General features: G+C 41.7%; 6 protein-coding genes, 2 long non-coding RNA genes and 1 pseudogene across 8 annotated transcripts; 5 read left to right on the forward strand and 4 right to left on the reverse strand.

The window, feature by feature from the left end:
• Nucleotides 1-6,518: 6,518 nt before the first annotated feature.
• LOC132088223 (H/ACA ribonucleoprotein complex non-core subunit NAF1-like) lies at nucleotides 6,519-31,564 on the forward strand. The gene is made up of 6 exons (XM_059496558.1): nucleotides 6,519-6,708; nucleotides 6,769-6,881; nucleotides 6,963-7,303; nucleotides 30,807-30,904; nucleotides 30,970-31,212; nucleotides 31,451-31,564. The coding sequence occupies exons 1-6, from the start codon at nucleotides 6,580-6,582 to the stop codon at nucleotides 31,562-31,564; spliced, it is 1,038 nt and encodes a 345-aa protein (XP_059352541.1). The 5' UTR covers nucleotides 6,519-6,579.
• Nucleotides 8,538-12,628, reverse strand: LOC130704105 (uncharacterized). The gene is made up of 9 exons (XM_057525587.1): nucleotides 12,402-12,628; nucleotides 11,527-11,636; nucleotides 11,335-11,454; nucleotides 10,966-11,103; nucleotides 10,521-10,891; nucleotides 9,841-10,465; nucleotides 9,578-9,768; nucleotides 8,937-9,514; nucleotides 8,538-8,871 (listed from the first exon to the last, which is right to left on the reverse strand). Exons 1-9 carry the CDS (start codon nucleotides 12,626-12,628, stop codon nucleotides 8,538-8,540), a joined length of 2,694 nt encoding a protein of 897 aa, XP_057381570.1.
• A 2,646-nt stretch (nucleotides 31,565-34,210) lies between the features above and the next one.
• Nucleotides 34,211-59,905, forward strand: LOC130704106 (uncharacterized; annotated as a pseudogene).
• A 9,367-nt stretch (nucleotides 59,906-69,272) lies between these two features.
• On the forward strand, nucleotides 69,273-70,095 carry LOC130704226 (myotrophin-like). Its single transcript, XM_057525696.1, has 4 exons — nucleotides 69,273-69,428; nucleotides 69,503-69,613; nucleotides 69,671-69,754; nucleotides 69,877-70,095. Exons 1-4 carry the CDS (start codon nucleotides 69,360-69,362, stop codon nucleotides 69,961-69,963), a joined length of 351 nt encoding a protein of 116 aa, XP_057381679.1. The 5' UTR covers nucleotides 69,273-69,359; the 3' UTR covers nucleotides 69,964-70,095.
• Nucleotides 70,096-72,343: 2,248 nt separating this feature from the next.
• LOC130704224 (histone-lysine N-methyltransferase SETDB1-like) lies at nucleotides 72,344-76,820 on the reverse strand. The gene is made up of 12 exons (XM_057525694.2): nucleotides 76,218-76,820; nucleotides 75,819-76,159; nucleotides 75,487-75,765; nucleotides 74,913-75,365; nucleotides 74,630-74,855; nucleotides 74,136-74,381; nucleotides 73,868-74,073; nucleotides 73,722-73,803; nucleotides 73,581-73,666; nucleotides 73,044-73,296; nucleotides 72,731-72,966; nucleotides 72,344-72,661 (listed from the first exon to the last, which is right to left on the reverse strand). The coding sequence occupies exons 1-12, from the start codon at nucleotides 76,765-76,767 to the stop codon at nucleotides 72,455-72,457; spliced, it is 3,165 nt and encodes a 1,054-aa protein (XP_057381677.1). The 5' UTR covers nucleotides 76,768-76,820; the 3' UTR covers nucleotides 72,344-72,454.
• Nucleotides 76,821-91,557: 14,737 nt separating this feature from the next.
• LOC132088214 (uncharacterized) lies at nucleotides 91,558-92,149 on the reverse strand. The gene is made up of 2 exons (XR_009421572.1): nucleotides 91,970-92,149; nucleotides 91,558-91,900 (listed from the first exon to the last, which is right to left on the reverse strand). It is a non-coding gene; the product is annotated as an uncharacterized LOC132088214 (long non-coding RNA).
• A 1,911-nt stretch (nucleotides 92,150-94,060) lies between these two features.
• On the forward strand, nucleotides 94,061-96,026 carry LOC130704227 (uncharacterized). The gene is made up of 5 exons (XR_009004884.2): nucleotides 94,061-94,485; nucleotides 94,544-94,842; nucleotides 94,912-95,115; nucleotides 95,174-95,636; nucleotides 95,706-96,026. It is a non-coding gene; the product is annotated as an uncharacterized LOC130704227 (long non-coding RNA).
• A 10,283-nt stretch (nucleotides 96,027-106,309) lies between these two features.
• Nucleotides 106,310-111,549, forward strand: LOC130704107 (uncharacterized). Its single transcript, XM_057525589.1, has 3 exons — nucleotides 106,310-106,534; nucleotides 106,595-111,455; nucleotides 111,521-111,549. Exons 1-3 carry the CDS (start codon nucleotides 106,310-106,312, stop codon nucleotides 111,547-111,549), a joined length of 5,115 nt encoding a protein of 1,704 aa, XP_057381572.1.
• A 10,352-nt stretch (nucleotides 111,550-121,901) lies between these two features.
• Nucleotides 121,902-125,205, reverse strand: LOC130704225 (proton-coupled zinc antiporter SLC30A9, mitochondrial-like). Its single transcript, XM_057525695.2, has 16 exons — nucleotides 125,055-125,205; nucleotides 124,814-124,990; nucleotides 124,614-124,756; nucleotides 124,524-124,552; nucleotides 124,364-124,446; nucleotides 124,189-124,303; nucleotides 123,975-124,113; nucleotides 123,570-123,687; nucleotides 123,472-123,509; nucleotides 123,301-123,412; nucleotides 123,188-123,243; nucleotides 122,951-123,119; nucleotides 122,790-122,857; nucleotides 122,252-122,429; nucleotides 122,144-122,190; nucleotides 121,902-122,076 (listed from the first exon to the last, which is right to left on the reverse strand). Exons 1-16 carry the CDS (start codon nucleotides 125,113-125,115, stop codon nucleotides 122,032-122,034), a joined length of 1,578 nt encoding a protein of 525 aa, XP_057381678.1. The 5' UTR covers nucleotides 125,116-125,205; the 3' UTR covers nucleotides 121,902-122,031.
• Nucleotides 125,206-143,679: the final 18,474 nt, after the last annotated feature.

The following is a 143,679-nucleotide window of genomic DNA, read 5'->3' on the forward strand; positions in this document are numbered from 1 at the left end:
CGGTACAGAATTTTCAAAAATTACGGTCGTATGTGTTTTTCTTAATTGTTAATTTCAGCCCGTTACTGGATTGGCGGTGGAACAGACTGAAGCGAAATATGATATTCAGTCCCATTTCTACAAGAGCAATAGGACTAGGAGAAATATGACTGACTTTTCAAATAATTTAATACAGTCCTATTTCTCCATCGCATAAGTACTATTTCTCCTTAGAGATACTCCTATTCCTGTTACTTTGTTCCAATAGGAAAGATGAGCCTGCATTCCGGTAGGCAATATATTGCGTAAGAGCGACGCCTTATCTCCTTTTTTCTTTCGAAAAATCAATGGTGTTACCTCATTAGGGATCCGATTGAGGGGACCCGGTATTGGCGCTGGACGTACCGTGCCACTGCGAATTCCATCCTTTTAATTTATATTGCTGGGGAACATAAATAATGTTGTTCTAATGGAGTTCATTTAACAAAATACTATTTGAGCAAAATTAAAAATTATTTGTTACTCATATTGCACTTTATGTGGTCATAACAAATTTTTCCAATTGCACTATTGTTTTACTATTTCATACAAATATCGTTACATAATATACAGCTGCTAAATATTCTGATTTTGCTGATATAGCACTTTTTTATGTTGAATCTTGCGATGAATTTGTTCAGCGAGGGATAGTATCTCTTTCGCATGAAATGCGAGTCCAAAGCTCTCTGGGAATTGGCGTCCTTGTCCGGCTAAACAACATAGTGCAATAATCCCAGCTACGTCTGACGCAACTGGGTGATTACGGCACACACAAACAATACTGACAACGGTCAGGTTAATTTCTTTATCTATTATTCTGGTCATTTGGGTGGTACACAGTTATATTTGTTAGGATCCGTCAGCCAGTCGCGTCGGCTGCCCGGATGTGAAAAGAACAATGGTAGACAGACAGGAAGAGCAATAGTGTGACGGTACTTACAGTGGAGCCATGGTTTCCGCAGAGTTGAAGATACGGCGGCGTCGGTAGGGGGATGGTGGTGGATTCGAGCAAAACAGGAAGCGGCGTCTCGGTCAGTGATGTTCGCTGGGCGACCAAGATAACATGTCAGTTGTAGGGCGTTGAACTAAGCTTATATCGAAGTGAGTTCAGGTTGTACACAAAGACTTAAGCCCGACACTGGATGTTACACGGATGATATACTACGACACAATCAGCCGGACAACAGGTTTCAAAAAGACTAACTCGTGGCACAGCTCAGGCGTGGGTTTTATACTACGCTTTGGCATGGGGACGCTGAAGTTAGCCTGGGGACGCTAAGTTTAGCGTGGGGTCATTAAACAGAAACAAGAAGTTACGTGAGACGCGAGGGCAACTGATTTATGTCCTGTCGTTGACACCCCCGTTGTGCGGAAAAAGGTAATAGAAAAAAGAACGAAACCAGAGAAAAAGAGAGTCAGTGGGGGGCGAAGGGGGAACACACATGAACAATACATCACATACTCTAACTAACTTATTTAACTTTAAAGTTTATCAGGAGTCCTTACATGACTCCCCTCCTCGGAAGATTGCGTCCCGCAATCGATTCCGCTTGGTAGTTGCCTGTTCCCTAGGGTTGGTTCCATTGTTCGTCGCCGCTTATTGGCGTTGACGCTCGTGGTCCCAGTCCATCCATGTCATACCACGGGTTGCTTCCTGAATTGTTCCAGCTAGCAGCTGCCTAGTCGTCCTCGCCCTTTCTTTGAGAGGGGACCCGGTATTGGCGCTGGACGTACCGGGCCACTGCGAAGTCCTCTTCGTCGGAGTCCAGCGAATAATGGCTGCTGACGACGCTAACATCATGTTTTCCGCCACGCCCCCTAGCGACACTGTCATTTAACGCCGTGGCGTCCAGGTCTCTTTCTTCTACATCGCTGGTTAGCGTCAGGTTATACGGCGATCTCTGACGGTTGACGGCTGCGCCTTCGGCCAGTTGTAAAATTACGGTTGATGTCCCTGAGGAGAAAGAGTTTTCCTCCCGAGATACGTCTTCCAGGGATAGCGAAGCCTCGTCTGTGTCGTCCGTGGTGTCGGTATCGTACATGACCTCGTCGTCAGAGGGGTAGTCTGCGCAGTAGGGGATTTCTTCTTCGTCTTCGTAGGGAGTCGTGGCGTGAGGTATGTCGTCGTCGTTGGGTGGGTAATCAGCATCGTAGAGGATGTCTTCGTCGTCCCCATCGGCAACCCATCAGGCGGCATGACCATTCCTGCTGTTGTTTCGGGGGTCCGAGGTTACGATCGACGGGGTTGGGGTCCTAGGTGGAGTCAGGTAAGGTTAAGGTGTGTTGGTGGTGTGTTGGTTGGAAACATGGCATCGGGGAGGCATATATTTTGCAGTTCTATAGGATAATTACGATCAACTAGTACTATTGCCTTAAGGGCCTACGGTGCTAACATTACATGGCTAGTTCAGGGGTGGAACAGGAGGGCGGCTGCTTCTCTTCGTTGTGCAAGGTAAGCGGGCGTTGGTCCAAGGTATTGTTGGTTCAAGGTGGGTCTTAGTGCGCCATTCGGTCCCGCCAATGATGTGGGAGGCAGATTGACGATGGTCACCGGGGCGATCGGTGGTGGCCCTGCAGTTGCTGGGGGTCCCATCTCGACGTCTTGACGAATTGATTGTGGTGGTGTTAACCAGCTGCAAGGGTTGAAGTACCGGCAGCATGGAATATAGAGTCCTAGAAGCGAACCCAATCCGCAGAACCGGAAGGCCAAGGCGATTGTCACTCCGACTCCTGACAGGATTCCGAAACTCTGGAGCAAGGATCCGAGCCTTGCCATGAAGGAGATGTCCCTTGCTTGGCCTGGATGGACGAGGATGTGTGTCGTTCGCCTGTCATCTCGGTAACGTAACCCATTTGGATGTACGTTAAGATGTCGGCCATGATTTTGGAGGCACCCAGGGGGTGTGAAGTTATAGCGGGGTGTAGTTGCATTAACATGCCTAGAGAGTTTTCGATCTCCAGCGGTATCGCGTCAATTAGTCGACGTCCGTGTGTAGCCAAACTGGGGTTTACGGGCGCCCAAGTGTGGTTCCGGAAGGTGTGTGCTTTTGCCGTTAAAGTTGACAAAGTTCGCGTGCCAGTAGCACTCAGAGAACTTCGTGAGTTCCCATCCGTCCACGCTGATTGTACTGTTTCCGGCCTTGCGTTTGGCACCGCAAGGTGTGAAGACGGTTTCGAAGGTGACGTTTTGGGGTGCACATTGCAACACGGATACGGAGGCGCCTACTATTATCAGCTTGGCACATAGGGGGAGATCCAGGTGGGTAGCTGCTAGCAGGCTTGGGTTCGCTCGCCAAAAAAGTGAGCGCGCTCGCGCTCCGTGCTCGTCGACGCATTACTGAGCGCACTCGCGCTCGCGCTCGTGATTTTTTGAAAAGAGCACTTGCGCTCGCGCTCGCAGTCCATCAAACTCAAAAATAATTAAAGACAACCTTATTAGGAAATTCGTTTATATTTTCAGTTCCACCCGTTCATTTTAAGGAACAAAAGATTTTCAAAATTTTTATCGCTTAAGCAACTCCTTGTTGGCCTAAATATTGACCCCCCTACACTGAAAAGACGTTCCACTGCTGCGGATTATATCTTAAAAACATATTTTTTAAGATAGGAAATTTAGACAGGCTGTCAACGGATGAAGATAGATCCGCTAAAAATTCATCGATCTCTTCGTCGTCTCGTTGCTCTTTGGGCCGCAGGCATTTGAAAAAACCCTTCCTTCGTTTTTTTTTTTGGCTCTCCATGTCAGTGTCGTCACTGCAAAATTCGGTTCCAGTGGTGTTGAGGCTGTAAAGGTGGAAAAAGCTGTGGTTATATTGGGCATCCGCTTGCAGAGATTATAGGTATCTTATAAATAGAATAAGTTTAATAAGAAATCATTTCTTACCTTTGCTGATAGCATGAAATAGATGGTTGAGAGAGAGGAGTCTGGCTTCGATTTGTTCGCGTTCAATTTCAAACTCTTCTCTTAGTAAGCATTGAAAACCATTCGCATCCTCACTAGAGATCCATTTCAATTTAAAAATTGGGTGGACCATGGCAGCAATTTGCAATTCGCGATCATCAAAATTGGGTTTGAAACGCCAATTCAGTCCGGAAAGCAGAGCAGCAACCAACGGTTTACCATGTTTAATTGAAGAATCTTTTTCTAGTTGGCTTAGTTTCAGTTTTAAAATGTGAAGAGTTGGAAGCAAGAATCCAGCAGATACATTTTTATCCCCTTGAAGGATATCCAGTGCTTCCGTGATAGAAGTATAGATTTTCACATATTCACGGATTAGCTCTTCTTCTGCAGGTCGCAGAGTAGGAACATTGAACTCGGTGAAAATCTTTTGCAAGGCATCTGGTTTCTTCAACACAAAAGTCCTTACTCTGTTCATAGCATCATAAAAAGAATTCCACCTATGAAATATCCAATAGATAAGTGAGAATAATAATTAGAAGAAACAGTATTAATAATAAAATCATACCTTGTTTCATTTGGAAGAACAAATAGTCCTCCCAAAATTTCATGGATCAAATCCGACGCTTTCGTACATCTGAGCTGCTTATTCCAGACACTTTTCAGCTTACTCTCCACACTTCCATACAGTTTTGGGAAAGCTCTGTCCTTGATCTTTTGTGGATCTTGAGTGGCTACGAGGTTGAGCGTATGACAAGCGCATCTGCGGTGTTTCGGCAGGCTCTAAGTTTCCATCTAAAAAATATCGTTATCCATTTTTTCATTAAAGGTAAGAAGATCCGTAATTTCAACGAAGTCTAAATCTTCCTTAGCAATATCTTCGCCGCTGTTAAATTTTTCAGAGAGTTCGCTTTGGAACTGCTCGTTTTCTGGATCACTGTCCTCTGAAACTGATTCATCGGCACTGTCTGACTCTTCCGTTTCTTCCAAATCTTGCAGCGGAGTTACGTTATCCTTTGTTGTTGAACTGCTGGCATGGAAAGCAGATGGTACTGAGTCGTAAGCACAAGGGGTGTTTCCAAACAGCCGGAAAGCTTTCACAAAGTTGCTGCCGCTGTCCGTTACAGTCGTAGTTAGTTTCTTCGTGATTCCAAATTCGTTGTGAATGTCCTCTAGCAACTTGGCTAATACATCGTACGAATGTTTGCCTTTGATACGACGAATTGCCAGGCACCCATTCTGCCGCTCTAAATCAGCTGTAAGCCAGTGGGCTGTTACAGCTAAAAAGGACTTACCTCTGGTGCTCCAGCAGTCGGCAGTCGTACTGACAAATGAGGCGTCGGCTAACTTTTTCTTCATTTTAAGTTTGCGATCGATGAACCGCAAATGCAATTTTTTACCGAAGAACTTCCTCGTACGGATTTTGATTTTGGGCGAGAAAAATTGCAGCAACTTCCGGAAACCTTTTTTCTCGACCGTGTATAATGGAAGTACATCTTCAACCAAGTATTCCTAAAGCAGTGCCGTATTAGTTAGAGTTGTCATAAGTTTTTTCGTCAAGTGACATACCAATATAGCTTCATCCGTAGATTCTTGAGTAACCATTTTACGGCCTGCTTCACCAAAAACGAGTTTGGTTTGCTTCAAACAGGGCTGTAAAGCTTTTGGGTCCGTTGCTCTGACTGAAGTTTTGCTGTCATTAAGCAAGGAAACTTCGAGATCAAACTCTGCCAATCGTAGAGGGTGTTTGCTCTTTAAATAAAAACAAAATAAGAAAACAGCTTACGGAAAGAAAACATGTTAAATACAAATCTCTTTTTCCCACCTTAACGTGCCGGCGAATGTTGTAGCGCGAGCGAGAACCTGCACTTATTATAGTTGGAGTTGCCTTTCCACCACAATTATCTATAAGGCACTTATAGTCTAACATCAGTGCTGCACCTTTTCTTCCTCGACCAGTATACTGGAACATTTACTCTGGGAATTTGAGATCGGTGGTGTAAGAATCTTCACCAGCCATAATGTTCTTTGGAGATCTAAATAATGTTAGGAAGAATGAGTCTTTCAATAAAAATTCATTTCAATACAATACTTACCTTCTGGGAGAAGAATTTGAAATAATTTGAAGATCACTGTCATCAGCTGCTGTGGAGGTGCTGGGACGCACAGAATCGTTTTCAGACGAATCCTTGCTCTTTGTTAGGGGATTTCGATTTACTAAAAATTTCACGTTGATTACTGATAAATACTTCTATAGGAACAATAATTATAAAATTTGCTTACGTATTTCTTCGCGGAGGCATTGTTTTACTCTTAGGAACACATCAACTGTATTAACACTTGTCAGGGGATGAGTCTGTTCTGCTATTGCCATAACAACCGAAAATTCGTTTAAACCACTAATAGTTCATCTGGTGACTGACAGATGGCGCAAACGAGCGCAAAAAAGAGTGCAGATTTTCGTGCCTGCGCTCGCGCTCGAAATCGCGAAAAAAAAATTGGAGCGCACTCTTATTTCGAGCGCGCTCGACCCAACCCTGGCCATGAGTTAGCAGACTTGCAAAGCAGACGAAATATGTAAGTAATCAAAATTTTTCAGTACACGTGGTTTTGGTTACTTTTGGCGTTTATTGTCGCATTAGTTTTGTGTTTAGTTTGCTGACATGGAATCGAAAAGTTTTGGACTGTCGCTTTTGCAGTGCTATTCGGACGATGATGAGAAGTCTACTTCAGGAAATGATGATGAAATTAAGTCTAACGAGAACAATTTCTTACAACAGAACCCCACCATTGTATATATTTTCACATACTTGATGTTTTCTTTTTGCCATGTTAATTATTCTGTATTTTAGACAGATGCACAAGGTTCCAGTATCATAAAATATGATGATGAAGGTGTAAAATCTATGGTGGTAGATTTTTCATCTGTCTCAGACAGTCAAAGTCCAGCTCTGCCTGATACAACGTAATCTAATTTATTTTCCTTTTTTTATTGTAAGTATCACTTTACAAAAATAGGGATTCATGTCTTATGTTCTAATTACAGGCAAAGGTCAGCTCTGCAGTTTCCCCTTGTTTACAGAGACAGTTGTAGAAATAATGATTCAGAAAGTGATTCTAGTAGTGATGAAAGCTGCATTACTGCTCCAATCGAAGTAGATTTGGATGCAAGTATAGAAGAGGATGAAAACATTGCTGTAGCAAATAACAAAGGATATGGTGCTAATAACTGCAAATCCATAATTCTTGAAGACTTAGGCATCATTGACTTGGCACCCCTTGAGGACTTGAAGATTTCTGTGCCAGAAGAAGAATGCATACCAATTGGCGTAGTGCATAACATAATTGATCCACTGGTAATTGTTTCGGCAAAAAAAGGGTGTCCAGCTATATGTAAAGTATGCTCTCCTCGAGAGAGACTAGCTTTACGAATTAATAATGAGTCAAACTCGGAGGCGATTTTTACCCACACAACGATTATATTTTCCAAGTAAGGTAAACGATACAAAAGTCAGTTTGGAATAGGGACAAAAAGGAGTTGGGCTAAGGAAAGGGAAGCCAAGTGTAATACGACACCGCAATGTAAACTTACCGCGGTGGCTCGAGCGGGGCACGGGCGAAGATATAAGAGAGGGCGGCTGCAACAGGACTTAGTCGGCACGTGCTTAAAATAATATGGGTGAATTGAACACTTAGTCAGGCACGCGACACAGCTCAATTCCCTGGTACAGAGTTACCGATAGGAATGTACTAGCTGAACTTGAACTCAACCTGTAAGAGCCAAAGGCACACCGACAACTGAACTCTTTCAGATTGTAGTTCACCACGAAACCTCGCATATTGCACAACAATTAACAACTGCGCAATTACATGTCGCAATTAATGAAATTTGATACATCATTCTGATGGTGCAATACAGGTCATCGCAAAAACAGCCAATCACAATTGTTACTAAGCGGCTCGGCCGATGTAATATGATACGCTACTGCGCAATTTATATTGCGCCGCTACAATTGCGCAATTATACTATTGCGTGATACATGAGTCATCAATAAAGTTAAAACGGAAAGGTATTTTGAATAAAAATATTTATTTGCTTCGTTACATCACTCCCGGCGGCGTGAGATTACGTCCCGTAATCAGACGTGATGCATGGGAATGGATTCAGAGGATGTTGAACGTTTACGGGGGCGACGGCACATAATACAGAAGATCTTGAAGAGACCGCAACTGTAGCAGATGCGTAAGAAGAGTAATACGAGGATGCACAAGATGCCGATGAAGAAGTAATTCTTGATTGTTTCCCACCAAGATGTGTAAGTTCCGACACTGGAGGCCGTTATGAAAATGTTTGTAGCGCTGGGTTTGCCGTGAGACGTGAATTCGGATGATGGATGTTCGTTGATTACAGCAGCTATGTCCAGTGTTGGAAGCGGTACTTTTAAATAGTACCGTTACCGCGGTAGCTCTACTTCAATTTTTCTTCAAAAGTAAAGCTGTAGCGGTACTACCGCGGTAAAATTTTTCCAAGTACCGCGCGGTAACGGTTACGGTAAAAAACGAAATTTGCAAAAATACCATCAAAATTCATGAAAATCACTGCTGTATTGATGTGATCGTATTACAATGAATTATTGGCCCTTAAAAACAACATTTTTTCAAAGTTTTCGTCTGAAAGACGATTTCTTGTTGGCCGAAATATAGTTCCAGCTACGCTGAAAAGTCGCTCGACGGAAGCAGAAGAGGGTAGGGCAGTATTATATTTCAAATACATCTCTTTAATGGACGGATATTTCCTAAGGCTGGAAATTGTTGTCGAAGGATCCCCCATGAAGGCTACGGCCTCGTTGTAGGAATTTTTGACGTTTGTGGTGGTCAAAGAGCGGAAAAAATCTTTTTTTCTTTTCGGACTAAATAAGTCGTTTTCTTCACTTTGATCTGACAGCAAAGGCGACCTTTAAATGAAAATTTAAATTAGATAGACAAAAATATTGTTGAATTTTATAAAGAATATATTTACCTGTTTGCGCTGATTGTACTGGCGCTGACAGCAAAAGTTTCATGATGAGCAAGCAATTTGTCCATAAAGTACGATTTGTTTTCCTCAATGACCCATGACATTTTAAATTTAGGGTGTAAAATAGCAGCTAGGATGTGGTCATCGTCCTGGAAGCAGGTATTAAATCTTTTGGTTACAGCTGCTATTATTTCCGTAATATAGGATTTGCAGTGAACAATGCCAGGCGTTCGCTTTAATTCCAACAATTTGTTTTTCAAAATCGTCAAAGTTGGTAGCAAATATCCCATTGAAACGTTGCGATCAGCCTGAAGGACGTCTAATGCGTCTGCCAGTGGTCGCATGATTTTGACAAATTCCTTAATATATTCTTCTTCGGCTGGACGGAAATAGGGAATATTGAAGTGTTCAAATACTTCTTTTAATTCTTGCTTCTTGTTGTGGATGAAGTATCTTATGCGTTCAACGGCGTCGAAAAATGAGTTCCAACGGGTCTCATTATGGACTACAAACAACAATTTGAGTTTTGCCTGGATGACATCCGATGCTTTTGTACTTCGATTTTGCTTTTTCCACAGCATCTTCATTTTTAGTTCTGCAGATTCTTTCAGTTTTTTTAAAGCAGGCTCCATGTTTTCAAAGACATCTTTGCTCGCGATGAGATTCAAAGAATGGGATGCGCATCTGCGATGAGTCGGAAGAGAATAGATATCTTGGGCATTGTCTTTGATATCCAAAGTTTCCGTTAACGGCAAAAAACAAAATTGTGCGTCGTCTTCATGGACTTCATCAACGTTTTCGAAATCTGCTGAAGCATCAGAAGGCAAATGTTCTGCTGTAGAATATCAGGATAACAAAAAATTATTACTATGCATCAATGAGCTTAACACTATGTATCAAAACTTACCAATATCCTCGTTTTCGACATCACTTTCTGAGAAATCTGATTCCATTTCCTCAAGAATTTTCACGAGAGAGGCGTTTTCATAGGGCTGTCTAAAGCTGCAGCCAGCTTTTGGCGAAGACTTAGCTGGTCCTTGATCAGAATCAGAAGCTACATCCACCGAAGCTACTGTATTTATTGAAGGCACTTTAACGGAAAACAACCGAAAGGCTTTGACGAAATTGCTTCCGTTGTCAGTGACAGTAGCGACGACTTTTGACGTTATGTCATATTCTTCATGAATGGACTCTATCAGTCGGGCGAGAAGGTCATAATCACACTTACCTTGAACTCTTCGAATTGCAAGGCAATAGGATTCTCGCTTAAAGTCTTCAGAAATCCAATGTATGGTCATCCCCAAAAAGCTCTTTCGTCGGGACGACCAACAGTCAGCAGTAGTACAGAGCCATTTTGCTTGATTAAGTTTTTCCTTTAGCTTCATCTTCTTCTTTTCGAAGGAAATACTTATCACTTTCCTATAGTATCCTCTACTTTTGACTTGAAGACGAGGGCATAGTCTGCGCAAGAAAAGCCTAAATTCCGGTCGTTCAGTGTGATACACCGGTAAAACAGCGTCACAGAGATATTCCTACCAAGCAGATGTAATGAAGTTTAATTAAAGAATAAAAATAATGAAAGCTTACCACGATATAGTTGTCAAACATTTCTTGCGTTAAAATGCGTGGGTAGCCACTAAACGATAGCTTTGTTTGGGTTTGTTCTGATGTTGCTGCAGTTGCCTGCGGTTGCTGTAGTGAACAAAATCGTTTCCCTTTGACACTGGCACTGTCAATTTCTTTGCAAAGGATGTTGAAGTTTTCAAGATCTTCTTTATTGTGCTTGATTGAAATGTGTTTTCTTATGTTGCCTCTTGAATTGTTCACTGCTGATAGTGCCTTTGGCTTTATTTTGCATTGTCCAATAAGGCATTCATAGTATGAAGTCCCCTTTCTCTTGCCTGGTCCAACATATTTTATTAGCGTTTCAGGGTAAAGCATGACGCGTATGTCGCCATCTAAAGTGAAATTAAATTTATATTGTAAACTAATTTTATTGGTTTTAAGTTTTTTCTATGTTTGAATTTCTCACCTTTTTTCCCTTTTCGTGTAGCACTAGTTTTCGCGTCACTAATGTTGGTGGATATGTCGAGAGATGGTTCAATGACAATATCCATACTTAAATCTTCTTCGGATATGTCATTATCATCGGTGGGAAATTCAAAATTACCTGTTTAGAATAGAAAGTTTCATTAAAGATAAGATAAGCTAGCCATCATACTTTCAAACACTATAATAACTTGAAGTACACCCATATAATAGCAAGATTTTTTTACAATACGCTATTGATGGGCTGCAATACTTCAAAACATTGAACGCTGTTGCAGTAGCAGCTATAACACACTCCTAGCATTAGCCTAAAGAACCTAGCAAAATTAAGAATTCAACTTTTGAAGGGTACCTGAGGTAGAATTTGTCCAACATTTAGAGGTATTTGATTCATCGGGGTCCCTCAAACCCTGCGAGCAGCTTTGGACAAAGCTTACTTCTTCACTCTCCAATTCCTCCGTGGATGAAGACCCTGTGTGGAGAAAAGCATCGTGTACTATGTAAGGAAGAAGATACAGTAGGTTATTAGCTGGTAATACTTTACCTTTATCGGGAGAAGCGTTAATACTAATATTATTTATGACTTTACCTCGCCCATTGGGAGCCAAACGAGGCTTCGTAAGCACTTTATTACCCGACTGGGACTTAGATTTCCTGAAAATCACATAATAGAAGATCATACCACTTACTTGATCAGGGAAAACAAATTATCTTTCAGATTGACGTTTTGGGCTTGGTGCCATAATGTATTCTTGCGATTATTGACTCTTTCACAAAAGAAACTGACTTCTGAGTTCTTACTGAATCTGAAACAACACGCTTTGAAATATTTACCTAAAATGCAGTCTGCTACATAAAGGAATAGCTTAATAAACGCATCGCTAGATGGCGTAAAAATACCGTTACCGTTTTCTTGAATTTTGCACTGGCGGTAACGGTAGCGGTAATGTTGACAAACAAATACCGCGGTAGCGGTAGCGGTAATACCGCATTACCGCGGTACTACCGCGGTATTTTTTTTAACGCGGTAGTCCAACCCTGGCTATGTCGGCCATGATGTTCATGTGGTTGAGCATATTGTCAGTATATGCCGGGTTACTTTGGTGCCCATAGTCGAAAAATTCGACGTTCTCGTAGCGAAAAGAGTGTGCCAGCGTTTGCTCAGGCAACACAATTGTGGCTTGAAGTTGCTCCCAGGTATTATTGCGGAAAGCATAGGGTTTGTCATTGAAGTTGACAAATCCATTTGTCCAGTAACAAGGGGAATATTTTACAAGTTCCCAGCCATCGAGGTTAATCGTATAATTTTGGAATTTTGGTTGCGGCCCGCATGAAGTCAATACAGTCTCAAATGTAACATTTAAGGCCTGACATTGAATCAATACGACCGTCTTTCCTAATGCTTGTAATTTCGTGCACCGTGGTAAACTTAATTGTGAGGCCGCCAGCCATCCATTATATTGGGCGGTTGTAACGGCCCTTTCATGTTTGGCTTTACGAGCTTCACATTGAAGTAGTTGAACCTGTCGTGCCAATTCATTCTCGTGGTCGGTGAGTTGATCACGGATGTATTGGATATTGGCCGGAATATTTAAGTTTTGGGCGCCGAGTGGCGCTCGGGTCTCCACTGGGGTTGCTTTTTCCATTATGGCTGCCGTCGTGACGAAGAGTTTTGATTGGTCGACGATTTCATATGAAGAAGTTCTATTGGAGCAATTTTGTTGTACTGAAACGCAGCGCAGTACTGGTGTCAGGTGGAAGTCCAATTGGTTTTTGTCATCTTGGAGTCTAAGGAGTGGTTTTTCTCCTGGCAATCGGGTCAGCATACCGATGCCGTCTTCGACGAGTCTGGTAGTTACTTTGGTCTTCTGTGTGTAGGTTTTGTCCTAAATCAGTGTTAAGTGATTGTGTGACAAATTGCCGGACGTAGCAGGAGCAATTCCGATGGGTGTTGAGAAGTCTGCATCCTCCTTTTGCTGGAAAAGTTCGACTTTCTCGAGAACGCAGTTTATGATTGACGAATCAATTGTTTGTAACCAGTATCCAGAGATATCTGGTTCATTGTCGAACACAAATTTTCCGTCGACATAAGTCATCCGGTTATCATTGCACCTCTTGTTGTCAATCATTTCGTTGCAGTCAGCGGGGGTAGTATCAATTGGGATTTTATCCGGCACAACCAATAGTTGCCCGAAGAAGGTCATTGTGATGTGTCGGATATTTTTCCAACGGGCACAGATGTAACACGGGAATTTAGTCGCGGCGCGTTCTTCACTATACACGGCGTATTTCACCTTGGTGGCTTTAATATCGGTGGATGTCGGTTGACAATTCTCATCGGAGAATTGAAGAATTCCCACCTTCACTGGTTCCGCGCAATTGCATACGGTAGTCTCGAAGGCCTGGGAATGTAATCCGTGAAGGCATAACAGCAACAGGAATGAAATCGGGGACATTGCTATATCCGGCCGGTACACAGAAGCAGTACATACGAACAAAAGAAAACATGTGACTCAACAAGAAAAATGTCATTGTGTGGGCTTCTTAACTGAGTAACATTAAAAATACAAGGAAAATAGTGGGGAACGTGAAAGTGAAGGATAGCCTACGGCTATTGGGAGGTCAACGGCTTTTCCCGTCGGCTTTGCTAGTAGGCTACGGCAAAGAGAAAGGGGGAAAAGGGCACTGGAATATAGTTGTGTTTTGAGGGGGAAGAACAACTTGTTTTTTATATTATTTAGTATCGTTGGGAAGAGGAAAAGATAACCATAATTATCGGAAAGAAGGAATTATAAAAATACAGGGTAGTTCAGTGGAGAATAGAAGAAAAGAAACGTTTAAAAGTTTGCGACGGGAAGATATTTTGCCGTGGGGGTCCAAGGTCCGAGAGTAGTATTACTTCCAGGCAAAGAGGGGCGGCGCTATTACTGTATTGTTATTGTGGGCTATGGACAAGCTGCAGTGTATGAATGAAAGGGAATGTGCATAGTACGGTGGGGCCTATTGGGCTGAAATATAAAGTTGGCTACGCTTGGAAGATATGTGTGGAGCGGATAATGAAAGGAGACGCGGAAGAGATAGGAATGGTCTCTTATTTACGGGGCTCGACGAAAGTGGAAACAAGATATTTTACGAAGGACAGATTTCCTACTCAAATGCATATCACAATCCATGCGGACTATTGTATTCTAAGACGTCTAAGACGAAAAAATGGGTATGGGGATAAGAATGGGGGACATGTTTATAATGCAAATGCATGTAATATAAGAATGGAGCTGACAACATCATTAAGAACTGTGGACGTAACGTTCATAATTATTTATTTTATGATTGTATGTGTCACTATATGTATGTTAATTTTTTTTTTTTTTTTTTTTTTTTTGTTGTTGTTTGTTATTCTCTTTTTCTTTTTTATTCTTCCTAGTTATATAAATACCGTTAAGTGTATCACCATTATTAATTGTTTGTTATTTGTTTTTTTTTTGTTTTTTTTTTGAGTTTACGTACGACAAATGGTCAATTAACTACCGTGTTTATTTATTCGACAAAGCGTAGAAAGAAAAAGACATACGATATTGCTGAAGGGAAACGTGGGGTAAACATGAAGGGTGGAAAAGAAGCTTGAGGGTAACATAAGGGATAACCACATTACAAGAGACTGAAAATAAATAACATGTAGAAATTTTTTTTTTTTTTTTCTCTTCCTTCGACCCCTTTAAAGGCATCTCAGCCTCTTAGCACGAGGGTCATCCTCGTCGTCATCCTCGCCGGATCTCTTATGGGCCGCGTCCAAGTGGCACGATGTCCACCCGTAGAGCGGTGGGTGGCGCCCTTCAGGGTCCAGATCCAGGATCGCCTTCAGGGTGTTCACAGCGTCATGCCATTCCTCCATGTAGATCCGGTTTAGGAGAATTCCGGTCAGCTTATAGGTTCTGTCCTGCAGCTGTCTTTTATCGCGAGCCATTCCCTGGAACCAATCTTCTTCATCTTGCTTCTCGTGGACTTCCACTCGGCTGAGGTCCACGGGCTCCTGCATCTCGCATGGAGCCGGCGACTCCCTGGGAACGGTCTCCGCGTCGTCGGATGCCGAGGGTGAGACCAAGTTTACGACGACGACCTCCGGAAAGGGCAGCGGAATCGCTACAATTGGGGTCCAGGTGCCGTCGATCTCGGCCTCGATGATGGCGGACTGTGGCTTGTTGTCTTCCATGGTACGGTGATTCAGAGCAACTACAGGTGGCGGAACGGATAGTTCGTAATTGCTTACTGAGAGTATGAGAAGTTGTGATCTGTTTCACTTGGCGCACGGTTTATATAGTAGTCCGCTCGGTGCAGTTTTGACAATCGAGACTATGCTATATGATGTCACTACATGTCGTCCCTGTAACGAATCGGCTTCCTCCTATTTCGCTGAGGGCGTCGGGTGACACTTTCTTGATGCGACAACGCTGATGTCCCATCATCCAAGGGTTCAGATTGCCGAAGGTCGAAATCACTGGCGGCGTATGTAGGATTGTTTTCGGAGAATGCCACTGGATGCTGTGAGTCAATCGTCACATCGCAATTGTCATTCGAGGACACTCGCCCTTCGATCGGCAGATGAGGCTGTCTGATCATATTGTCCCCTCGCACTAATTGATGGCTCACCGAATCGGTGTCTAATGTCAGCTCTGGCACGGCCTCGTTCACAACACTGGGTAGGCTTTCGGCCTCGTCCTTGAGCTCGTGTGCACACGCGTCTGCCGTTTGGGTTGCAACCGACTTGCGGAATCGGTTCTCAAATTCCGAGGGTGTCTCGAATGACGGGCAATGTTCATCTTTCCATAGCATTGTCTCGTACAAAGGTTTTAATCTATTTACATGCGTACGCTGGCATACGTACGAGTTATCAGCTATATCGACCGTATTATTCGAATAAACTTTTACCACTCTATACGGTCCTTTATATTTTGACGTAAATTTCTTGCTATCTCCGTCTCGAACTACGCGAATATCCAATAACACCCGATCGCCTATCGCGTATCGGTTTTCTTTTGCGCGCTTATTGTATTGTTCCCCCTGGCGTTTTCTCGCTTTCTCGCTTTCTTCTCGACCGCAAACGTTCCGTTAAATTTCCAACATAATCAGAAGGGGATTTAAGTGGTTTGGGAGATGCATCCAGAAATTCGTTAATAGAGATATTTGGGTCTCTACCGTGGAGTAAATAATATGGGGTGTCAAGTGTCGAAGAATGGACTGAGCTACGATACGCAAATAAAACATCATCTAGCATTTCTTCCCAATTAGCATGTTCGCCGTCCTTCAATTCTTTCCGTAACATAGACGTCAAAGTTCGATTGAACCTCTCGGTCTCCCCATTACTAGCAGGGTTATAAGCAGTGGTTAATCGCTGATCAATCTTCAACTTTTTACAAAAATAGCGAAACAATTTGGACGTGAAATTCGTTCCACGATCAGAAATAATTGCCTTAGGCATTCCATGTCTAACTATAACGGTTTTGTACACGCATTCTGCTGTCGTCTGAGCAGTTTGATCTTTTAAAGCAACAGCCTCAACCCAACGGCTAAAATAATCTGTGATAACTAAAATGCAACTATTACCATTGGGCGAAACTGGCGTAATAGGACCCAAAAAGTCCATTCCAATCACATCAAAAGGGGCCTTTGCAATTTCGTGCGGATGCAAAAGTGCTCGATACGGTGAAGAAGTGTTAGCTATGCATACCTCACAGGCCCGGCAGTATTCTTTAATATCGCCCCTCATGTTGGGCCAATAATAATTATTTTTGACTTTCATGTAAGTCTTATAAAATGCTAAGTGTCCACCCATCGGCGCGTCATGTAATTCTTTAAGCACTAGATGGCGGAGGGATAATGGCAAAACTAATTGATGATGAGTGTCGTTCCTTTTATTACTCTGAGATGGCAGTTCCCGCCTATAAAGTACTCCTTCAATTACCTCAAAATACTCAATGTCTTTTACCCATTCGGGTCTGGATAATTTATGAATTTCATCCAGTTCACCTTCCTCTAGATATTTCCTGACGGCTATACAAAGATCATCTCCCTGTTGTTTTTCATAGATCAATTTACTATCCTTCCCGGTCTGAATGCTAGCTATTTTTAATCTTGATAGACAGTCTGCGTTCTGGTGAACACGTCCTGGTCTATATTTTAACTCGTAATTTGTTGCAGCAAGTAAAATGGCCCATCTACCCAATCTTCCATTATTATCTTTCTGATTTTTAAGCCACTGCAAAGGTCGATGGTCGCTAATGATCTCAAAGGGTTTATCCAAGAGATAATGACGGAAATGTTTAATGGCATCCACGACTGCAAGAGCTTCTTTTTCGGTTGTACTATACTTCATTTCCGCCTTAGTTAACTGCCTACTGGAGTACGCTATCGGATGTTCTTGACCGTTTTGAAATTGAGATAAGACGGCACCAATACCATAGTCGCACGCGTCGGTGAACAGTATAAATTTTTCATTAAAATTTGGATATGCTAGGACCGGTGGTGTGACTAGAGATGTACGTAATTTTTCAAACGCGACTTGTTCTTCTTCCCCCCATGCAAAAGGTTTTTTACTAAGATCTTTGTGTGTTAATCTGGTTAAAGGTTTTGCGATTGAGCCAAAATTTGGAATAAATCGTCTATAATAGCCGGCTAACCCGAGAAATGACCTCACTTCATCCACAGAAGTGGGCGTTTTGTAATTAACTATTTTGTCAATTTTACCCGGATCAGGTTTAATTCCCTCAGTCGAAATAACGTGGCCCAAATAATTTACAGAACGTTTAACGAATTGACATTTCTTAAGTTTTAATTTTAAATTGGCAGTCTTCAACAAGGTAAAAACTTCCCGAATATCTCTCAAATGATTATCAAAAGTATCCGAAAATATTATGACGTCATCCAAATAAACTAACGCTTTATGTCCCAAAACGTCTTTCAGCACATAATTCATTAATCTTTGAAATGTGGCAGGTGCATTACACAAGCCAAACGCCATCCTTTTAAACTCGTAAAGATTGTTTTCTACTACAAAAGCCGTTTTTTCAATATCTGGCTCATCCACTTGAATTTGCCAGTAACCGGAGGCCAAATCGAGGGTCGTAAAAAATTTCTTCCCATATAATTTATCTAACGTTTCATCAATCCTTGGCATAGGGAATGAATCTTTTTTTGTAATGCTATTTAATTTCCGATAATCAACGCAAAACCTCACGTCTCCGCCTTTCTTCTCAACCAAAACCACAGGTGACGCCCATGGAGAATGGGAATATTGTATTACGTTTGCGTCCATCATTTCTTGCACTTTATCCTCCAGTATCTTTCGTTGGTGGTTCGTAACTCGATAGGGTCGTTGTCGGATAGGGCCTCTGCCTTGGGTGTCAATCGTATGCTTAATGAGATTAGTGCTCCCTAATTCTGAGTCTTTTGTTGCGAACAAGTCGTGAAAGTCATTTAATAAATTTGAGAGCGGAACTTGAAATTCAGCGTCGACTTCCGAAATTAAATCTAGCTCATGTTTCTGTGCAGGTTTTTCTTCCGATTGACATAAAGCAATCTTACCAATTACGTTATGAATTATTTCAATTTGGCCTAAGGTTGTATTCCTAGGAAGTATGACTTGACTCAACGAATGATTTTCGACCATAATTTGATATTTCCCATCTCCCGATACAGTTCCAATAAATTCTTCGATAAAAATACCGGCCGGCAAATCCGCTGCTGGGCTAAAAATAAATGTGCTATTAGGGGAGACATACGGAAATGAACCTGTCATACGCGCTGCGATTACGAGCGACGTCTGACGAGACAGCGTCGTCTTTTTGACCGTCGTAATCGCCATGTCTGGTACCCTAGAAATGGCTGAACCCTGCTCATTCCTGGCTAAATAAATACGTTTGGCTTCTCCGTCGAGCCGAAACCCGTGTTTCTGGATTGCATCCCATCCAAGGATACAGTCTTCAGAGACACCATTTGTAACAATAAATTCTTGCCGTAAAACGGACTCTCCGTAACGTACGGGCAATGTAACTTTACCCAGTGTATGCAACTTTTTATCTCCCACATCGTATAAATCGAAATCAAGCTGACTGCAGGTTACTTGATTTCTCGCGGGAAGCTTCTGAAATATCTTCTCGTGAATTATGCTTCGAGACGCGCCTGTGTCAAATAATGCCTGTAAAGGGATCTGAAAAATTTTCAACGGAATTCGAGGGGTCGATTCATTTATTATCGTTGTTAATTTCGCGACTTGTCGGGATTTTAACTGAGGCTCCCTATCAACTGACCCGAAGTTACAGTTGATACTTATTGGTTTCCCTGATGCTGAGGGGGACCCGGAATATTAGGCCTACTGGCCTTATACTTGGGACAATTGTTCGATTTATGGCCAATCTCACGGCAAGAATAGCAAATTGGAGGCTGTGCTTGTTCCAACATATACCGTTGAAATTTACGGCATTCCGATTGTGTGTGACCCCGAAACCCACAATAGTTGCAAGTTATTACATTCTCAAAAGGCCCATTGTTCGGATTATGACCAGATCTTGGCGAAGATGGCATATAATTTGTAGGCCTATTTTGGTTCTTATCTCCTTGATACGGGTGGGTGTTACTCTTGGGGAAAGGTGGAGGGTTTGTCTTCCAGTTCCTTTCCCTATTGCCGTTGCCTGTTTGAAATGATACCCTTTTTTTATATGGGGCACCCGCCGAAGAAGAAACACTATCCTTCTTATTAATTTGGAGTTGTTTGACCGCCTGACTGAGCTCGCGCAGCGCATCTTTAATTTCATCCTTCTCCGATTTCGGAGTGTCTACAATCTTGTTCCCTTGACGTATATTTGCGACGGCCTGATTGACTATTGCTCTCTGATCGATTAACATCTGCTTAATCTCATGCAATTCTGTATTTTCTGCACCTTTCGACTCGTCGATCGCCCTAACAAACTCATGTTTTTCACGGTCAGATTCGAGTGCTTCCAAGCGAACAGCATAAACGCGTGTCGCTGCAACCAGTGCGTTAAAGTCGCCAAATTCTTTGTACTTAACTTTCGCCTGTAACTTGGAATCCAAACCTTCGATAAATTTCTGCATGAGAATAATTGAAAAGGAACGCTCGATATGGCCTACAGGATACGCTTTTTTAAAGATTTCCTGAAGACGATGAGCATAATCAATTATTTTTTCTCCCGGTTTCCGTTTAGCCTTGTTAAATTTCTTAATATACAAGTCAACGTTTTCGTCCCCGTGAAAGTGATCAAGTAAAGCTTCTTTAATAGACGTATAGTCATGAGGATGATCTTTGACAATATTTTGCACTACGGAAAAAGCCTTATCCGTCATTTTTGCTCGCAACATCTGAGTAACCTTCTCCTCTGACCATCCTGACCCCTCAACTACGCTTTCAAAGGATTCGATCCAGGAATCAAAACGAGAAATTGGACTCCCTGAAAAAGAAGGAAGCATTTGTAAGCGCGCGAAGGTATGTTGGGTAGTCTGAAGATCGTTCAAGTCGTTGACCGTGGCTGCCCGTGATGGGGATGAAGAACTAGCCATGTTTGGATTAAATGAAGGGAAATTTATTGTTCTTCGTTGTGGATTCGGAGGGAGTTCTGGAATGCCACTCGAAATTGCCTGATGCCCTCTGGTATCTCTTCCGGTCGTCTGGAGGGTTGGATGTGAGGAACGATTCGATTGATTGATCGTCTGCAACGTTGGCGTCTGCTGTGTGTCCGCCGTTCTTGCGAGGTTGTTTCCGACAGCGGCGATGTGTGTTGGGCCGGTGTGGCTTGTAGTTGGGTAATGTTCGTTTGTATGCACAACAGCGCTTGTTTCAATCGTATTTCCGTTTGTGTGATTAGTGGTTTGATGTTGTTGGCCTCCTGTGCGTTGACTGGGTTGTTGGCTTCCGGAAAATTGTTCAGTTTGTCCAAGAGAAGTTGAATTTCTGGTTGCAGCACCTCCAAATTGTTGATTAAGTTTAGTTTTTCCAGGTACGACGCTAGGTTGTTCACTTCCTTCAAGAATGCTCGTTGTGATGCCAGTAAGATTTCTTCCAGATGGATTGATATGTCGCTCACTACGGTGATTATCTCCACGTATCTGCCGTCCTCGTCGGTGGTTTCGATATCTTTTCTCGGAACGAACCCGAAAATTCTTCCCGCTCTCGTTGGTGTGATCTTTTGCAGATCGATGAGATTGTAGATTTGACCGTGTAGACAAGTCAAAACCTGTCTCGCGTGCCGGGTGAAAATCCCCTTGAGCTCCGTCACAACCTCCCCTGTCTGCTTCTTCGTCTTCTTCGGTATCGGTCCACTGACTTCCACTTCCAGAATGGATGTCAGGTACTTCAGGAGAATCCTCGGTTGTTTCCAATTCGTCTGCGTTGGCTGTTCCACGTGGTAATTCCTCTGGACGTCGAGCATCAACTGGACAAGGTGATCCCAGATTTTCGGGTCGCTTGACTGAAAATCCTTCTCTCTCTCTCCTTGAGGCTTTGGAGGGTTAGTAATAGGAACGGCAGCTGGCTTTTCGGTGACTGAAAGATGTTGTTTTCGTTCTTTTTGACTTCTTGCATAAGATGCTTGAGACTCACGTTGAGCTGTTCTTCCATTGGCTGTATTGTCACACTGGACTTTACTTAATGAATTGTATTGAATTAAAAGGGGAAAATACAATGCATAACAGAAAGGAGGAATAACTACACTTTACTTGACTGAAATACAGGAACGTGAAGAGAACTTACTTGAGAACTTGAGTAGGACTTAAGATCTATCAGGAACTAACAAGAACTAACTTAGGGTAAAAAATGTATGGGCTTTTATACCCTCGTGAAGGATATACGCCCTATCTCTAGGGTTGAACGAATTCTAGGGAATGCCACATTTTACTAATTATTGGCGTGTCGTAGCGCCTCTTTTCAAGGGAAACTGTGCTGCAAACAATTAAATGTTGGCTGACGCCCCTTTCCAGAAATGGCAATCACAATGCTATCTTTCCCTCGCGACAGGTCCCCCTTCTTCAAGACAGGCGACCCGACTGTACTAACAATCATTAAAAAGGTAAACACGGGCATGAACAAAATATTAGGAAAAGATACCCGTAATTTTCAAAATAACCCCAAGGCTAATAGAGAGTGAGTAACTATAGTAATAAAAAAGCATACGATAGAGCGAGGTCGCTTTAGTACGGTGAAGGGACAACTACAGTAAAGGTCAATCGTACAAAAGCGCGCGGTCGCATTATAGAGGTGAAGGGACAACTATAGTAGAAGACAGGCATACGGTAAAGCGTGGTCGCTTTGGAGAGGTAGAAGAACGACTACAATAGAAGTCAAGCATACAATGAAATGTGCTTTTATCGAAAAGGAATTTTCTAGCACTACAAACGTAATAAAGACGACTATAATTAGCATTTCACACCTAAAGGTGTGAAAAAAGGTAAACTACGACGTTATGATGCATAAGAAATTCAACTGCTGCCTTCCGTCTTTAGTTCGTTTCTTGCTTTTGACAAAAAAATGTTTACTCTTCAGTTTGTTCTTGAAAATCTGCGTTTTGTGGAATGTGCGCTTGTGAGTTTCGCGAGTGCGTTTTCCAGTTTTAGGAGCCCTTTCGTTCGCCTAAATCCGCACGACCGTGCGGAGTTTGTGGTGGTTTTAACGAAAATGATCAATGACAACGTTGATTTGGGCTCTCCCTTGGTCGTTGATGCTCCATGGATCAACGATTATTACTACAGGTAAGTACTTCTTCTTTGATTGGTTTTTTAGTTCCACACTGACGTTTCTCTCCTCTTTTTTAGCACGTATCCTGGGTATGCCAAATACCGGGATTACTTTTGCCATCTTCATGCGCGTCTCCTTTGGTGGTTTGAGTCCAATCAGGACATCTACCATCCCACGACCCGCCGCTCTGACTTTTACAGAGAGGTGACGCAAGCTGAGATGCAGGCCAGAGTAGATGCTCGGCTTGTTTGGCTTGAGGTTTTGAACGCTCAAGCAGAGGATCATGAAGCTGAAACCAACAATTTTTTGGATTATTCCGTTAACCGAGGAGCATGATTGTACATTTTTTGTTTTTTTTTTTTTGTTCTTTGACAATAAAATTTTTTCACTTTTAACACAGCAGTTATTTTTCTTGTTTATCACGAATGATTTCCTTTTGAGAGATTTTCAGTCTCCATTTCATCCCTCCCGGGGTCTCCGGGTGGAGCGTCTTCACACTGTTCGTGAGCGATAAGACGCTTGTGTAACATGTAGAATTTAAGCACTAAGAACACTATTCCACATGTTAGGAAAATATTGAAAGCCACTAACTCGTAAGGGTAACGAGTAAGGTAAAATTCTTTTTGTTTTTCTTTTTCCAAAATTAAATTTTGAATTTGCTCTCCCGTCATTTCAGACGACAACGTTGCTTGAGCGTTGCGATGGAGCAGCTGACTGATTATGTCTACCGACGTATTGTTTTCTCGTGGAAGCTTGACGAAATTGTGCTTTTTTCCTTCGGTTTCTTGGACATCTTGTGCAAAGATTTTCACTGTTGGAAGCACAATTGCTTGTAGTTTTGGCGCTGTTACACTTCCTTCCATGCTGGCTGGGAATACCCATTCTTCTGTTCGAGCGGTGCATCCCAAAGGTACTTCAAACATTCCTACAGCTGGTAACGTTGTTGTTCTCAAAGGTGGCTGCTCCCCTCCCGCTGGACACGAAAACACAATCTCGTGCGGCTTTGTTGCGGAATAGACCCATTGATTGGATCCCATGTAAACCACTTCAGGTCCACGCCAGTCTGTGAATTTCTTTTTACACTGTGTGTTGATTCGGGCCGAATCGTTTAAGAAGACAGCCATTGCACACGACTTTCGGGTTGTTCTCTTGCTAATTCCGGTATGAAATTTACACAACGGTCTTCCTATTTTGCTGCAATCTTTAACATCTTCTTTGGATAGTTCCAGATACGTTTCGAGGTCGGCGGACACAGCAAGGTACTCTGGTAGATTTCCGAGCGAGACGCCATGTGTTCCGTTGTCTGTAGCTGCCGGAAGGTTGATTATTTCGAAAAGCTTGAACTGCTGGCTGTGATCGAAGATGGGAACATTTATGAAGAGGCGAAACGAGTTTTCCATGGCCGCCACCGTGACGGTTGATTCTCTGTAGGCGACCCAAAGCTCCTCGCTGGAGATAGACCATCCTCTTGGTAATTTCTCGTTTATTATTTTAATGACTTTGTTGAATCTTGCTGGCGAAACAATTTGTGGTGCCAAATGTCCGTTGGCCAACAGACTGAAGCCGACGTCGAGACTATCGGCCAAATGTTGTAGCCACTGCAAGATCTGATTCATCGCTTCAAATGTTTCGTCCAGTTGGATGTAATATTCGAAGTGATTTAGTTCTAACTCTTCCATCTTCACCACTCTGTCCATGAGGTTTGTTGTCACATTGCTTAGCATGGAATACTGGCCTCGCAGTTCTCTGATGAGTTTTGCGTTTGTTCTGGATTCCCAAAGCGATTCATTTACAATTGTTGCTTGCTTATCGATGATGTGAATTACTTCTCTCTGATCTCGAGCAACAAGTTGTACTTGATTATTTAATTCTTCTAAATCTTTCTGTGTTGAAACTCCAAACAGCCATTTCAGGATTGACCCTCCACCGTCGACAAGGCTTCGAGGACTTCTTTGGTTAGTATTCAATGCTTTTCTGATGTTTGTCAATCGGTCTGCTACATTTTCCATTCCTCTTAGGATTGTTTCTGTTCTGCTAGCGATTCTTCTGGCTGCTATTTGTTGTGGCCGTGACCCTGTATTCTTCCACTTCTGTGCTACTTCCTGCTGCTGGGTTATCTTCTGCTTCAAGTATGCTGTTGCTGTATCAGCTACTCCCAAGTCAAGGTCTGTTACGATGGTCCATGATGATTCACTGAACGCCACATCAGTTTGTTGTTTGAAAATTGCATTTTCTCTCAGGATCAGCGAGTTAGTTGACAGCGGCCCAATCAGGAAAATGAGGAACGGCACCAATAGAGTTAAATATCTGGCCGGAGGTCTTCTGCTACGAGTGGGTCTTCTCGTTGAAGCTGGCGTGATTGGTTCTGGAGCGGGCGTGACCACGTCGTTTTCCTCGGTGCTTGATGACGGATTACTCTGCTCAATTGGTGCTTCTTCTGAGTCGGCCTGAGCTTGTGGATCAGTTGAAGCAGGTGTTTCTTGTGTTTCTGCTTCTAGATGATTCTCATCTTCTTTTTCTGCCGCTTCTTCGGTGATGCTAGGACCTGACACAGCTTCATGGAATGATTTCATCCGAACCACGTGAACGATATCCGTTTTACCTCGGCCGGTTGCCGATATCACTTCATAGTTCACTGGAGTGGTTTGTCTTAACACTTTGAATGGTCCAAGCCAACGATGAAGAAGTTTTTCTGATTTTCCCACTTTACGCACAGGCTTGTAAATCAACACTAAATCTCCTTCTTTGAATGTCAGTTCTCTATGACGTGCATCGTAAGTTTCTTTTTGCTTTTGCCGCACACTCTCCATTCTAATTTTCACTTTCTCTCTAGCTGCTGCTAAGTCGGCAATTAAACGATCTGCATATCCCACTGCCGCTTCTTCTTCTTCCAACAACGGGTTTGGGTCTGCTTCCAACTCCAAGTCAATAGGAAGTCTTGGTTCACGTCCGTAGAGGAGGAAGAATGGTGAGTACCCCGTAGACTCTTGTCTAGCCGTGTTGTATGCGAAGCACACGTACTGCAAGGTTTCATCCCAATCCCGTTGATCACTGCTGACGTACATTGACAGCATTGCAGCCAATGTATGGTTCATTCTTTCCACTGCTCCATTTGCCTGGGGGTGGTAACTGGAAGTCGTCTTGTGGTTGGTGAGTAGTTTCTTGACGACAGCTTGAGTTAGGTCGGCGATGAAGCACTTTCCCCGATCCGTGATGATTTGTTCTGGAGCCCCATGGCGTAGAAAGATTTGTTGAACGAAGAACTCTGCCACGTCATCTGCCTTTCCAGTGGGCATAGCTTTCAACTCTACCCATTTGGTCAGGTAATCTACTGCCACTATAATCATTCTGTTTCCTTTTGTGGAGAGCGGGAATGGCCCTAGAAGGTCCATTCCTACTTTTTGAAACGGTCTTTCCACTTTAATGCATTGTAGAAGTCCTGGAGGTTTGTCTGGGACTCCTTTTCTGCTCTGACAGTGTACGCAGCTCTGCACATGACGTACTATGTCTAGTGTCATCTTCGGCCAGTAGTAACGATCACTAATTTTTTGCAGAGTGCGACTGATTCCAAGGTGACCGGAAACGATGTCGTCATGGTAGGCGTATAGGATTCTTTCACGATACTCTACAGGTACGCACAATCTTCTATAACTTTTTCCATTCTTTATAGTTTCTTTGTAGAGTTTGCCATCGTTGATCACGAAATTTTTCACTCTTGCTTTTCCACTTTGGATTTTTTGTATTAGCTGATTCCAATTACTGCAGGCTTTTTGTTTGTCTGCCAGGGACTCGTTTTCTTCTTCAGCGAGTGTTAGGTCATCAGTTAGTGCCCCTATGACGACACAGCGGTCGTCTTCTTGCTCCTCTGTCTTTGGTAATGGATTTCTTGAAAGACAATCTGCGTTGTCGTGCGTTTTTCCACTGCGGTATACGATCGTGATATCGTATTCTTGTAGCGACAAGCTCCAACGTGCTAAACGACCTGCTAGGTCTTTTTTGCTCATCAACCAACACAGTGCTTGATGATCTGTGACGACTTTCACTTTGCAGCCCCACACAAAACATCTAAACTTGGAGAGACACCACACTAATGCAAGACACTCTTTTTCAGTTATCGAATAGTTCACTTCCGATTTAGTCAGTAAACGGCTTGCGTATGCGATAGGACGTTCTGCCTCATCAATACGCTGGGCTAGCACACCTCCAATCCCGTATCCGCAGGCGTCAGGAAAAATTTCCATTGGCAAGTCGTAGTTGGGATGGGCTAACACTGGAGCTGAAGTAAGCGCTTTTTTCAGGGCAACGAAACTGTTTACCTGATCTTCTCCCCACGCAAACGAAATTTCTTTCTTCGTGAGTGACGTGAGTGGGCGAGCGATTGAAGCAAAACCTTGAATATGACGTCGATAGTACGAACATAGGCCCAAAAAACTTTGCACTCGTTTAACTTTGTTTGCTGTAGAATAGCCTTCACTAGGTGATGGGAAGTTCGAGACTGCCTCGAGCTTTTCAGGATCTGGTGCTACACCATCTTTTGAAATCACATGTCCCAACACTTTTAGAGTGTGCTCCAAGAATGAGCATTTTGACCACTTTAGTTTCAAACCAGCTTTCACAAGGCAACTCAGCACTAAGCGAAGACGTTCCAAGTGTTGTTGGAAAGTTGCTGAGTAAATTATGACGTCATCTAGGTAGATCAGGCATGTTGTCCAGCGAAGTCCAGCCAAAATAATGTCCATGGCTCTCTGAAAAGTGCCAGGGGCATTAGTTAGACCAAACGGAAGAGTGCGAAACTGGTACAATCCATCTGCAGTGATGAAAGCTGTCTTCGGTCTGTCACTGCTAACCACTGGAACCTGGTGGTATCCTGCTTGCAAATCCATGCTTGAAAAGAACGTCGCCCCTTCTAGGCGACTCAGTGTATCCGCTATGCGCGGTAAAGGATAGGAATCTTTAACTGTTACCGCATTGAGCTTGCGATAGTCCACACAAAAACGCCAAGTTCCGTCTTTCTTCTTCACCAGAACCACTGGAGAAGACCAAGGGCTGTCAGACGGTTCAATTACTCCTCGACGTAGCATTCCTTCCACTTGATTTTGGATCACTGCTCTTTCTTTCCAAGCACTCTTGTAAGGGAGTTGATGTATTGGGGCAGTAGTTCCCGTGTTAATGTCGTGTTTGACTACTGCACAATATCCCAAATCATCTTCATTTAGTGCAAAACAATGAATAAATTGCTTGAGGACTTTTAATGTTTCCTCTTTTTCTTCTTTTGTTAGATCCTTTGCAATTCTTTCTTCTAGGTGCTCTAACAATTGGCTCTCATCTTGATTCAAATCTTGTTCCTCGACTGAGGTGTCGATTGCTAGGACTTCTTGGCTCGCTTCTGTCTCTTTTGCCTCAGGGTGTTCTTCTAACGTTCCTAAGGTCACTCCTTTTTCTAGCCAAACCGTTCTCGGAGACAAGTTAGCAACAGGAATTTTTTCTAAATCTTTTTGGACTAGTGCATGACCGGTCGATAGGCTATTGGTCGCTAACAATGACTCCGAGGGTGTCACAATGCAGGAACCTTCCATCTTACTGGAAGCTGTTGTTGAAATCTGCTTAATTGAGTATGCTGGTATCTCTTGACGATCTCTTGTAACCAGCTTGTTGTCCTTGACCTCTTCTGTTTGAATAGCCGAAATTTCCGGAAGTGGTGACTTCCCTGTCGTAAACGACAGTTCCTGAGATTCATAGTCAATGTGAATGGCTTGAAACTGTTGTAGGAAATCATTTCCCAATAGTAGTTCAAAACCTGACATTGGCATGACTATCGCGTTTCCTTTGATAGTCTTGCCTTTGTGGGTTACTACAATATCAGCTGTACTCTGTGGGGACAGAGTATGGCCGTTTACAAGACGTATTTTCGGTCCACTCCGGGGTTTTTCCACGAACCCCGTTTTTTTCAACAATTCAGGAGAAATCACTGTGACTGCGGCTCCTGTATCAATTAAAGCTGTTGCAGTTTCTTTACCGCACTTCACTTTTTCTTTAATCAATCTCGCAGGGCTCAAATTCAAAATGTAGTCTTCTGAACCACCTTTGTTTTCTTTTGGCATCACCAGTTCTTGAACCACCGAGTTTACGGATGGGTTTTCTTTTGAGCTTGTTCCTGCCCCAGCGTCCTTTGCCGGGCCTTTGTAATTTTCTGATTCAGGATTTCTGAAACAGCTTCGGGCAATGTGCCCTGCTTTCTTGCAGTAAAAACACTGTGGTTTACCGCTTGTTGTGCGTCCCTTGGGTCTCAACGGCCCTTTAGGTTTCGCTTGCTCTTGACTGCTTTGCTTAAACAATTTTTCACAAGTTTCTTGAATGACTTCACGCATCGTCTTTAAAAGATCAGCTTGTTGCTCCGGGTAGACCACTGAAAGGTTCGGAACTTGTTCAGATGACTTTTGTGATTCTGCCATGGGGTCCTTCCATCCTCTGGCTTCTGACATCATCGATGTCTCCGTATAGACTTTTGCCAGTTCTAGGAATTCTTCACACGTTTGTGGCTTCTGAGGATAGATTTTTCTAAAAAGTGCTGGTCGAAGACCTCTAAAAAGATGCTCTAGCCGGTGGACTTCCGACATGTTCGGGTCGACCAGTCTGCAAAGATTAAGAATTTCGTAGTAGTACCTGGTGGTTGGTTCATCCACTCCCTGGGTTCTACTTCTTAGTCTAGTTTCTTGAAAAAGACCATAGGAATTAGGCTGAAATTCTTTCAAAAATACCGAACGTAGACCAGGCACTGCAGGTCTTGCTTGATTTTCTCCGGCAGCCGGCTGTGCTGCCACATCTTGCCAGTCGTTTGGCACTCTTGCACACAAGAACCAATTTCTTGCGGCATCATCCAAATACATGCAAAAGTTATTTCTTTTGTCCGCATCGCCCCAACCGTTGTGGGTAGAGATAGTCTCGTAGCGCTCTAACCATTGACGAGCGTCTTCCGTTGGGCTACCTCGAAAAATAGGTGGACTTATAAACTTTCTCACAGCCGCCATGACTGTTTCTTGCAATTGTCTTGGAGGTCCAACAATGTGTTGTCCTATCGGAGGAACAACCGGGTGGGTGGGTTCTATTAAATCTTGTTCGGAGTCAGAACTTGATTCTGACTGTCTTGCAGGATTTTCAAACCCTCTCTGGCGAATCGTCTCTGAACCTGAGGTCGCCAAATCTTCTCTTGACGTAGAAATTTCAGAATCTTGTGCCTCGTTAGTCGCTGTGGTCTCGTTACCAGACAGCGCGGTGGGCAAGTCACGAAGCGGGTGCAATCGTCTACTTGGATCCCGGGGGCAACTAGGTAAACGTGAGCTGTTCCTCTTCTGCATCGACTATCTTTTAAAGCAGCACTAATTCGTTAACAACGGGTAACGAGCTGCATCTCCACCAATTGTCACACTGGACTTTATTTAATGAATTGTATTGAATTAAAAGGGGAAAATACAATGCATAACAGAAAGGAGTGGCGTGTCGTAGCGCCTCTTTTCAAGGGAAACTGTGCTGCAAACAATTAAATGTTGGCTGACGCCCCTTTCCAGAAATGGCAATCACAATGCTATCTTTCCCTCGCGACAATATAAGAGAGGGCGGCTGTAACAGGACTTAGTCGGCACGTGCTTAAAATAATATGGGTGAATTGAACACTTAGTCAGGCACGCGACACAGCTCAATTCCCTGGTACAGAGTTACCGATAGGAATGTACTAGCTGAACTTGAACTCAACCTGTAAGAGCCAAAGGCACACCGACAACTGAACTCTTTCAGATTGTAGTTCACCACGAAACCTCGCATATTGCACAACAATTAACAACTGCGCAATTACATGTCGCAATTAATGAAATTTGATACATCATTCTGATGGTGCAATACAGGTCATCGCATAAACAGCCAATCACAATTGTTACTAAGCGGCTCGGCCGATGTAATATGATACGCTACTGCGCAATTTATATTGCGCCGCTACAATTGCGCAATTATACTATTGCGTGATACATGAGTCATCAATAAAGTTAAAACGGAAAGGTATTTTGAATAAAAATATTTATTTGCTTCGTTACATATAGATTTAGATTCAGCTTTATTCCTTGATCATGGAAAAACATTCCTTGGACAAGTATTTGATGTGTTTGGGCAGGTCAGCGAACCAATGTACATGGTAAAAAGAAGTTTCTATTATTCTTTCAAATTTTTAGTTGCTCAACTTCCAAATATTCTGTGCAGTTACGTTTTAATTCTTTGCAACATATAGTGGAACAAGGTATTGAAGTAGGGATGGAAGTATACTTTGCCCCGCGGACCCGTCACACGGCTTTTGTTTTCGTTGACGCTCTCTTCAAGCAAAAGGGGAGCGATGCTTCATGGGAAAATGATCAGGAACCGCCAGAGGGGTGCGTGGATTATTCCGACGATGAACAAGAACGTCGCGCAAAAGCGGCGCATCGTCTTAAAAAGAACCCTTCCCTGGTATGGCACCTGAAACCGTAACTATTTATTTCAGCTTACGTGATGTTTTGGATTGATAAAACATTGGTGCTACACCGCTTCTTTTTCTTTTTTTTTTATCTGCGACAAGTTAAATCCAGCTTTCAAGCCGGATGACAAATAAGGAACATTGATTTTGTATTATTTATGGTATCAGAAATTTCTTACATAAAGGGAAAAACAGTAATAATTTTGGCGTGCTAGTATGGTACAAATACAGCACAATACGGCTCCCGGTGGTTGCCAGGTTTTCGATAGTCATGACGAAAAACTTTATATGGCATACTCAAAATTGAACCCTGATTCAGATTACGGATTTTGGGTTTGGCTATAGGTTTTCTTGTTAAACTTGTTTCTATCGGAAAGAACTAGTGCGACACACTTTGCAAGTTTGTTAAACTGTCGCGTCAGTATTAGCTTCTGGTAGTAAGGGGTCTCGGATAACCGAACCTAGCCTGTAACAATGGTGGTTTCTTAGCTATCTGGACAACTTCTCTATCGGGAAATTACGTGGAATATGGTTAAACAGACTTTTTACGGCAATTTTGTTAAGAATTACCATTAAGATTAGCTTACCAGCAGCCCTTTGCTGGTAGGTGTGCCGCAAACAATAATGTTGGACTGCAGTAAGGAATTCTTGAACGATGAAGAAATATGTGAGTATCATCAAACGCAAATTTAAAAAGTTAGGTTAATTAATGTAAAAATTTAAAATTGGTCGAAGCATTTCCAATTGTTTCTTAGCAATATTTGTGATGAAAAGCCACAGGGTGGAGGTGAATGGTGATGCCGTAATAGTCTGCTTCGGGATTCTGATGGATTGTCTGGACAGTAGCAAAACCCCATGACGTGCAGGCGTGCTCACTAGTTTTCTTCAATGGCTATACAACAGGGATTTTATGACTCAAACCCAACACATTTTTTTAGACAAAACTGGTTGAGATAGTTTACTTTTACTCGGGTTTAGATCACCTTCTTTGCTACAAAAGAGAATGGGGTTTGTCTATTATATGCTTCATCGAAACTGAATTACTGTTGGTGCTGACCTTTTTGGCATTGATGTAGTAGTTGTGATGGTTCTAGTTTTCTAGACAAAAATAGTTCTGCCTGGCGGATTTGAAATGTATAAGACAGCGAGAAAACGGAATGACTTGGTGCCACTGCGGAAAACATGGCCGGGCTTGTAAATAAGTAGGATATGACTACGTTCAGTTGTTTAATTGTGCAGAATGCTTTTATTACCTAGCAACGAACTAACTTCAATAAAGCAAACAATAGATTTCCGAAACTTTCATCTACCTTCCGTATTTTGAACGCTTGAACGAGTAAGGATGTCAGACAGTCAGGGCGATACTTTGCGAAATTGAAAGTAGCTGACGTAGTTATGGTTCACGGTAAATACGCGAACAGCTGCTATTAATTTTAGGTCATACGATTTTAAAATAGCATAGTGCTTAGCAAAGGTGACATTTTACAGTTCAACGTGAACAGTATCAACTTTGGCTGTTCATTCTTAAAATAAATCTAAGAGCTGAAATCTCTCGCGTCTTGACGGCATACCAGTGTTTGGAATACAAGGGCGGGTATCCAAAAAATGTTAACAAAAAAGAGTATCTGGCGTTCACTTGTTTCACACCAAATAAAGGGTGGAAACGGTTTCCATATGTTGTTCAAAAAGTCTCCATTTTGAAAAAAAAACCGCGATCTAACCTCGAGTCATCGACACCCAAGGACATTCTTTGTCTTTTTTTTATATAATACAGGAAAGTGTTCACGGTCGTTCTTGAGAAACTCTTATTCATGGCGGAAAACGTGGTGCTGACAACTTTGCAAAGGAGGGTTAACTAAACCTTCGTCGTCCAAGAAACGATCATAAAAGAGAAAACCAACGCACAGCTACCGAACAAAAGACGACGTTTCTGATATAGAAAGTGAATCAGTAGAAGCTGCCAAGGCCACTCGCCTTGTCGATTCTGCTTAACCGCTGAAAGCTATTTTCGCCACGATACGTTTAGGCAAAAATTGCAAGTTTTGATCCATGTATGAGCAAGCTCTAACTCTGGTTTACTTTTCTTTCAGCTTTTATCGTCACCATCATTTTACAACCAAAATATTTTATCAAAACAAGTTATTAGCAAACTACTTTTGCCTCCACTAGGTGGACAACTATCGGATCAATTTGTTCAGGTGGGATTTCCCACAAACCACATACCCGTTTGGTGCAACATGGTCTCCGCGAGTTGACTCGACCGTTCGGGTTCCCAGCGGCACCCCCATTCTTGCGTTTTGATTGGCTCTCCAGCTTTGATGCCAGTGGCAACCACCACTGAAAGAAAGCAAGCTGTTGATGTGTCGTCTGCTTATGCCGTCTGCGTGTCGTCTGCATCGATTTTAATTTTCAAAATAATTCAATTTTCAAATCGCAAGATTACTAATCAAAAATCATAAAACGTTCCTGATATTAACACTGACATCTTTAACTACAACCCCTTGGATTCGACGGTAAGCGACTTTTTTGTTTCCGGTGAACCATGATAATGTAAGTAGTTGTAATAATAATGTAAAGACTGTAAATATTTGAATATGAAAATAAACCGAATGAAAAAATTTTCTTTTTCTTTTTGTATTATAATAACGATAAGCCTATAATAAGATAAATATAGAATCGTAAAACTGTTTTTGAATTTTATTGAAGTTGATAATAATAGAAAATTTAAAAATTGCGCCTAAAAATAATGGCACCCGTTTTCTCAATTGTGATTGGTTGTTTGTAATTTAGTATTTCCTTAACTAATTTGATAAATTTTTGTTGTTTAATACCCACGAAAACATTCCTCGAGAAACAAGGAATCTAGATATTACCTTTATAACATATAATAAGCCTAAAGAATGCCTAAACGAAGGGCCCAAAGTTTTCGGTTTTTTATAGTTTCCCCTCCTCCCATACACCGTCCAAAAATAAAATATTTATTAATGGACGCATCACGAGAGCCGAATAGTCACTGGCATTAGCGGTCAAAGATCACGTCATAGCAGCGGCTACACTTCTGCTTCCAATTCACCGTCAGCAATAAAAAAAGTAACTGAGCCGTCAGCTCCATCGATTGCTACGGCGAATAGTCATCTGGTGGTACCGGAAGATTCTAACGATGACTGGAGATTCTCGAGCCTTTACGAAGTCACCCTGCGTTGGATGTTTGAACCAGATTTATCCGAATTTGACGATACAGTAAATCAGTCATTTGGAAACAATATAGTTAGTAACTCCGTCCTCAACGATTCCGGAACTTCATCTCTTGGAGAAATCTGTTTGACTGAAGATCCTTCGATAATCGTTACCGAATCATTATCTGACACCATTCGAATTTACTTGCAATCGTTTTGCCGACATAAGAAAAAGCTGCCCTCATTTATTGATTTCCGTCCAATTCCTCGTCCGGCCTATGACGTCACTGCTAGTGCGTCCAACATGAACCCCGAAAGGCAGATGTACGTTCTTGCATTTCAAGACGGAAGCCCTGGCCCCCAGACTTCATTTCCGAGGTAAGAATTCGAATCGAATATCATGCAAAACGCAACCAGTCATCCGGCTTGATAAAGCTGGATTTAACTAGTCTCAGATAAAAAAAAGTGAAGCGGTGTAGCACCCATGTTTTATCAATCCAAAACATCACGTAAGCTGAAATAAATAGCTAGTTACGGTTTCAGGTGCCATAGGATCTGGTACAATCTGGATTTTGAAGAACTTGACGATGAAATGTTGAATGTATTGACTATCTTAGAACGTCACCCGATGAATTAGCATTTGCCTTGGATCGACGTTTTTTCCACTTTTCCCTATTGAATTCGTAATAGGTTTTGCTTTGGCCGACGTCCAAATTCGTAGTAGGGTTCCTTTTTCTTCCGCCTCGATTTTTACATCTCTTCCATCTACTAAATCGGTTGGAATAGAACTCTTCAGTATCCTGGTTTAACCAAATTCTTTCTTTTTTAAGTTAACGAAAATGTATGGTTCTATATCGTTTTCCATGAGGCTCTGTGTCCATGTTTCTGAAGGACATCAACTATGTTTAGAATTTCAATTTGCGTTGTGTTATTTAGAGACATCGCGTGCATCGAGTTGGTGCAACAACTCGTGGAAGTCCATCCGCTTCTTTCAGACTAGGAAGCAAGAAAACTTGCTATCTATGAGAAAATCTGGCAGCCAGGAAAAACCAGCAGAGGTCTTGTTTAACGTTGGTTAGCCATTCGTTGCATTATCTTCTCTTCTCTAATAAGCTGCCTTAGTCTCTGCCTTCGTTCACTAACGGTGGCTTTATTGTGCTCGTGTGTGTACATAGCTCGTCTGCGTCGCCTGAACGATTTCGATTGCTCGCTGCTACTTGCCCAACAGTGGCTATTTGATGATACCAATCCCGATGCGCCCAAGTGTGCCAAAACTCTAATTCTTCAAGAAAGTCAAAATGGAGACATTCCGGTAACGTAAGGTAAAAGAGCGAATTGGGACAGCGTTTGGGCTAACAGCCTTTCTTATGGGGAATGTGTGTAAAGCCGATCTGCCAATTTCGGACAAAAACCCTAATTCATTGGACATTTCTGCTAATTCTGTACAATCTTGTTTTTCAAAACTAATTGATACATTCGATTCAGTTTTTAATTCTGAATCGAATAGCTTAAGACACTGAAGGGGGTGCAACAGAAAAATATTGCGAAATTTGTGTTTTCAACAACCAAAACAATGAGCTGTCAAAACGAGACTTCATTTTTTCAGGCCTGTTAACTTACCATCGAAACTCCCCCCAAAAACATAAAATATAGATTTTAAAAATTGTATTAAAAACTTCGCTCTTTAAGTAGCCAATAGGTTATAGGTTCCACGGTAAAAATGAAAAAATAAATGTGATTGAAATTTTCGAAAAAAAAGCATAAGCACTTCCCGTAAACACGCCGTAATGTCCGAAATTTTAAACCGAAAAAATTGTTTTTAACTTGCCCTATTCTACCCAATATCGCCGTAACAATGTTCGTCGACCGTTTCGTAACAATGTGATAATATTTGTTACTAACGTAGACATATAATATTCATTTGATTGTTGACTGATTTTAGTCTATTTTCCCATAAGCTCCCATGGCACTAATTTGGGACATCGGACTATAAAATAAATAACGTTGGTAGGTTGTGTTGTTGCTAACAATCAACAGTGGCGTAGTCGTACGGTATTTTGGACTACCAACTTGAAGGTTGGTGGTTCAATACCAATTGGGACTCCTGTGCAAAGATTTATTTATTTTTTGTAATTTTTAATCTTTTTTTGTGAGATTTTATACAATCGCCAAAGACACTTTAAACAAACGCAACATCAACAAATCTTGGTATTAATAGATTCGTTTAAATGTTCAGTGAACATTTAACATTATTTAGCGTAAATGTGTAACGTACAATGTAAGGTGAACATTGTTCACCACAGGGCTGTTAAATATTTTATGAAAATCATATGAAAATATTTATCTAATGGGTGATTGTAATTCTTAGATTTTTTACATAAGCTCCCGTGACGCTAATTTGGGACAGCAGACTACATACAGAAAGACATGTTGTGCTTTTAAATAATTTTTAGTGAACCATGGCATAGTCGTCAGACGTTCGATTGCTATACTAAAGGTTAGTGGTTCTATACTGTCAAAACATTAATTTTTAGTTTCATTTACCCCATTTCCTCATTGTTCTCTTTTTTGTGAGATATTTTAAAAATCACTAAAGATACCTGACACTACTACCATATCAATAATGTTAGGATCAATAGATACGTTAAAGTTTTCTCTACATGGCTGTTGAATATCCAAGAAAATCATGTGAAAATCATGAATGAATGTGAAAATGCGGTAGCCGGTGAAATAGGACTGAAACGAAATAAGACTGGAGAAATAGGACTGGAGAAATAGGATTGGAAATTTTCAGTCCTATTTCTACCAGAGAAATAGGACTGGGAGAAATAGGACTGACTTTTTAAAACTTTTAGGACAGTCCTATTTCTCCATGCCAGCAGTCCTATTTCTCCTTAGAAATAGTCCTATTTATTTTATTTTGTTCCAGTAGGAACGATATGCCTCCAATCCGATAGGCAACATTATGCGTAAGAGCGTCGGCTTATATCCATTTCCCTTTGTAAAAAGCCGATGGTGTTAACTCATAACTTAAATGGTTCACCAAACATTTACCTTTTATCCTATTTTAATTTAAATTGCAGGGGACCATTAAATATGTTATATCTAATATAGTTCATTTAATAAAATACTACAACGGCCACACCAGAAATATTTATTAAATTTTTCTTACTTTTTAGTGCATAAATAACTTTTCCAGTTGCACTCATGTTGTACTTGCTCATACAACTATCAGCAACGATTAACAAGCAAGTCTTACCATATCGGTAGCGCTCTAACATGTGACACGGGTAGGCTTGTGTTCGATTCTCCGTGGCTACATTTCTTCTGCGGTTTTTAATAACATTTGCGGTTAAGTTTACTATGAATAGTAGAAGAATGTTAATGAATCTTCGCCTGTATGAAAGCTAGTTCCTCACCAGGAGCAAGAAGAACTGTTGAGATACAAGAGAATGGATGAGAGAGGAGATGGTAGATAACGGTAGATGGGCGAAAAATAAATTGTTTGTAATTTAACATTTTAACAATTCCTCAACTTCTTTACCAAGAAGAGGATTCTACCACCGAAGTGGATGGCCGAGCATGACATAGCATTACTCATCAAGTGACGTATGCCAAAGGATTAAGTTAATATTTATATTGACTTTGAAATAAAATTGATGAAGAAGATTTATGGGTGCTAAAGCCGAGGAAGTTGAAGATTGTTTCCGGCGGCGAATAGAAAGAAGAGATTTGCAGAAGTAAAAGATCATCGGCTTTAGCAGATTAAAACTTATGGGTGCTTAAAACGAAGAGGTCGAAGATTTTTGCCGGCGGCGAATCGAAAGCAAAGATTTAGGAAGGTCAGAGATCTTCGGATTCAGCAGCTTAAGACTTATGGTTGCACCACATTTAATGACTACTCCATACGACCTTGTATCCCGGAAGCTGATGACGCTTGCCTGCGGCGAATTGAAAGAAAAGCTTTACGTAAATCCAGGTAATCTTCACTCACCGCAACAGCAAGAAGTGCTTCCTTCCTATTTGCCGAGAGGTGTAATTTCGTTTGGCTCCTCCCCTTTTTGGCAGACTATATATATGGATACAATAATACCAACAACTTTAATAGTTCGTCTTAGACTTCGATCTAGCACTTACCATTACCATGTCTTCAGCTCGCTTTCAATGTTCGGGATGCAAATCCAGTGTAATCGGCCGGAAGCAATTCTGCGTTTGCCTAGGCTGCCATGTTCCTGTCCATCGTCTTTGTCGGTTCCTCATACGATGATTGCTAACAAAAACATTTAGTTAATAAAATACCAAGACATGTTGCGATAAAGAAGAAATATATACCTCCATTGTCGATTCCATGTGTTCTAGTGGTGTTGCCTCTCTTCTTCCATCGCTTGCATATGAACGGATGTTGGGATTGCAGCTTCTGGCGATCTGGTCTGGTAGCTGAGGTTGCCCTGCGTCTTCGTCGTGGTGGTGGAACTGGAGGAGTGGTGACCTAAGAAGAGGAGACAACATGAAAAGAAAAGGAGACACAACAAGACTCATCAATGGTGACATTGTCAACGGAGAAAGTGGGGAGGGTGGAGAAGACGGAGTTGCTGGACGACGCGGAGAATTAGTCTGAGGAGATGTGCGAGGAGTTGATCGCTGTCGTGGTGATGAGAGACGACGTGGAGAAGCTAGAACTAGAGGCTTTTTCTTGCCTACGTCGGAAGGGTCGAAAATGCTCCTTGGCTTCAGCAATCTCTTAGGACGACCACCTTCAGAACCAGCAACAGCAACAACAGCTACATCGCCTTTTGATCCCCCAGCTACTGCACCATCAACATCCGCTACATCTTCCGTGGAACCTAGGACTGCACTACCACTAGAACACATGGTGCACCGATAAAAGTTGCTGAACTCCTTCCATGAAGGCGAAACACCCTTATGGAAGGTAACACCACAACAAAGACGATGGACAGGAACATGGCAGCCTAGGCAAACGCAGAATTGCTTCCGGCCGATTACACTGGATTTGCATCCCGAACATTGAAAGCGAGCTGAAGACATGGTAATGGTAAGTGCTAGATCGAAGTCTAAGACGAACTATTAAAGTTGTTGGTATTATTGTATCCATATATATAGTCTGCCAAAAAGGGGAGGAGCCAAACGAAATTACACCTCTCGGCAAATAGGAAGGAAGCACTTCATGCTGTTGCGGTGAGTGAAGATTACCTGGATTTACGTAAAGCTTTTCTTTCAATTCGCCGCAGGTAAGCGTCATCAGCTTCCGGGATACAAGGTCGTATGGAGTAGTCATTAAATGTGGTGCAACCATAAGTCTTAAGCTGCTGAATCCGAAGATCTCTGACCTTCCTAAATCTTTGCTTTCGATTCGCCGCCGGCAAAAATCTTCGACCTCTTCGTCTTAAGCACCCATAAGTTTTAATCTGCTAAAGCCGATGATCTTTTACTTCTGCAAATCTCTTCTTTCTATTCGCCGCCGGCAACAATCTTCAACTTCCTCGGCTTTAGCACCCATAAATCTTCTTCATCAATTTTATTTCAAAGTCAATATCAATATTAACTTAATCCTTTGGCATACGTCACTTGATGAGTAATGCTATGTCATGCTCGGCCATCCACTTCGGTGGTAGAATCCTCTTCTTGGTAAAGAAGTTGAGGAATTGTTAAAATGTTAAATTACAAACAATTTATTTTTCGCCCATCTACCGTTATCTACCATCTCCTCTCTCATCCATTCTCTTGTATCTCAACAGTTCTTCTTGCTCCTGGTGAGGAACTAGCTTTCATACAGGCGAAGATTCATTAACATTCTTCTACTATTCATAGTAAACTTAACCGCAAATGTTATTAAAAACCTAAGAAGAAATGTAGCCACGGAGAATCGAACACAAGCCTACCCGTGTCACAGGTTAGAGCGCTACCGATATGGTAATACTTGCTTGTTAATCGTTGCTGATAGTTGTATGAGCAAGTACAACATGAGTGCAACTGGAAAAGTTATTTATGCACTAAAAAGTAAGAAAAATTTAATAAATATTTCTGGTGTGGCCGTTGTAGTATTTTATTAAATGAACTATATTAGATATAACATATTTAATGGTCCCCTGCAATTTAAATTAAAATAGGATAAAAGGTAAATGTTTGGTGAACCATTTAAGTTATCAGTTAACACCATCGGCGTTTTACAAAGGGAAATGGATATAAGCCGACGCTCTTACGCATAATGTTGCCTATCGGATTGGAGGCATATCGTTCCTACTGGAACAAAATAAAATAAATAGGACTATTTCTAAGGAGAAATAGGATTGCTGGCATGGAGAAATAGGACTGTCCTAAAAGTTTTAAAAAGCCAGTCCTATTTCTCCAGTCCTATTTCACCGCCAATCGAAAATGCATCTAATCGGTAATTGCAATATTTAAGTTTTTCACATAAGGCCCCATGACGCTAATTTGGGACAGCAGACTACATACAAATGATATGTTATGCTTTTCAAAAATGTTTTGTTAACCATGGCATAGTTCTAAGACGTTCGCTTGCAACCATGAAGGTCTATGGTTCTATACTGTTGGAATGACGTGAGAACGGTGGGTACGGAATACGTCTGTATTTTGATCTCGGTCGAAACGCATTATGGGAGACTGAACCACACTGGTCAAGAGTTGGAACGCTACTGACCCTCTTGGGGGGGTGCTGCCAACTCTTGCCTGGGGAGGGGAATTGCCATAAGCACATTTGAGGTCATTCCACGTCCCTTTCTTTTGAAATTTCGAAGTGAACAATGAAATGAGAGCTTAGGGATTTACAACAATCAGTATTATTTAGACCATGAATGTGCCGGATATAAGGTCGATGGCTTCTTGCGTCGGCTAGAACGTCTTGGCGGGACTGCTTCTTCCACCTGGTTCCAAGAGATCCTCGTATTTGGGACCGGGGCCATCATTGGGTCATTTGTTCTCATGGATTATGGTGGTCCTATTGCCGGTGGGGTCGCTGTCGATGATGTTTTTGCTGACGGCATCACTGGAATCTGACGACGAAGGAAGCGTCGGTTTCGCCGGAATACGCACCCTGCTGGAGTTTTGATTAGGTAATCGCGGTTTGGGCCTGTCTCGACGATTACTCCTGGTGTAGCCCAGTGTTTGGTTAGGGGATGCTGGATCAGGACCCGATTCCCGACTTGTAACGGTGGTAGAGGGTGCGCTCGGTGGTTGAAATGTTCTGTTCTCAGGTCACCTGTCCGACGTGCCTTCTTTTCCAGCACTTCTGCTTCTTTTTGCCATTCGGGGGCGAACGACCGGCGGTGGGCCGGAAGGCAATCGCGGATGGGACGCTGAAACACCATTTGGGCTGGTGACTGTGCGCCACAGCGTGGAGCATTGCGGAACAGGAGAATGGAGTTTCCAAATTTATTCGCGTCGAACGCACCGGCTGTCCAATACCCGGCGATGAGCTTTTTCATCGCCCTAATGCCAGCTTCTGCGAGCCCGTTGGACTGAGGATAGTGGCGTGACGAGGTACCTGATGATACTCCCCACTCCTCCAGGAACTTCTTGAACTCAGCTGCGGCGAATTGGAGACCGTTGTTCGACCAAAACTTTAGCGGCACGCCGACATTGATAAAAAATTCACGCACTGCATGGATCACGCTCTTGGCCGATGTCTTGCAATCAGGAAATGTCACGACCTGGGGCCAGCCGCTGTACTGGTCTATTAGGACTAAAAAATGTCAGCCGTTGAAACTTCCTAAGTCGCCGTGGATTTGCTCAAACGGTCGGGAAGCTGGCTCGTGTTGACGCAGTGGTTCCGGAGAATGCGACGGTTGGTGCTTTGTACATTCTTCGCAAGAACGTGCCATGTTGATGATTTATGCATCCATGTTCGGCCAAAACACGGCTTGCCTTGCCCGCTGTCGTAGCTTCGTCGCTCCTTGGTGCATTTTGACAAGGTCTCGTAGGACGTCGCCTTGTAGCGCTTTTGGGATGACGACGCGCGCTCCGACAACTATCATGCCGTCCATTTCGTCGATCGCCAGTTGGTCTCGGACACGCCAAAAAGGGCGAAGGGCTGGTGGAAGATTGCATTTCTCATTTGGGAATCCTTGGCTGATGACTTCCCGCAGCTCCTGCATCACCGGGTCTAGACTGGCAGCTAGTTTCACTTTCTCGAGCACCGGATCCAGCACCTTCGGGTCGGATCCTTCGATCGCGCATAGGAGGGCTAGTCGTGGGGAGGCGAAGCTTTGCCCTTCGGCCAACTCATCGTCTGGCATGGCTACGCCGATCGGTGCTCTACTAAGGGCATCCGCGTCTTGATTTTGTTTCCCTGGTATCCATTTTGCTGTAAATGCGTATCGCTGCATTTTAAGGCGTAGGCGGAGTAGCCTCTGGTTGTCTAGCTTATCCAATGCGTAGTTGTTAAGGATCGGAATAAGGGGCTTATGATCAGAGATCAGATCAAACGTGGGCAGCCCCTCGAGGAATTGACGACACTTGTGCATTGCCCATGCTGCCGCTAAGCACTCTAGCTCGATCATGGCGTATCGCGACTCCGCCGATGATAGGAAGCGGGATCCTGCCTGGACCACTTTCCATGCTCCGTCTGCGGCTCTTTGCTTCAGGAGGAATCCAGGCCATATAGGCGAGAAGCATTAACGTGAAGTGCGGTGGATAACGCTGGGTCATAATATGCCAGGCCGTGGGAGGCTGAGAGCGCTAATCGTGCCCTTTTAAATGCCTCGTCGTGCGTTGACGTCCATTCAAAGGTAAACCCTTTCTTCAGAAGCGGCGACAAAGGTACTAGTGCACTTGCGATCTCATCCGAGAAATTTCCGAGCTGTTGGCATAGGCCGAAGAATGACCTGAGGTCTGTAAGGTTAAGTGGCGTTGGGAACTCTGTCACAGCTCGCAGCAGGTCCGGATCTGGGCGGAAACCCTCTGAATCAACGATGAACCCACCAAACTTTACCGATGGTTCCGCATACACCAATTTCCGAGCATTGGGTGCCACGTTATGTTGACTGGCGCACTAACTCGACGTGTTCGTCGTATGTCGCGGAGAAGACGATCACGTCTTCAATGACACGTCTCCTTGCTTAGATGTCGTCGAAGACATCCGCTACCCGCCGGCTGTAATCATCACCGGCGTGCGTGATGCCGAATGGAAGCCTTAGATACCGATATCGGCCAAAAGGCGTTGAGAAAACAGTAAGATCTGATGACTCTTCGTTCAGCGGAACTTGATGATACCCTTTGAGGGCGTCCCCCACGGTGAAAAACCGCATGCCCTTTGGTATGGTGCGAACTGCTTGAAACGGCGTTGCCGTCTCGAATCGGGGACGAATGATGCATTCGTTGAGTTTTTTTAAATCGACGCAGATCATAGTTCCGCCGTCTTTCTTAGCTACCAGCACGATAGGGTGGACCCAGGCGGTAGGAGCCGTCACCTTTTCTATTATACCCTGTTCTTCCAAAGCGTCCAGCTCTTCACGAAACTTCGGCATTAACGGCACAGCCACGGGACGCGATCCTCTCATGGCCACTGGCTGAGCACCATTCTTGAGCTCGAAATGGCACGGGGGTCCGACCATAGGACGGCATTGACCATCAAATATGTTTGGGAATTCGCCACAAGATTGCGTAGATCCGTAGCTCTTTGTTCTTTTGACGGGTTTGGGCTTAGAGTGGCCAACCTACGAGCGATTGGTAGTACTCGAGCTGAAACATTTGGGAATAACTGGGCTATCTTCATGGATGGCTCGGACGGACCACCCGTCGGCAAAATTTGATTACTGGGTATCTTGGTCTTTCTTGTAGTTTCAGTGTCAACATGATATACCCGGGCGTGTGGGTAGCCGGCAGGCAACATGCCTAATTTTCTTTGTGTGGCCAACGAGAGCACTGCCTGTTTCAAGTCTTGTAGGACATGGATCGTGGTTTCGATTGGCCGGTTTTTGTGGCCGTCAGCTTGCCAGTCTAACGAGGCGAGGAATGTCCCGTCGTTGACGATCAGCGACCCTACGGCCGTCTCTGGGGATGCTGCCGGACGAAGAGCTACGTTTTGGAATAGCTTTTGAAACGTCTCCCGTGGTATGGCGTCCAATTCAGCCCCTGTGTCTGGGAGGAAATATACTTGTACGGCAGTTGGTGCCCCGGCCCGGTTGGCGAGTGCAAATAGATTGTCTTAACACCTCTCAAGTTTGATTTGCTTTTAGCTTGACAGACCGAGGCGTAGTGGCCGGTGCGACCGCAATTATTGCATTCCTTTCCTGTTGCCGGGCATTCTGATTTTCGGTGCCGCGACTGACTCCCACAATTCCAGCAGTCGTCCGGGGATTTAGTGTCGCCTGGCTTATCATCTGTACCAGGGGTTTTCCTCTTTGTGCTCGGTGTATTTTGTGGCCTGCCTTTTTCCTTCTTATATGACGACTTCGCTGTCTGCTGTATCGACAGGGTTTCACCGCTCTTAAGTGTTGTTGATTTCTTGGTCGCTGCCTCAGATGTCCGTAGAATGACGAGGGCATCGTCGAGAGATAATGTAGGGCCCTTTTCCAACAGCTTTCTCCTGTCGTCGTCGCTGTGGACGCCGAAAACCACTTGACCCAGGATGCGGGTAGGTTCACAGTTGGCACAACAATCTTTTCCGAACTCACATTTGCTAGATAGTGATCGAAGATCGCATAGCCAATCGTCGATTGCCTCGTTCTCTCGCTGGATTCGGGAGGAGAACTGTTGTCCCCATACGTGTCGATTTCTTTCGGCATTGCATCGCTCCTCTAATTTTTGAATTATGGTATCAGGTTTCTGCAAGTCTGCTGACGACATGCCAGAGGAAAGAATCGCTGCCAGTGTTGGTTTGGACAATGCCGATTTCAGGATGTTGGCCTTGTATCTGGGTCTATCGTCCGCCTCTAGGGCGGAGTCGATGGTGGACAACTCGATGTAAATGTCCCATTGCGCTTTCCACAAATCGAAGCAATCTTTGTATTCGTCTAGGTCGAACGCCGGTGGTGTGCCGTATGGCCTGAACGGGCGCGCCATCTTGTTGCTGGTTATGGGTTATAGCTACCCAATACGACACTCTTCCTCGAAAGACGAGAAAAGAGGAAGAGAAAAAAAAACACAACCAAAAACAAACGGATGGGTTGGTCACTCGTACGTCGGTCTTAGCTCTTGCCTGCAGCAGCCTTACAGCTACTTGTCGCGCTATTCTCGCCTCAGGGCTCTCGTGCGTCTGGAGTGAGCAATTTTCGATGGACGCCCCCCTTTTTTATTTTTTATTTTTTTATTTTTTTTTTTTTTTTTTTTTTTTTTTTGACTGGATCAAAGAACTTATTCGCAATCGATCACTGAAACCGACGCTTGAATCGGGATTAGTTTTGGAATCACGGCCCCAGTGATGGCTAAATGTGTTCGATCTTTTGTTGTTGCTACGCAGCTTTTGAGTCGATGACCGCGTGGTCAGCCAGCTCCGCAGATGCTGCCTGTACACTGTATTCACGTCGTCGACTACTGCGGCACCACACAAACTTAGCACGAATAAGAACGACTCGTAAGTTCGTTATCTACAACTGCGCCATGGAATGACGTGAGAACGGTGGGTACGGAACACGTCTGTATTTTGATCTCGGTCGAAACGCAACATGGGAGACTGAACAACACTGGTCAAGAGTTGGAACGCTACTGACCCTCTTGGGGGGGGGGAAGGTGCTGCCAACTCTTGCCTGGGGAGGGGAATTGCCATATGCACATTTGAGGTCATTCCAGCTGTCACCACACTATTTTTGAGTTTCGTTTTCCTCATTTCCTCATTTTTCCCTTTTTGTGAGATGTTTTGAAATCACTAAAGATAACCTTTACACGAACACAATATCAATATATTACGCGAAATAGATTCTTTGAAGTTTTCTCTACATGGCTGTCGAATATTTCATGAGGCCCCATGACGTTAATTTGGGACAGCAGACTACATACAAAGACATATTATGCTTTTTAACATTATATTGTTAACAATGGCGTAGTCGTAAGGCATTCGAATGCTAAACTGAAGGGCAATGGTTCTATACTGTCAGCACACTTTTTATAAGTTTCGTTTTCCTCATTTCTCCCTTTTTTGTGAGATATTTTGAAATCAGTAAAAATGACCTTTACACTAACACAATTTCAAAATTTTACGCTCAATAGATTCTTTGAAGTTTTCTTTACATGGCTGTCGAATATTTTATGAAAATCATGTTATAATATTCATCTAATCGGTGATTGCAAGTCTTATGCTTTTTACATAAGCTCCCGTGACGCTAATTTGGGACAGCAGACTACATGCTAAATGAAGTGCTTTGCTTCTCTGTCAGTTTATGTTAACCATGGAATAGCTGTATGACGTTGGGTTGCTGACATAAAGGGTGGTGGATCTATACCGCATTGAAACCAAGTTTAATTTTTCTTATCCTCATTTTTGAAATTTTCCTCTTTGGTGAGATATTTTTGAATTGCTAAGAACACCTGAAACTAAAGCAATATCAACAATATTGGTACCAATAGATATGTTTAAGTTTTTCTACATGGCTGTTGAATATTTTGTGAAAATCATGTCACAATAGTAATGTAATCAGCGATCGCAATTCTTATGTTTTTTACATAAGCTTCCATGACACTAATTTGGGATAGCAGACTACGTACTAAGACACATGTTATGCTTTTCAAAATGATTTAATTTAGCATGGCATAATCGTACGATGTTGGATTGCTAATCTGAAGTCTGACGGATATATACTCCATGGAAACTACATATAAATTTCTTTTTCCTTATTTTTGAATTTTTCGCCATTGGGTGAAATATTTTGAAATCACTAAGAATACCTTATATTAAAGCAATATCATAAATACTGGTATAAATGGCTTCGTTTAAGTTTTCTTTATATTTCTGTTAAGGATTTTATGAAAATCATGCGAGAATATTTATCTAATGGCTGTTTGTAATTCTTATGTATTTTCCATTAGCTCCCGTGACGCTAATTTGGGACAGCAGACTACATACAGAAAGGCATGTTATGCTTTTGAGCTATTCAGTGTTATCCAACTTTTTCAAAAAGATCAGATAAGATGAGATAAGATACGATAATTTGATATCTTTTGGCATCTTTCATCTTCTGATTTTTCCTGCTATCTTTAACGTATCTTATCTGAATTTTTCGAGATACTGAAAAGATATTAAAAGTCACGTGACCTCATCACGTGACCTTATGACATCAAATAATAATACATAAAAAATCGATGTATTAACCTATTTTACCCATCAATACAATACCGATTTAAATTGCAATATCGTAATCAATTAATAATTCTATGTAGAAATCGATAAGAAGTTCGATATATAATCGATTCAAAATTCGATATATCAATCGATTTAAATCGATTTATCTTTTTATTATCGGTATTTTTATCTTTATTTCACGACCTTTACGTTAACTTAACTTATCTTAATCTTCCAACTTGTCAAATTATCGTATCTTATCTAGATAACGAAAAAAAAAGTTGAAAAACACTGGAGCTGATGTGTGTGATCCATTGGCATAGTCGTAAGACGTTCGATTGTCAGCCTAAAAGGTTAATGGTTCTATACTGTCAAGTCACTATTTTAAATTTTTTAAATCCCCCTTTCCTCATTTTTCTCTTTTTGGTAAGATATTTAAAAGTCACTAAAGATACCTTACACCACTTCAATATCAACAATATTAGGATCGATAGATTCGTTTAAGTTTTCTCTATATGGGTATGGAATGCTAAATGTAAAACATGTGAAAATATGCATGTAATTGGTAATTGCAATTTTTATGTTTTTGACATAAGCCCCCATGACGCTAATTTGGGACAGCAGACTACATACAAAAAGACATGTTATGCTTTTCAACAGTTTATTGTTAACCACGGCATAGTAGTAAGACGTTCGATTGCCACTCTGAAGGACTATGGTTCTATACTGTCAACACACTACTTTTAAGTTTCGTTTTCCCCATTTCCTTATTTTTCCTTTTTTTGTGAGATATTTCCAAATCACTAAAGATATCTCACACTACTACAATTGTAAATTGATCGAGAGCGCGAAGCGCTATCGACGATCAATTTTGATTGTATAAGAATAAGAGAGAGAGACCTGAACTGTGTCGACCTTGTATTCTACAGCTCTTTTACAGCAGACAAAAAAAGGTAGTTTAGGAGGGAGGGTTGGCAACCCTTTGGCCTCAGACCTTTTCACTTCATCTGAGTTAGGTGGTCGTCGGAATCCGTCAATACCTGCCCCTGAACTGTTGGATCCCACTTCGCCGATGATCGAATCTGCGTTTTAAAAGGGTAACAATGATTAGCTTATAAACTCATTAAATAGGAAAGCTGGGTGGGTGGGTGGATGTTACAGTTCAGGTCTCTCTCTCTCTTATTCTTATACATTCAAAATTGATCGTCGATAGCGCTTCGCGCTCTCGATCAATTTACAATTGTAGTCGAATGTTCGTTCGACCTGAACTGTGACTTTAAAGCCAACATTTGTTGTGTCTATGCTCAGAACGACTTCTGCTACGGAAGGTTCTTTGGGCAGATCCCTTCTGTAAAATCTCGTAAAGGTTGATTCCGAGGACCAGTGGGCTGTGTTTAGAATTGTTTGGACAGAGATGCCTGCTGCTGCTGCTTTCGAAGAAGCCGCTCCTCTTGTTGAGTGAGCCGAGAATCTGCCTGTGTCTACGCCACTTTCCTGCAGCTGTCTCTTTAACCAACCCGCTACGGTCGATCCGACTACTGGGTTGTACGGCTTCACTGATCCCATAAAGAGATGCCTATCATTCGATTGCACGCGATACTTCTCCGTTATAGATATGTAGTGTTCCGTGCAAAATACCGGGTCAATTCGGGGGTCCGGAATTCTTTTGATAAAGAACGTTTTTAGCGCTCCTTCCTTCTGAGCCTTTCTCGGTTTTAGGAAGGAAAATTCATACCGGATTCACTTATTCTTAGATCCTCTTTCCCGATAGAAGCCACTTCCGAAGCTCGAAGGAAGGATGCTAACGCCAGAAGCGTAGCCAGTTTCCGAGCGAGGGGGCCGATAGCTAAATCCTCGTTTTTAAGTTGGCTTAAATGGTTGGTCACTATACTGACGTCCCAGGTGAACTCGTACCTAGGTTTAGGAGGGTTTGAAATGTATATACCTTTCATCAATTTTACAATGAGCGGGTGTTTCCCGATCTGTAGGCCATCAATCGGTTGTAAGGTAGAGGAAAGCATCGACCTATAAATATTTATTGTGCCATACGCTTTTCCTTCGAAATGTGCTTCTGACAGGAATGATAGAATATGCTTTAGGTCATTTCGAAGGGGATTTTGGTCTTGTTTACCGCACCAATTGTACCAAGCGAGCCAGGCGGACTGGTACGCATCTCTCGTGGACTCTCGTGAGCCGGCCAGCAATAATTGGCCCACTTGTTGTGGAAAGCCCTGGTCTGCATATCGTTTCCGGATAATTTCCAAGCGATTAACTGGAAATTCTTGCATTCGCACAGGGGGTGTGGTTCCCCCCCGACTGGACGTAAGTAGATCCGGGCAGACGCGGAGAACTATTGGCATGTCGGAAGCTAGCTCTAGGGCTGTTGGAAACCATGATTGGCTCGGCCAATACGGACATACTAAGACCAGTGTCGCTCTCTCTTGTCTTATCTTTGTCAGGCAGTCTTCTATGAGAGAGAATGGGGGAAAGGCATAGCCGTTGCGGCCTAGCCAGCTGAATGAGAGAGCGTCCGTCTCCGCCGCTCCCGGTTGGGGTTTCCAGCTCGAGAACGTTTCCAGTTGGGCATTCCAATGGGATGCGAATAGATCGATTGCCACTTCCCATCTCCTCCGGATCAGTTGAAACACCTCCTTCTTCAGCATCCAATCGCTCCAGTCTTTTCTCACTCTCGATTCCAGATCTGCGACGCCATTAAAAAACCCTGGTAAGTGGGTGGCCTGCAGTGTGATGTCTCGTTCCTCACACCATCCAGCTATATCTAGCGCTATTTTATTAAGGCTAGCCGATCTGGAACCCCCAATTTTATTTATATAGGCCACTGCCGTTGAGTTGTCTAGTTTAAGCAATACGGTACTGGAACGACTTTCTTCTGCGAAACATCTTAGTGCGTAGAAGCCTGCTAAAAGTTCCAGTTCGTTTATATGCCTGGCGGTGTCGGTTGATGTCCACGGACCTCCCGTCCTTACTTTGTTACTTACTGCACCCCACCCTGAGAGAGACGCATCGGCGTAGATGGTTATGGAAGGGCTTGGGTCTATCAGTGCTTTCTTTTTCTTTAAATTATGCGATGAAGTCCACCATGACAAGTCTTCTCTAGCTTCCCGGTTCAGTGAGATTTTGGATTTTAGTTCCCCATTGTCTAGCTTGAGTCCGTTAATGTAGGTATTCTGGATATTACGGTAGTGGGCTTGGGAAAACGGGATAGCCCAAACGGCCCAGGTAAACCTTCCTAGAACGCTGGCGATTTCTCTTAACGTTAAAGAGTCTTTTTTTTAAGGCATTCTTGCACAATTTAATGATGACGTCCTGCTTCGCGTCAGGCAGTTTAAGGGAAGCAGTAGTGGAATCAATCAAAAGGCCTAAGAACTCTATTTCCTGTGTGGGGGTTGTATGCGATTTGTCTTTATTGATAATGAAGCCAAGCGAATCCAGCAGATTGGCGACTACCACTAACTGCCCTTTTAACGACTCCTTAGATTGGTTTAGAATTAATATATCATCCAAATAAATTATTAATCTAATTCCTCGCTGTCTTAAATACGCGACGACTGGCTTCAATAGTTTAGTAAAAGCCCAAGGGGCTGAGGAGAGGCCGAAAGGGAGACAGATGAATTGAAAGAGAGTGTTTTTCCATTTAAACTGTAAAAAACTTTGGTCCTCACTGTGGATGGGTATTGCGAGATACGCATCTTTAAGGTCCAATTTTGCCATCCAGTCGTTATGGCGGACTACGTGTTTGATTGAGCTGGCCCCTTCCATTTTGAAGTGCCTATACACAACATACGTGTTGAGCCTTTTTAAGTTAATGACGGGTCTAAAGCCCCCTGATTTCTTGGGAATGATGAATATGCCACTAACGAAACCCCTCGTTTCGGCGCGCACCACCGCCCTTTTCTTAATCATGTCTTCTACTTCCTCATTACAGATTGCCCAATGACTCGGTCCCAACGCTGCGTTATTCGGTACGTTCTCTTGCGTAGGCGTCGAGTAAAATTCCAGTCTCAGCCCATTAGAAACTAACTCAAGGATTCAAGGATCAGCTGATATTTTGAACCAATTCGTTTTGAAGGCTGATATCCTACCCCCTATCGCAACTTCCGAACCAGATGGGGAGAGCGGTCTGCCGATGTTTGATTTAACGATAGACACGTACCTTCCCCTGTTGTTGAGGTGTCTTGGTGTCCCGGCACTCTGCTGGGTCGTGTTGTACTCGACTGCGCTGCGTTCTCCGCCGAGTCTAGCCGAGGGGGTGTTGGCCTCTCCCACTCGTGTGTTGTTGAACGACGAACCCTGCTGGGCGTCGGTGGATTCAAAGCGATGGCTGGTGGATTGACCCGACGGCCTATTGTTGTGCCGATCAGGATGGCGAAATTGATGTCCGCCATTGCGGTAAGGTTGCCCTGACAGGCGTTGAACCGGTTGAAGATTGCTTAGCATGGTCTGTTGTTGTGAAGACCTCACCATAGATTTTACGAAAGATTTTCCAAAAAGAGAACTAGCCTCCTTGGTGTTAAAGTTGTCCTGATCGTCGAGGAGGTAGAGGTATGAAGGGCTAGTCTGCCTGAGTACATTCTTTCTTCGCTGTTGAGTAACCTCGTGAAAGGAATCCCCCAGCAATTGAATAGCTACACTAATCGCTTCGCGGTGAGAGTCGTCATCAAGTTTCTCATTAGACAAAAAAAGAAGTGGTTGTGCTGCTTCTAAGATCTTTTGCTGTACGCAGTACAAGGCCCTCTCGTTGTGATCGATCGTGTTCTTTGAAGCCGACGATCCTTTAACTTGCTTGAGGCGTTGGTAGAGAGCGTCGTCCAAGGAAGGGCATTTAAACGCGGTTGAGCGCTTTTTAAAGGAAGCCAGGTAACGCCCCTTAGTTACCTTGGGATTTGATGCGCCTACTCCCCTAAAAAAGGGGCGTAGCAGTCTCTTTCCTCTACTCTTTGACAATTTGAATTTTACAACCGCATCCTCGTTTTTATGTCGTTTCCCTGCCCTCGGGTTTTGATCTTTCTCTTCATCCCTTGGACGCCTTTTCCTCTCTCCTTCCAATGGAACTTTTGGGTCCTGGGGAATCTCGAGAGCCGGCGAAAGGTCCCGATCTGGATCGGCTAACCCCAGGGCGTCGGCCTCTTCTTCTCTTTGAATGTCTGGAGTAACGTCCCTATGAACTAAACCGTGGGGGCTTACTCTAACTCTAGCCGTGCTGATTCTCAATCTCCTAGATGAGCCACGAGGCGACACATCACTATCACTTGAACTTTCTGAACTGGAACTAGAGCTAGGATCAGACATGACTATGCTGTAACAGAGCTAGAAAAGGTCTGAGGCCAAAGGGTTGCCAACCCTCCCTCCTAAACTACCTTTTTTTGTCTGCTGTAAAAGAGCTGTAGAATACAAGGTCGACACAGTTCATTCAGGTCGAACGAACATTCGACTACAATATCAATAATATTAGGATCAATAGGTTCGTTGAAGTTTTCTCTACATGTGCTGTTGAATATCTTATGAAAATCATGTGAAAATATGCGGCTAATCGGTGATTGCATTTTCATTTTTTTTTACATAAGCTCCCATGACGCTAATTTGGGACAGCAGACTATATCGTAAACGACATGCTAGGCTTTTCTGCTAGATTATGTTAACCATTGCATAGCTGTAAGATGGTGGGTTGCTGACACAAAGGTTGATGGATCTATACCATATTGGCACGATGTTTAATTTTTGTTATCTTCATTTTTGAAATTTTTCTATTTTGTGAGATATTTTTGAAATTACTAAGAACACCTTAAACTAAAAATATATCAACAATATTGGTGCCAATAGATTTGTTTAAGTTTTCTTTACATGGCTGTTGAATATTTTGTAAGAATCATGTTATAATGTATGGATGTAGGTTGCGACCGCATTCTCTAGATCCTCTGTAGTGTAAGCCATCTTTGAAACAGAAAAATGAAAAACTCATTAAAATTTATTTTTGCTAGTCAGCATATGTTTACTGGTAATGCAGCTTCCTATCCTTTTATCAAACAAGTATTAACATTTAATCACTGTCTGGGATTGAACTTCAGTCCTTACGATCGTAATGCTAGTGCTTTGCCACTGAGCCATCTAACTGTTGTTAGTGAGTTTGTATTTATAAACAATATTTGAAAAAAACCCAAAATGCAAGCGGAAATGTTACTTTTTTTAGAGTTTATTTGACGTGGTAGACGCACATCTTTCACGCAACATAAATTCATTGGACGAATTAATAAACAAGCAGTTTATCACCGATGGTGAGGATTGAACCTCAGACCTTCGTCTCCCTAGCCAAGCATCCATCCGCTGGGCTACCTCGGGAGTTTTCGGAAAAAAATCCCGCCATCACATTTTCTTCGCAAACAATGTCCCAAATTAGGGACATTGTTTTAGTTTCCTAAAAAATTCTTGTTTACTATCTCATAAGATGAGACAAAAAATACCAAATTACCTTTAAAATTACAAAGAGTACGTTAGCTCTGAAGTTACGAAAATAAATGTGAAGGGATGTAAGTTATTAAAAAAAAAAGCTGCGTGGATGAGGCCAGACTAGAATCTAAGTCCTCAAAGTATTTTTTTGCAATTTCTACCAAACGGATACAAAAAAACGTATAAATATTCCACATCAATCGATTTCTATTTGAATTCTGCATCGATTGATATAAAACTCTTGAAAAAAATATGTCTTTGTTTTTTTTTCGAAAATATCTGTGTCCTAAATTAGCGTCGGATGTCCCAAATTAGCAAGAATGGGTTTTTTTCTTATTGTTGACATTGGCATAAAATTAGTATTTAATGGGACAGACTTGTACTTAATTTGTAGTCCTTAACTTTCTCTACGGTTTGATGTAATTAGTTAATGGGTTTCTTCAGTTTTACCTTATATATTTCCTGTGTCGTCTAGGTGTCAACTTATAAGTAGTGCACTGTATACGTTATTCGCCCGCAAGCAATACGCACAGATTTTAATTATCGTTTTCTCGGGTATTGTTACGTTTTATAATTTTCCCTTTGGACAAATTGCATAACCCCCCTTTTAGTTTAAAATTCCCCTATAAGATGTCCCAATAGAACCATTATTGGCATACAATTCGTGAAGCGAAGATATATGCATATGTTGTCCCAAATTAGCAGGAGCCGAGCCTGTGTCCCGATTCGCTCTTTTACCTTAATTGTCTACGCCACCTTATCGGCTCTATATAAATTTAATCATTTCAAAAGATTAGACATTAGTGTTAACCATTACTTTCGCGTTGCAGTGGGAAGAATTCACTGTGGCTTGTGGCAACCAACGCCACCAGAAGAACACTTGTGTCCTAGAACTGCCACTGGATGGCGCAGGAGTTAGGGCATATAAGGATGCCCTCAGCCTACCAGCAAGGTCACTCTTGCGATAGCCTCTGCTAGTCGATGTGCTTAAAACAGTGCTCCCCTCGTTTCCCAGAACTATTGCGTAATTCTCTTGTTACTCAGCACCTAAGTGAAAATACACGAAATAACAGGACCTTCCTCTACCTTCTCTAAACAAATGGTTCGTTACAGCTAGTAAATAACTATAAGTGGTGACCACGACGTTTGAACGTACGGGCAACGCAACGCGAAGAGTGAGACCAAGGGTGCGACGTCGATCAAACGTTGAAAGTGACCAATCGAGAACAGGACGTAAAAAGTTTTTTTTATATTTTATTTGTCTTTCATTGCGAACAAAGTGTTGTGTTTCGACAATTTAAAACTGATTTCGCCATGGCTGAAGAACAACCACAACCAAGTGCGAGTAACGTGGTATCTCACGTATCCGTTAAAGCTCCGCCATTTTGGCAGAAGGATGTCGATGCATGGTTCATCCAACTTGAGGCACAATTCAGCCTGGGCAACATTCGCGATCAGAAAACAAAATACCACCACGTCATCGCAGCTCTCCAACCTGAGCTGATCAGTCAAATATCCGATTTGGTCCACAATCCTACGGAAACACCCTATAATAGCATCAAAGAACGGCTACTCAACATTTACGCAGAGTCCGAAAATAGGAAGATTAAGAAGTTGTTAACGGAGATGCAACTCGGGGATCGTCGTCCAACCGCCTTGTTACGCGAAATGCGAGCACTCGCCGGACAATCAGTTGCTGACTCGCTTTTACGGTCCTTGTTCATGCAACTCATGCCAGCCCAGGTAAGGAATATTTTAGCTGCGAGCAGCGACACTTTAGACGCTCTAGCCACGATGGCAGATAAAATCTTGGAGGCATCCGACGCTCCATCTCAACCCTACGTTGCAGCACTGTCTTCCACACCGAAATCAGACGACGCGATGAAAAAAATCGAGGAATTGTGCTCAACCCTGGTCCGCTGTATTGGCCAACTACAACAATCACCTCGCTCACGGTCACGGTCCAGAGGCCCTCCACACTCAAAACAGACAAGAACAAGATCACACACTCCGAGTGGCGACATGTGCTGGTACCACGCCGCGTATGGGAATAACGCCCGTAAGTGTAGAGAGCCATGCACCTTCAAAACTCCAAAAAACGAGTAGAGCCAGCGCAGAACGCGGCAAGCGTTGGCGCACCTAGATCCCGCCGCCTCTTCATTACCGACCAAGTGACAAAAACCCGTTATCTAATTGACTCTGGGTCGGACATATCAGTAATCCCACCTAGATCACGTTTTAATCCAGTGGAACGGGTATTATTCGCTGCAAATGGGTCGCGAATCAACACATACGGAAAACAGCTCATCGAACTGAATCTAGGATTACGCCGCTCTTTTAAATGGATTTTCACGTTGGCTGACGTCACCTGTCCAATCATAGGGGCAGATTTTCTACAACATTTTGGACTTCTACCGGACTTAAAAAACAAACGTCTTCTCGATTCTGGGACGTCCCTGTCCACTCCAGGACAACAAGACGATGAGAGTGATGCCCCGCACCTCTTCACAATCGACCCAACGAACAAGTATGCCATCCTTCTAAATGAATATCCGTTCATCGCTCGTGAAAAGCCGGATTACGCCACACCACCACACAGTGTTACACATCCGATAGTGACGAACGGTCCCCCAGTCACTGCGGCTGCTAGACGCCTTCCTCCCGATAAACTCAAAGCTGCGAAGCTGGAGTTTCAGCTCATGATGGAATTAGGCATCTGTAGACCCTCTGACAGCCCTTGGGCCAGTCCGCTACATATGGTGAAGAAGCCGACCGGAGTCTCCTGGCGCCCATGCGGAGACTATCGCGCATTAAATGCGATCACGGTACCCGATAAGTACCCCATCCCACACATCATGGACTTCAACGCCCAGCTCGATGGAAAAACAATTTTTTCAAAAGTGGACATATTGCGCGCGTTTCACCATATACCAGTCGAACCTAGTGACATTAAAAAAAACTGCAGTGATTACGCCGTTTGGTCTTTTTGAGTTCTTAAAAATGCCATTTGGTCTCAAGAACGCAGCCCAATCGTGGCAACGCTTCATCAATTCAATCGTCAAAAACTTGGATTTCGTGTACGCCTATATGGATGACTTACTTATCGCAAGCGCAACAGAGGAAGAACATTTCAAACATTTACGCCTACTTTTCGCGCAGCTAGAGACATTCAACATAAACATAAACTTCGCAAAGTGCGTTTTTGGTGCGAGTGAAGTTACCTATTTAGGGTATCTTGTGACTCCTACAGGTATTTTGCCTCATCCTGAACGTATAAAACCTATAGCGGATTTTCCGCTACCCCAACAAGTATGGGAGTTGAGAAAATTCCTCGGTCTCATAACTTTTTACCGCCGAGCTCTACCAACCTCAGGCTACGAATTAGCGGTGCTATCAGAATTCATCGATAGCAACAAAAAAACGCGACACCAGGCAGATCCAGTGGACAGACGAAACGCGCAGCGCCTTTATCAAATTGCAGAGAGATCTAGCGGAAACAACGCTTTTGGCACATCCTTGTCAGGATCTGCCAATAGTCTTAATGACGGACGCCAGCGACCTCGCTGTGGGGGGAGCCCTTCATCAGCAACGAGGATCCATTCTTGAACCCCTGGCCTTCTTCTCTCGGAAACTCGACAAGGCGCAACGAAATTACAGTACATACGATCGCGAACTCCTGGCAGTGTATCTCGCTATCAAACATTTCAGATACGCGCTTGAAGGCCGCCAGTTCAAAGTTTACACCGACCATCGTCCACTAACCTATGCCTTCCAACAAAAACCCGATCGTGCATCTCCGAGACAACTTAGACACTTGGATTTCATTGGACAGTTTACAACAGATATTTGTTTCATCCCGGGAAGAGAGAATGACTCCGCCGATCTTCTCTCGCGTATTTCCACAATCTCCTTGGACGTCAATTTAGAAGAAATAGTTAATCTCCAAGCAACTGACGCCGAGCTGCGCAGCATACTGTCTAACAATAAAACATCACTTCAGTTAAAAGAGCTCGACCTACCGTGCGGTAAACGTTTTTGCGACGTAGCTACTGCAAGAAATCGCCCTTTCGTACCCTCGCAGCTCCGAAAAGCAATTTTCGACAGCGTACACAACCTCGCCCATCCAGGCGTTCGTGCTACAGTTAACATGGTACGCCGGTCATATGTATGGCCTAACATATCCAAAGACTGTCATCAATGGGCTAAAGCGTGCATACCGTGCCAGAAGGTTAAAGTGTCTCGACATACAGCCAGCGCAATTGGAAAATACGAACCAGTATCAGCGCGTTTCGAACATATCAACGTAGACATCGTCGGGCCGTTGCCACCTAGCCGTGGTTACTCCTATCTAGTAACAATCATCGATAGATTTTTACGTTGGCCCGAAGCCATTCCAGTTCAGGAGTGTTCAGCTGAGACCATCGCCGACACGCTTCTTTTCCACTGGGTAGCCCGCTTCGGTATACCAGCCAAAATCACAACCGACCGAGGACGACAATTTGAATCATCGTTATTCACCGCCTTTACCCGACTGTTGGGTACACATCATATTAAAACTACGGCATATCACCCTCAAGCAAACGGAAAAATTGAGAGATGGCATCGCTGTCTTAAGTCAGCTCTTCGGTCCCAGCTGTCAGAAGATTGGGTAGGCTGTTTACCTACGGTCCTTCTTGGCTTACGCACTTACCTTATTACAGGTGCAAACACCACTGCTGCTGAACTAACTTACGGACAAAACTTACGCTTGCCGGCAACAATTCTCGAGGACCATCCTGCAGCAGAAAATCTTGACACGTTCGCATCGATTTTACGAAGGCACATGAGTAGCGTCCGAGCAGTACCAGTCGAGCATCATTCAGTCGGAAAACCATTCGTACATCCCGCTCTTTCCACCTGCACTCATGTATTTCTACGCCACGACGCCTATAGAAAACCGTTGCAGCAAGTCTACGATGGCCCTTTCCCGGTCATATCCAAATCAAACAAGAACTTCGTGATAAAGACACATCGAGGCGATCAGACGGTCACCATTGACCGCCTAAAACCCGCTTTCCTGCTAGCAACTGACCAGGTTGAACCAGAAACACAAACATCAGTCACCGTAAAATCTGTCACACCACCGCAGACTAGTCCCGAACCTCACCGCACGCGTTGTGGCCGACTCGTCCGTTTTCCCGCAAAACTTCGCGAATAATTTTTTTTTCTTTCAGTTTACTAAGGGGGGAGTAGTGTGGCAACCAACGCCACCAGAAGAACACTTGTGTCCTAGAACTGCCACTGGATGGCGCAGGAGTTAGGGCATATAAGGATGCCCTCAGCCTACCAGCAAGGTCACTCTTGAGATAGCCTCTGCTAGTCGATGTGCTTAAAACAGTGCTCCCCTCGTTTCCCAGAACTATTACGTAATTCTCTTGTTACTCAGCATCTAAGTGAAAATACACGAAATAACAGGACCCTCCTCTACCTTCTCTAAACAAATGGTTCGTTACAGCTAGTAAATAACTATAGGCTGAACTGTCAAGTTTCCTAAAAGTCTTGGAACGTGAAGAGAAAAACCATGAAATGCAGATTCGCGAGAAGTACCAACTGCTAAATGAGCGCTTGCGAGAAACTATGCAACTTTCGAATCCGGCAGCATACAAAAACGTTAATTTTCAAGTCAACCCTTCACCGTCTCAAGTTGAAATTTGAAAAGAGTACTTTAAAATATATGGTGTTAATACCTGCTGATCTTATACAGAATCCGAGTGGTGTGATAGAAAGCTAATAAAACATGTTGATTCAAATCAAGTCACATATTTTCATTTTTGCAACATTACAAAAAATTCGTAATCATTCATCAATATCAGAAAAATTTCTCTATGATTACAGATTCGCATAATAATATTTAACGACTCGAACCACAATAAGAAACGAACGATTTAAATACTATTTAGTAGAAATGAAACCTGATAGAAAGTCATACAACCTTTGTCATACCGAGTTTGGATCTACACGTGGGGAAGAGCTAAACTCGTAGAATTTCAAGGGATCTATTGTAGCAGATGGCAATCCAATCGGGTTGTATAGCTCCCCACTGAATTTGGTTGATTTCACCCTCAGCTGCCGTGTAAGCAATAATAGGATCTTCAATGGCTCTTGGCATTTGCTGGATATCCCATATCAAGGCTTGGTGATCATCACCTGAATAAATTCATAAAGCCGAAAATGGTCATCAATGATTGATTTTCTTCCATCGAATACTGTAAAATTACCAACCAGAGATAAGGAGATGGGACACGACCGTGCTAAAGCCGCCATGACACTTTTAGGGGCACCATCTAGCGGCTAATTCCCTCCCTTCATCATTAGCAGATGAATTCCCTGGAAGGAACCAATGTGGCAGGCGGCTAATTTGAATATGGGAAAGGAAAGTCGGACATTTCGCCAGATAAAAACACACAACGAAAGTTCTGTGACTCGGAGGTCGTTGAAAACTCGGAGAATCAAAAGGGGTCGATTTTCTGGAATTTTTGGCTTACAAATACTTTCCATTCCAGCTTCCATTGAATTGTTTTCCGGGAACCTGTTAGCTAATTATCAAATTTTATACTGCAAAATACCCAGGCTCACTTTACAAGTTGTTACAGTAGTAGTTACAATTTACTTTTAGTCATGAAACTTTCTTTTGTGTGTTATTAAAGCGCATTGTCTAACTCTCCGCGACCATTTCAAATCAGCCGCCTGTAACAATGCTTGCTTGCACGGAATTCGTCTGCTAATGAGAAAGGGAGGGAATTAGCCGCTAGATGGAGTGCCGAAATCTGTCATGGCGGCTTTCCCTATTCCGTGTCCCATCTCCTTATCTCTGTCACCAACGTGAATGCAAAGCACACAGTATTTATACGTACCAGCCGTGCAAATGTGGCAGGATGAATGCGGAGCCCATGCAATGCCATTGACGCAGGCTCTGTAATTGCTTAAACGGGCGACTGGAGTACATGATGCTCTTACATCAAGTATCACTACCTAACATGTAAAATGATTAAAAACATATACAGTACCCACCAAAAAGATTATACACTCGGTCATTTTTTGGCCCTTTTAACATGGCGTCTTATGGCGCTACGTCCCCCTAGTTTTTATTTATTTGTGGATTACCCCTTATAGTTATGTTGAAGAAAAAAAATCTGCGTACTCGTAGATGAATTTCCTATCCAGCGATATGCAGCGCATAGTTGTACACAAAAACCCTGAACGTTATATGTGCGTTCATGTGTATAAAATTTCCCTGTTTTTCCGTTTCGCGCCGCCATTGCCTTGCATAGGGCTTTCCCCAAATTAGGCCTCTTTTTATTTTGCGTGTATTTTTTTAACTAGAAGCCGCAAGAGCTTCTAGTTTTTTCCCCAAATTTATAAAAGGTTTTTCTTTATAAAGATGTAAAAAAATATTTTTATTGTCTAAATACATCCCGTTATATTTGTTGTTTTGTACTGGCTAAATTTTTTCCTGCAAAATCAAAGAAGACAAAACAGGTAGTGTTGACCCGAGTGCAACACGACACGCCCACAGTGCAGACGTCTTTCTGCAACTTGGATGGCAGTCAAAAGTGTGTTGCAGGCGCCTCTTGTGGCACATAAAACCAACTCGAGTCAACATTCCTTGTTGTGTTTGCTCGAGTCGGTAACAATGTCCAGGGCCGGTACGATCAGCTCGACCAGCACGTTGTTTAATATTCCCTTCGCTAAAAAAAAGGAATTACAAACTCTTAGACAAGTGATACTACCAGACGGTTTTTAAGTATGTATAACATGCTATTAATAGAAATATTATATATTCATTAATTTCATAACATTATTTGAAGGATTGCTGTTAGCATTACCTTTCCCTGGATACGCACATTGGGACTTGATACGACACATTGGGACTTGATACGAGACAAGTGGGACTGTTGACTTTGAGTCAACAACAATGGAATTATGAGTTTGTGCTGCGAATGACAAAAGGTTATGTTCATTAATTATTTAATATGCTTAACAGGAATTCTTCCTTGGTCTTACCTTATCCTCCATTTCCACATTTCTTAATAACAGAGACTAAGTGTTGATGTATACTATACGATGTCTTGGATGACGTATGGCAGCAACATTATAAGGAATGGTTTCGATTGCCACATCATACATTAGTGCCTTGAATAATAAAAAGATTAGTAAATTTAAGTAAATAAAACTTGATAGATTTACCTCTGGCATCAGCACATAAACTCTTATAATTTTATTCATCCTTTTTTCTGTAATACAAATAGTAAAATTAATAAGCCGATACGTCATAGAAAAACACATCTATAGTAACGACATTAATTACATATCCTACTTACTTGGCAAAAGTATCTATAAAATAAAAGGTAATAGAATTAAAACAATTAACGTGTACCTGTATTGAGAGTCCATTTGTCGCTAGATCGGGAGTCCGTTTGACCGAGCCTGGTCGAAGATAGGAATTTGGATGAAGGTCCTGAATTGATGTTCCAACGCTGCCCCTGTTACTGTGGATTCGCGGTAAGCCCCCCAAAGCTCATTCCCCAAAATCGATCATCCTCTAGGTAATTAATTGTTGATTGATTTTCTTGGCAACCACGTTCAATCACGCTGGGGATGCGATTTGGGGAGCTAAATGTCCATTTGCTGGTCGGTTGAATCCTATGTTATGGCTGTCAGCCAAGTTCTTCTAGCTTTGCATTCCATTCTAATAATTTTTTTGTAACGGTTTGTAGGGACCCGAGCTGGCCTAGGAGCTATCTAATCAGCGGGCATTGCCTCTTGATTCCCATATTCAATCGTTACGACAGTTGATTGTTTGTCTATTGTGATGACTCCGTTAAGTATTCACCCGCCAAAGCCACCCAGTGGCCAATATCGGCGATAGTTATTGTAGAACATACAACTTGTCACGGGCGTTTAGTTTACTACAGTAAAATACAAGTTACACACTCCGTCGAACGTTCGCTTGATTAACTTACCTCGCCGCTACTCGACAAAGCCCGTAATACGTCATCACATCCATAATGTGAATCACTTCCCTTTTATTTAGTTTAACCTGTTGTACTTGATATTTAGTTTTTCTAGGTCTTGCTGTGTTGACACACCGAAAAGCCATTTGAGAGCTGATTCCTCACCGTCAATAAGGCTACGCAGATTTTACGGCTGGTGTTCAAGGCTTTTTTGACAGTCCTTAATTGCTCTGTCACGCTTTCTAGCTCCTTGGAATATCCATGTAACTTGCTGCTAATTCTTCCGGACGTTATTTTTGTGGCAGAGAACCTTGCGGTTTGAATTTGTCTTCCATTGCCTGTTGCTGGAGTATTTGTGGTTGCAAGTACGCTATTGCAGCTCCGGCCTGACCAAGGTCAGTTACGATTGTCCATGACGCTGAAAGCAACGTCTATGTATTCTTCAAAAATTGTATTTTCACTCAGGATCAGGGCAGTGGTTGTTGGTAGGTTGAAAATTGTGAACAGGAAAATCTGAAATTGTACCAGTTAAGTTAGGTACCTTGCCGGTGGTCTCCTTTTACGTATGGGCCTTCCCGATGGCTGAACGTCGACCTGGGTAGGTGGTTGTACCTTGACGTTAGGGGCCGTTGGATGTTCAGCCGTTGTTCTTTCGTTGTCTGCTACTGTCTGTGGGCTAGGTACGACAGGTACATCTTTTTCATCAATCTACGGATTTTTTCTTCTCTTTCAGTGACCTCTTCCAAATCGGTTGGTACTATCTTTTGCGGAAGCTGTCATCCATTGCGAGCTTCGAAAAATGGTTTCATGCGAATGGTCACAACTGGTGGAGAGGCTTCCGTCGCCAGGACGAACTCCAACTTGGGACAGCTCGTTTTCGTCGTAGGTGGACGCGGTACCGGGTGAACAATACAAGCCCTTGCGATTGTTTGGCGAGCCTTTCCCCACTGGTTCCGAACGTAGTGCTGTGGTTCGATGTTAAAAAAGGGATCTGTGGCGCCGAGATCCAAATCCGACATGCAGAACAGCAGTAAACGAAAATATGAAAATGCAAAGAGAGAAAAAAAAGAAAAAAAGAAAAGCAATAAGCCAAGATAACAGAAAAGGGAGTCCCAACAAATAAGTAAATAAATAGATAAATAAGCAAGCAATACCTAGCGACCTCAATCAAGACCTGGGGACGACAAAACAAAACAAACAAAAAACAGATGTTGAACGCAACCAAGGTGGCGACAAAAACACCACCAAAACACCAGCTCCGACAAAGCAAAAAATAAATAAGAAGCCGAAAAAGACCTCACAGCACAATTCAAAACAAAAGCTTTTCTTTTCCTGGGCGGGAAAAAAGTGAAAAGAAAAAAAAACAATACCCTTCCGCGAAAACAGTTAATAAGAAAAGAAAAAAAAAATATCACACGTAACCAGAAAAATGTGTGGAGTGTCAAAAAACACGAAAGAAAAAAAGAAGCAATTGCAAAACACCAAAGAGGGTCAATGCAAAATCCCTAAGCCTATAGGTGAGGAAGGGGTTAAACTACCTGGGGTCGAATTCTGAACGTCGATTTAAGTCAAGTTTTGTACTTGACTTAGAGTTTTTTATACTTTTCTTTAGGAGTACAATTCTGAACATAACATTTTGAAAGTCAAGTTCATTTCTACACTTGACTTTTGCGTTTTTTGTACTTGACTTTTCCGATTTGTCAAGCCAACAAATTTTTGGATTTACGACCCAAAGTCGTACTTTACTAATGCTAATTGTGTGTGGCTGCACCGCCACTCAAATAAATTGCAGACGAATTTGCCAAAAACATGCAAATGTTAGTGCAAATAAGTAGTAAGTAATAAGTAGTAGTAATAAGTAGTATTAGTAAGCAAATAAGTAGTACATTATTAACAATAATATATAACTGGCAATATGATATTGGCAATAGCCAAACAACAAGTGGGAATAGTGATTACTTATGACAATAATAATAAGCAAATAAGTAAGTAAAAATCTTATTCTATTTGAAGACGAAAAACAGCGAAAATTTTTTTCGATTTTTCCGTGATTCAATTAACTTCGTGGTAGCCGGTGAAATAGGACAGAAACGAAATAGGACAGGAGAAATAGGACTGACTTTTAAAAACTTTTAAGACAGTCCAGTTTCTCCATGGCATCAGACCTATTTCTCCTCGGCATCAGTCCTATTTCACATTAGAAATAGTACTTTATCATTTACTTTGTTCCAAAGGGAACGATGCGCCTCCGATCCGGTAGTAAGAGTAAGGGCGCCGGCTTATATCCATTTCTCTTTTTAAACAACCGATGGCGTTAACTCATTAGATAAATGGTTCACAAAACTTTTTTTTCTTATCCTATTTTAATTTAAATTACAGGAGAACATGAACTATATTGTATTTAATAGAGTTCATTTAACAAAATACTTTTAGACATACTACAGAAATATTTAATACTTATATTGCGCATTATGTGGTCATAACCAACTTTTCCAATTGACCTAATGTTTTACTATTTCTTACATCTATCGTTATATACAGCTCTTACTTATTCTGATTTTGCTCTAATAGTATTTATTAAATGAACTCTATTAGATTCAAAATAATTTATGTTCCCCAGCAATTAAAATTAAAAAAGAATAAAAGATAAAAAATTTGTGAAGCATTTAAATAATGAGTAAACGCCATCGGTTTTTTAAAAAGGAAAATGGATATAAGCCGACGCTCACGCTCGCTCTCGCACCGGATTGGAGGCTCATCGTTCTCCTTGGAACAAGGTAAATGAAATAGGACTATTTCTAAGGTGAAATAGGACTGATGCCGAGGAAATATAGGACTGATGCCATGGAGAAATAGGACTGTCCTAAAAGTTTTTAAAAGTCAGTCCTATTTCTCCCAGTCCTATTTCACCGCCAATCAACTTCATTACAGGCAGACCTGCCACGATCGCGATCTTTTTTTGATCGCGATCACGATCAAAAAATTGATCAGCGATCACATCATTGAAAAATGATCTTGATCGTCGATCAAATAAAAAATTTTGATCGCAATCACGATCATTTTCAGCTGCCACCTATGGACAAAATGCAAAACATTTTTGAATTTTAGTTACTGTTTAGGCTTTCTTGTTTACTATAGTGCTAGATTCGCATTTGAATTGTGATAATAAATTGGATGGCGACAATGTCAGAAGTGAAGAGTTTGCTGACGAAAATCAATACGTGACTTCCAACAAAGCAGGCCTAATGAAAGGTATTATTTCGAATTTGAAATGTTTGATACCTACGCCCATTAAAACTCGTTTCTACGGCTGTAATCTTCAAAGTGACAGACGATTGTTCCGCCACTGAAAGTAGTTTAAAAATATAAGTTAACTTGTGCCATTAGCAGTTTAACTACCCCAAAGAAACTGAATGTTCCCGAGGAATTTTTCAAACATGTTGGGGATGTGGAAGGAAAAAATGCAAGTATGTTTAAGTGTCTATTCCCTGGCTGCGTTCCAAAAAAGAACAAAGATGGATCTCACTTGTGGTTTCTAATTACACAAGACATAATGCAAAAAGACACTATTTGGTAAGTTATTCTAATTTTACAATTGCTTAATAGATTTAATACAAATTGTATCGCACTTCTAGAACATGCTCTAACTCATGAATTGGGTCATCTTCAACGATGGAATGAAGCAGTACAGAAATTAAAAGATGAAGATAATTCTACAACTTTCCTGTCCCTTCAATTCCAACAAAAAGAAATGAAATCATAAAACAACAAGACCTGGACAGATTGGTGCTGGTAAGTGGTAACGAATGACCCGATTTTAATAAGGCAATATTACATGAAGTTAATACAGACATTTGAAATAAGCATAATGCTTTAAAACATTTTGTCGTTGTTTGTTTAAAAAATTAAACGGCAGTTCGTGGCTCTATAATAACCCACATAATATTTCCGTTTGAACAAAATAGGTTATATTTATAATTTCTTGTTATTATCTCGTGCTTTTACGAAATAGGTTCATTACGTATTTTAATAGGTGATTTGCAAATACTGGTTTTCATAATCAAATAAGAATTATGTAGCATTATTTATTTCAATTATTGCAAATATTATTTAAGAAGTTACTTTTTTTAACGCCAGATTGCGAGCATCAGTAAAAAAATTATCGCAAAAAATGATCAGTCATCGATTTCCGATCAAATCATCGTCAAATGATTTGATCGCCGATCACGATCATTGCAGAATGATTTGATCGCTGATCAAAATCAAAAGTTGATCGAACGGCAAGTCTGATTACAGGTATAAATTTGTTTTTGCATAGTAGGCCTACAGCTTGTTGCAAATGATTAGTGATTTGCCTTAGGGTTAGTAACACATCTTTTGAGAAAAAAACAGAAGGGGTACGTATTTTGACATCAATTGATCAAGTTTTAATATCTCTGACCAATTATAATAAATTTACTATTTATTTAATGAATTATACCCGATCATTTATAATTTCCAACGAAAATTCCCCTGGGCCCTTGTTTACATTTTTCGTGCCACATTAGCAACTTAAATGGATTTTCACAAATACAGTACCCGCCCTTAGTATCCGAACACCAAGGGTTTTTGGGGCTTTTTTACACGGTGTCTTATGACGGTAGGGTCCCTTGCGCAAAGGTAAAAAAGGGCCAGTAAAAGTGACGATAAAAAAATAAAATTTTGTTCTGACGTTAATTAAATAATGGGCTATTTGGCACTATTTTTTTTTATTTTTTATCTATAAGACTTTTTGACTTACATGCTAGTCATGTATTATCCGAACACCGCGTTGATCTTATAGGTTGCCTAATGACACTACCTCATTTTTTAGAATTTTTTTTTAATATAAGGAAATGTTTTCTAGATGTCGCAATTACATTAATCGATAGGATATTCATTAAACTATATCCCATTTTAGTAGTATAACTTAATGTCAATTATTTTAAGAACGGGAATTTTTTTAAGTGAAGACTGTGCTAAGTTTTTCCCGTCAAAAATAGTTTATCTTGTTCCCACTTGAGGCGCTGCACTCATTACGCTTTTTCAGACAGCTAATACAGTTTACTGTAAAAGCAGACGTATTTCTGTTTGCTTTTACGTAATGAGTTCAGCGCCTCAAGATGTGAAAAGCGAGTAACGGGTGGAATGAAAAGATGGGGAAATAAAGATGAAAATATTCCGATTGACGACCAGACCTGTTTCGATCAATGAAAAATGTGTTTTACAGAGGCTGAAAAGTTAGATCACCTTATTAATATAACAGCATCTAGCATACGAAAAGAGGCCTACATATAACAACTGATTTGAAGTATGTTAAAATGCACATTCAAAAACTATTAAATCAACTAAGCATTACTAAACCTCGTTATGTATTTGTAATTTTTGCATGCGTAGGTTTTCTTTTTTATGGACTTCAACAAATTAAATAAAATGAACATTTTGGATAACATATCAAATAAACCTGATTAACCTGTGTCCAAATGATGTTGAGGACCATCTCGAAAATGAATGTATCCATCTTAAACCGTTTTTTTCTTCCATAATATCGGATGAGCTTAACAATCAGGTCAAAGAAATGGACAAGAATGGATTCTACGATTACTGCTTCTATTCTTTTGATTGATTTTACGTTCCCGCTTTATATATTAAAAATTTATAGAAGTCCGTGGATTGTTATCTATCTTCCCATACCTTGTCGCCAAACTCCTAAAGTTTCTCTCACCTTCGGTTAGAAATTTTTCTGGCGAATGGTCCTTTAAGGTCTTCAAAAGGGTAAAAAGTGTCTCCCGTTTAAATACTTTAAAACAACGGCTGAGTAATCTATCAACCCCCCACATCGAAACTGATTTTGAACTTAATCGACAACGATACTGTTATTGAAAAATTTGTCTCACAGAAATGCCATCGAAAATGTTAAATCACACTTTAAAAAATAAAGATAAACAATAAACACAGATAAAAATTAAAGCTACCAATACTATCAGTCTCTATCAGTCTGCCACTTGAGTAAAAAAGAGGCCAAAAATGAGGCTGATCCACGGTCCAGTCGACTAAACGGCACTGTTTTAGTTGAGTTTGTTCCGCACTGAGTTTCAGGATTTAGTAGAAGTCTAATGGAGAAGATTTCCGCGTTTTAGAAACTCTGCGTTCCAATACTAGCGTTTACACAACCTTTTTTTTCTATTTGTATCAAATAAGCCTCTTGGTTTGTCTTTCACTTCAGCTGTCAGAAAATGAGCGCTTTAGTCTGGGATATTAAGAATGGGGAATTAGATTCCGTGAAACACGAAATTGAAAACAAGGTAAGCGAAAACTCATGGTTGCTTCAGTAATCAAAACACTATTGAATTTATACTTCTTCTTTGTTCTGTTGTAGGGCATAGATGTAAACCTTGATGTAAATGGGAGACCACTTATTTTGCATGCAGCAGACTACGGACACCATGCCATTGTCAATTACCTGATTTCAAAAGGAGCTGATCCAAATGTAAGTGAAAAAGTTCATGATATGGCAACATTCCTCTTTTATAATCATAATTTAAAGGCAAAGGACTCTTATGGCATATCAGCGTTGTTAGCTGCCATTTGGGAAGGACATACCGAATGTGTTAAAGTTTTAGTAAGCAAGGTAAGCAATGGTTTGTTTTTACCTATGCCGTTTTAATACAGCACCTACTTTTTCCATCTTTGAGTTTTTGCAAAATGGAAAATGACACTGCAAACGCTAGAATTATTTCCTTATATGTTCAGGGTGCCTTGGTGAAAGGAGTATCTCCAGATGGAACGTCATATTATGATGCTGCAAAAAAGGATGAAATTAAAGAGTTACTGAAATAGGAATAATAAAGAACTTGCAAAACACTTTCCTCATTTCAATTCTTGTAATTTTTCATATTCATTTCCTTTCTGCTAGAGGAAAGTTGTTGTAAGAGATCAAATGTTTTAATTATGAAAATACACAGACTTATCGTTATTTATGCACATCTTCAGTATCAGCCATTGCAACTCTATTCATAATTCATTTGTGCCTCTGGGGGCACTGATGGTTCAAGCAACTTAAAACTAATTAGCAAGTTACCACAAATTCCAACAATAAATAGCAATCAACAATAACGCTTGTATGGCGACACCCAGAAATTGATTGTAATTGGCTAATTGCCAATTAGCCAATTACATCAATACATCAATAATAATATGTAATTCAATAATATTAAGAGAGCTTAGAGCCCTTATTGTGTGTCACATTGATATTTGTCCTATCGTATTTCCATTATTGTAACAGCAAAAGTTTCCTGAGTCATATTGTGTAAGGCAGCACTGTATCATTGACTTTGCAGTTATAAATAACGCGTTCAAGGCTAAAACGTAATTTATTTTCTTGGACCAATAGATTGGCAATTGAGATGTACGAAAAGCATATCAGGAATGAACTAAAATAGTTTACAAAAAGGCTGCATGATATTTATGTATTCCGTTAAAAAAATGTAATATTGTTGCAATGCAAGAAGTCTACATAGAAATAGTCTCATTGAAACACCTACAGTTACTTCTGTGGGAATAAACTCCAGAACCCCAGCCTTATCACGCACATTTGCGATAAATATAAAACAACTCAAGCGATTGGCCAAAAAGCTATCCGGTTGACGCGGGCTCGAGTAGCCTACTTTGTCTTGTCTCTCTGTATTTTCATTATTTCCATATTTACGTTTTTGCAGAATTTAAAACGCCTATAAAATGAAGATCGAAATTTCAAATAATATAACAAAACAAAAATGCAGTTCACACTTCAGATAGTAAATGTATGATTCTTAAAGTCTATACTTTTTTTCTACTTTGTTAGGTTTATTGCAATTTTATCGATTCAGACAGTGTTTGGAAGAAAACTTAATTCAAACTCAATCAAAATGCGAAAGTTTAGCTAAAACAAATAACGGAGCTGCAATCCAGAAAATTAGCAGAGCAGTATCCTACCGAATAAAGCTACCGATTGAGAAGAAAAAGATGGGCCTCGACGGGTTAACCCTTTAAACCGCAATGATTAACCCGAAAAAACGGCTCTGACCAGGGTGATACTTTTCAGGTGGTTCCGTTCAGTGCGCTGAATCTCATGTAACCACGACCGACTCGCCGCCGTCTTGAAAATTGGCTCCCTAACTGATGCTAAATACAAAAGAAGGAGCCTGATACACTTAACAGTGAATGTGACCTCCTAATGCTGTAGGTCAACGATACTTAATTGCTTCTTAAATCTTTATAGGATACTTCAGTAATTTAAATGCAGTGATTCGACTGACCACCCATGTCTCTTTTGTCCAAAACCATGGCACCATATACTCCACTTGCTGTTTGACTGGCAGGGCTCTGATCCTATTCGATAAACGATTTCGGATCATCTTTCTGTATTTAAAATTTAAATATAATTCTTTGAATACTGTATCGATTGAAGAGTAGTTAAATTTAAACACATGGCGCTATGGATATTCATCAATACCGCCCTAAATGGGTGGAGCCCTAATTACTGAAAGTTTGATAAGTGGTAATAAAATGGCAAACACCAGAACAGGGATAGTTTTTATCTACGAGAAAATTGTTAAAATGGCGTTCCGAAGAGCTCGGTAGTAAACTTGCTTACACAATTATTTAGAATTACAGTCAAAGCAGAGAGCCGTTAGTGGAGGTACCTTACACAGTAGCTTTTTTCACCGTCGTTTCAGCGGAGTTTGTCTACTACCATCCTGTAACTCCATTAAGAATTCCCGCTACGGAATCTCTTCCCTCCTCCTTTTTAGAAAGGCTAATACGGTATGGTAGTGGACGAAGCACGCTCAAAGAACGGTGAGAAAAGTCATGTGGTAGACATTTTTACCCACGACTTTATGTTCGGCATTGGCAAATTCTAGCGCGTGAGTTAATAATGCCTCCTTAAATACTAATAAAACAAACATTACCTAGTTGAACAGTGAGACAAATAAGGAAGTCAACGAAAACGTATTTTAAAAATATAAAAGGCATTGTATTACGTCGGTCAAAATTCAAAAACTTGCAAAGCAAATGAGAAAAATGCATAATGACAACGAGCTTAACCCTATGATTTATACGGTCAAAGAAGCTAGAAATTCAATTCAAGTTTTTGTTTCCTCTAGTAAACATGCTTCCAATGAAAGTTCATTGTAAATGGAACAATCTTTGGCGTATCACCCATTGATCAGAATAATGATGCACTCAATGCGATTTATTTTCATTTAAAGATGGACGACATCTTATAGCATTATTTGATTGAAAAAAAAAAAAAACATGGAAAAAAACTCTAAACGACAAAGACGATGAATTAGAGTAACCTTCCTCGGCATTCTTTTGCTCCACAATGACAGAATAATTTTTTATCTGGCACGCTGTCAACTTGATAACTATAGTCCCACGTAAGTTCAGTACCGGCACGGATAAAGACGTGAGCGAAGAATCCTACCCATGGAAAACGCAAATCTTGTGTATCCACAAAAATATTCTGGACGAAAACGTTTGGTTTGCAGCAGTGCTGGATCGAAAAAAAATATATATATTAAAGCTGATTTGAATGGCATGCAACTTTCCCGATCGTCTTTACGTTTAGATATCTTCCAATATTGCCGGTACTCTTGGCATCCATAACGTAACAATGTTCATTAGGACCATAGAGTTCACGGGTCTTCTTTTGGCAATCATCCTTCTTTACCAATCTGGCAACTGTTGACGGCAGTGTAGGAGGCGACATTGCTTCTGAACACGCTGAATCGTTGATCCCGTTTTCCGCTGGCACCGAACTTTTCGATTCGGAAATATCCGAAGAGCCCACTGAATTACCTTCTCAGCAACGGTTAATAAAACAAAAAGTTTGTATAAGACCAGGCAGACTAAGTAACATGAACCACAGATCTCACCACTGCTGGACGATTGAGAAATATCGCTGCAGTAGTCAATATCGATATCAACCTCACTTTCGTAGCCGTCTTTAGCTTGTTCTATGCTTTCAATAAGGTCCAATTCGGCCAAATATTCATCACCAAATTGTTTTCCGTCAACATTGGCTTCTTGCTCCGTCAGTAGCTGACCCGCATAGACGCAAATAAATTGACCTTTGGGGATATCATCGAGGCAACGGATGCCCCATCCTCGTCTCTCCGTCCGAAACAACTGAAAAAAATTTATATATGTAAAGAAATTAAAAAAAAAAAAAAAAAAAAGGAGTAAGAGTAACGGGAAAAGAATAAAGAAAAAAAATAAAATAGATAAAACTAAATAAATATACATATAATAAATAAATAAACGAATGATGAATGCAAGAAAAAAAAGGTGCCAAATACAAAACAGGCAAACAAATAAAAATTACTTATTAAACAAATAATTGGAATAATGAGAATTTAATTAACTATACTTACACACTGCTATTTCGAATTACGAAAAGCAGCAAATTTTACCTGTAAACGCAAATGCAATGGCCTCTGTGCCACCCTATTGATGCAAGTTTTACGACACGAGCAGCGCGAATTACATTCATATACACCTGAAAATGAACGAGTTTGCAGCGTCTGTTACAGTGAAAACCATTAGCTATATACCAGTGACTACATTCTGCATAAGCCGACGATATTGATATCCAGCATTTGGATCTATTTTCCCACTAGGTCCCCAACTAGTTGCCTGTTTGGAGAGAAAATCGAGAATTGAGATTAGGAGGATTTCAGAAAATCGAAACTTTCTATACCGTTATTGTGAGTTGCCAACACTGACACTTTTCCTTATTCTGACAATCATCGGTGCAATCACAACAAACGAGGAAGTTGGGATCCAAATTAAGATTTACATCCTCTCGAGGTATCCGCTCCGTGCAGTACTCGACATATTCAGGATTACTTCGATCAATGGAATTAACACAGGAAACGCGAACATTTTCCTTGCCGTACGTTATGTCTAACATTAAAGATATACTTGGTAAACCTAGGAAGTTTGATTCGATAAATATTTTTGCATACCATTGATTTTGCTATAGACCACTTCTGGCTCAAATTCTGTAAAGCAATGTACAAAGTTATCGAAGCAAAACAGATCTACCCCAAGTTCGCTCTCAGTCAAACGAAGGTAGCGATGTACTTCATCCATGTTCCGCATGCGACGGCCGCAAGGAGCACGATAAATAATGCTCAGGCGTTCTCCGTGTCGCTGTTTAGCCACTTCCCGAGACCAACCGCAGGACATGGGAATCGAAAGGGGATTGAGATCTAAATGAATTCAAAGACGAAAACAGTTTTTTAGACAACAAATGCGGATCGAAATACCGTATGATGTAAGATTCCATTTTCATATTTCTTTTTTTTTTTTTTTTGAAGCAAAGGCTAAACTTAATTTTTCACTTCTGAGGTTTACTATTTGGGTAATTTAAAGTTAACGAAAACATTTTTGAATAATAGTTTCATTAACGAAATTTAGATTTACAAGATTATGCTTCAATGAGTTAGAAAAAAATCACTTTTTTTGTCTCCATCGGCGTATGGATAGTCTTCCACGCACTTGCTACCGCACTGATGGGGCTCAAAATCGACATGCTGATACGTTTCGTTAGGTCGGGCTCTAAATCTTCCTTTGTGCTCAGCATTCACTGTTACATCGTCCATACGGTGGGATGTCGAGGGTGAAACGGAAAGTGGTTTAAAAATCTTGGAGGTGCTTTTACGCGCGACAGCTCGAACCACATTCTAAGTGAAAAATTGACAGGGTAATAAGTTGGCCAAAATTTTTAATTTGAATATTACCTCTCTTGATGAAGAAGACGCAGAAGGCAATGAAATAGAAACTGAGCTATTTAACGGAGTTCGGTCTACATCTCCACGAGTATATTCGACATATGGGGCATTCTTTTTCTTATGAACCAGAGCCATATTATGAGTGGGCCTTGTGGCACCTTGGTTTTTCCTGGCTTCAGCATTGGCAAGTAGATCGAACAAGGGATGAAGGCGAGTTGAACCTCTGTAAATCCACTCAAACCGGTTTTCAGAGGCGAAATATATGTTGGCCAACGAGGCATCAACTGATTCTACGCGCCCTTGAAACCAATGTCCGTTCAATTCTGTTTTGACCGTCTGGCCGCGTTGTAACTTTACCATTGCACGTTCAGGATATTGTTTTAGGTAGTTAGATACAAATGAGCGAGAGTTCATGTGGATGTCGTGCCAAACATCTCGCGAACTGTGACACACCATGGTAACCTGTTGGATATCTTTTTATCGTAAATCATATCAGGTTAAATGAAAAAAAAGGAAAATACCTACAAAAATAATGTTTGTAACGTAACATTTTATATGAAAGATAAAATTTCAGTAAGTGTACCTGCTCATGTGTGCAGTACTGTGCATATCCATCATCAAAAAATATCAGGTACCGATACTGGTTCAGTGTTTTGGGTGCTTCTGCCACTACTCCAGCATAATACGAAGAGGGTTTCAGTTTCCCATCTTTGTCTTCGACATATTGTGCAACGACTCGTGACCCAACGGTTAATTGGACTGGGCTTGGCTCAGCGTATGCGAGATATTTCAATGGGAATGTTCGTGGTTTACCACCCGTATCGAAACGAATAACGTACAGCGTTTCCGGATTCTCTTTGACCTAAATAATGAGTAAATGCATCCGAAAATTGTTAAAGAAAAACTGAAGTTTACCCTTATCACTCGTCCTTTTCCCCATGGAGCCAAAAGCGAAGATCTCATCGCAAAGATAGGTTGATTAACTTTGATGGGTACATGGATAAACATGCCACTGGGTGGGAGGGTGATTTGTTTGCAGATGGACGGTGACGACAATATAGCCTCAGACGTAACGGTTGTGTTGTTATGTTTCGTCACATTTCCTTGGGTATCAACGTCAATAGAATCAACAAGGAAAACTTTTGGCTCATGTGAAGAGTAAAGTTCCCTTCGGAGAGCATCCAAATTTTTCTCTAGTTTTGAATGGGACACATCTATTTCTGCCATCTTATCTTTACTTTTGCTCCACCTTTGCTCTATGATAATGGTTTAAAAAATTTACAGCACTATACATTAACATTAGCAAATGCTTACCCAAATGTTCAAATGAAGCATCAACTTGTTCATTGAATCTATACTTCTCCATTAGATGACTTACAAACTTATCAATATCTCCCTCGACTTCCATTTCTTCAAGGCTTTCTATAGATTCTTCTGAGTAGTCTTCATCATCAATAGTAACCATTTGGTTTTTGGGTTTCTTTGGACCTAACGCTATACTCTTATGATCACACAGCATTTTTAGTAGAATATTTTGGTGATTTTCAGCATCCCTGTAGCACCTTTGGCAAACCTTTCTAACACTATGTGTTTCCACTTTAAGACCAAAATAAGCACACACAAAATATGGGGCTATCAGAAGATTTTCTGTACTTCCACAATCAGGATTAGAACACATTTTCAAATGTAATTTGTTCACCAGCTTATCCTCATTTCCATTGGAAGAGTGCTTCATGGTATCTTCAGAGTCATTTACACTAAACTTTTCTACGCTACACCGTTTACAATTTGATCCTTTATGACTCAAGCCACAATCATAACCCTCACTGCATTTGGCTCCTGAATTGTTAGATGAATGAGCCATTTACGAAAATTAAATTCATGGTCAATTACACCCAAAAAGGCTAGAAATACTGGGAAAGCTGATATTCACAAATGCTATGGCTAGAGAAAAGTGCGGAAGCGGACTGCGGCCTGGGGAAACTGCGGACCTTTAGCTGCAGACTGGTTCGAAAATTGCAGCAGTCGGCAGTTTACGGGTCAGCGTAAAATGCGGACGTGGACCGCGGACTGTGGACTGGAAAAACTGCGGACTTTTACCTACGGACTGTCACCAAATTTTTTACGGTAGTCCGCAGTTTATCCATACCACAACGGTCCGCAGTCCGCGTATTATACGGAAATACAGTATAGCATATGGGATACGCCTGAACAGACAGAAATGCGAAGAGAAGATTTCACAATAAAGATATCACATTTATGAGCGTGATTTAATTAAGCAACATGTTTTTAGGGGAAAATTATCAACAAGCGATGAAGCGCTATTTAAATATAAGGATGGCTGTAAAATTTTAGTTTTAATTAGAAGATGACCGTATGTCAAAGTAGGATAATTTTTACTTTACGATGACCAACCCTATTTGTGTCAAATGTGTTTATCAGTTAATAAATTACCCTGAGACAGAAACTACTATTTATTTTCGTATGTCTAATAAACAGTATGTTGATTTCATTATAATTAAGTTTCTTATGTAAGTATTTAATAATTTAAATACCGATATCAGGGGTATTGTAATGGGGACCGGGTAGGCAATGGGTATTGTAATGTAAGTCCGCAAAATGCCAGTCCGCTGTTTACCCTACCCATTCCGCAATTTTCAACGGTACACGTACGAAACGGTCCGCATTTTACCATGAGAACCACAAGTATTTTTTCAAAAATTTGCTGACAGTCCGCAGGTAAAAGTCCGCAGTTTTTCCCGTCCACAGTCCGCGGTCCGCGTCCGCATTTTACGCTGGCCCGCAGTTTACCCATAGCCTAACAGACGGCAGTCCGCGTGTTATACGGGGATACCGTATAGCATACCCCATAAACATTGGGGCGGGCAATTAAGCATCGTGCTTGATATGACAGATCAGATAGATCTGTGTTCTTGAAGCGATCATATTAGTTATCAAGGTACTTGGCAAAATTTTAATCGAACAAAAAAATAAATTATTATATTGGTAGAATCTATTGCAATCAAATATTTCGTTGCTATAACGGCATTTTCCCTCATTGCAATAACATTTTTTTTTCACTATTGAACGAAAGATTTCGTTGCACTAAAAATTATTTCCCTCTATTGTAACGAAAGATTAAAACACTTCTAATACTTAGAAATTATATTATTACTAATAAAAATTAATATGCTTTAAACATACATAGGCGTGTTACTGTGTGTGGTTGTTTATGCCTGTATAATTTTGTGTGCTATGTTTGGTATGCTAGTGTCCATTTTTTCTTCTTGATGTATTAGTGTTCCTCGTGTCTTGGTTAAGATGAATTATTAAAGTACATGCTAGTCTTTAATTATTATTTTTTAGCCTTTTTTTCCATCCGCCAAATCCTTTTTATTCTTTCCATCCGCCTACGCCTTTCTGAGGCGTAGGCGTACTATATATGATACACTATTATTAAAATATGTTGATTATTTAGTAATAATTAATTTTATACTGTATAGTTTCTTAGTAGCAAAGGTCTTTTAATCTTTCGTTACAATAGGATGCAACAACTTTTAATGCGCCGAAATCCTTCGTTGCAATAGGTTCTATACTTATTACATTTTCTTAGGCAAAATTAAAGGATGATATCCGAAGTATTCCGAGACATAATAAACACATTACATTCATGATTTGTTTTGATTGTGCAGCAGAGCGGAAAGTTATCGACAAGTAATGAAGTGCCATTGAAGTACAAGGATGAAGGTATGTCTTAATTAGAAAATATCTGCAAGCCAAAGAAGGCAAGCTTTACGTTGCAATGATCCAACCACATGTGTGCCAAACTGCGATTTACTACAGAATTTTCAATAAACAATATGTTGCATTAATTAAAATTCTCGTTGGTTATTTAAATACTTGATAATTTTCATACCGATATAAAAGGGATCGTAATTGAGTTTGGATATGTAATGGGCATTGCAATGCAAGTCCGCAACATATCGGTTGGTTATTTACCCTGCCCGATTCGCACTTTCGAATGGTAAACGTAGAAAGTGTTCCGCATTTTACTACAAAGTCCGCGAAAAAATTGTCAAAAATTTCGTACCAGTCCGCAGCTAAAAGTTCGCCGTTTATCCAGTCCGCAGTCTGCAGTCCGCCCCCGGATTTTACAATGACCTTTGGCTGTGCATATTTTGCAGAACTGTTGTTCGAATGATTTCTCTGGCGATAATCGGTAACGAGTGATAATAATGAAAAAAACAGTCGGTGAAAAATGTTTTGTTGAAAATTTGGATTTTTGATTTTTTACCGTTTACTTCCCTATTGTTGTTGGGTGCTACCTAGCGGATAAGAAATTTACTTTTCATGGTAAGCTTACTTTTAGGGTAAGTAAATACGAGGGCCTTGCTAAAAAGTCTCTTCAGCATTCATAGTCGTCATTAAATAATCGAATAAAAATATTATAGGAAAATTAGAAATATTCATTACCTTGTCACGTGATCAGTAATGAAATGTCATTCTGGGTCATCCACTTTTGTTGTAGAATCCTGCTCTTGGTAAAGAAGTTGAGGAATTGTTAAAATGTTAAGTTACAAATAATTTGTTCTTCAGCCCTTCAACCTTTGCTGTAATAGCATTTTATTAAATGAACTCTATTAGATACAACGTAGTTCATGTCCAGCTGCAATTCAAATTAAAATAGGATAAGAAATAAATGTTTAGTTAACCATTTAAATAATGAATTAACACCATCGATCTTTCAAATGGAAAAAGGATACAAGCAGACGCTCTTACGCAATGTATCGAAGCCTCGTTCGTCGGATTGGAGGCTCATCGTCCCTGTAGAAATAAGGGTGAAGGAATAGGACTATCTCTAAGAAAAAATAGGACCAGTGCCACGGAGAGATAGGGCTGTCCTAAAAGATTTTTAAAGGCAGTCATTTTTGTACCGGAGAAATAGTACTGGAAATCTTCAGTCCTAATTTTCCAGTCCTATTTAGTTTCAGTCCTATTTCACCGCCAATCAAATACACAGATTATGAATATAGTATTTATACAATAATCGCCGTTAGTGTCCGAATGCCCACCGTTTCCAGAGCTCTTTAACAAGTCTTCTTACTCCTGCGGGGTGACCTGCCTCGATAAAAAGAAAGGAGAGAAAAAATCGCCAAATATTAATGAAAATTTCGTCAACTGCTAATCTAAGAACGGGATATTTTGTGCAATTAAAAAAAATTATCCCCAATGATTATTGAGGAGAATGCTAGTCAACAAGCCTCTGATCATCACCTTCGTCAACACGGTGGCTTATGGCATAACCATCAGTGGTTGGCCGAATCCATTTCAAATCAGATTGGGATCACAACCAAATAGAATAAAACTTTAAGCGATTTAAAAAATAACAAATCAAAATAGTTTATGATTTTTTATTAAGAATAAGAACCAGGAACAAGAATCAATGAATCTGGACCCGAATATAAAATGAGAATCAACGAAACGAGAAAACCAGGAGTTCTTGGATTCCAAGGTGTAAAGTGTTCAAGTGTATAAACCTGCGTGAGACTGTGCTGATAATAAATCCTGACTAAAAAATATACTGCATATTAACATGGTAGAATTGACACGGAAGCATAAGTTTCTTAAGTTGAATTAACTTAGCAATAGTTAAGTAACATAAAATGTTCTCGACTAAACGTTTGCGACTTGCGGTCAACACAAGTTGACCTGCACTAAACATTCTCGCGTCGGAAGTTGACGATATAAGGCTGTGGTATATTCCAAGAACAAGTCTTTGACTAAAAAAAAAAAGTTCAAGTTCCTTAAGGGTGGCAGTATGTTTTATGCGGAATGAAATTTGTGTTCATCTCTTGACTGTTAAACGGGCCGGCAACCCGTTTACCCTTTTCATAGACCTGTGTTTCGTGTATTACGTTCGTGGGCTGGCAACCCATAAAATCGAGGAGAAATAAACTACGTTTAAAACATTATTCAATGCCTAAATTTGTGTCTACGGAACAACGAAGGTTTCACTTCTAAAGTAAGTTCTAAACCTATTTCTTAAAAAAAACTATGTTAAGCCTTTGACTTTTATGTATTGGTAGTGTACCTGTATTCGATATAGGTGAGCGTTTCACGGCGGACGAAAGACCCAAATCGATTCGGTTGAATTTTAGGACTGAAAATTATCTAGAGCTCCTCCTTTATTTTAAAATACAAGGTAGTAAGCAATCAAGGAGGTTGTTCTTCTCTCTTTGCAATATTTCAAGATAAGCTGCCATTGGTTTCCGGAGATTTTTATTTTTCTAAATAAATTTTTTTTTTTACAACAAGAAATTCTTTTAGTATTGTTCAATCCTCATTTTCAGCACATCTAGTTGCATTTTCGAGATGTTTTCATCTAATGGAGATTGATCTTTGGAAGGAAATCCGATTGGCGGAGAAAAAGGCCCAGACGAAAAAGGCCCAGACGAAAAAGGCCCGCGAAAAAGGCTCAGACGAAAAAGGCCCATACAAAAAAGGCCCACTTTATTCCAAATTTTAAAGTGGGCCTTTTTCTCCATTAAACTGGGCCTTTTTCTCCGCTTAATTTCCATGTTCCTAAATCTTTATTGAGTTTCCAAAAAGTATTTCCCACTTCCTATTCCGTGGAAGTTGGAATATATAAAGGTTGCTGAAACCGTGACCATCTATAAGGTTTGCCCATATGAAACAATGTTAGCGTATATACGCTAGTTAATCTTTGATTATTTATTATGTAGCTATCGGATTTCGGATTATGTTAGTATTTATCTATTGCTAATATCCCGTTAAATAAAGTTCATTTTTCACAATTTTTGTTTATTGAACTACTTTAGCTTCTTTAAATATAATATAAGAATTAAAAGTTTTCCGCACTTAGCCTTGTTCTGTCCACCCTCTTTGATCATTCCCCCCAACTCTAAATCCATCTTCATTATAACTTCTCTTTGTCGATACTTATTCCATAGGTTAAGACCCTGATTTGTTATGAATACGGAAACTGAATGAGTTCCGCGGGGCTTTTGTGGTTGCTGGGAACAAAGATATTGTCACACTGGACTTTACTTAATGAATTGTATTGAATTAAAAGGGGAAAATACAATGCATAACAGAAAGGAGGAATCACTACACTTTACTTGACTGAAATACAGGAACGTGAAGAGAACTTACTTGAGAACTTGAGTAGGACTTAAGATCTATCAGGAACTAACAAGAACTAACTTAGGGTAAAAAATGTATGGGCTTTTATACCCTCGTGAAGGATATACGCCCTATCTCTAGGGTTGAACGAATTCTAGGGAATGCCACATTTTACTAATTATTGGCGTGTCGTAGCGCCTCTTTTCAAGGGAAACTGTGCTGCAAACAATTAAATGTTGGCTGACGCCCCTTTCCAGAAATGGCAATCACAATGCTATCTTTCCCTCGCGACAGGTCCCCCTTCTTCAAGACAGGCGACCCGACTGTACTAACAATCATTAAAAAGGTAAACACGGGCATGAACAAAATATTAGGAAAAGATACCCGTAATTTTCAAAATAACCCCAAGGCTAATAGAGAGTGAGTAACTATAGTAATAAAAAAGCATACGATAGAGCGAGGTCGCTTTAATACGGTGAAGGGACAACTACAGTAAAGGTCAATCGTACAAAAGCGCGCGGTCGCATTATAGAGGTGAAGGGACAACTATAGTAGAAGACAGGCATACGGTAAAGCGTGGTCGCTTTGGAGAGGTAGAAGAACGACTACAATAGAAGTCAAGCATACAATGAAATGTGCTTTTATCGAAAAGGAATTTTCTAGCACTACAAACGTAATAAGGACGACTATAATTAGCATTTCACACCTAAAGGTGTGAAAAAAGGTAAACTACGACGTTATGATGCATAAGAAATTCAACTGCTGCCTTCCGTCTTTAGTTCGTTTCTTGCTTTTGACAAAAAAATGTTTACTCTTCAGTTTGTTCTTGAAAATCTGCGTTTTGTGGAATGTGCGCTTGTGAGTTTCGCGAGTGCGTTTTCCAGTTTTAGGAGCCCTTTCGTTCGCCTAAATCCGTACGACCGTGCGGAGTTTGTGGTGGTTTTAACGAAAATGATCAATGACAACGTTGATTTGGGCTCTCCCTTGGTCGTTGATGCTCCATGGATCAACGATTATTACTACAGGTAAGTACTTCTTCTTTGATTGGTTTTTTAGTTCCACACTGACGTTTCTCTCCTCTTTTTTAGCACGTATCCTGGGTATGCCAAATACCGGGATTACTTTTGCCATCTTCATGCGCGTCTCCTTTGGTGGTTAGAGTCCAATCAGGACATCTACCACCCGACTCCCCGCCGCTCTGACTTTTACAGAGAGGTGACGCAAGCTGAAGTGCAGGCCAGGGTAGATGCTCGGCTTGTTTGGCTTGAGGTTTTGAACGCTCAAGCAGAGGAACATGAAGCTGAAACCAACAATTTTTTAAATTATCTCGTTAACCGAGGCGCATAATTGTACATTTTTTTTTTTGTTCTTTGACAATAAACTTTTTTCACTTTTAACACAGCAGTTATTTTTCTTGTTTATCACTAACGATTTCCTTTTTAGAGATTTTCAGTCTCCATTTCATCCCTCCCGGGGTCTCCGGGTGGAGCGTCTTCGCACTGTTCATGAGCGATAAGACGCTTGTGTAACATGTAGAATTTAAGCACTAGGAGCACTATTCCACATGTTAGGAAAATATTGAAAGCCACTAACTCGAAAGGGTAACGAGTAAGGTAAAATTCTTTTTGTTTTTCTTTTTCCAAAATTAAATTTTGAATTTGCTCTCCCGTCATTTCAGACGACAACGTTGCTTGAGCGTTGCGATGGAGCAGCTGACTGATTATGTCTACCGACGTATTGTTTTCTCGTGGAAGCTCGACGAAATTGTGCTTTTTCCCTTCGGTTTCTTGGACATCTTGTGCAAAGATTTTCACTGTTGGAAGCACAATTGCTTGTAGTTTTGGCGCTGTTACACTTCCTTCCATGCTGGCTGGGAATACCCATTCTTCTGTTCGAGCGGTGCATCCCAAAGGTACTTCAAACATTCCTACAGCTGGTAACGTTGTTGTTCTCAAAGGTGGCTGCTCCCCTCCCGCTGGACACGAAAACACAATCTCGTGCGGCTTTGTTGCGGAATAGACCCATTGATTGGATCCCATGTAAACCACTTCAGGTCCACGCCAGTCTGTGAATTTCTTTTTACACTGTGTGTTGATTCGGGCCGAATCGTTTAAGAAGACAGCCATTGCACACGACTTTCGGGTTGTTCTCTTGCTAATTCCGGTATGAAATTTACACAACGGTCTTCCTATTTTGCTGCAATCTTTAACATCTTCTTTGGATAGTTCCAGATACGTTTCGAGGTCGGCGGACACAGCAAGGTACTCTGGTAGATTTCCGAGCGAGACGCCATGTGTTCCGTTGTCTGTAGATGCCGGAAGGTTGATTATTTCGAAAAGCTTGAACTGCTGGCTGTGATCGAAGATGGGAACATTTATGAAGAGGCGAAACGAGTTTTCCATGGCCGCCACCGTGACGGTTGATTCTCTGTAGGCGACCCAAAGCTCCTCGCTGGAGATAGACCATCCTCTTGGTAATTTCTCGTTTATTATTTTAATGACTTTGTTGAATCTTGCTGGCGAAACAATTTGTGGTGCCAAATGTCCGTTGGCCAACAGACTGAAGCCGACGTCGAGACTATCGGCCAAATGTTGTAGCCACTGCAAGATCTGATTCATCGCTTCAAATGTTTCGTCCAGTTGGATGTAATATTCGAAGTGATTTAGTTCTAACTCTTCCATCTTCACCACTCTGTCCATGAGGTTTGTTGTCACATTGCTTAGCATGGAATACTGGCCTCGCAGTTCTCTGATGAGTTTTGCGTTTGTTCTGGATTCCCAAAGTGATTCATTTACAATTGTTGCTTGCTTATCGATGATGTGAATTACTTCTCTCTGATCTCGAGCAACAAGTTGTACTTGATTATTTAATTCTTCTAAATCTTTCTGTGTTGAAACTCCAAACAGCCATTTCAGGATTGACCCTCCACCGTCGACAAGGCTTCGAGGACTTCTTTGGTTAGTATTCAATGCTTTTCTGATGTTTGTCAATCGGTCTGCTACATTTTCCATTCCTCTTAGGATTGTTTCTGTTCTGCTAGCGATTCTTCTGGCTGCTATTTGTTGTGGCCGTGACCCTGTATTCTTCCACTTCTGTGCTACTTCCTGCTGCTGGGTTAACTTCTGCTTCAAGTATGCTGTTGCTGTATCAGCTACTCCCAAGTCAAGGTCTGTTACGATGGTCCACGATGATTCACTGAACGCCACATCAGTTTGTTGTTTGAAAATTGCATTTTCTCTCAGGATCAGCGAGTTGGTTGACAGCGGCCCAATCAGGAAAATGAGGAACGGCACCAATAGAGTTAAATATCTGGCCGGAGGTCTTCTGCTACGAGTGGGTCTTCTCGTTGAAGCTGGCGTGATTGGTTCTGGAGCGGGCGTGACCACGTCGTTTTCCTCGGTGCTTGATGATGGATTACTCTGCTCAATTGGTGCTTCTTCTGAGTTGGCCTGAGCTTGTGGATCAGTTGAAGCAGGTGTTTCTTGTGTTTCTGCTTCTAGATGATTCTCATCTTCTTTTTCTGCCGCTTCTTCGGTGATGCTAGGACCTGACACAGCTTCATGGAATGATTTCATCCGAACCACGTGAACGATATCCGTTTTACCTCGGCCGGTTGCCGATATCACTTCATAGTTCACTGGAGTGGTTTGTCTTAACACTTTGAATGGTCCAAGCCAACGATGAAGAAGTTTTTCTGATTTTCCCACTTTACGCACAGGCTTGTAAATCAACACTAAATCTCCTTCTTTGAATGTCAGTTCTCTATGACGTGCATCGTAAGTTTCTTTTTGCTTTTGCCGCACACTCTCCATTCTAATTTTCACTTTCTCTCTAGCTGCTGCTAAGTCGGCAATTAAACGATCTGCATATCCCACTGCCGCTTCTTCTTCTTCCAACAACGGGTTTGGGTCTGCTTCCAACTCCAAGTCAATGGGAAGTCTTGGTTCACGTCCGTAGAGGAGGAAGAATGGTGAGTACCCCGTAGACTCTTGTCTAGCCGTGTTGTATGCGAAGCACACGTACTGCAAGGTTTCATCCCAATCCCGTTGATCACTGCTGACGTACATTGACAGCATTGCAGCCAATGTATGGTTCATTCTTTCCACTGCTCCATTTGCCTGGGGGTGGTAACTGGAAGTCGTCTTGTGGTTGGTGAGTAGTTTCTTGACGACAGCTTGAGTTAGGTCGGCGATGAAGCACTTTCCCCGATCCGTGATGATTTGTTCTGGAGCCCCATGGCGTAGAAAGATTTGTTGAACGAAGAACTCTGCCACGTCATCTGCCTTTCCAGTGGGCATAGCTTTCAACTCTACCCATTTGGTCAGGTAATCTACTGCCACTATAATCATTCTGTTTCCTTTTGTGGAGAGCGGGAATGGCCCTAGAAGGTCCATTCCTACTTTTTGAAACGGTCTTTCCACTTTAATGCATTGTAGAAGTCCTGGAGGTTTGTCTGGGACTCCTTTTCTGCTCTGACAGTGTACGCAGCTCTGCACATGACGTACTATGTCTAGTGTCATCTTCGGCCAGTAGTAACGATCACTAATTTTTTGCAGAGTGCGACTGATTCCAAGGGGACCGGAAACGATGTCGTCATGGTAGGCGTATAGGATTCTTTCACGATACTCTACAGGTACGCACAATCTTCTATAACTTTTCCCATTCTTTATAGTTTCTTTGTAGAGTTTGCCATCGTTGATCACGAAATTTTTCACTCTTGCTTTTCCACTTTGGATTTTTTGTATTAGCTGATTCCAATTACTGCAGGCTTTTTGTTTGTCTGCCAGGGACTCGTTTTCTTCTTCAGCGAGTGTTAGGTCATCAGTTAGTGCCCCTATGACGACACAGCGGTCGTCTTCTTGCTCCTCTGTCTTTGGTAGTGGATTTCTTGAAAGACAATCTGCGTTGTCGTGCGTTTTTCCACTGCGGTATACGATCGTGATATCGTATTCTTGTAGCGACAAGCTCCAACGTGCTAAACGACCTGCTAGGTCTTTTTTGCTCATCAACCAACACAGTGCTTGATGATCTGTGACGACTTTCACTTTGCAGCCCCACACAAAACATCTAAACTTGGAGAGACACCACACTAATGCAAGACACTCTTTTTCAGTTATCGAATAGTTCACTTCCGATTTAGTCAGTAAACGGCTTGCGTATGCGATAGGACGTTCTGCCTCATCAATACGCTGGGCTAGCACACCTCCAATCCCGTATCCGCAGGCGTCAGGAAAAATTTCCATTGGCAAGTCGCAGTTGGGATGGGCTAACACTGGAGCTGAAGTTAGCGCTTTTTTCAGGGCAACGAAACTGTTTACCTGATCTTCTCCCCACACAAACGAAATTTCTTTCTTCGTGAGTGACGTGAGTGGGCGAGCGATTGAAGCAAAACCTTGAATATGACGTCGATAGTACGAACATAGGCCCAAAAAACTTTGCACTCGTTTAACTTTGTTTGCTGTAGAATAGCCTTCACTAGGTGATGGGAAGTTCGAGACTGCCTCGAGCTTTTCAGGATCTGGTGCTACACCATCTTTTGAAATCACATGTCCCAACACTTTTAGAGTGTGCTCCAAGAATGAGCATTTTGACCACTTTAGTTTCAAACCAGCTTTCACAAGGCAACTCAGCACTAAGCGAAGACGTTCCAAGTGTTGTTGGAAAGTTGCTGAGTAAATTATGACGTCATCTAGGTAGATCAGGCATGTTGTCCAGCGAAGTCCAGCCAAAATAATGTCCATGGCTCTCTGAAAAGTGCCAGGGGCATTAGTTAGACCAAACGGAAGAGTGCGAAACTGGTACAATCCATCTGCAGTGATGAAAGCTGTCTTCGGTCTGTCACTGCTAACCACTGGAACCTGGTGGTATCCTGCTTGCAAATCCATGCTTGAAAAGAACGTCGCCCCTTCTAGGCGACTCAGTGTATCCGCTATGCGCGGTAAAGGATAGGAATCTTTAACTGTTACCGCATTGAGCTTGCGATAGTCCACACAAAAACGCCAAGTTCCGTCTTTCTTCTTCACCAGAACCACTGGAGAAGACCAAGGGCTGTCAGACGGTTCAATTACTCCTCGACGTAGCATTCCTTCCACTTGATTTTGGATCACTGCTCTTTCTTTCCAAGCACTCTTGTAAGGGAGTTGATGTATTGGGGCAGTAGTTCCCGTGTTAATGTCGTGTTTGACTACTGCACAATATCCCAAATCATCTTCATTTAGTGCAAAACAATGAATAAATTGCTTGAGGACTTTTAATGTTTCCTCTTTTTCTTCTTTTGTTAGATCCTTTGCAATTCTTTCTTCTAGGTGCTCTAACAATTGGCTCTCATCTTGATTCAAATCTTGTTCCTCGACTGAGGTGTCGATTGCTAGGACTTCTTGGCTCGCTTCTGTCTCTTTTGCCTCAGGGTGTTCTTCTAACGTCCCTAAGGTCACTCCTTTTTCTAGCCAAACCGTTCTCGGAGACAAGTTAGCAACAGGAATTTTTTCTAAATCTTTTTGGACTAGTGCATGACCGGTCGATAGGCTATTGGTCGCTAACAATGACTCCGAGGGTGTCACAATGCAGGAACCTTCCATCTTACTGGAAGCTGTTGTTGAAATCTGCTTAATTGAGTATGCTGGTATCTCTTGACGATCTCTTGTAACCAGCTTGTTGTCCTTGACCTCTTCTGTTTGAATAGCCGAAATTTCCGGAAGTGGTGACTTCCCTGTCGTAAACGACAGTTCCTGAGATTCATAGTCAATGTGAATGGCTTGAAACTGTTGTAGGAAATCATTTCCCAATAGTAGTTCAAAACCTGACATTGGCATGACTATCGCGTTTCCTTTGATAGTCTTGCCTTTGTGGGTTACTACAATATCAGCTGTACTCTGTGGGGACAGAGTATGGCCGTTTACAAGACGTATTTTCGGTCCACTCCGGGGTTTTTCCACGAACCCCGTTTTTTTCAACAATTCAGGAGAAATCACTGTGACTGCGGCTCCTGTATCAATTAAAGCTGTTGCAGTTTCTTTACCGCACTTCACTTTTTCTTTAATCAATCTCGCAGGGCTCAAATTCAAAATGTAGTCTTCTGAACCACCTTTGCTTTCTTCTGGCATCACCAGTTCTTGAACCACCGAGTTTACGGATGGGTTTTCTTTTGAGCTTGTTCCTGCCCCAGCGTCCTTTGCCGGGCCTTTGTAATTCTCTGATTCAGGATTTCTGAAACAGCTTCGGGCAATGTGCCCTGCTTTTTTGCAGTAAAAACACTGTGGTTTACCGCTTGTTGTGCGTCCCTTGGGTCTGAACGGCCCTTTAGGTTTCGCTTGCTCTTGACTGCTTTGCTTAAACAATTTTTCACAAGTTTCTTGAATGACTTCACGCATCGTCTTTAAAAGATCAGCTTGTTGCTCCGGGTAGACCACTGAAAGGTTCGGAACTTGTTCAGACGACTTTTGTGATTCTGCCATGGGGTCCTTCCATCCTCTGGCTTCTGACATCATCGATGTCTCCGTATAGACTTTTGCCAGTTCTAGGAATTCTTCACACGTTTGTGGCTTCTGAGGATAGATCTTTCTAAAAAGTGCTGGTCGAAGACCTCTAAAAAGATGCTCTAGCCGGTGGACTTCCGACATGTTCGGGTCGACCAGTCTGCAAAGATTAAGAATTTCGTAGTAGTACCTGGTGGTTGGTTCATCCACTCCCTGGGTTCTACTTCTTAGTCTAGTTTCTTGAAAAAGACCATAGGAATTAGGCTGAAATTCTTTCAAAAATACCGAACGTAGACCAGGCACTGCAGGTCTTGCTTGATTTTCTCCGGCAGCCGGCTGTGCTGCCACATCTTGCCAGTCGTTTGGCACTCTTGCACACAAGAACCAATTTCTTGCGGCATCATCCAAGTACATGCAAAAGTTATTTCTTTTGTCCGCATCGCCCCAACCGTTGTGGGTAGAGATAGTCTCGTAGCGCTCTAACCATTGACGAGCGTCTTCCGTTGGGCTACCTCGAAAAATAGGTGGACTTATAAACTTTCTCACAGCCGCCATGACTGTTTCTTGCAATTGTCTTGGAGGTCCAACAATGTGTTGTCCTATCGGAGGAACAACCGGGTGGGTGGGTTCTATTAAATCTTCTTCAGAGTCAGAACTTGATTCTGACTGTCTTGCAGGATTTTCAAACCCTCTCTGGCGATTCGTCTCTGAACCTGAGGTCGCCAAATCTTCTCTTGACGTAGAAATTTCTGAGTCTTGTGCCTCGTTAGTTGCTGTGGTCTCGTTACCAGACAGCGCGGTGGGCAAGTCACGAAGCGGGTGCAATCGTCTACTTGGATCCCGGGGGCAACTAGGTAAACGTGAGCTATTCTTCTTCTGCATCGACTATCTTTAAAGCAGCACTAATTCGTTAACAACGGGTAACGAGCTGCATCTCCACCAATTGTCACACTGGACTTTACTTAATGAATTGTATTGAATTAAAAGGGGAAAATACAATGCATAACAGAAAGGAGGAATCACTACACTTTACTTGACTGAAATACAGGAACGTGAAGAGAACTTACTTGAGAACTTGAGTAGGACTTAAGATCTATCAGGAACTAACAAGAACTAACTTAGGGTAAAAAATGTATGGGCTTTTATACCCTCGTAAAGGATATACGCCCTATCTCTAGGGTTGAACGAATTCTAGGGAATGCCACATTTTACTAATTATTGGCGTGTCGTAGCGCCTCTTTTCAAGGGAAACTGTGCTGCAAACAATTAAATGTTGGCTGACGCCCCTTTCCAGAAATGGCAATCACAATGCTATCTTTCCCTCGCGACAATATGTTAATACGAAGACTAGTTCATTATTATTAACATTTGATAAATAATTTTTTGAGGAAGAACACTACAAGCTTAAACTATCGTTTGCGATAAGGACAAAAAGAAAGAATATTGTAATTCAATATTGATTTTCATACCATTTATTTCCTTATCACATTTTCAATTTTTTTCACGATTACAAAGAGCCCAATAAATATATTAAAATCATAACCTACTGCTATAAATATGCCAGGCCTTTTACTGCTAACTGTTGTCTTGGAGCGCTTTTCAGCAAAACTATAAATAGTTCTAGCATAACTGGAATATTTAATTTGCATAAGAACGTCTATGAGTCAAACTTAAATAGTAATGGCTTTTGGTAAAGAGCAGTCTTTTGTTAAAGAGTAACCTCACCTTTAGTCCGAGAGAACCATATACGTCTCTGGTGAGAACTCGCGTTTTCAAGCAATGATAAATAATTTTTTACGTTCTTCGTGTCTTGTTTTCCTCTTATGCACATATTCCAGCTGCTATTGTTTACCTAATTCACATCACATACTACAATGAACAATAAGGAAGCCTTGCACCTGAAGTTGACAAAGCTATTAACAAGTACAAATCAATTTTAATTATTTTCTACCATGAAAGACTGTTTTTATGAGTCTGCTATAGTGAAGACACTAAACAATTAAAAATGAATCTAAGATTCTTCAAATTTTCCAAAATCATGAAAGGCATGCCAGTGTATTTTTCTAAAAGACTGTCGCGCCATGGTTTGCACATGAAAGAACACGAGTTTAGCTCATCTATGAGTCTGTATCATTATTTCATACGATAAATTTTCCTTTTTTTGATTTGGTTTAATCACTGTATGTTCTTTTTTTTCAGTTTCTTTTTCTTAATGTTGGCTTTTCTCTTTTTCTGTTGTCATTCCCTTCTCTTTTTCTGTTGTCATTCCTTTCTCTTTTCCTTTTCTTCGTTGCGATCAGCCCAATTTATTTTATTTTCTGATTTGATTTTACCTCGTTTCTTTATTTATTTGCCAAGGAATTCCACACAGTCTTCTACCTATTGCAATATAGAAACGTTAGAAGTTTTGAACACCTTACAAATATGTTTGTCAAATTGATAGTTTACCTGAAAACCTTCAGCTATGTGTAGAGCACCATTGCAAGCCTGTTTTTCTTCCATGCTTCTGGATTCTCACCTTCAGCTTGGCCTACCAAGATTTTCACTTTTTGTTTAAGTATTTTTTTTTTCATTTTAATCGTTGCCAATTATGGATCTAAAGTGGTCTTTTTCAGAATGGGTGAGGGATTAAATAATTCTCCAAAATCAAATTTGCTGAAAACTGGGCAGCCTTCACTGTTGAAAATTGGTGTTGGCAATGTACTTGCTAGTCTTGGTTCAGAAATTTCTGTTTAGACAAACTCTGAAAGAACAGAGGTTGGTGACACAGATGCTACCTTGGTTGCTCATGCAAGTTTGGCAATTCAGGACCTCCTTCTTTTTTTTTGCTTTATAATTTTTTCTTCATTTCATTTAACTTCCGTTTAGTTTGATTTTTGTTTTCTTATCAGATAAATCCAGCTTTTTTCCTGAAAATCAATGGAATAAACTGGCAGGTCTTACTTAAATGTAAAGATTAACACATACCTGTGAAAAGCGAGAGCTTAGCTGTTAGCTGTTTTTCCATTTCTTAAGGATTGGAAGCATGGTTCCTGGTGTTTTTTCAGAAACGGCTGGCATATCCAAATCATTGCAATCAGGATCTGTATGAAGCTGTTCAGCAGCATAATCAACAGCAGTCATCCTTTCTTCCCTAGAATCCAATAACAAATTTATGCTCTCAGTTTGTTATATGATGCACAAGAAAACCACAATGTATGAAAATTTTTAAAATTAGGTTTTGACCCTTCACATACCTTTTTTTCAGGCTCAATATGAAAACTCGTTTCAATTACATTCATCCATTTAAGACCTCCAATCTGAAAGGTGCATGGTTTGGGTGATCCCCTGGCATCATGCAAAAACAAAGTAAAGATATTCTAAGACATATTGGTTACTAAAATGTTATACCGCTTTCATAATTTTGCATCCTTTCACAGTAAAATTGTTGAGTGGTTAAGCAAGTCCTAAGTTTGGCTTTGGTTTATGCTTGGATCCTAGTAATAATCAATAATCCCGTATAACAAAACATCCTTGACGCCAATTTTTTGTGTGTTCTCCTAGGAAACAAAATAAACATTGAATGTGAATGAGAATGCATAATATATTCCACATCAACAATTTGATTGCAAGCTGCACGTAAGTCTCTGAAGAAGAGCTTACTCAACTTACCTCTTTAAAGCAGCTAGCCGTCCTTTATGATAAAAGGAGTTTTTCGTAGAATCTATTGCACCAAACATTTTGTTGCAATAACGGCCTTTTCCCTTGTTTCACTGAATTTTTTCGGTATTAGCTTCAGATGCTAGCAGACAATAACAGCAAAGCTATCAATGGAATTTTCGTACTACACAGATAGATGGAGGCCATGAACAATAACAAAGTAACTAAATTTTATTGAATTTGTAATATAAGACTTAATTTTTTTTTAAATTTCAATAGGCAATCTTAGGGGTTTATTTTACTACGTTTGTTTTTTGAACTACGGTTCATACGATTTTTTGTATACTTTCTCTGCTTAGACTGCCCTAAGGTGGAGGCGTCCTCAAGCTAGATTTGGCTTGAAAGGTAGTACAAAAAACAAATGTAGTAAAATAAATTCTTATGATTGTCTATTGAAATTTTAAGAAAATTTTAATTCTTATATTATACAAATATAATAATATTCTTATATCTTATACAAATTCAACACAATTTAATTACTTTGTTATTGCTCATGGTTTCCATCTGCTTATACTGCCCTCAGGTGGAGGCATCCTGAAGCTAGATTTGGCTTGAAAATGTCGACGATCCTAGCCTATTGTTATTTCTGTAGAGAACGACATTTTCAAGACAAATCTACCTTCAGGACGCCTCCACCTGAGGGCAGTATAAGCAGAGTAAGTATCCAATACATCGTATGATGGGTAGTACAAAAAATAAACGTAGTAAAATAAATTCTTAAGATTACCGATTGAATTTAAAAAAAAACTGTAATTCTTATATTACAAATTCAACAAAATTTAGCTACTTTTTTATTGTTCATGGTTTCCATCTGCTTATACTGCCCTCAAGTGGAGGCGTCCTGAAGCTGGATTTGGCTTGAAATGCCGTTCCCTAAAGAAAATAACAATAGACTTGTTTCGTATAGTTTGATCTATGGAGTGATCAGTGATAATGTTGAGAGATCAAATAATTAATAATAAAGTTTAAAGGTTATAAGATGAGAGGCAGTTTTTGTAAATGGAAAAAGAGAAAACAAGTACTTGAAAGTGTCGTCTAAACAAAATTTGTAGGAAATGACCCAAAAAATCAAGAGCCTTATAAAACGCGAGGGTCCATTGACATCGTCGCTCTTAAAAAGTAACTCTCTCCTGAAGATTTTGTCATTACTAGCTTATTGACCAACATTTCAACTGAAAGTGTATCTACAGTTGAAGATCTCAATAGCAATAAGGTTGGTGTTGAATTGGAAGAATGTCTAGCAGCTAACACCTCACACTTAACAGGTATGTGTTAATCTTTAAGTTTAAGGAAGACGGGCCAGCTTATTCCATCTGTTTTCAGGGAAAAGGCAAACAGAGTTTGTCAAAACCGGTATTCCTGAACCAAGACAAACAAGTACACCGCCAACACCAATTTTCAACAGTGAAGGCTGCCTAGTATTCAGCAAATTTGATTTAGGAGAACTATCTAATCCCTCACCCATTCTGAACAAGACCACTTTAGATTCAAAAGTGGCAACAAAAAAAAAACTCAAAGCCAAAGTTAAAATCTTGGATGGCCAAGCTGAAGTTGAGAATGCGAGAAGTATTGAAGAGAAACGGGCATGAAAAGGTGCCCTGCAAATAGCCGAAGTCTTTCAGGTAAACTTTCAATTTGACAAACATATTTGTAAGATCTTAAATAATTTTAACCTTTCTGTATTGCAATAGGTAAAAAAACAATGTGGAATTACTTACTAAATCTATTAAGAAACAAGATGAAATCAAATCAGATAGTAAAAAGAAGTTGGCTGAACGCATTGAAGAATAGGAAAAGAGAAAGGAATAACAACAGAAAACGAAAAAACCCAACATTAAGAAAAAGAAAACTGAAAAGAAAGAACATAATCCGAATGAACACCTCACACTTTACAGGTACGTTTTAACATTTACATTTAAGGAAGACCGGCCAGTTTATTCCATTGATTTTCAGGGAAAAAGCTGTAATTGTCTGATAAGACAACGAAAATCAAACTTAAACGGAAGCTAGAAGGAATGAAGAAGAAATTAAAAAGGAAAAGTAAGAAGAAGAGGTCCTGCATTGCCAAACATGCTCGAGCAACAAGGCAGTATCTGTGTCATCAACCTCTGGTCTTTCAGAGTTTGTTAAAACAGAAATTCCTGAACCAAGACTAGCAAGTACACTGCCAACAACAATTTTTAACAGTGAAGGCTGTCTAGTTTCCAGCAAATTTGATTTTGGAGAACTTTCTAATTCCTCACCCATTCTGGAAACGACCACTTTAGATCCAAAGTGGCAACGATTAAAATGAAAGAAAATAAAATTTAAACCCAAGATGAAAATCTTAGTAGGCCAAGCTGAAGTTGAGAATGCAAGAAGCATTGAAGAGAAACAGGCATGAAATGGTGCTCTGCAAATAGCTGAAGGTTTTCAGGTAAACTTCCAATTTGACAAAAATATTTGTAAGATCTTCAAAACTTTTAACCTTTCTGTATTGCAATAGGTAAAAGACTATGTGGAATTGCTTGCCAAATCAATTAATGAACGAGATCAAATCAGAAAGTCACATAAATTGCGCCGAACGAATCGAAGAAAAGGAAAAGAGAAAAGAATAACAACAGAAAAAGAGAAAAGCCAGCATGTAGAAAAAGAAAACGGAAAAGAAAGAACATAAAGTGAATAAACTAAAGAAAAGAGGCAAATTTGTCGTATGAAAGACTGAAACTGACTCATGGATGAGCTAAACTCGTGTTCTTTTATGTGCAGCTATGCGTGATAGTTTTTTAGAAAAATACACTGGCATGCCTTCCATGATCGTGGAAAATTTGAAGAAAAAAAAATCTTAGATTCATTTAAAAAGGTTTAGTGTCTTCACTAATAACAGACTCCCATTTAAAAAAAAGTCCGTCATGGTAGAAAATTGATTTGGCCTTATTAGTAACTTTGTTAACGCAAAGTGTAAAGGTTCCTTATATCTCAATGTAGTATGTAATGTGTAATAAGGTAATCAATAGCTGCTTGAAAATGTGCAAAAGGTGAAAACAGGACACGAAGAACGAGCAAAATCATTTATAGCAGTAGGTTTTGATTTTAATATATTTATTGGGCTCTTTGAAATTGTTAAAAGAATTGAAAATGTATAAGGAATAAATGGTATTGGAATCTTGAATTACAATAGTCCTTGTTGCCTCAGATGATAGTTTAAGTTTGTAATATTATTCCTATAAACATTACTTATCAAATGTTAATAATAATAAACTAGTCTTCGTGGTACATATCTTTGTTCCCAGCAACCACAAAAGCCCCGCGGAACTTATTCAGTTTCCGTATTCACAACGAATCAGTGGTCTTTACCTATGGCATAAGCATCGACAAAGGGAAGTGATAAGGGAAATGGACTGGGGGTTGGGAGGAATGATCAAAGAGGGTGGACAGAACAAGGCTAAGTGCGGAAAACTTATAATTCTTATATTATATTTAAAGAAGCTAAAGTAGTTCAATAAACAAAAATTGTGAAAAATGAACCTTATTTAACGGGATATTAGCAATAGATAAATACTAACATAATCCGAAATCCGATAGCTACATAATAAATAATCAAAGATTAACTAGCGTATATACGCTAACATTGTTTCATATGGGCAAACCTTATAGAAGGTCACGGTTTCAGCAACCTTTATATATTCCAACTTCCACGGAATAGGAAGTGGGAGATACTTTTTGGAAACTCAATAAAGATTTAGGAACATGGAAATTAAGCGGAGAAAAAGGCCCAGTTTAATGGAGAAAAAGGCCCACTTTAAAATTTGGAATAAAGTGGGCCTTTTTTGTATGGGCCTTTTTCGTCTGGGCCTTTTTCGCGGGCCTTTTTCGTCTGGGCCTTTTTCGTCTGGGCCTTTTTCTCCGACCTCCGGAAATCCTCTAAAGCATCGAACTTCAAGTTCCATGTCTTTTCGCCAGGTGTTTTGAATTGGCAACCTAGAAACGTTTGAAAACAAATTCAACCGACAAGTACTTAAAAATAAATTGCAGTAACTCAAGATGGAATACACTGTATACTGATTCCAAATGAGTTTGATTATATCTATCAAGAAATTTACTTAATTTGCCCATGGCAACTTTGCTTGTTAAAGTTTTAAGCATTTTGCCCTGATAGCCTTATTGTTGGACGTTGGCCTAAATTCAATTTACCTTACGTCTCGGGCTTCTTTTAACTTCTTTACATAATCAACGTATACAGCTAGATGTGCCACGAAGCAATATTGGGAATGTCTCTTAAAATGATGTGAATATTGCGGCGAGGGGAAAATAGTTGGCGTGGTTATCACTTCGGAAAAGACGTGAAAACCAATGATTTAATTACTTAAAGAACAGCTTCTCACGAAAGACGCTGTAACACACACAGATAAGCTAGTAAAAGATAGTTAGTCTAAGAATTTTTGTTACCCTAGAGATTGGGGGTATTTCCATCACGATGGTATTGTGACGGGGAATCGCGGGGGAAGCCGAGGTTATGAAGTAAGATCACCTGAGACAGTGTTTAGAGGAGACCGGAGTGTATTTGAAAGGAACAATCTAAGGCACTTTTCTGGAGAAGACTGAACCCCGAACCTACTTAGGCTCGGGGTATTTAAAGGCAAGGGTCACCCTGTTACCGGGTGACGCCGGAAGAATCTAGGGAAAGATGGTCATCTAGATAACACCTAAATGACCGCTACGAACGTTCTAACCCTTTTCTAGGGTAAAGTAGAAAGTCTATACGGAAGGAGTAGTTAAGATGGTCAAGTAGATAACTCTACTTGACCTTACAGTCCAGGACGGGAGAAGAGTTTCACGTGAAATCCATTAACACGTGTGTGCCCTTGGATTCCACGTGACAGATCCCCCACACGAAGAGGCCATCGACCCGATGGGCCAATTCAACACGAAAGAATCAGTTGTCTTCCTCCAGCGTCGGCGGTCCAGTGGGCCGAACGGGATGATAATCGGGGATTTCGTAAACTCCGTTGCTTTGGCGAAGATGATTCATCATCCGGCGGGACAGGAGCAGCGTGAAGACAGTAAGCCCACCTAACCCGAGGGTTAAGAGAGTAAACGCTACCACCCATTCATAAGGGTAAGCGCATTGATGGGTGGTCGTTGGACTGGAAGAGTCCAGCAAACGCACAATTTGGTCATGCGTCATCGATGCTTTCACTTCTACAGCTGCCTGTTGTAATAATAATTCACTCATGCGAGTTAAATGAGAGGTGTTGGTAACCGGGAATGGGATTACAGTTGCGGCTTTATTATACGTGATATTGGGACGAAAGTCTGGTAAGTTCGGAATTTGAAGTGCGATAGCTGTGGACACCGTGGAACCTTCCAAACTGGCTGGAAAAATCCAGTGATCGGTCCTGGCCGTGCAACCCGAGGGAACCTCGAAGTATCCAATAGGAGGTAACTGTAATCTTTGCGGGGGAGGTCGTTTGTTATCCGGTGGGCAGGAGAACACCACACTATGAGGGTTTACGGCCGAAAAGGCCCATTGGTTTTGACCTAAATATGCCACTTCCGGGCCATTCCACTGTACAAATTGAGTTTGACAGTAAGACCCAATTTGTGACACGTCATTCGTAAATAAGGCAACAGCACAGGATGTACGGGCCCCCCGTTTGGAGAATCCCGTATGAAAAGCGCAAAGTTGTTTGTCAAGTTGACGGCAATTTAAAATTTCTTTACTGGAAAGTTCGATGAATGTATCAAGATCTGGCGCAACAGCCAAAAAATCCGGAACGTTGGTAAAACGCACCCCATGTGAACCGTTTTTTGTTGGTTTGGGAAGAGAAATGATCTGAAACAGATTGAAGTGTTGAGCATGGTCATAGATAGGAATATCAATGAACAGGCGAAAATGATTATTAACGACTGCAACTGACACTCGTGCTTCGCGATAGATAACCCATAAATCTTCGGATGGAATCGCCCAGCCCAATGGGAGGTTAATATTGATGTCAGCTATTACCATTTGAAGCATCGTTGGTGAAAACATTTGTGGCGAGAGTCGTCCATTGGCCAAGGCTGATAACCCGATTTCCCATGACTCAATTTGTTGCTGTAGCCACCCTAAAATGTGTTCCATGGTTTTAAATGTCGTGTCTTATTCTGCGAAGTATTGCGTTTGTTGTACATGAATCAATTCATAAGACTTAATGTAGTCCATGATGTAATCTACTCTTTGTGTTAAAATCTCCCACTGATGTTGTAGCTCTGTCAGAAGGGCCAAGTTGGATCGTGTGATTTGTAGAGTCTCGTTGATAATTGACGCATGTTGATCCAGCAGGTGTATTACGGTTTTATCCGATTTCGTCAAAGCTTCGATGCGAGAATTGAGGTCTTGGAGATCTGCTTGAGTCGATACTCCGAATAGCCATTTCAACGTAGTACCTCCCAGGTCCAGAATACCCCGTTTTGGCCGCCGTGCCCCCGATAATGTGAGAGCACATGTTGCAAGGCGAGTCTTAGAATCATTCAATGTCCGTCCCATTAATCGTACTTGGTTATCAATTTTATTGGCAGCCATAAAGCTGGTGGTGTCCCTCCATGCTGTACGTACGTCGTCTTTTTCAAATTTGATGCCATCCATGTGATGAGCGTGTGCTACTCGAGAGAGTTTCGCCAGATGGTCTTCTACTGCTGCAATTGATGTTTCGGCGTCATGAAGCAGGACGTCCGTAACTACCGTCCAGGAAGATTCGCTGATAGAAGAGCTAGGCTGTTCTTTAAAGATTGCCGTATCCCGGATTATAATTCCGTCTTTCGACGGCAGCGCGTTACCAATCCCCAGTAACAGAAGATGGATGAGTCCGGCCATGAAAAAATTGGGTTTGCGCCGGATACGTGGGGGCAAGTCAATTGGGTTGCCTCGGTTGTTTATTGTTGATTGTTCGGTTATTGGAATTGGCGGTTGGGGCGACCTAGCTTCTGTAACTTCAACAGTAGCTTCGGGAGCAACATCTAACGAGCGCGGTTGCGGAGGCAGGGAATGTAGTTGCCTGCGTTCCGTCACATCTTGATCTGGTAGAGGTAGTTTGTACGACGCGGAGAGAGTGGGTGGATCCGGCTCGACGATACGTTCGACGAACATTTTCATGCACACTACATGTACAATATCCGTTTTTTTCTTGCTATGTTGTAGCTGCACTTCATAGTTTACCGGGGTTGTTTGTCGTAGCACAATGTAAGGACCAATCCAGCGATGGAGTAATTTTTCTGATCTTCAATTTTTGCGGATAGGCTTGTAAATTAGAACTAAATCACCTTTATGGAAGGTGAGGTTGCTATGTCGGGCATCATACCCTTTCTTCTGTTTTTCTTGTATGTGTTGTATCCGACGCCGAACTATGTGTCGTGCATTTTGGAGGTCCAACAATAATTGTTCAGCGTATGGTAATACTTCCTGTGATTCCGGTACCCAGGACTGCGGGCATGTACCTACTAGCAAATCGATTGGGAGTACTGGCTCTCGCCCATATAGCAGAAAAAATGGGGAAAACCCAGTAGAATCTTGTCAAGAAGTGTTATATGCAAAACAAATGTGTTTTAGTTGTGCATCCCAGTCTTTTTGGTCTTCGGAAATATACATAGAAATCATGGTTGCCAATGTGTGGTTCATCCTTTCAACCTGGCCGTTTGATTGTGGATGGTAGCTAGATGTCGTTTTGTGTTGAATCCCTAAGGTACGTAGAACGGTGTGTGTGATATCAGCCATAAAACACTTTCCTCGATCTGATATGAGTTTTTCCGGCATTCCGTGACGCAATACAATATGTTCCACCAAGAATTTTGATACTACATCCGCCTTCCCTGAAGGCAATGGTGAAAGTTCGACCCATTTAGTGAGGTAATCAACCGCTACAATGATCATTTTATTCCCGGTGTGGGACATCGTGAACGGCCCCAGTAGATCAATCCCCACATTTTGAAATGGGCGAGACACTCGAATGCACTGTAATAGTCCTGCAGGCTTGATTTTTAAACTTTTTCGGGATTGACAAAGCTTGCAAGATTTAACGTAAGACACTACCACCTTTTCTAAACCGGGCCAATGGAAGCGTTGTCCAATTTTTGCAAGAGTTTTGTGAATCCCCAAATGCCCAGCTGTAGGATCGTCATGGTATTTAGTCAGAACGATATGCGTATGTTCTGAAGGAACACACAAGCGAAGATATGTCTGACCCCAAAAGTGTTTAATTTTGAATAGTTTCCCATTTTTCAAGCAAAATCGTCTACCCGCCGATCGGTTATTCTCCAGTTTTGTAATAATCGATCTCCACAAATGGTTGTCCCGTTGTTTAGCAGTCAACTCGTCCCAGTCTTCGTTCGTGAATAATTCGTTGTTTGCGTAACTAAGAGTTCCAATTGTAACGCATCTTTCTTCGTCGTTTGTATCCGCGGAATTGAGCGGAAAACGTGAGAGGCAGTCTCCATTAGTGTGTAATCTCCCACTGCGGTATCGAATTTCTACTTCATATTCTAACAGACAGAGGCTCCAACGTGCCAATCGACCGGCCAAATCTTTCTTCGTGAGTAACAAGCAAAGGGCTTCGTGGTCCGTGATGATAATGATCTTACACCCCCATATGAAACCTCGGAATTTCTGCAAGGCCCAGATAAGCGCTAAGCACTCCTTTTCTGTGATGGAGTAGTTTAGTTCGGCTTTTGAGAGCAGCCGACTGGCATACGCCAAGGGAAATTCTTTTCCATCCCTTGATTGTGACAAAACAGCCCCGATGCCATAGCCGCAAGCATCTGACATTATAATCATTGGGGATTCGTAGTCTGGATGTGCCAATATGGGTGCTGATGTCAATGCTTTTTTGAGAACCGTAAAGCTGTTTCGTTGTTCATTTTCCCAGAGGAATGCCGCGCCTTTCTTAGTCAGAGCCGTCAAAGGCTGAGCGATTTTTGCAAATCCTGCTATATGTCGTCGGTAATACGAGCATAATCCCAAAAAGCTTTGCACCTGTTTGATTTTGTTACTCGTAGTTTTTCCTTGATTACATTCCGGAAAATCCCGAACCGCTACTATTTTGTCCGGGTCGGGAGCAATGCCTTGTTTTGACACAATGTGTCCTAAAACTTTGGGCGTAGTCATGGCAAACTGATATTTAGATCCTTTTAATTTTAATCCCGCTTTGCCTAGGCAGGATAGAACCGAATTAAGGCGAAGTAGATGGGTTTCAAAGGTAGGGGCGTATACCACCACATCATCCAAATATACCAAACATGACGACCATCGAAGACCGCCCAATATAATGTCCATCGCTAGTTGAAAGGAACTAGGACCATTTGATAGACCAAAGGGCAGTACCTTGAAGTGATATAGTCCATCCGCTGTAATGAAGGCTGTTTTTTCTCGATCCTCTTTCCGCAAAGGAAGCTGATGGTACCCCGACTGGAGATCCATTATTGAGAAATATTCGGCGCCTTCCAGCTTGCTTAAAATATCCGAAATGCGTGGTAACGGGTAAACATCCCTAATTGTGACCTCATTTAGTCCACACAAAATCGCCATGACCCATCTTTTTTTTAATAAGCACCACCGGAGCACCCCATGGACTATCGGATCGTTCGATAATGCCTGCTTTTAACATATCTTCGGATAAAGTTTGAACTATTTTTCGAGCTTTCCACGCACTAGGATATGGACGTTGACACACTGGAGTTGTACCTTCTTTCAGATTTATTGGATGTTCTGCCACGGTACAGTAACCGATATCCGTATCTGATAATGCAAACGTTTGCCGATAACTTTGTAGCAGAGCCATCAGAGAGAGTTTTTGTTGCGGGCTCAAGTCAGGATTAATGTTGGTTTCGAGACTGGTCTCTGACATGTTTTTTTCCAACGGTAGGGTATCATTTGAAACGACTTGGTTCGCTCCATCGAACGAGTCGGGAGATCACAAACTACCACGTCGTCCGTATAAGGTTGGAGAGTCCCTAGAGTAGAATGTTTGTTTAACCAGACCGGAATGGCGGACAGATTGGTCACTGGGAGCGATCGTGTTGTGTTAGACAGCACTGCATGACCCACTGACAGTGATTTAGTTGATAGCAACTTTTCCGACGGGGTAAACAGAAAAACCCCGGGAAACTGAGTGTCCAAAGTCGTAAGAACCGGTACGACCGAAAATGCCCGAATTATTAGATTCCCAACAGCAGACGACGCGGTCTGGACGCCGCACGAGGCTGCCCAGCCGTTTTAGCGCTTTTGAATTGGGTGGTCCTCGATAGAGGGCCACCATTGTACATTCCTTGTATGTAAGCCCCGCCCTAGGCCTATTGGCCGTCTCGGAAGAGAGGGCAAGGGGCAGTCAGTCAGAAAATACACTCGCTACCGTGCACAACAAGCTGAACCAGTGTTCCCGTGTTCATCTTCAAAACATCTTCAATTTATCAAAGGTAAAAATCAGACACGGGCTGATTATTTCCCTTCATGGTCCTTCGTAACCGTTTAAGTATTCTTAATTTAAGTTAAAATTTCTTACTTTAAGTATTTACTTGTTGTGTTCTGTGGGGGAGTTTTTCTGGGCTCACCCCTTTTAGTACCTAGACACCGCGTGGGAATTTTCCCTTTTTTTGAACACGTGTTACCCTAAGCGTGTGAAACCCTTTTTTGCTGTTTCACCACGCGATTAGTTAAGACTCGTGAAATTTTTTTCCTTTTTTTTGCCTTTTACCACTCGTTGAGCCACCGTGTGAAACTTTTTTTTCTTTCACCACGTGTGGAGTGTGTAGGCACCTAAGAATCTTTTTTTTTCCTTTTGCCTTTAAATTGTTAGTGTAAACACGTGGTTGGCGGCCATTAATTTGGTCGTCCTTTTTTTTCAGATTTTGAATTTTTTGGTAAAATTTTTTTTTTCTCTCTTCTCGTTCTCCCTTTGAGAAACGTTTTGCTTTGCCTTCCTTTTCATCTCCCTTCCCATTTACTTCAAGTAAAGTTAGGGCTAAGTAGGGTGGAAAAAAAAAAAAATTTTTTTTTTTGCTTTTTGCAATTTCGGTCGCGTGGTCGGCGGCCATTGGGGACTCCACCTCCAAAATTTTTTTTTTTCAATTTTCAAATACACTATTTCGCCTTGCTGCGTGTAGCGGCCATCCTTGTTGCTTCACATTTAGGGGTCCAAATTTTTCCTTTTTTACCTTTTTTGGAATACCCTCCCTTTGGAGGATATTTATATCCTCCACTACTACTCTTTTCTTCTCCGCTTTAGCGGAGCACCTGTAAGGTCTCCAACACCACCTCAAAAATTCGCGACGCCGAGAAAATCAAGAGGGCGAAGAGGAGGGCCGAGGGTCTGGAGAGGCCGTGGACAGGTCCACAACAGCCGAGGCGATTTAGAAACACCCCGGAAGGACGGCGGCAAATTAGCATCTTCAACCGCCTTGCAGCAGCCGAACCCGAAATCAGAGGAGCTGCCTCCATACTTCCAATTGCCATTCGTCACATGCCCTTGGCAACCATCAAGGAAGCTCTCGAGCCGAAATTTTGCGGGGACATCAGGTACCGCCCAATAAACCAGGGGGAGGAGAAGAGAGAGAGGGAGCCGCAGCTGAACCAACTCCAAGTGGGTTGACCAGTTCCCAAACAATTGCAGCAAGAGCAATTCTTTTTCGCTTACGTGGGTGGCGACTCCCCACTCTTATTAACCAGAGTGAGGAGCCCCAAGTCGGAGCAGGAGCCAGCGGAGGTGATCGACCAATCGAACCCCAAAAGGAGAATCCATTGGAAACTCCAATTCAAGATCCAACCCCAGTGTTGGAACCAATAAGATTAGTGGAGCGCACAGCTGAAACAGAAGAAGACATCCTGCAGATTGAAGCCGATCCAACGGACCTAATTGATCTCTACACCAAATTGTAATTCCCCATGTTGCAATAAAATAATTGATCACTAACCTTCCCTTTTCACTTACTTTAGCTAGGAGAAAACGGTTCAACCGTACTCCACAAAAAAAAAAAAAAACTTTCTTACATTTTTTTTTGGAGTTGGGCTAAAAACCTAAACTCCCACTAATTATTCCCTTTTTTTTTTTTTCTTTCTTCCTTTAGAAAACTAGCGCCATCTAGCGCTCAAAATTACAAACCTTAACTCTCTAATTTTTCAAAAAAAAAAACTTATTTCTTTACAGAACTGCAAGCTTACGCCATCTGGCGGTCGTAAGCAAAGTAAAAATCCAAAAAATTCAAAAAATTTCAAAGTTCTTTTCCTTTTTCTTAAAAACTGAACGCTCGAGCCATCTAGCGGTCAAATTAAGAAATTTCTCCCCAGAAATTCAAAAATTCAAAATTCTTTTTCCTTTTTTCTCAAAAACTGAAGGCCTGCTCCATCTAGCGGTCAAATTAAGAGACTTTTCTGTTGCTTTCAATTTTCTTGATTTTCGTTCAAAAACTGGAGGCCCGCTCCGTCTAGCGGTCAGAAAAACAGACTTCTCTATTATTTTCATTTTTTTCGATTTTTGTTCAGAAACTGAACACAAACACCATCTGGCGGTCAAAAACCAAAGGATGGTAAAACTTTTTCTATTTTTTCTCATTTCTTCTAAACTGAAAGCTTATGCAGCCTAACGGCCAAATAAGCAACCTTATTTTCCAACTCATCGGAAAATAGTCCTTTCCCACTCCTACCCATTGAGCATCGTGCTAGCAACTTATCAAATCTTGACATTTTTATTTTTTTTACTGACAACAAAGTCGGTTTTTTCGCTCGAAGTTACCGAAAGCTAACTAAGGGCAACAAATTTAAGCTTCCACTTTTCAAAAGATTGTGTTACATAGCAAGGAGGAGAAACCTCAACCAGTGGAGTTCAAAAAATACGCCCACTGATTGGAGCACTGCGTCAGCGCTGCTCCCTTTCCATTTCACGCACAATTTAGTGGGAGCACTAAAAGTAAAACTTTTTTTCCAAGTTTTCCTTTTTTCTTTTTTTCTCACGCCTTCAAGGGAAATCCAGGAGTGAACCCCGCTGAGTATTGCAAAGAATCAACTTTCCAATTCCAGCAAAACAAAAAATGTCACGATCAGTTGCAGCAACACGAGCGGGCCTGAAAGGCCACCTTACGAGGACAATGGAGAAGATCAAGGGATACAAGGATCTCACGATGACGGCGGAACTGGATAACGATATTGCCACGGATACAGAACTCCTGAAGCAACGTTACCAGAAATTTATTAAAGCAAGTGACCAAGTACGCTGGGCCTTGCAGAATACGAACGCTACCGAGGAGCAAATCGAGCAAGATTACTCCACAGTAGCTGAAGTAGAAGAAGAAATGAGCAGCATACTCGCCTTCGTTAAAAACAAACGAGACGAGTACAAAAGACAACAAGACCTGGAATTTCAAGAGCTGCAGAGAAAAGAACAGCGCCAAATCGAGGAGGACAGAAACCGATTGCTTCAAGACCTGCTTACTCAACAGCAGCAGCTCTTCGCAACCCAAATCCTCCAACAACAGCAAGCCCACGCCTTACAAATTCAACAACTCATGGCGCAAAACCAGGCACCAGTTCAAGTAGCAGCAGCAGCAGCTCCAATTCAACAAGCAACACGTCTTCCCCAAAGACAAATCAAGCATTTTAAAGGAGATATTCTTGAGTGGACATCATTCTGGGAGAGCTTTAATGCCTCCATTCACTCGTCTACAATGTCGGATGTCCAAAAATTCGACTACTTAAAAGAATATCTAAAAGGGGAAGCGTACTTGTGCGTTGAAAATCTGGAACTCACCGCAGCAAACTACAACATTGCCATAGCAGAGCTAAAAAGAGTCTACGCTAAACCAAAGGCTCTTATTCAAACTCATTTATGCAAGTTTGACAACCTAGCTCCTGTCAAGACAATGGCAGACGTATCGGCGCTGAGAAAATTGCAGCTCACAGTCCAGTCTCATATTAATGCCTTGGAAACCCTCGGGGTTCGAAAAGAATCATTTGGAGGACTCCTTGGCACAAAACTAATGAAATTGCTTCCTGCAGAATTGCAGAAAGAGTGGTCGAGCTCTGAAGAAAACGACATCACAGACATCGCATCCCTACTGAATTTCATCAGGGATGAAGTTGACGCAGCGGAGAGGTACAGCCGATGGAAATCGGAAACCACAAAAACGCCACAACAGTCAACATCGCCAAGTCCAGCGAAACCAATACACGCTGCCACAGCATCACAGCTGGCGATTGGAGCCAGATCACAACCAGCTCCACACACCAGCAAAAACTCCAGACAATTTGTGCCACCGTCAAACACACCTTTTAGGAGACAGGACAATTTTATCATGCGAGAATGCACAAGACCATGCATTTTCTGCGGGGAAGTTCACTACCCCACGGTTTGTCCAGTGAACCTAAAAGAAAAAAAGGCCATCATCGCTAAGCTGAAAAGGTGCGTCAGATGCTTCAGTGCAAACCACGAAACTCTGAACTGCACCACAAACTACACTTGCAAACATTGCCAAGCCATTCATCACACGGCTCTCTGCGACAAAAAGCAGACACGTTTTGCGCACCAAACTGTTAATGGCAACAGCGCCATCACAAATGTTACGGCGTCTGCTGCAAGCGCAAACACCCCAGGCAATCTCGTGGTGAAGACAGCTACAGTAAATGTAGTAGGCCCAAATGGCAAACAAACAAGAGCCATTTTATTTATAGACGACGGCAGCCATAGATCTTGGGTCACAAGATCTATATCAAAATTGTTGGATCTTAAAGTGGTAGCAGTGGAAAACATCGGTACCAGAGTTTTCAAGCAACGAAAACCAAATCCAGTGGAGAAGACCAATTCAGTCGAGCTGACATTTAGGGGCACTTGGCATGGTGCCCCACTCGTCAAAATTACAGCACTAGAAACGGACTACATTGGAGACACTGGTCCATATGCCCACACAACATTCGCACAAAAATTGTGGCTGGACAACGAAAGAATGGCTGACGACAGGTTCGAGACAAACAGCCAGGAAAAAGATGTCGGGATTTTAATAGGAGTCGACCAGATGTTTGAAATCATCCCTAACGAAGCAGCTATCCAAAGCCCGTGTGGCCTAAGGGCCTACAACACAAAGCTTGGGCGGATGATAGTTGGACCTTCTAAAGAAAAAAATTCGAAAAAAGGCAAAGCATTGATCCAGCAAATGCTGCAATGCAGTAGTTTCTCAGCCCAATCAGTAGCTTCATATGCAGCCGGCTGCCTTAATTCAAACTACACTTTTACAACTCTTCCAGAAGAAAAGGAGAAAACGCCGGATGTAAAGGAGAAAAAGGAATCTTCATCTCCCCACCCGACCTCTATAGAAGAAATTTCCATAGAGAACTCCATTATTAAAAAAGAAAAAAAGAAGATTGTAAAAGAAGAATTAAAGCGGCAGACGGACTTTGACCTATCCTTGTTTTGGAAGCTAGAACACTTTGCCATTTTAGACGATTGTGATGCAGTGGAGCCAGACGATCCTCTAGGCTCCTTTGGAGACAAAATCACCCGTCAAGAAGATGGGCGATACTGCACCCCAATCCCATGGAAAACGGATAAGTGGAGGTTGGAGAAAAATTTCCTGATGGCTAAAGGAAGACTGGAGAGTCTTTTAAACAGACTCAAGAAAACGCCAGCGCTTCTATCGGCTTACCACCAGGAGATCGAGCAACTCAGAGTCCAAAACTTCGTAGAAAAGGCAGACCTAAACTACGATGGACTCCACACTTATCTGCCACATCATCCTGTCATCCGACAGGATAAAACTACAACAAAAATCCGACCGGTCTTTGATGGAGCGGCTAAGTCCAAATTTGGACCAAGCCTCAACGACGTCCTAGAAACCGGTCCAAACCTGAATCCTGACCTGCTAGCCGTTCTAATGCGATTCCGATTAAATCGGATCGCATGGATAGCAGATATTGAAAAAGCTTTTTTAAACATCGCCCTGCATCCTGAAGACTCAGAAGCAGTACGATTCCTGTGGGTAACGGAACCAGAAACATCTGGCTCCCCTTTAGTTGCTTACAAATGGAAGCGAGTTCCATTTGGACTCAGTTCCAGCCCATTCTTGCTTAGAGTTACCCTCAACAAGCATTTGGATGGAATGGAGCCACTGTACTCCACTACAGTAAAACAGCTAAAAGAACAAATTTACGTCGACGACTACCTAGGTGGCGCCGACAGCATTCCCACAGCCAAAAACAGGATTCAGGAAACAAAGGCCATCTTCCAGGAGGCTAAACTCAACATGCGAAGCTGGGTGACAAACGACAAAACACTTCGCAAATTTCTCAGTGAGAAGGGGCTTATCAACCCCATTGTCAAAATCTTCACTCAGAAACTGGAAGAGGGCCAACCAAAGGTCCTAGGCATTCGGTGGGACACCGAATCCGACACATTCCAATTCGACCCCGCGCCCATCATTGAAGCCGCAACAGAATTGGGGGACCTTGTCACCAAAAGAAATATCCTACGGATATCGGCAAGAGTGTTTGATCCCATTGGGTTCTTAGCACCCACTACACTCCTGCTAAAAATCATCTACCAGAAGCTTTGGGAAGCAGAAATTGACTGGGACGTCGAAGCGCCGCCGGAAATTGCACAAACATGGATAACTGCTATGACTGGGTTGAACGAGTTCGCCAAATTGAAAATCCCCCGCTGGATAGGCCACTCGAAAAGGGTCATACAATCAGCAGAAATTCACGTCTTCGGGGATGCTTCTGAGGCGGCGTATGGAGCCGTTGCTTACGCAAGGCTCCAAACAAAAAACAACGAAACCAGCATTCACTTTCTAGCCAGTAAAACGAAAGTGGCACCTCTCCCAAAGAAAAAAGTTACCCTACCTCGACTGGAGTTATTAGGCTCGCTTCTAGCCGCAAGGCTAGGAGAAAAACTGAAAAATTTTCTTCACACAGAGTCATGGCGAACCATATTTTGGACAGACTCTTTGGTAGCACTTGGGTGGATCAGAGGAGATCCTAACAGATGGAAACCATTTGTTAGGAACCAAGTGGAAGCTATCAGAAAGCTGTCTGGAGTGAGTTGGTGGCGGCACTGCCCGGGCATACACAATCCTGCGGATCTTGCCTCGCGGGGAGCGCCAGCGTCAGCGCTGGTACACTCCGAGCTATGGTGGAATGGTCCACCATGGCTTAAAGAAGAAACAGAATGGCCGGATTCAACACCCGATGCAGGAGAAACAAGCATCCACGAAAAGATCGAAGCGGAAGCCAAAGGAAAAACCGTCATCATGTCGGTGGCTACCGTGGAACCAGCTACCCCAATGGAATGGCAGCTGGAACGAATTCCATCATGGAATCGACTACTTCGACGAACCGCCTGGATGCTTAGGTTCCTCCACAAGAATCGCCCCATCAACAGAACGCAAATCAGAACTCCAATCAAGATAGGAGACGAAAAGGAAATACTGGTAGACCATCTGACAGTAGAGGAACTGACGAAGGCGGAGCTACTGATCTACAGGCAGCTCCAAAAAGAAGCATTTCCAAAGACGTTCCAAGACCTACAAGAGGGAAGGCAACCACACCACAAGGAGAAAATTGCCAAACTCCGACCCGTGTGGGATGAAAGAGACAAGCTGATCAGAGTGACCGGAAGGGTCGAATTGGCACTAAGAGACAGGGACATTGAACCTGCCATACTGCTGCCCACTCACCACCCAGTCGTCAAATTGCTCATCGCAGATAGGCACGTCTCACTTAAACACGCCGGAGTGAAAACTACCCTCTCCGATTTACGGGAACGTTTTTGGATTATCAAAGGGCGTCAGCAGACCAAATCTGTTTGGCATGCCTGCGTCAAGTGCCAACGGCTAACTTCACCACCATTTACTGAAGTAGCTGCACCTCTACCACTGAATCGCTTGAAACAAGCGAAAGCCTTCGAAATCACGGGTGTGGATTTCGCAGGGCCATTGTATTACAAACACCCAATATCACGTAAGAAACGCAAGCAAGCGGAACTTACGACCTCCGTGGATCCCCCACAAACGGATGATCCAAGTGTGGAGACTCCAGCCGAGCCTCCAGCCATGGAACAAACGGAGGAAAAAGAAAACCTCCAACCGGACGACTCAGGCAAGAAGAAAAAGGGTACAATCAAGCAACCCAAAAGTTATGCCTGCTTATTCACCTGTGCGGTGACTAGGGCCGTCCACCTGGAGTTGACTAAAACCATGTCAGCACGTGACTTTCTCCTAGCCTTCAGAAGATTTTCAGCTAGGAGAGGTAACGTGTCTGTCATGTATTCGGATAACGCACAAACATTTAGGTGCGTTTCCAAACACTTAAAGGTCTTGAGATCCGATCCAGCGATCCATGACCTTTAGCCATGCGAAAAACCGAGTGGATCTTCTCCGCCAGCCTAGCCCCATGGTGGGGAGGCTTCTGGGAACGCATGGTTAGGACAATGAAAGACCTACTACGGCGTTCCAATGGCCGTGCGTGTCTAGAATACGACGAGTTGGAAGTCAGTTTGATCGAGACAGAAAGCGTAGTGAACGCAAGGCCACTCACCTACGTGGCAGAGGGGAGTGATGATCCACTTCCCATCACTCCGAACCAATTTCTGAACAACAGACGATCTAATTGCACTCCGCCGGAGCCAGCAATTAACCTACTGACTCCCGACCCAACCAACGCACGACTCATCGAAATGGACCACCTACGCAGAGACTATGTCAAGGACACTTGCGAGCGATTCGTCAATGACTACTTGCTCCAAGTAGACAATTTTCACTGCAAGGGAGGACCTGGACGCAAGATCCGAGTAGGCGAAGTTGTCACCATCCACGATGACAACACGAAACGACTTATGTGGACCGTCGGTGTGGTGAAAGAGCTGATTTCCAGCCGAGACGGGCTGATTCGATCTGTAACGGTCAAGACCCCTAACGGGAACTTGATCAACCGAGCGATTCAGTCCCTACACCCCCTGGAATTACGCGAGGACCAGCCCGACGACGTTGAAGTACTACCCGCGCCGGAAATGGAGCCGGAAGAAGACACAACTCCATCCGTGTCAGCCGCCAGCCCGGTCGAAGAGAGCGAGCCGTGGAGCACGGGCTCTGGTGGGGAGTGTGTTGGGAATATATTAGATTCCCAACAGCAGACGACGCGGTCTGGACGCCGCACGAGGCTGCCCAGCCGTTTTAGCGCTTTTGAATTGGGTGGTCCTCGATAGAGGGCCACCATTGTACATTCCTTGTATGTAAGCCCCGCCCTATTGGCCGTCTCGGAAGATTGGCCGAAAATCTCGCTACCGTGCACAAGAACCAGTGTTCCCGTGGGTAAAAATCAGACACGGGCTGATTATTTCCCTTCACTACTGCTGTTCCTGAAACCGTTTTATTGCGATATGTGATGGAAAAATGGCACAGCACGAGTTCCATTTCTAGGACGATACCGTGCCATTCACAACAAGACATGAACCAGTGTTCCCGTAGTTCATCAATTTCAAAACATCGTTGTTCTGGTGAAGTTGTTATCGAAACCGTTGGTGGAACAAGATCACCATCGGTCTCTTGTTGAAGATAGTGATCCGGAAAAGGAAAATCGATGTGATGAACTGGAAAAGTTGAACAATTTTGCGTGTCCCCAGATGGCATCGTTTGGATATTATTAACTGGCCGGTGTTGTACATTGTTTCGTGGGCCTGAAAGTCCCTGCTGATTATTGTTAACTGGTTGTTCTTGTCTGTTGTTTTGTTGAAATCGGAAATTCTGTCCTCGATAATATGAGGAAGATGGGTTTTGGAAGCAACGTGAATCCGTATGTCCCGCCTTTGAACAAAAACCGCAAATAAAACGTCCTTCCGTCGTCCTTCTATTGCGACCCGACTGATTCCAATTAGGTGCTCCCGAAGCGTAGAGCGTTCGCGGTGAGACGGCTGTCTGAGGATTACTGAGATGTTCAATCGTTTGTTGAAGACCGGTTAACAATCCCGCTAATTCCTTGACCAGTTTCGTCGACGCCGCTGTTGACGTTTCAATCCACGATACAAGTGTTGGAGCTGCTGCTCCTGCGACATAGTCGGATTGACTATGCGACACATGTTTATTATGTCGTAAAAATATGCCACTACGTCTTCCTCATTTCCTTGTTCCCTCTGTCTGAGTTTGCACTCCTGTACTAGTGAAAAATTTGCTTGTCGGAAAGCCGCCGAAAATTGCGATTTGAGACCGGTAGCCGCCGGTAGGTTGGGTAATGTGGGATCAGTTGGGTCTGGACGTGCCGGTAGATCGTCCCAATGATTCGGATGAGTATGCACGAGGAACCATTTACGAGCTGGCCCCTCTAGATACATCACGAAATTTCTCGCTTGATCAGCATCTGACCACCGATTATATGCCGCAGCTAATTCAAACCGTTCTAGCCAATCCACTGCGTCTTCTTCCAGCGAAGCTGAAAAGATGGGGAGTGCGATGAACTTTTGAACGCTTGCCGCCATGTTTGCCAAAGGGAATATACGTAAAGGAGGCAGTAGGGAAGCTCTACTAGACGAGGAATCGTTGTCGGAATCCGCTGATGAACTTTCTGAAGAATCCTCGTCAGTGCCGTGCTGTGCCAGTGAAGCTTCTTCTGAGAAAACCGAACTCGAGGAAGACGGCGTCTGATGTGTCACCCGTGCAACTGTTTGCTCCGTATTCGTGTATGCGTCTCCCAGTTGTGGAAGTCGGGATGAAAGAAAAAGTTCAGGGTGTAGTCGCCGGCTGGGGGGCCGTCCACACGTTGGATATCGTGAAGATCGTCTTTTTATTTCACTCATGTATAACACCTCACAAGAACATACCCGTTGGGGATACCACTTTAGCAAGTTCACGAAACGTAGATCCGAGAAAAACACACGGAAACTACGTAGTTTTCAAAAATTGATCGGCGAGATAAAGGAGCAAAGTACATGAAACGAGAGACGATTTTAGCGAGGTGAAATGAAACACGGGTTGAATAGGGAATACGAACAGAACTCAGCGAAAGGTGAATTAAATGGGGTGAACGAGCATACGAGTTGATTAATAATAAAAAAAGAATAAATTAAAAAAAAAATACGAACGGGGCTCAACCGAAGACGATTTAAACGGGGTCGAACGGAATACGCGTTGAGTACAAAATACAAACGGGGCTCAACGAAAGACGATTTAAACGGGGTCGAACGTAATACGCGTTGAGTACAAAATACAAACGGGGCTCAACCAAAGACGATTTAAACGGGGTCGAACGTAATACGCGTTGAGTACAAAATACGAACGGGGCTCAACGAAAGACGATTTAAACGTGGTAAAACAATAATTTGCTATAAGGAGTAAACGGACTATAAGGAAGAATTTCTACGAAACAAGAATCAAAACGAGAGGGCCGGATGAAGGAAGCGAAAGGAAATGAAACACGGGTTGAATAGGGAATACGAACAGAACTCAGCGAAAGGTGAATTAAATGGGATGAACGGGAATACGAGTTGAGTAAAAAAAAATAAATTAAAAAAAATACGAACGGAGCTCAACCAAAGATGATTTAAACGGGGTCGAACGGAATATGCGTTGAGTAGAAAATACGAACGGGGCTCAACGAAAGACGATTTAAACGGGGTAAAACAATAATTTGCTATAAGGAGTAAAAGGATTGTAAGGAAGAATTTCTACGAAACAAGAATCAGAACGAGAGAGCCGGATGAAGGAAGCGAAAGAAAATGTAAAATTCCCCCCTTGGGGAAAAAATCAAAAGAAGAAGAATGATGAACAAGAAAACAGAACGAAAACAAAATGCGACCTGTATCTCCACCAATTGTGACGGGGAATCGCGGGGGAAGCCGAGGTTATGAAGTAAGATCACTTGAGACAGTGTTTAGAGGAGACCGGAGTGTATTTGAAAGGAACAATCTAAGGCACTTTTCTGGAGAAGACTGAACCCCGAACCTACTTAGGCTCGGGGTATTTAAAGGCAAGGGTCACCCTGTTACCGGGTGACGCCGGAAGAATCTAGGTAAAGATGGTCATCTAGATAACACCTAAATGACCGCTACGAACGTTCTAACCCTTTTCTAGGGTAAAGTAGAAAGTCTATACGGAAGGAGTAGTTAAGATGGTCAAGTAGATAACTCTACTTGACCTTACAGTCCAGGACGGGAGAAGAGTTCCACGTGAAATCCATTAACACGTGTGTGCCCTTGGATTCCACGTGACAGTATAAAAGCCCATACATTTTTAGCCTTCTTCTAGTTCTCTCGGATTTTTCTAGTTCTCTTCACGTTCCTATATTCAAGTTAAGTCAAAAGCGTAGTTACTCTTTGTTTCTGTTGTTTATTGTATTTGTTCCTTAAAGTTCTATACAAATAATTTACAAAAGTTAATTACAGTGTAACAAATGGTGGAGATGCAGCTCGTTGCCCGTTGTTAACGAATTAGTGCTGCTTATAAGACAGTAGATGGAGAAGAAAAGTAGTTCACGCTTACCTAGTTGTCCTCGGGATCCAAGTCGACGATTGCACCCACTTCATGACTTGCCGACCGCCCTGCCTGGTAACGAGACAACAATGACTAACGAGGCACAAGATTCAGAAATTTCTGCGTCTAAAGAAGATTTGGCGACGTCAAGTGCAGAGACGATTTACCAGAGAGAGCTCGAAAATCCCACAAGTCAGTCAGAATCAAGTTCTGACTCCGAACAAGATCCAACCGGTTGTTCCTCTGACAGGACAACAGATTTTTGAACCTTCAAGACAATCGGAAGAGACAGCCATGGTGATAGAAAAAAAAAATTTATAAGTCCATCTATTTTTCGAGGTAGTCCAACCGAATGTGCTCCTCAATGGCTAGAGCGCTACGAGACTATCTCCACCCATAATGGTTGGGGTGATGCAGACAAACGAAATAGTTTTTGCATGTACCTGGACGACGCCGCAAGAAATCGGTGCTTGTGTGCAAGACTCCCAAACGACTGGCAAGACGTAGCAGCACAACCTGCTGCTGGAGAAAATCAAGCGAGGCTTGCAGTTCCCGGTCTACGTTCGGTGTTTTTGAAAGATTTCAGCCAAACTCTTATTGTTTTTTTCAAGAAGCTAGACTCAGAAGTAGAACCCAAGGGGTGAATAAGCCGATCACCAGATACTACTACGAAATTCTTAATCTTTGCAGACTAGTCGACCCAAATATGCCGGAAACCCACCGACTAGGGTATCTTTTTAGAGGCCTTCGACCAGCACTTAAAAAAAAAATCTATCCTCAGAAGCCACAAACGTGTGAAGAATTGTTGGAATTAGCAAAAGTCTATGCGGAGGCATCGATAGTGAATTCTCGATGATGGAAGGATCCCACGGCAGAACCCCAAAAGACGTTTGAGCCACTAGGGGGAGACCGAACCCATCTTGGACGCTTTCGGTATTAGGGGAGACTGGGGTGAGTCGGGACAGTGGGTGAAGTGGGACAGCTGGAGGAAAAGTAGTAAACACTAATTTAAAATTCAAAAAAAAATTATGTATTATTGGTGTATATGTTTTCTATTTAGGGTTAAAGTTTCAAACGAATGTGTAAAAAAATACAAAAGTTATGAAGAAAATAAAAAAAACGGTATTTTTTTCCTAAAATTTTTCGCCGCCATATACCGTTTTTCTTCGCAATACTATATAATAGTAGTTATATTTTATACATACAAGAAGGTTGCTTATCCATTTCTCTATCGTTTGCAAAAAAAAATTTGATTTTAGGACCATTATTTTGAGGTGAAATTGTATTTTTACCAAAAGACTTTTTTTGGGGCTGGTTGGGACAGCAGATGTGCCTGAAATGGGAGAGTAGTGGGTGGGGTTAAAGGCGGAGCTACAAAAATAGCACTATACTAATTAGTAAAAAAATTGCTTATTATTCAATTTATTGTTTTAAACAAAATTTCCTTAATGTTTTTAAGCTCACCCACGTCACCTAAGAGGTTTTTTCACAAAATATTAGCAACCAATAATCGATTTTAGTAATGGATTTCCTAAGCCCGGCCCCCTCCTTTTTTTCCCTATCGGCTTATAAGGAATTTCTTATGCTATAAGGAAAATTATTCATTTACATCTTAATAGCAAATAATTTTTTTCTAAAATAAAGAGTTCACTTAGTAGTATCCTGCTGATTTATTACAATTTTTAAAATGTATTTCATAAGTATAAACTGAGGCTGTCCCACATCACCCAACCTGGTGTCCCATTTCACCCAACACCACAGGCTATTCCCTCAAATTTTTCAAAACTTTAAAATTCTGTAGACGGTACATAATTTATTCAAAAAATCTGAAAAAAATCATGGGGGTAAAGGAAGAAGCAGGCAATATATTGACACAATTAAAAAGAAAATCGAGTAATTTGTGTCGAAGATATGGCCGAAAAACAAAACGTGTCCCAACACACCCCAGTCTCCCCTACCCCATTATTTACTATTCTACTTATCCGAAATTAGTACAATTTGGTAAAACTTAATCTACAACGTTTCCGCTACCGTCTGAATTTTTTTCACAGATGTAATATCTTTTTTTTAGAATTTCTTATCGTTTATATTTAGCGGTGAATTTCGACTGAACCGGGGTGACTTTGTACGGGCACCTGTACCACCTTGGACTGGGTCAAAATAGGTAGATTGTGTTGTTTTAAAATTTTAATTTTTTTTCTGCCTTTTGCTCCTAAATTAGTCAATAATTTAAATGTAGTCTTAATAAGGTATTACGTGAAATAAAATACTTTTATTATACCTAAAAAGTTTTCATTTTATTGATAAGGGAGACATAGAAGGAGGTGGAGCCAACACATAATCGATAATTTGTAATATCAATTTTTCATTTTGCCTTCGTCATGTTATGCCGTCGTCTGCTATAACAAATATCTTTAAAACAAAGAAAATGTCATAAGTTATGATAAACTATTTAAATCGCAGTAAATTAATACAGAAAGCTTAAAGTTCATCGTTTTTAAAAAAATGCGTTTTTATTTCATGATGTATATTAGCATTAGTTATATTATAAATGTTTCCTTAAGTAGTAGAATTTCAAATTTTCGTGCTTCGACTTGGCCCCTCCCATGCACGCCCATTTAGTGTCCAACATCACCCCTGCCGTTTGTACAAATTGGCCCCAAAAATCCACTTTCGCAGAATAAATGATTCTGTTGAAAGTTGAATAAGGAAATTTTTTTTCTTCTCAAATATTATTAAGAAAACTATGGCCTACCTACTTCTAATATCTATTAACGTATAATTATAAAATAACATTATTAAAAATCATCGATTTAGAACAAAAAAAAATACAGGCTTTTTCGTATGTTTATGATTTGTTAAGCAATTCAATAAATAATACAGATACGGGAATCAAACTTTTACAACATGTACAAAAACCTTTTCTTAACATACTATGTAATTATTCTATTTTTATTATAATAACTTATATTTTTCTTGGCACTGTACAACCTGGTACACTGTCCAAGATGGGTCCGGTCTCCCCTACCTAGCCTTTCAGTGGTCTATCTGGATCAACAAGTTGGTCTTATAAAGACGATGTGTAAATTCATTCAAGAAACTTGTGAGAAATTGTTTAAACAAGGCAATCAATACCAAGTAAAACCAAGAGGGCCATTCAGATCCAAAGAAAGCACAACAAGCGATAAACTTCAGTGTTATTACTGTAGGAAAGCAGGACACATTGCCCGGATTTGTTTCAAAAATCCGAAATCTGAAAATTATATGAGTCAACCAAAAGACGACGAAGCCGGGACAACCTCAAAAGAAAAATCACAAGTAAACTTAATAATTCAAGAGAAAGTTGCACCAGAAGAAAACAAAGATAGTTCAGAAGGCTATATCTTGTTACAGTTTAGTACCTCATAACAGTGTCCTACCATGTACCCCCATCTAGTGCCCTGATTCCACCTCCCCTTGATAGATGGCAGACCGGAGGGTATGCGACGGGGTCGTCTGCTGTCAATGATGGAAGGCAGTCAGTTACCTCGCCGTCTACCAAGTGGTCCTAAGAAGGAGCTCCGCATCTTGCTGGCTTGCCTTCACGTAACCCTTAAAGCGAAGTGTACTGTATCCAAGTGTATCGTGTAAAATATACCTGTCTCGGCCATCCGTTGGATTATTTTCCCTCTTCATCTCCTGAATTATCTGCCCCACCTTGCCAGCTGCTCATGACCTGGGTCCGTCGCCAGCAACATCAGTAACAATCTTAAATTGTAACCCCGCAAGATTGGTTAAGGAAATAGCGAAATGCTGTGAAGAAACTGCAACGGCGTTGATTGCTACAGGAGCAGCAGTTCCAGTGATTTATTCTGAATTGCTTGAAAAAACAGGCTTCGTCAAGAAGCCTCGTAATAAACCAAAGATTCGTCTTGTAAACGGTCATACTATGACGCGCCAGAGTACGGCGGATATTGCAGTAACCCATAAAGGCAAAACTATTAAAGGAAACGCAATAGCCATACCAATGTCTGGTTTTGAACTATTATTATATTTTCGTATTTATTATCAGTGGTTCAAACCCGATGTAAGGTGAAATTTTTTTTCCAACAGCTGTGAAGTTGTTAGTGAAAAAAGTGAGTGACTGAGGATGATATTTTTTTCATTAGATATTTTTCATCTTAGCCTGGGGCATGGCGGTTGGGAGTCTAACAAAAAAAGACTAGACCCTACTTTTTCCAGACATTTTTCGTAACACCTGAGGCATTAGCAAAAGGTGTCTGGACTTAAACTACCCTTCCCAACTTATAGCGTTTTTGCGCCAAACCCGCCCTAACCCTATTTAAAAAAGGTAAATAATTAATATATTTTGCCAATATATGGCTTTTAAAAAATAAATCGGGTGTTCTTCTTTTTGTGCAGGATACTGTACATAATCACCCCTACTGTTTTCTATACGGACAAAGTGTGTGTTGCCGCCACAAGGGCTTTGATTTAGCTGCTTTAATGGTAAAACGTTAAAGTTAAGCCAGTTAAACAATAGCGCGTGTAGCGCACGTCCTTTAAATTTTTCGATGCGAATAATATGAATTTGGTTGATATGCATTTTTCCAATGAGAAAATATATTTACAATAATATATATAATATAGATGTACAATAATTATGGTAATTGAAATAAAAGACTATAAGAGAAAGAATTTTTTAGTTATTTGTGAAAAAATTAATTACGATATTCACTGATTTAAGGGCCATTTTGGGGTATTGTTATCAACATTTTCAAATGGGGAAAATTTTAAATGCAAAATGTGTTTTTGTTGTTTTTCGATCTAAGGTTGTAATGGACGCAACTCATAAAAACCAAATAAAATAGATATTACGCTTAAACTTTTTCCTTTTTGGAAAATTTAACATAAATTTCATAGAAAAATATAGGTCTTGTTAAGAGCTATCGCCTGCTGCAAAATTAGTAAATTGTTATTGTTTATTTTCCTCGTAAATAATTATAACAGGCTTTCATGAGTTTAGAAAGCGGAGGAGGTGTGTGAAAATTACAAAGTTTTGCATTATCATTTGATACTTAATCTTCGTCAACACATGAAACCATTGTAATATTTTGGTAGCTGGTGATTCCAAGAACAATTTGTTGTAAATGGTTACTTTTAAGATCCCAAAAATTGCGTTTGAAAAAGGGGTTTTTGACAAACCATGATGGCGGCCATTTTCTTAGCGCGCCAAGTCTAAATTGTAAAAAGTGTTATTGGGTGTAGAAAATTGTACTTCTAATTAAATATTTACATTTTGTTTGTGAATAGAGAATTTCTATATCCGTCTTAGATAGAAAATCGCAAAAATTAACTAAGATAAATTAAACAAATTTATTTCATCGGTTTTCATTTAATTTACAATTTAGGAGCCGTTTTTCACATTTCTGCCTGGAAAACTCCGTCTTATGGCGCCTTCCGCGTGAAAAAACTCACAGCAGACAGCATTCCAAAAATGCAAAAGACTAACGACCCCCGGGCATACCATTTTGACCATAGGGGAAAAACGCATCTGCAACTAGTTACTACTTAGTGCATATGTAGTGAGACCATGTTGCTATTGGGAATGTTAAATAATCATCCCAGCACAATTCCAAAAAATTTTAGTGAATTATTCCGAATTGAACGCGACACGCAGAGCTATACCCAAGGGAATTCACCACCGCATTGCTTGTGATAAAAAATTTGTTCAAATAGTCTAATATTGTTAAAGCAAAGTTCCCAAAGCTGAAAGTTCTTAAAAATTCGGCAATCTGGCTCATCAAATTTCTCCGCTCATCTTTTCAGTGTCATTAATAGGATCAGAAAGCTTAGGAATCTGCATTTTGCGTTGCAAACAGTTAACAAAAGCGGAAACAAAGGAATGTCTACCCTATTTAAATTGCCAGGTTTTTTATTCCATAACTTTAGAATAAGTATAATAACCATCTTGGTTTTTTATCTTCGTTGTATATTCGTAAAAAAATTCCCGTTTTATTATGCAAGTTTACTATAACCCGAGTGCATCTTAGTTCGAGGTCCAAACTAGTCAACTAGGGTGACTCAATAGAAGTAAATAATAGTGTGGGATTTACGGTATTTATGTTTTTGGAAAATCTCATATTTCGACATTTGTAACTAGTATACATTTGTCCGCTCTGGGCCCGCTGTTGAACTTGTTATTTCTTATCAGAAGAGGTGTTTTATTTATTTTATTTTCATTCAAATAGTACATATATTTCAATTGCATCAAGCTTGTTATTTACACCATTGAATTATTTATAAAAATGCAGGAAAGCAACGGTATAGAAGAAAATTACTTTCATTTTTACAATCCCAACTTTCTTTGAATGTATCAGCACGGCCTACAATAGTTCCAGGTCACAGTGTCGCACTTCTGGGTGTTTTTTCTGAGTATTAGAGGAATGAACGGGTATAATATATTCAAGTAGCAAATTGGCTTTAAATGATGCTCACCCTCAAAGCATTCTCTATACGGTCGATTTCAGCACCGAGAAGATCCACTAAAAATTATTTTTATTAATATCGGAATATGAAATGCAAACTCTTAAGCTATGAACAAACCTATATTTTCACCATGTTTCAATAGAAAGGCTTCCATTTCGTTTATGCTAGTCATTTTTCGGACTTCTTCCAACATCATTTCTAAATCTTGTTTATCCAAATACGATCGCGTCAGTTCGCGACCATCGAAATCTACTTCAGCTTTATAACGCACAAGGCCAGAGCCCATATCGATCCCCTGTAATAGCGAAGAATCTAATCATGGGTTCACTGTACAACTACATTTTCACTGTTTCAAAAAATGTAAATTGCGAAATAATACGAAAGTGGTAAAAGCAGACACTTCGTTTGGCAGTTATTACTATTACGCAAGTACGTTGAATGCCAGTATTGTCAGATTCCCTTGTTCAAACGTCATTACCTAACATTTTCTTAGTAATTTACCGAATTTTTAATTGGTGAAACTTACTAAATTCAGCCATGACTCTATAAGAGCCCATGCTTGTTTTAACTGAGAAACTGGACATACTACCGCGACAATCAGGGTTGAAATGCGCCAACGGTCCGTTTCGGAAGCATAAAAAAATTGGTATCATACCTTAACATCATGGACGGCTCGAATCATTAGATCGCGTTCCAATTCGGAATTTATCTGCTGGATCCTGCCTGAAATCAGAACACAAAAAAGTTTAACATTGAATTCAGCAGTCATTTAAGGAAATATGCATTTAATTTATATATATATATATATATAGATACTCAGTGGTATAGATCGACCAACGAGGGCAGCAGAATTGGAATATATTATGAATGATGCCACTGCTCCCAACACAACTCCAACTAGCAGCGATCCTACCGCGTCGGGCAGTGGTGAGTCGAGATGGGATGCGACGGCCATACAACTGCCAGCAACCACGACTCCTGCAACCTAGGAAACCCAAGTGAGAAGCCATGCCATATTCCAATAACACTATGTAATTAGACGAAAATTCCTACCGCAGCTAAATCCTCCAACAACACAACATTGACGCTCGGATCCTGTCCTCTCTTGACTGAATGATTAAACAAAATGTGCGATTTTGCAACATGAACCTATTGAAGTACTATACCGTAATCCCAAAAAGGCATATCCGCATTGGCAGCTCCTTTTCTCAGCGAATTGATAGCCATTAATAACGTTGCACTTTCCGAAACCAAAGATCCCCCCAATATAAAAAAAGCCTACAAATAAAGTTATGACAAACTGCGAAAATGCCACAAGAAATGGATTGCAGATAAACCCAGTAAAAAGATCCAATGGGGTCTGGATTGAAGATGCCTGTAGAAATTCAAATCAACAGTAATTGCATCGCAAAACATAAGTTGTGAAGGGCCTCACCGGTAATGCCGTGGTAAACCGACAGCCCAGCCCCTACGCAAAAGATACCAACTCCAGAAACCAGAGAGGCAACGTAACGCATGTTGGAGTAGCCATAGGGATGATCTGGGTTTGATTGCTATGAAAATTTTTAAACCAATAGTTAATGATTTGTATCAAAATATTTTTTACGGGGCGGCAGTGATGCCAACATTTTCTGACAACATTCAGCCGCCTTGCGAATGTCGGTTAACTTAAGAGCTGGCGAGAATACTTCATTTTCATTTTGGTAGAAATGACATTAGTAGTTGAGCTGTTCATATTATTGTTCAACTGGGCAAAAACGTAGGTCTTACGATTCAAATCAAACGGGAAAACAACTCCGTTTTGATAACATAAAAAGGAAAAAGGACGTAAAAGATTCACTTGGCTAGATTTATGGATTCCATAGGCTAAAATAAGTTGATTTGCAGTATCCGCAAGTGAATGCAGACATTCAGAGAACATGGAGTGTGAACCCGTGTACAACCATGCAACCAATTTAAAAAGGAAATTGCATCCATTTCTGAAAAAAAAAAAAATATATATATAATTAATGATTAATGAGCTTTCATAAACATTAACTTTTCTTTGTTCATACATCACAATGGCTGTTAAAACCACTTTTCCAGAGCCTTCCATGAGACCACCTTGAGGTGACCAGTTTGTGGGCTCTTTCCTCATATCCTTCAAAACTCTTTTAACACTAAAAATATCTAACAAATAAATCAGGGTGAATTCAAAAACTAAAATGGGCCGCTTCAGTTTTGTCTTACATTGCTGATATCGTTTAAGTTCTTCTGTTTTCTTTTTCCTTTCACGGTCCAAGGCTTCCTGACTACCCCACACTTCCAATGCTCTGTAACACACAAAAATATTGTTGTGAAACCAGCCTAAATATAACACATGCACATCAGATTAACTAAAATTACATACTTTGCTTCAACATCTTTCAGCCAATACACCTATTTTTAAAAAACATAATAATATAGTGGTGCTTAAATATCATTTCAATATTTATAATACAGTTATTGGAGGTTCACTTTCATAAGGAGATCTACGTCTTGTTTTCCTGAGCAGTTCTAGATCACTAGGCTTCAAAAAAAAATCATTCATGGCTCTAACTGGAGTAATGAAATTTCTTTCCATGCCATTCTTCGAACTTAATCCTGCAAAAACAAACATGTTAGTTCAGCAAAGTCGGAGCTGAGAACAGTATTGTATACCAGAAGCAGTTCCTTCATTAGCCGTTGACATTGACAATCTTGTTTTCTTTTCTTCTGTTTTTTGTAAAGCTAATTTCTGAGAATGAAAACAGTTGGGTTGAATCCAATTTGAAAGTAATCCTCTATTAGAAAAAAAGGGTATAAAATTGCCTCTCAAACAATGGAAGCAAATTCCCCCTAGATAAAAATAAAAAAATATTTTATAAATAATATAAATGCAAAAAAGGTTTCAGAACTTTACTTTCAACTACAACAACGGAAACCAGTCTATGAGATTTGGACTTGAACAACCACCGACTCATTGTTTACAATTTTATATGGCTTTACAAATTACATACAAGCAAAAACTAAAGAGCATTCATTTCAACTACAAATATAATGCACACAGACCAATTCCTGGTGCTGAGTTGCAAATTTAAGAAATTCTTGGAAATAAAGAGATTTAACTGCAAGAGTAGGGCTCGGCCCCGCGACGATCGGGCACGATTTTGGCCGACCCACGCGTTTTTTTTTTTTTTGAAAGGACAAACCGGTGCGGGTTCGGGTTTCCGTTTTTCCAAACCGATTGAACCGCTGTTTGACGGTTTGCATCGCGGTTTTACTGTTTGCACCGCGGATTTGCGGTTTGCATGGGGCAATAACATCAGTAACAGATTTTTGTCGCTAGATGGCGGAAGGGTCGACGAATTTTCGATCGCGATGCCTACAAGTCTGATCGGAAATTTGATTTACAACAAGTTGCTGACCGCCATTACGCTCACAACAATTATTGATAATCACTTATGTGGAATTTCAGCAAAATAAAAAAAAATTTTAATGGCGGCTCAAACCGGTTTTGCCCAGCTGCAAACCGAAAACCAAACCCCATTCAAAAATGACCAAACCGAACCGACGGTTTGACGATTTTTAAATGAAAAACCGCGGTTTGCCCCGATCAAAGACGATAGGGGCCGAGCCCTATGCAAGAGGCAATTACGGCTCGGCCCGGCGCCCAATAGGTAGATACGTGGGCGAATTGGGTGGGTCATTTTGGCTAAAAAATTGGATGTGTTGTGGGTAAGAGTTGCTGAAACTTTGTGCTCCTTGCCTACCCAGACCCGACGTTGGTAACACCACTTCGAAACCCGTTAACCGGTTTCAAAACCCGATTAGCCCTGACTCCGTCACCGACTACTCGGGTTTCTTCCCGAAATATAAACATCCACTTTTAATTTCCGTCACAGGATGGCACCTTATAGCCAGGAAACAATTTCCCAATCAACGCGCAAAATGGGAAAATCCGCAATACGGGAAGGGTCACCACTTCCGCAACTTTTCCCGTTTTGCGTAGCCTTACTGTATTAATATTATAAAGTATTAGATAACAAACTAAAGGTATGATTAAGTTAACATATTGCTTCTTGAAATACAACATTAAAAGGCCGTTTCTATCACAAGGTAATTTGTAAACTGGATCAACACTTCGTATAATGGAAGTAAAATATGTAGAAAAATTAAAGGCATTTGAGGTATTTGCAATGAATTTGTGGAGATTTCTGAAATGCATAATATTCTTCGTTTGGTAGACATTTTTTATGGTACCATTATTTACAATGTTTGGCACCAGGCTTGATCATTTTCTCCTCGTCTCTGAAAAGTTTTCCTGAGTACAGCCTATCAGGCCGGCGGAATACGCAATATAATTTTACCATTTGCACTTTACTAGTAGCACTAGATTTATAAAGAGATTGTTACGACGTCACAGGAAACATTGTTAGCTCGCTTTTTTCGAGATATCTGATGAAATGCTCCAGCATATTAGGTTGATCATAATGAATGACTGAGGATTTTTATCTAGCATAAGGTTCGTGGCACTTGCTACAGCATAAATGCAGCAATCCAAGCTATTCTCGTGGTCGCAAGAAGGGGAGGTTAAATGTTGAAAAGATGGTTTCTTGTTTTCAATAGGCTTGCAATTCAGGCTAAAACATGTTGGTTTACATACCATGCAAACTGTCAAAGATTGTTACAGGCTCCGGTGTCATGGCCCTATTTCGGGTTCTTTTCCTTAACGGTGGAGAAGGAACGAACCCGTGTGATGCAAACAACCAATGTCCTTCTCCGTTATGTATGATATGAATCCATCGGCTTCCCTCAGCTTCCGGAACTTTTCCTGAGTAGCCGTTAATGTAAAGGTCGAACAGACCACCTATTTGCGGACTCATTTTCCGTAGAAAAACTAGGGCTTCCTCAATATGCAAATCACTAAGCCCATGTGTTGGTCCAAGGCAGCGCAGGTAACTAATATTGATGGAATCTTTTCTCGTGGATCAACCAGGATTGGAAGCGGCACTTAAAAAAATAACGTTACCACGGTAGCGTTACTTCAATTTTCGTAAAAAGTAGCGCGGTAGCGGTAGTACCGCGGTAAAACTTCCCCAAGTAACGCGCGGTAACAGTAGTGGTAAAAAACCAAATTTGCAAAAATACGATCAAACTTCATGAAAATCACTGCTGTATTGATGTGATTTTATTATAAAGAATTATTGGCACTTTAAAAAAACAGCAATTTTTCAAAGTTTTCGTCAGAAAGACAATTTCTCGTTGGTCGAAAAATAGTTCCAGCTACGCTGAAAAGCCGCTCGATGGAAGCAGAAGAGGGTAGGGCAGTATTGTACTTCAAATACATCTTTTTTATGGACGGATATTTCTTAAGACTGAATTTGTTGTCGAAGGATCCCCCATAAAGGCTACGGCCTCGTTGTAAGAATTTTTTATGTTTGTACTGGTCAAAGAACGGAAAAAATCTTTTTTCTTTTCGGACTAAATAATTCATTATCTTCCTTTTGATCTGACTGCAAAGGCGACCTTCAAATGAAGATTTACATTATTTATACAAAAATGTTGACAAATTTTATGAAGAATATATTTGCCCTGTTTGTACTGGCGGTGAAAGCAAAAGTTTCATGATGTTTAAGCATACATTTGTCCATAAAGTACGATTTGTCTTCCTCTCTCACCTAAGATATTATAAATTTAGATTGTAAAATAGCAGCTAGATGTGGTCATCGTCCTGGAAGCAGGTATTAAATAAGATATTCATAGTACGAAGTTCCCTTTTCCTTGCCTGGTCCAACATATTTGATAATCGTTTCAGGGTAGAGCATGATGTGTAAGTCGTCATCTAAAGTGAAATTAAATTTACAATGTAAATTAATTTTGTTGGTCTTAAGTTTTTTCCATGTTTGAATTTCTCACCTTCTTTCCCTTTTTTCGTTTGGTCGTGTAGAACTAGTTCTCGCCTCACTAATGTTGGTGAATATGTCGAGAGATGGTTCATTGACAACATCCATACTTGAATCTTCCGGATATATCATTATCATCAGTGGGAAATTCAAAATTACCTGTGTTGAAAAGAAAAATTTCATTAGAGATCAGATAAACTAGCCAATCATACTCTTAATCTTCATAATAACTTAAAGTACACCCATATAAAAGCAAGATTTTTTTACAATACGCTATTGATGGGCTGCAATACTTTAAAACTTTAAATACTGCTGCAGTAGCAACCATAACACATTCCTAGTATTAGCCTAACTAAAGCTGCAAAATTGAGAATGCAAATTGCGAAGTGTACCTGAGGTAAAATCTGTCCAATACTTAGAGGTATTTGATACATCGGGGTCCCTAAAACCCTGTGAGCAGCTGTGGACAAAACTTACTTCTTCGATCTCCAATTCCTCTGTGGGTGAAAACTCTGTGTGGTGACAAAGCATCATAGACTATGTAAGGAAGAAGATAAAGTACGTAATGAACTGGAAATACTTTACCTTTATCGGGAGAAGCGTTATTAGCAACATTATTTATTACTTTACCTCGCCGATTGAGAGCCAAGCGAGTTATTGGCTATTACACTGAAGAAACTGACTTCCGGAAATCTGAAACAACACGCTTTAAAATATTTACCTGAAAGCAGTCTGCTACGAACAGGAAAAGTCTAATAATCACATCGCTAGATGGTGTAAAAGTACCGTTACCGTTTTTTGGAATTTTGTACTGGCGGTAACGGTAGCGGTAATATTGAAAAACAAATACTGCGGTAGCGGTAGCGGTAATACCGCATTACCGCGGTATTATCGCGGTATGTTTTTTAACACGGTAGTCCAGCCCTGGGATTAACCGGCTTACTACCCGGTTAGCAGCCTGTGATTAAATATTCATCAACTTAGGCTTCGGGATTTCGTTGAAGTTATTTTTTCATACCTTAGCCTGAGTGGGTCTATTTTTCTAGTGAATGAGGCAAGAGCGCTGTTAAATCGTGATCTTCCTGGAGTGTTGCCGATTCAACAGGGAGTACCTACAAAAAAGGTATCTACAACAAGTGATTAGGAAGAGAACGTAAAATTTCCACCTGGTTTTCAATGGTCACGTTTTCTGAAATCAGTGTCTTTAGCTGCGATCGGAAATTTGCTACGATGAAGTTTGATGATGACGATTGCGATGATGATAAACAAAAACTTGATTTCCTTCAGAATCGGCGTAGGTCCATTTATGGAGTGTTGATCATTTATAATCTAGCAGAGTGACCCAGATTATATTACCCTAGCAGAAACTTTGTGTCCAGATGGGGTCTGCGTCCGCGATACTCTAATTTAGACTCATTTTTCCGGACAAGTTTGCTTACTGAATACGGAATCAACTTGCTTAAGTACTTTCGGTTCGTTGTCTGGTACTAGCTTAGTACAAATCCGGTTTTATGGACGCAAAAAAGAAGCGAAGCGCTTAAGTCCCTAGTACCAATGTTGGGCTCACTTTTTACTGGTCTCTTGTACGCTAGCACGAAAGCCGAGCGCTACAGCCCGTGGTACGAGTATTATACTCGTCTAATACTGGCCTATGTCCTCAAAATTTTCTGAAAAAATTGGGATTGATGTGGATACAAAAAACCAGTATGCGACTCGTTTTTTCACTGGCCTACGTTCTTCACAATTTTCTACCAAAAAATTTGATTGATGTACAGACAAAATACTAGGATTGGACTCGTCCTTTACTGTCTTTTGGAACTCATCTTGAATTCTGGTAAAATACCAGTATTCTATTAAAAATTTATATGTTTCCAACCACACGACGTTTCCTCTGATATCAGAGGAAACGTCGTGAAAAAGAAATATAAAGGTAGGTCGTGAAAAGATATATATCTTTTAATTCAATTATCATTTGTAGTATTTATTTTCTTAAACTAAAAGCTAACCGGGAATGCTAGTTTGTTGACATTGATTTGTTTGTTGTACCAGCAACAAGTTATTGTAAGTGTTTGAATTAGTTGATGCAACCTGATTGTTGAGACGGTGTTCATGAATATGAAAATCCCCTTTTGACTAATCTTCTCTAATTAATAAATAAATTATAAATGCGGAATAAGATTGCTACAATTTTTATAACGTTTTCCGTTTGCGCATTCAGGCATGATCCAATATTGTTTAGCATCAACCTGGCCTTCTAGACAACAAAATTGTTGTCTTCTGCTTTGGAGGAAATCGATTACGTCTAACAGGCATGCAAGGGAAAATCAATACCTAACTTTCATTCCTTTTTTTTCCTTCGTACGCGTACATGCATAATTCTAGCTGAGCAATCAAATAACCTTACTAAAAGAATTTGAAAATAATTGAAAAGAAATTGTGAATACAACAGAAAATGGTTTCCCCATACATTATTCTATATTTATATAAAAAACCCGAAATGGGAAAACTGGCAACGCCCATGCTGTCCGTATGAAATTTGTACGTATTTCACAGAAATGCCTGAAGTTCTTCGACAGAGACTCACGTTATTGTACCGTTTTGAAACGGTAAATTACACGCAGGTTTGATTTCTTGTTTAATATTCTACGTCTGGTGCAAAGTCTTTTGCATTCGTAGTGCCCATTTAACATTACTAATGCAAAGCTTTGACCAATTTCAAAAGATTACTGCCACCATGGATTGTGTAGTTGACGATAACGTGTTACATAACAACCACGACATAATTCAGCAGTCACACGTTGCAAGGAACATTCAGGTACACTTTTTCTTCAATGTTGTATATTATTATTAACCATTTTCTGTGGTTCTAAATGTTTATCCCTAGAATGGAAGACCATTTCCAGAATGGTGTGGAAGATATGTTCCGATACAGGAAGCTAATGAAAAAAGCAAACCTTCCAAATAGAAAGAGCCATCATGGTTTATCGTACAAACCTTAAAGAGGGGCTGTGACAACAATCCCTTATGTTCATACAGCTTTGTGACCCGTTACTGGTTATCAAGTAACCACAAGTTTCTGCTATACCCACCATGTACTACATCAGAAGGCAATTTGAATCCTGCGTATTGGGGGGAAAAAACATTTGAAAGATTCCACCAACCATTCAATACTTGGCTGGAATACGATGTTCATAATATTATGAATCCAGGGAACAAGCCTGGTAAGTTCCAATTACTTTATGTGCAATTATGTTGTAATCTCTAGAATTTTGTTATTGCAGTGAGTACTATTTACGAGGCAGAACTGCAGCCCAAAATTGCTGCCTTGGAAAAGAACATAAGAGATTTCAAAAAAGACATGGAATAAGTTACAAATTTCTTGTTTAAATGTCTTAAAGGATTTTTTTTTCTGTGTCCTCGTCATGCCGTGTTGGTATGTTGCCAGGACGAACTGGATTTATCAGTCATTTCATGTAAATATAAAGAAATTTGGGTTATTCTGCAGTTATTTTTTTTTCTGAAACTGTAACAATTTTATGTAAGCAGTAAAAATGCATTTTAAAAATCGAACAATAGTCCCATAAGGGATATCGGGTACGAGTATTGGGACGAGTACGGAAAATGAGCCCCGGCTGAGTCTAACGGCCGGGTATGTGAACGGCTTTTGGTTCTTACTTAAGAGGCTCACCGTCTTTTTTTTTTTTTTTACCGTCCTCGATACCAGTCTAGGAGGCTGTTATGGCTGCAAACAAGCGGTCCAAATACCCGCCCGCTGGACCGGTCTAGGAATCTAGACGAGTCCGAAATACCAGTCTTGGAGGGGTTTGCCCTCTGAATTTCTGCTAGGGTAAAGTTGAAAGCGATAATAATAGTTGCATTACCTTTGGGTCAGCGTAAAAAACGGACGCGGACCGCTGACTGCTGACTGGAAAAACTCCGGAGTCTTAGCTGCGGACTGTCACAAAATTTTTGAAAAAAATACCCGTGGACCTCGTGGTGAAATGTGGACCGTTTCGTACGTGTACTGTTGAAAATTGCGAAACTGGTAGGGTAAACAGCGGATTGATATTTTGCGGACTTACATTACAATACCCATTGCCTACCCGGACCCCATTACCATATTGTCACACTGGACTTTACTTTGTTAATGAATTGTATTGAATTTTAATAAGAAGAAATACAAGACATAGCAGACATAAAGAATAACCACTTTTCTACTTAACTTCGAACGTGAAGAGAACTGTAGGAGAACTTGAAGGGAACATAAGAACTTCAGAACTAACTTAGGGTAAAAAATGTATGGGCTTTTACACCCTCGTGAAGAATATACGCCCCGTCTCTAGGGTTACATAAATTCTAGGGATAACTATCTTTTACCAATTATTGGCGTGTTGCAGCATCCTTTTCAAGAGAAGATGCATTGTACGCAATTCAAATGTTGGTTGTCACGTCTTTTCAGAAATGACAATTACGTCACTATTTCCCCTCGCTACACTATTCATTTCTGACTCTCAAACCGTTTGCTTAGCATACCCGTTGATTCGCTAATTGTTTTTCCCGCAGCTTGCCATGACCGTTTGCGGTCCATAGCTAGTAAGCCAACGGTTATATTTTCAGGTCTGCTCATCGAACTCATAGTGGAACAATCATTTGTCCGTCGCCGTTCGGGTTGAGTTTACCCGTCCTTCGTGGGATTCGATGATATGCGACTTAAACGATTCGTCTTTTGGCCGTCCTCCTACTCATTATATCACAAATATGGCCGTCACTTCTACTCAGGTTAATAAAAAAATTGCATCTGCCCGTCAATTTTTTTATCGGATTCACCCGTACCACAGATTTCTCCGTAGCTCAAGCCAAAACTAACTAAGTGACCTGATCGCTCAGGTCACATAGTTTTTTAACCTTTCTTAACCGTTGTCAGGACGTTGATGCTGTATGATGCGAATCCAATGAGCACGGAGTGCGGTCCCAGTTGTCAGAAAATATCTTCCATGTTTCGCAACTATGTCGTCCTTTACTTCTCAACCCTTTCACAGTCTTTCCACCCTTTCCATTCTTCCACCCGTAATTGGCGTCCACCCTAATTTGCCACCCTAAAACCACGCGGTCAAACTCGCTCTTCTTTTGTTTCTCTCGTCTCGGTTAGTTGATACCCGGTTGATGATCAGTTAGTCTGACGAATCAGCCATAATCGGGTGACGATTCTTCCTCTCTCAAACTCTTTCTCTCTCTAAAATCATTTTGTGTCAGTGTATCTATTATCGTCCGACTCTATCTTCGCCTTCTCAGCGCCTCAGGTGGGAATAAAATAAACTATTTGGACGGCAAAAACTTAGCACCCTCTTCACTTAAAAAATTCCCTTTCGTAAAATAATTAATAATAAATGATATTACTAAAATGGGATATAGTTTAATGAATATCCTATTGATTAATGTAATTGCGAGGTCTAGGAAACATTTCCTTGTATGAAAAAAAAATTTCTAAGAAATGAGGTAGTGTCATTAGGTACCCCGTACGCTAAACGCGGTGTTCGGTTAATACATGACTAGCATGCTAGTCAATCAATCTTATAGATAACAAATTGAAAAAAATTTTGCTAGATAGCGGATTATTTAATTAACACCAGGACATTTTTTTATTTTTTTATCTTCATTTTTTCTATCCCTTTTTTTCATTCGCGCTAGGCTCCTTCCGCCATAAGACGCTATGTAAAATGGCCCCAAAAAACCCTAGTGTACGGACACTTTTGGGGGTTACTGTATGTCGTTCTAAATTAAAATACACGCTGTGGTGTTCCGTTGCTTACATACGGATCTCTACCTTTTTTGCATGAGATACACCGAAAATACGTTGCAGGAAAAAGGAGAGAAATAAATATGTGTAGCTTTCTCAACCTTTGCCTTTTTTTATCAAGATAAACTACGAGCTTCTTATCAAAAACCTTTCTTAGGCTATACCGGCGCTTGAAAATCGACATTCATCTTATTGACGCTACGCGTAGGCTAAAAAAATGATTTAAATAAATGGCAAAGAAAAATAACGTAGTAATACACCGTATGGAGCTGAATAGAAAAATCGATTTCTATTTTTCCCCTCAGCTCAATAATAAGGCTACTTTTAAAAAAGATCATTATTAAGGTCGAGATATATACCTATGGCGTGTAACTGTTAAGGGGTGAATAATTCGCCTATTTTTTCGGTACCAAATGCCCTCTGTAACAGGTTCATAGCTTGAGGACGAATGTTGCTGTAAACGGCAAGTTTAGCAACCCAATTAGATACGTTCCACTTAAAAATATAGTTTTAAAAAATGCCTTTTGAACAGCGCTATTTGACAGGTATGCTGGTAGTAAAAATATACTTATTTTTCTCCAGACAAGAAATCAAAAAAGGTTTAATCAGAATCATCAAAGAAGATCAAATTTCATTCCTACGATTAAATAGAAAAATACAATATTCAAATTATCCATAATTGCAAAGCTAGAAAATACGATGTGCATTAGAACGGATGGAAATTGTAGTACTGCTGTTGCTGCGTCCAAGTGACTTACTGCAGTGAATTGAATCACTTTTGTCCTCTCATTTTACATGTGCCCAAAGCCATCCTGTTTCGACTCATTAACCCTGCGGTTACGACACGCGTACTTGTCAGGTAGGGATGTAACAGCCAATCTTCTTATCCCACCTTTTAGTTTGGCGCTTTTGTTAATATGATACGCGTTGGAGGGGCGTATTTTTCGTGAATTAAGACAGTGCTTATTCTGTGCGGAATACAATCAAAACTTAAGCATTAATTTCTCTTTAAAGCATTATACACAAGAGTTTGAGACTTATCCCTTTGCGGGGCTTCTCAATGCCGGAGTCTGCCGGCTCAGCGTAAAGTAGTGGGCTTGAGGCCTTGGTTGCCTCAGCGTAATAGCCGCGGTACGTCCAGGCCGGCAGCCGGTGGGGGAGCCGGGCTGCCAATGACTTGACTAACTGGACCTCAATTTAAGCGACCGTACGGATCTCACCGTCAAATGATCTCAAAAATGATGCCGAGAGACGGCGCGGCCAATATGACGGACACGAATAACAGTAGCTAGATTACTTGTAATCCTTGGCGTTGAATGCCCCCGGGTCGAATGGATCTTCAAGTGAAGCGACGGCCAAGCAGGATCCGATCCGGATGGAATTGCTGCGAGCAACTTCGTCGTAGCCGTGGAGGAAAAGAGCCGGGCCAAAGAAGAAGACAGACGGGCGAAAGCAGCGTATCACGGCCGGGCAGATAATGACGGCCAGTTGCGACGGGCAGCCACACAAGTGATAACAGAGACAAAACTTGATAGTAGTTACCGGTAGAATGAAGAGCCGACTCCGGGGGCTTCGGTGAAACTCGTGTGTATTTACTCAGCCGAAAACCGGCCTTTATATACCCAGCATTTACAAAACACCGTTGACTAATATAAGCAATTAAACGTACATAAATTTAAACGTTGGAGTAGGTGTCACCGCTGTTCCGTCACCCGTTTTAGCCGCAGGATCGTCCGCTCCTTCTCCACCTCGAATCCTCCTCCACCGACCCACCGTCGGTTCCTCCTCCGTCAACATCTTTTTTACTCTGGGCTAAAACCGGCTCCAGTCGCGATGGTTTTTTATGTTGACTTATGAGAGCGGTCGGTAGAGACCGCCTCATATAGCTGCAAAAGACGTCAAGTAGTTTCGATATTATACTAAGGACGTCCGGCCTTCTAAGCCAAGGATTCGCCGGGCGAATCGTTCTAACTCCCGTTTATATTCAGTCGTTTACCGTCTACCGTCATATCCTTTTCAATGGCCGGGAACTTCTTGGTTAGCTCCCGCCTAGAGTTGGACTTACCCCGGCTACCGACACTTCGGTACCGAGTGCCCGGCATCTTCGTTTCTATTCATCTGCCTCTTCACCGTCCCCTTGGACAGTGTTGGACGTCGGATTTTCCGACACTCCCCCCGTTGGACCTTCGTCCAACTCAGAGTCCGAACTGTCCAAGTCTTCTATGTCTTGGAACGGTGAAGTATTTTGATGGTCGTCGTCTATCGTCCCCGCGTGTAACTCTAGCGGGTAAAGGCACTTAATGTCCCGGTATATGGGTCTCGACCCTTTCCCTGAAAATTTATCGGCAATTAAAACTGCCACTCTCCTGCACTTGTTGTCTGAGCCTGGGTATAATTTGGCTACTCTTCCTACTTTCCACTTCGTTCTCTTGGAATTTTCATCGTGTATTAGCACTACTTGTCCGACCTCGACTTGTTTCATTCTGCCCGGCGTTGGGCAGTGGAACTTCTCGAGTTCCGCCACATATTCTTTATAGAAATTCCCCCACCAAGTTGCTAGTAGGTTTCTTCTCATTCTCTCTCGCTTGGTTAGAGGTATTCTGTCCGAATACTCTCTCTCCTCTTCGTCCACCGGGTGTTTTTGATTCTGTCTGTATCCCGTGATCAGTTGCTTCGGGGTTAGAGGTTCATTATCGTCGTCAGAGACGTACGTTAATGGCCTCGTGTTTATCGTGTCTTCGATCTCTGCTAGCACCGTTTGGAATAGGTCATACTCCAGGCACTCGTTTCCATATGTCTTGTATAATAATCTCTTCACTGTCTGGACCATCCTCTCCCAGAACCCGCCCCACCAAGGGGCCAGGCTCGGGGAGAATCTCCACTTAACATTCAGGTCCACCAGTGTGTTATACACTTTCTCATTTTTGTACGCCGCTCTCAGATATTTCGCCGCTTGTGTGAATGATTTCGCGTTATCTGAATACATGGCTTTCGGCACCCCTCTTCTTGCAAAAAACCTTCTGAGTGCAAAGATACAGGATGCCGTCTCCATGTCCGTGGTCATTTCCAAGTGCACGGCTCTTGTTACCGCGCACGTGAACAAACAAATGTAGGCCTTCGCTTGTCCCCCTCTCGCTGTCAGTTTTATCGGGAATGGTCCCGCAAAATCTATCCCCGTTATGTTAAACGGGTTTGCCATTTGAAGTCGATCTACCGGTAGGGGGGCCGAGACTTCATTGAATGGCCTCGAATCTAATTTCTGGCATTTCATACACCTCCTTAATTCCTTTTTTACTGTTTGCCTTAATCTTGGTATCCAAAACGTTCGCCGTACCTCCACCATCGTCGTGCTTACTCCAGTGTGCAGTAACCGTTCATGCGTCTGCTCAATGAGTTTGCCCGTCAAATAGTGGTTCTCTGGCAATAGGATAACTGCTTCTCTACCGTTGAGCCGTAACCAATTTTCTTGGCGGCCGCAACACCTGATCAGCCCGTTTCTTTCGTCCCAGGCCAATCCCAACTTCCTCAGCTTATCATTTTTCCAAGGCTTCTTCTCTTTTATTGCTTCCTTTACGTCTTTGTACGCGTCATTTTGCATCTTCCGCCATAAATCTAATTCTGCTTGCTCTACCTCTTCTACTGCGAGAATGTTAAACCGTTTCTTATCGATTCCACACGACACTTCTGCCAGCGGTGTCTCGGGACTCGAGAGTCCCCTGAACTTCTTTACTGCTCTTTTCACTGTCGCCCAGATCCTGACAATCGTGCGCAGTGAGCTATAATTTTCGTACCATTCTTCCTCCTTCGGTATCGAAATATTGCATTGTGTTATCTCCTTAGGCTTTTCCTCTCTCCTTATTTCTACCGTATAGTCCAGCTCTACTTGGGCTGGATTTTTCGGCCAATCTTTTTTTCTGTTCAGCCACTCTGGGCCTGACCACCAATCTTTCTTGTGGTTCAGCTGACTCACCGAAGCCCCTCTCGAAGCTATATCTGCCGGGTTCTGCACTCCCGGGCAGTGCCTTATCGACTCTATATCGATTTTTCCCCTGATTTCTGTTACTCGGTTGTGAACGAACTGCTTCCACCGGCCTGATTCGCCTTTCATCCACCAGTAGGCTATCGCCGAGTCCGTCCACAACGTTTTCTCAAAGGACCGTCCAAGGGACTTTTCGATGTAATCTCCCAGCCTGACCGCCAGCAAATTGCTGAGCAGCTCCAATCTGGGAGTCGACACCGACTTTTTTGGATCCGGTGCTATCCGAGTTTTGCTGCATAACAGCTTTGTCTCCTCTCCGGTCTCCAGATATGCGGCTACACTGTATGCGTCGTCACTGGCGTCGCAAAACAAGTGTAGCCTCGGTGAATGGATTTCTCCTGTCCACCGTCCCAGCTTTGTGTTCGTAAGGTCCGACAAACTTTTAATGAATGTCTCCCAGTGTGGCATTATGCTTGCCGACACTGGTTCGTCCCAGCCTGTCTTGTCTATCCAAACCTTTTGCATGATAATCTTCGCTACCACCGTTACCGGTGATATTAACCCCATCGGGTCGAAGACTTTCAGCGCCAGGCTGAATAATTTCCTTTTCGTCGGCCTTTTATTCATTTCCTCGGCCTCTTCCACTATTTTCTCGGGTCTGAATCTAAATGAGTCCGTCTCCGGATCCCAAGTGACCCCTAGTGCCTTAACGATCTTCTCCGCATTATCTCCCATTGTCTTCTCGTTGCTCTGAAATTGTAATGTTTGCAACCGTTCTCTCAATTCCATGCTATTTGTCGTCCATTTTCTTAGCTCCATTTTTGCCGAGCCAAACAATCTCTGCGCCTGTGTTATCAGGTCGACTGCTTGGGGGATGCTGTCGGCTCCCCCCAACCAGTCGTCCACATATAACTGCGAGCCTAATTGCTTCACCAACTCTGGGTAGTCATCCTTATGCTCATCCAAGCATTTAAGAATGACCGCCCTTAGAATAAACGGGCTACTCGAGAGGCCAAATGGCACCCTCTTCCACCTGTATTCTATCCACTCCGAATTGTCTTCTCTCGGGTCTTTTATCCACAAAAACCGTACTATCTGTCCGTGTTCTTCTTGAATTCCTATCTGTAGGAATGCCTGCGTGATGTCCGCCATCCACGCTATCTTGCTCTGCCTGAACCTGAGCAACACTGCCAACAGCTCCGGGTTCAGGTTCGGCCCGGTCTCCAATAAATCGTTAAGGCTCGGCTTACTTTGTTGGTGGGCCGAACCATCAAACACCGGCCTGATCTTAGTTGTTGCCGCCTCCGTCTTTATTACCGGTCTGTGCGGCAAATACGTACATGCTCCCGTGTAATTTCTATCTGCTACTTCTATGTAGCCTTTCTCGAGGTACTGTTGAAAAACTTCATGGTAGGCTACTCTGTCCTCCCGTTTCATTTTTCTCAACAGCCCTGTCAATCTGATCGAAGCTATATTTCTATTGGTCTCCATCGACCTCCTGTTATTTTTAAACGGGAACAGAATCTCATATCTGCCCGTTGGATCTTTCCTTATAGTGTCCTGATAGTTCTTCAGGAACCCCGGGTCCTCTAGCTCTTGGGGCGTAACTCCCATGTGTTCCAAGGCCCAGAATTCCTTGAAGTCTACCATCGCTTTTTTACTGTCGGCCTGTGTAACTATGTTTGCCGACACCTCGCTTTGATTTCCTGCTATGGGCGCTCCAAAAATAATCCACCCAAGCTTGCTGGCACATGCCACTGAGTCGTCTGGACCCTGTCTCGTCTGGTGTTTAAGAATTTGCCAATAATAGTCACATCCTATTATCATGTCAAACTCTGTTTTATGGTCCGGTTTGGAATGCCTTTCATCCGCGACCTTCTCCCCCTGTTCCGTCAAGATCTCCACTAATTTTGACCGGACCTTTGGGGTTGCCTTCGCCACATATTTTATAGCCGTTGCCTTAATTTTTATTTTTCCCTGTCTCTCGGGGACCATCCATATGCTATAGGTCTTTAGCACCGATCTTTCCGCTTGGTTTGACCCAAACGTGTTCACCCTCACTTCTCCTTCTTCTTCTTCATCCGCTTTTAATCGTCTGATTAGACTCTGTCGGATGAACGTCTTTTCGCTCCCCGAGTCTATCAGACCCAGCACTTTTACTTTCCTGTTATTTCTTCCTTGTAATACCGCCGTGAATGTGGGCAGTCCGATCGAAGTTGCCTGCGCACAATTCACGTTGGTATCTATGGTTACCGACTTATTCATCGGTCTTTGCGGGGACTGTGATCTGACTGGCCCGTATTGTCTTTGTCTTTGTCTGGACAGGCATAGCGCTGGGCTATGATCTATACTCCCGCAGTTCCTGCAAGGGACTCTGGCTACGCAATGTTCCGTCCTGTGTGATCTGCCGAGGCATTTCAAGCAACGGTTTTCTCGCTCGCAGAGTGTTCGTCTGAACTGCGGGGTATTCACCATACACCTATGGTGTATGTGATTCTGCTGACAAAAACAACAGGGTGTCATCCTACCTCCCCTCTCTTGAGGCTCCCTTCTCGGGCTTTGCGGTTGGCTCACCGGATCCTCTTCCATCTCTCTAAGCCGTATCTCTCGATCCAGCTCCTTTAGAATTGCTTCTAATGTCGGTTGATCCTCGTCGAACCATTTGTCTCTCCACCATCGCGAGGTTAATGCTTTAGGCAAAGCCTTCAACACGTCCCCCGCGATGTATTCTCCATACCCGCCCATATCCACTTTGAGGTTCGTTAGGGCTGCTCTCGCGTTTGTCAACCCGTCGAAAATTCTTTTTAACTGATTGGTTGTTGCCGTGTCTCCCAATCTTACGGCCACTAGACTTTTCAGCTCGTTCACATAGTGTGCTTTTAACTTTTCTGAATCCCCGAATCTTTTTTCCAATTTTTGCATTGCCTCTTGGTATTGGTTTTCATCGAAGTGTATGTGTGATATCAATTCTGCGGCCTTGCCTTTCAGGCTTATCCGCAGATATTGAAATTTCTCCGCCTCTGTTAATCTTGGATCGGCGTCGTACGCCGTCCACATTGCCCTCCATCCTTTCCACGCTGTGATCTCCCCGTTAAACGTCGGTAGAGGCAGCGCTGTTCTGAGTACCGGCGATTGGGTTTCGCTCTTTTTGTACTTCTCTCTCAATTTCTTCATTTTTTCCCTTAGCTTGTCTTCCATCTCTCTGTCTCCAGCTTTATCGGCTGCTGTGGAGACTGCCGCAAGCTTCTCATTAATCGCCACTAATGCCAACCACCGGGCCTCGGCCTTGTCTATAAACTTCTGTCTGCTCTCCACATCCGCCTCGGCCCAAGCTATGCTGTCTTTCAGTTCTCTTTTTATCAAAGCCCGATCTTCGAGCAAATCTTCCCGCGTGCCTATCGGAGATTCTGCCCTCGACGAAGCCCGTAACGGCTCTTGTCGTCTTATCGGGCTCTCTTCCAGGCTTGGCATGCTATCCTCGATTGTTTTCTCCACAATCGATTTTATCTCAGCTCTCACGCCCTCCACTATCTCTGGAATTTGCTCTTTCATTGAGAAGCTTTCTTTCGCTTGTTCAATCAATATCGCCGCAGAGTTCAGCGCTTGATTGCTTCTCCCGTCTATCTCTCCTACTAACTCCGTGATTGCGGCCACTTTTGACTTTAAGTCTTCTAGGTCCTCAATCTTTTTTTCCATCGCCTTCATTTTCATGCTCGTATCTGTCATGAATCTTTCGATTGTTTTTTCCGCGACCTCGACCCTCTTGTGCAACATAGAGTGGTACGAGTCGCCGGACTTGTATACCTTTTCGAGCTTTTCCTCGATGATCGAGAGTCTCTCATCTAGGCTTTGCTCGTCTGGGTCTGTCACCGTATGTCTCGTCCTCCTGGCCGGGACTGACATTTTGCCTTTATAATATATATATTTTTTTTTTGATAGTGGTAGAGATAAACTGATAGTGGTAGAGATATATATTTTTCCAAATATTTTATTTCAACTTTTAATAATTTATAACAATGTGAACAATATCAATCAAGCACCGGGGATTTTAGAATCTCGTCTTCAGAGGACGACGCGATTCCTGTCCTAGCCAGCCGCTTTGATAACTGCTTGCTCAATCTTTCTTCGGGTGAAGATTTTTTCCAACTGCGTGGTATCCCTGATGTGGACCTCGCTTTCTTCGCTTGGGGTGGCTCTTTAGAGGGGCCAGCGGCGAGGTCTCTGATTTCTTGGCTCAACACCGTGGGGGTCGGTGGTGGGGCCGGTATCTGGAACGTAGCGGGCGGCAACTCTTTGACTCCGCGCGCCCTTTCCAATATCAGCTCCCTTCTCTGTAATTCTTCTTTGTCGCGTCTCAGCTTGCTAGTCTCCAGCAAGAATCTGGCGTGTTCCTCGGCCCGTTCTGCTGCCCTTTGTGCCGCTGCTATTACCGAGGAGTGCGACTCCTGGACTTTGGTGAGGGCGTCTAACTGCTCTCTCTCCTGCTCGTTCAAAAACTGGGCTGGAGATTCCAAAGTCGGAGTAATCGGCCGTGTGTAAGGGTTTGGCCGACTCTTTTTCTCCACCGGTCTCTTGGCACGCTGTTCAGGGAACGGCTCCGGGATACGAAGTCTCCTGAACACACCTTTCGGGATGGTCTGTTCTAACTCTTTCCAGAGTTCGTAAGAGCGTGCCTCCGTATCTAAGAGGTGCTGGAATCTTGCGAACACCGCCTGCTGGTGCTGCTGATGGATGCTGTCCGGCACTGTTATGGAATGTACGGGCAGATTTTTATATTATTTTTCTTTCCTTCTTTCTTTCTTTTTTCTTTGTTTTGTTCGAAGGACCAATTTGAGACTTATCCCTTTGCGGGGCTTCTCAATGCCGGAGTCTGCCGGCTCAGCGTAAAGTAGTGGGCTTGAGGCCTTGGTTGCCTCAGCGTAATAGCCGCGGTACGTCCAGGCCGGCAGCCGGTGGGGGAGCCGGGCTGCCAATGACTTGACTAACTGGACCTCAATTTAAGCGACCGTACGGATCTCACCGTCAAATGATCTCAAAAATGATGCCGAGAGACGGCGCGGCCAATATGACGGACACGAATAACAGTAGCTAGATTACTTGTAATCCTTGGCGTTGAATGCCCCCGGGTCGAATGGATCTTCAAGTGAAGCGACGGCCAAGCAGGATCCGATCCGGATGGAATTGCTGCGAGCAACTTCGTCGTAGCCGTGGAGGAAAAGAGCCGGGCCAAAGAAGAAGACAGACGGGCGAAAGCAGCGTATCACGGCCGGGCAGATAATGACGGCCAGTTGCGACGGGCAGCCACACAAGTGATAACAGAGACAAAACTTGATAGTAGTTACCGGTAGAATGAAGAGCCGACTCCGGGGGCTTCGGTGAAACTCGTGTGTATTTACTCAGCCGAAAACCGGCCTTTATATACCCAGCATTTACAAAACACCGTTGACTAATATAAGCAATTAAACGTACATAAATTTAAACGTTGGAGTAGGTGTCACCGCTGTTCCGTCACCCGTTTTAGCCGCAGGATCGTCCGCTCCTTCTCCACCTCGAATCCTCCTCCACCGACCCACCGTCGGTTCCTCCTCCGTCAACATCTTTTTTACTCTGGGCTAAAACCGGCTCCAGTCGCGATGGTTTTTTATGTTGACTTATGAGAGCGGTCGGTAGAGACCGCCTCATATAGCTGCAAAAGACGTCAAGTAGTTTCGATATTATACTAAGGACGTCCGGCCTTCTAAGCCAAGGATTCGCCGGGCGAATCGTTCTAACTCCCGTTTATATTCAGTCGTTTACCGTCTACCGTCATATCCTTTTCAATGGCCGGGAACTTCTTGGTTAGCTCCCGCCTAGAGTTGGACTTACC

This window comes from Daphnia carinata, chromosome 8, assembly GCF_022539665.2.
Source record: "Daphnia carinata strain CSIRO-1 chromosome 8, CSIRO_AGI_Dcar_HiC_V3, whole genome shotgun sequence".
NCBI lineage: Eukaryota > Metazoa > Arthropoda > Branchiopoda > Diplostraca > Daphniidae > Daphnia > Daphnia carinata.

Excerpts from the sequence above, each read along its gene's own strand:
- LOC130704107 (XM_057525589.1), top strand. The coding sequence starts at position 106,310 with ATGGAGAAGATCAAGGGATACAAGGATCTCACGATGACGGCGGAACTG. Across the intron at positions 106,535-106,594 it reads TGAGCAGCATACTCGCCTTC|AGAAAAGAACAGCGCCAAAT; the intron begins GTTAAAAACAAA and ends CAAGAGCTGCAG. Across the intron at positions 111,456-111,520 it reads AAGATTTTCAGCTAGGAGAG|GTCTTGAGATCCGATCCAGC; the intron begins GTAACGTGTCTG and ends AAACACTTAAAG.
- LOC130704224 (XM_057525694.2), bottom strand. The coding sequence starts at position 76,767 with ATGGCTCATTCATCTAACAATTCAGGAGCCAAATGCAGTGAGGGTTAT. Across the intron at positions 76,160-76,217 it reads TGCTTCATTTGAACATTTGG|AGCAAAGGTGGAGCAAAAGT; the intron begins GTAAGCATTTGC and ends CCATTATCATAG. Across the intron at positions 72,967-73,043 it reads TTCTCAATCGTCCAGCAGTG|GTAATTCAGTGGGCTCTTCG; the intron begins GTGAGATCTGTG and ends GTTGCTGAGAAG.
- LOC130704105 (XM_057525587.1), bottom strand. The coding sequence starts at position 12,628 with ATGGAAAAAGCAACCCCAGTGGAGACCCGAGCGCCACTCGGCGCCCAA. Across the intron at positions 11,104-11,334 it reads TTGGACAAATTCTACCTCAG|GTAATTTTGAATTTCCCACC; the intron begins GTACCCTTCAAA and ends TATTCTAAACAG. Across the intron at positions 9,769-9,840 it reads TGTCGAAAACGAGGATATTG|CAGAACATTTGCCTTCTGAT; the intron begins GTAAGTTTTGAT and ends GATATTCTACAG.
- LOC132088223 (XM_059496558.1), top strand. The coding sequence starts at position 6,580 with ATGGAATCGAAAAGTTTTGGACTGTCGCTTTTGCAGTGCTATTCGGAC. Across the intron at positions 6,709-6,768 it reads TACAACAGAACCCCACCATT|ACAGATGCACAAGGTTCCAG; the intron begins GTATATATTTTC and ends TCTGTATTTTAG. Across the intron at positions 30,905-30,969 it reads TCAGCGAACCAATGTACATG|TTACGTTTTAATTCTTTGCA; the intron begins GTAAAAAGAAGT and ends TATTCTGTGCAG.
- LOC130704226 (XM_057525696.1), top strand. The coding sequence starts at position 69,360 with ATGAGCGCTTTAGTCTGGGATATTAAGAATGGGGAATTAGATTCCGTG. Across the intron at positions 69,429-69,502 it reads AACACGAAATTGAAAACAAG|GGCATAGATGTAAACCTTGA; the intron begins GTAAGCGAAAAC and ends GTTCTGTTGTAG. Across the intron at positions 69,755-69,876 it reads TTAAAGTTTTAGTAAGCAAG|GGTGCCTTGGTGAAAGGAGT; the intron begins GTAAGCAATGGT and ends TTATATGTTCAG.
- LOC130704225 (XM_057525695.2), bottom strand. The coding sequence starts at position 125,115 with ATGAGTCGGTGGTTGTTCAAGTCCAAATCTCATAGACTGGTTTCCGTT. Across the intron at positions 123,120-123,187 it reads TGTTGGAGGATTTAGCTGCG|GTTGCAGGAGTCGTGGTTGC; the intron begins GTAGGAATTTTC and ends TGGGTTTCCTAG. Across the intron at positions 122,191-122,251 it reads GAAACATGGTGAAAATATAG|TGGATCTTCTCGGTGCTGAA; the intron begins GTTTGTTCATAG and ends AATAATTTTTAG.